The sequence below is a fragment of the Dysidea avara genome, chromosome 4 (genome assembly GCF_963678975.1).
Source record: "Dysidea avara chromosome 4, odDysAvar1.4, whole genome shotgun sequence".
Lineage (NCBI taxonomy): Eukaryota > Metazoa > Porifera > Demospongiae > Dictyoceratida > Dysideidae > Dysidea > Dysidea avara.
In genome coordinates, this window is record NC_089275.1 from 7,828,824 (window position 1) to 7,973,002 (window position 144,179).

The 144,179-nt window shown below is 38.5% G+C and overlaps 5 protein-coding genes and 2 long non-coding RNA genes across 13 annotated transcripts; 3 read left to right on the forward strand and 4 right to left on the reverse strand.

The window, feature by feature from the left end:
* The first annotated feature begins 10,364 nt into the window (after positions 1-10,364).
* Positions 10,365-39,096, forward strand: LOC136253107 (uncharacterized). Its single transcript, XR_010699959.1, has 3 exons — positions 10,365-10,503; positions 30,384-30,463; positions 38,523-39,096. It is a non-coding gene; the product is annotated as an uncharacterized lncRNA (long non-coding RNA).
* Positions 39,097-41,145: 2,049 nt separating this feature from the next.
* Positions 41,146-55,085, reverse strand: LOC136253501 (E-selectin-like). The gene is made up of 4 exons (XM_066046173.1): positions 54,566-55,085; positions 44,894-45,070; positions 41,937-42,296; positions 41,146-41,884 (listed from the first exon to the last, which is right to left on the reverse strand). Exons 1-4 carry the CDS (start codon positions 55,083-55,085, stop codon positions 41,526-41,528), a joined length of 1,416 nt encoding a protein of 471 aa, XP_065902245.1. The 3' UTR covers positions 41,146-41,525.
* Positions 55,086-66,237: 11,152 nt separating this feature from the next.
* Positions 66,238-68,273, reverse strand: LOC136253009 (TNF receptor-associated factor 4-like). The gene has a single exon (XM_066045597.1). It carries the CDS (start codon positions 68,082-68,084, stop codon positions 66,447-66,449), a length of 1,638 nt encoding a protein of 545 aa, XP_065901669.1. The 5' UTR covers positions 68,085-68,273; the 3' UTR covers positions 66,238-66,446.
* A 10,848-nt stretch (positions 68,274-79,121) lies between these two features.
* On the forward strand, positions 79,122-81,039 carry LOC136253502 (uncharacterized). The gene is made up of 2 exons (XM_066046174.1): positions 79,122-80,976; positions 81,023-81,039. Exons 1-2 carry the CDS (start codon positions 79,122-79,124, stop codon positions 81,037-81,039), a joined length of 1,872 nt encoding a protein of 623 aa, XP_065902246.1.
* Positions 81,040-83,589: 2,550 nt separating this feature from the next.
* Positions 83,590-93,892, forward strand: LOC136252866 (uncharacterized). 3 transcript variants are annotated; one of them, XM_066045448.1, is made up of 11 exons: positions 83,590-83,651; positions 83,784-83,925; positions 83,978-84,899; positions 86,156-86,716; positions 88,630-89,246; positions 89,690-89,725; positions 91,582-91,652; positions 91,710-91,767; positions 92,437-92,565; positions 92,613-92,717; positions 93,314-93,892. In XM_066045448.1, the coding sequence occupies exons 3-11, from the start codon at positions 84,068-84,070 to the stop codon at positions 93,809-93,811; spliced, it is 2,907 nt and encodes a 968-aa protein (XP_065901520.1). In that variant the 5' UTR covers positions 83,590-83,651; positions 83,784-83,925; positions 83,978-84,067; the 3' UTR covers positions 93,812-93,892. The 3 variants fall into 3 exon arrangements, with proteins under 3 accessions (XP_065901520.1, XP_065901519.1, XP_065901521.1); XM_066045447.1 differs by having other exon boundaries at positions 83,607-83,925; XM_066045449.1 differs by having other exon boundaries at positions 83,607-83,925; positions 86,210-86,716.
* A 17,958-nt stretch (positions 93,893-111,850) lies between these two features.
* LOC136253504 (TNF receptor-associated factor 4-like) lies at positions 111,851-113,085 on the reverse strand. The gene is made up of 3 exons (XM_066046175.1): positions 112,967-113,085; positions 112,413-112,743; positions 111,851-112,345 (listed from the first exon to the last, which is right to left on the reverse strand). Exons 1-3 carry the CDS (start codon positions 113,083-113,085, stop codon positions 111,851-111,853), a joined length of 945 nt encoding a protein of 314 aa, XP_065902247.1.
* A 14,672-nt stretch (positions 113,086-127,757) lies between these two features.
* LOC136254070 (uncharacterized) lies at positions 127,758-131,635 on the reverse strand. 5 transcript variants are annotated; one of them, XR_010700281.1, is made up of 6 exons: positions 131,182-131,508; positions 128,552-128,654; positions 128,260-128,354; positions 128,133-128,204; positions 128,018-128,079; positions 127,758-127,960 (listed from the first exon to the last, which is right to left on the reverse strand). It is a non-coding gene; the product is annotated as an uncharacterized lncRNA (long non-coding RNA). The 5 variants fall into 5 exon arrangements; XR_010700282.1 differs by having other exon boundaries at positions 128,552-128,599; positions 131,182-131,473; XR_010700280.1 differs by having other exon boundaries at positions 128,260-131,345; positions 131,398-131,635.
* Positions 131,636-144,179: the final 12,544 nt, after the last annotated feature.

Here is a 144,179-nt window from a genome sequence, read left to right on the forward strand (position 1 = left end):
CAGGTCAAACTGGTCTGGCATGGGTCCAACTACTACCACACCAAATATCATCGAAATCCAAAATTGTTTGCCATCTGGCTGAGCTCGACGGCTGTCAAAAATTCGTCAAAAATGCCGATTTTATTCACTGACGGGAATTTTTACTAGCCAGATGTACTAGTTTACTTCTAAAAAGCTTGCTAGATCCATAGCCAGTAGCTTTCATTCATAGGGTTGATCTGGCAGCTCTTCTAGCGACCTCAAATTCCGCCAAATGCCGATGTCCACGAATTTTGCCGATATCGACCAATTTACAACCCGATAAAGAACTCTTGCACAGCAAACGTGATGCTTTGCCTATCTAAGTCATGCTGCATCCTTGTTTAGTTATATACGTCCATAGGGTGGCACTGGCGGCTCTCTTATCGAGGCCAAATTCCATCAAAATGCCCATCTCACCATATGTCATCAGTTTTCGGAAGTTTTACATGTCAAACATGCTGGTTTACCTCTCTACATCCTTGCTGGATCATTCAATCACCTTCGTCTGTGTAGGAAGCTTTCTTCAGTCTCTTAAAACGTCAGAGCACGCCAATTGGGCGCAACCATCAATACCGGTTAATGTTTATTTTGTTTCATTGGTTCCACGCAAGAATGACAAGAAAACCAGCAGAAATGTAATAGAGCGTAAATGGAGTTAGTCTAGCTCTAAATATTGTACTCTACATGATTATATAAATGATTACCGAAATGCAAATGCTGATTATCAAAAACCACAATCGAAATTTCCATTCGTGTAGAGTTCCGAAGGTGGATATTTAGAACTAGACTAACTCCAGTTGGGTTATGCAATATTTCTGCTGGATTTTCGTGGAAACAAAATAAGCAGTAAGTGGTGTTGATGGTTGCGCCTAATTGGCGTGCTTTGATATTTTCAAGAGACTGAAGAAAGGTGCCTACACAGACGAAGGTGATTGAAACGTCCAGTAAAGATGTAGAGAGGCAAACCAGCATGTTTGACTTGTAAAACTTCCTAAAACTGATGACAAATTGTGAGATGGGAATTTCGATTGATTTTGGCCTGGATAATGCACCTATCAATGTATTGCCCCACTACCCCCCCTCGGGCATATGTGGGGCTATAGTGGGGATTTGACACAGCCGAATGTCAAATGCCCCATAGTAGGGCAAACCTATCGTGTCAAATCCCCATGCAGCCCACCGTTGGCCCCAGTTGCAACGCGGGATTTACTCGGGATTTGACATAGCGAAGCAGATTACAACAAAAAATATTTGGGTGCTTACTGAACGATCGTCAAACGCCCCATAGTGGGGCAGCAGTTTCGTGTCAATTCCCCCTGTAAAGCCCCATTTACGCCCGAGGGGGGTGGTGGGGCAATACATTGATAGTTGCATAAGAGAGCCGCCATTGTTACTCTATGGACGAATATAACTAAACAAGGATGCAGCATGACTTTAGAGAGGCAAAGCATCAAATTTGCTGTACAATATTTCTTTATCGGGTTGTAAATTGGTCGATATCGGCAAAATTCGTAGATATCGGCATTTGGCGGAATTTGAGGTCGCTAGAAGAGCTGCCAGACCAACCCTATGAATGAAAGCTACTGGCTATGGATCTAGCAAGCTTTTTAGAAGTAAACTAGTACATCTGGCTAGTAAAAGGTCCCGTCTGTGAATAAAATCGGCATTTTTGACAGCCGTCGAGCTCAGCCAGATGGCAAATAATTTTGGAATTCGATGATATTTGGTGTGATAGTAGTTGGACCCATGCCAGACCAGTTTGGCCTGGGAGGGTTACTTTGGCATCGATACTGTGTGGTATGCAAGGGCAGTCCATCAAGCTCGGGAAAAAAAAGTGCTCCAGTGGCATCGAAACTTTTCGAGTCCGAAATATCATTTTCGCGATGCTGCCGCTGGAAATTGCTCCAGACAATGCAGCCACTGATGGTTTTAGTTTAAAGTACAGTTAATAAGAAAGGTTGAGATTGCGTTTTGCAGCTTGAAGATACATTTCCTTTAAGATATAGCAAAAAATAGGGAACATATATAAGTGATATATTGTGTTAGCAAGAAGTTTACAATATAAAGGAAATTTTGAAAGTGAAGATTCTTGCGAAGCAAAAGCCTTTAAGTTAAAGGAAATAATTTGCAGGTTTAACTGCGAAGTACAGCCTTTTAGTATAAAGAAAGTATTACGCGGTATTTCCAGCGAAATTAAATTCTCTTATACTAAAGGAAACAAACTTCGCAGGAATTCCAAATAGAAAGATTTCTTTTAGCTACAACAAATGCTTATAGCAGAAGTCCTGGCGAAGTGCCAATTTTAAAAGTAAAACGTATATGAAGCAGTTATACCTGCAAGTGGAAATCGTTTAGTCGCCAGTGCTGTTGTCCGGGCTGGTAGTCCTGCGAAGGCTGAAGTTCTTAGCAAAACTATACAGTGCCGCTGGTATTCTAGCAGTGCTACAGCGTTCTTAATTTAGCCATGATCTGTAGCAGGTATCCTTACACAATGGCAATCTCTTTAACGGAAAGTTTTCTCCCTGAGTTTTCCCAGCAGCAACACTAAATCACGTGACTGCAACCAAGCCACTGTGACGTGACATCATCAAATAACGCGCGAACGAGCGCGCGAAATGAAATGTGTTGACATGTGCACCTGGTTGGACTGAATTTTGTTGGTTTGCTCTATCATGTCTCGTTCGTCTGACTCTCAGTGTGAGTTGTGTATACAATAATATAGAAACGGGTTAATTAATGTTTGTGATTGCTATAGCGAGTTCGAGGCTATCTGAAGTATCTCAGAAACCTGGAGATTGTACGACAGGCGTGAAACGACGACGACAGTTCGACCTTTCCTCCTAGAAGCTACCAAAACGATCTAGTTTGGCAGAATGGGTGAGCGAATATAGATTAGATGGGCGTGTTGAAATCTCAACCGAGCCTGATTCTGAGATTGGTGATGGTACGTCCAGTAGAGTTTACTGTGGGTATTATAACGGTGAAGCTGTGGCTGTAAAGCAATTAAAATCCTACCATCCAAGATTATCGTCAACTCTCATTGAAAGTTATGAAGGGTTATTCAATCTTAGCCATGAAAATGTGGCTAGGATTTTGGGACTATGTGTAAAGGCTGGTCAAATTGTCATTGAATTGTGTGAAAAAAGTATTGGTGAATTTACCATGCATTCATTAGCTGATCTACTGAACCACATGGGAGATGAGTTACCCACTGAGCTTAGAGTGTCAGCTTTAATAGATGTAGTTAGTGGCTTGAGTTATCTGCATGCGAACAATGTGATCCATGGTGACCTTAAACCAAACAACGTGTTAGTGCATGGAAACGCTGAAGGAGAGTTCTTGTTTAAATTAACTGATTATGTGCAGCGCACTTCCCTGTCTTCTTCATCAAGATCATCAGCATCTTTATCTTTTAAACAACTTATGACACCTGGGTACACAGCTCCAGAGCTTTTTTCTGAAGAAGGTTTGCCACCAAGCCCAACAAAATCTTCAGATGTTTACTCGTTTGGAATTCTTTTCTTTGAGGTATATTGTTGCAAACCAGCATGGATACATGTTACAATGCAGTTAATAAGCAACGTTGAGCATGGTTATCGTCCTGCAATACCAGAATGTACTCCAATGCCCATGGCTAAAATTATTGAGGATTGCTGGCAGTCTAATTTTGCATTACGTCCCACGGCATGTAATGTTGTAAAAGGTTTAGAAATGTATTCAGACTGCGATCATGAGTCCATATCACAACACAATAGTACACCCATTCCAGTAAGCAGTTGTGCAGAGGTTGAAGAAGAATTGTTTCTTGGCATATATCAGATAGATGGTGACCCAGTGGAAAGTGAATCTGCTAATGAGTCAATCAGCAACCAATCTTTTGGTATTGTAGGTAATGCAAATCAAGGCCCCACCATCAGTAGTCATCAAATCCAGAGTACTGTTATGCGTGACGATGATTATGTCTACCAACCAAGCAACGAAGATGAGGAAGCACCTTCACAGACAGGGTCTAGTCAGGAAGCTATGGACATTGAAGGCATCAAGTCAACGCTTCAAATAAAAGAACTAAAAGAGTTTCAGTTGAATTGCATTAGAGCTGTAAGCCAAGGAAGTGATGTGATAGTAGTCCAACCTACTGGATCTGGTAAGTCACTTTGTTTAGTAATACCAGGTTTGATGTTTCCAGGAAAGGTAGCTTTAGTAATAGAACCTGCAGTTGCAATCATTACAAATCAAGTAGACTCATTGCAAAAGAAAGGAATAGACGCGATTGCTTTAGAAAGTCCTGCTGGCGGTAGTAGGAAATCTGCAAATTTTCGGAGGGTGTTTAAAAGCACAGACTTACAAGCTATAGCCTTTTGTACACCAGAATATTTGTTTGGCACGGAATCATCTGGCAACTATAGTGGAACTGTAGGCCAATTCTCCGCTTTATTGGAAAAGAAAGATATTTTAAGTATGGTTGCTATTGATGAAGCCCACAAAATTTTTGATCGTTCATCATCTTACCGTCCAGCCTTTGATTCCATGAATCAACTGAAAAAACTGCAATGCCCAATAGTTGCAATGTCTGCTACACTAAGCAGTGACAATGAACAGAAGCTCCAAAGTAGGTTTTTACACAGTGGGAGATGCGTGGTTTTAGCAAATAGAGATAATAGACAAAATTTTAAGTTACACATACAGCGATACAAATGTTGTAAAAGGCGTGTGTTCGCAGAGAGTGATGAAGAGGATGAAGATGATGAAAATGTTATGCCAAGCACAAGTAATTCATCAATATCCATGTGGGGCATGGCAGTTGGCAAAGTTGAGAAGTTGTTGGAAGGCCACTCTACCGTGTGTTACCTTGATTTTGTGAAGGATGTAGATGAGGTTGTAGATATTCTGCAAAATGATGGTATCGAGGCTGGTAAGTGCATAGGTGACATGAAAATAGATGAAAAAAAGAATGTAGATTGCAAATTGTTTCAAGGTAGTATATCAGTCCTAGTTGCTACTGAAGCTTATGAACTTGGGGTTGACAATCCAAACATCAACCAAATAATTCGATTTGGTTGTCTCCGTAACTTAGGGGTCTTTCTTCAAGAGATTGGTCATGCTGGTAGGTCACCAGATTCAATAGCTAATGGATTGCTGATGTTTAATGAGCATGTAGATGACAAATGTTTAGGATTGTGGTTACGGTCCATGTTAGGGCCTGACCAAGATGATCATAGTACACAAAAGAAGATGGAGATGCTTTTTAATTATTCACAGGGTTGGCGCTTTATTTATGCTGTTTATCATGGAAAGTGCTTAATGCAGGCACTTACCACCTTTTTTAGCGGTGCAAGCAGCATAAACACCACTACTTGTATTGTAAACAATAGTCCATTATGTTCGGTATGTGAGAATTATGAAGAGATTTGTCAAGTAAGCTGTGATATCAAAGACCACCTTGTTGTATTGTTAGGTGCAATAAGAGACTTGTGCGATTCAGGTCTTGATGGTGTCACAAAAACTCTTTTGACAGCAGTTTTACTTGGGTGCAATGAAAAGTATGTGAAGACATTCGATGTACTTTGTGCAGTGGTAAATGATGACAAATCCTGCTGGGGATGCAGAAAATCAATGGATGGCATTGTGATGTCACAAGTGACTTGGCACAAAATTATTTATGTTGCTGTCCACACAGGCTACCTTGATATGACTTTTTTTTTCAAGCCTTTTGACAGTCATTATGAAGTTCACAGGAGATACAAATTGTCGAGTGATGGTGAGGCATTTTTGAGCAACCCACAAACTATAATGTCAGTAGACCCTCACAGCCATATTATAGATGCAATTGTTGGAGAGGCAGATCGGAAATGCAGCAGTAAGTCTATTCAAAGTCGTGGTGTGCAATTGAAGCCCCGTATTGTGGCTGCCTTAGAGGGTAATGGCTTGAAGGAGACATCAATATTCTAAAATTTTTTGGAATTTCTGTCCGTGATGTAGATTTATGCATGCACTTCAATAATTGCTATGATTTGCATGCAACCGTGAAGAATCCACACTACCTGCTAGACAACATTCAGTTTTCGCGCACACAGTCAACAGTAGCTGAGATATCTGTTTGCCTAGATGGCGAAGAAATCACTCTTGTAGCAAATAGGTCATACTGTACTGGAGTGAAGATTTGTGCTGGAGATGGTTGCACGTACACTGTAACAACCAAACAGCGTATAAACAGATGCAAAGAACATACCAAGATGTCGCTTGTACCATCTGGTACATGTAGTTGTCACATAGCGTATGTGTATCCCAGAAATTATCAGGAAGATGGTTTGTTGCTCTTAACTCCAAGGGCAAAGGAGAAATACACAACCACCCTGCTCCATCAGAGTGGAAGATACCTCCGAATGTATTACATGACATTACCCAAGCTGTTAAGCGTAATCTACAGAAAACTGCCAAAGAGATACAAAAGGTAATGGAATGGACTACTCGCGAATGGAGGTCTCTCTTGCAGCAGCAAATTTAGAGCGTGTACAAGCTCATGTGAAGAAAGCAAAGAGGGAAATTGAGAAGTTTGACAATGAAAAGGTCAATCCATTTAAAGTGATTGCCTCATTTCCTGCTATCAAGGCAAGGATTGATGGAAATTTACCAACTGACTCAAATGCTACAGCAATTAACAAATTGGTTGGAACATACCAACTAGATAGTGATGACGCTTATTGCTTCAACAAAGAAAGACAGTATGCCTACTTTCAGTCACCCTTCCAGGCAGAGCAGTGGGCAAATGCAGATGTACTCTTTTCCAATATTGATTATACAGGGTGTCATCACTTCCCCTATTTACTTAATATAGCTTGTCTGAATAGCCATACTACCAAGTATATGGCATGTGGAAGAGCATTATTGAATAGACAAGATGCCATATTCATTGGTAAAGCACTGTCCATTCTAGTGTACAATGTAGCCACTCAGCACCATGGGTATGATGTGACAAAGGCTCACAAAGAAATCCTGATAGATTTTGACGATGCTGAGGCTAATGCCTTTGTGGAAAGCTTTGGGAAACCTATTAGTAATCTGCTCCGTGGGTGTAGTGTACACTTCGTTCGGTCTGCTTTAAAAGTTGCTAAAGTAGTAAACCATTCTACCACTTCATTTGGCTATCACATCTTTATGGCTATTGCAAAATGCATTCCAGAAGAATCTTCAACAGACAGAGTTCAAACTTGTTTTGATGTTTTGTGTGGTGTGAAAACATTCCAGGAGCTTTCCAGTTATTTACCACCAATCTTATCCAAGTTAAATGCTTCAGAAGTAGAATCCAGTGGGTGGAAGCATGCAGTGACTTGGGTTGACTGGTGGAGACGGCCACGTGTATTGAAAAAACTTAGTAAGGCCTACACAATGTTAACAGCTGCTGAGTGGGACGACTTACCTGCTACAACAAACCCAGTGGAATCGATTAATAGGCAAAGTATTCCATCAAATGTAAAACAAGTATCACTTAAGCCACTGATTGAACATTTGTACCTCGAAGATAAGCGACAAGCAATTCTGCAGGTTGCCTCTGAAGCCAACATTACCATTTCATACCATACCAAGAAAAGGGAAAGGAAGAGGTGGTAGTCAGTTTAAAAAGCCACCTGAGAAATGCTCGTTGCTGTTGGCAGTACCAACTGGCAAGTCTGCAGTAGGTACAAGAGTTAGTGTAGAATTCTACAGTAATGATTCACAGACTACCACTACTTGGTACAAAGGGACAGTGATAGCATACAGTCGCAACAAGGGATATGTGGTGAATTTTGATGGTTGCGGACCTGAAGAGAATGAATCAATCCGGTCACTGAAGAAAGCTGTGGAAAAGGGTGAAGTAAAGTTAATTTAAGTGTACATTAATAAAACACTATAGCTGCATAGTACAATTTGGTGACAAATTCATAGATTTTTTTGTAAACCACAAGCTAGTAATAAATGGCGTATGAGTTCCAGTGGCTAGATTGCTTATAATCATTATGATCTAAACACATTGCAAACTTATTTATATTGAGAAATTGTGTGATTAATATTCATTATGATCTATATACACATACTACGTATAATCATTGTAATTATTTTCTTTTCTTTATACTGAGAAATTGTGATTAATATTCATTATAATCTACATACTCATGCTACAATTGTGTGATTATAATATTCATTATGCCGATCTATACATGCACATGCTGTAATCATTGTAATTATTATTGGTTAAACTGTATTGCATGTCAGAATGTGGCTGCAGGTTGGATAATGCATTGACTGAGAGTGGAGCTGTAACACTATACTGGACAAAACAGCCAATAGAATTACCATAAATATCCAATGTTACTGATCCTATGACTATACCATTGCATTAAAAACTTGAAATATATTCATGTATTTACCATGCATTTTCATGAGCTACATGGCCCCATGAAAACTCACTCGAGCTCACTCAAGCTCATTGATGGGTCATGAATTTTTCTTTATATCATGGGTAACTTCTTAGCTATAGATACATGTATTCATGGGGTTTTCACATGCACATAACTTTGGTGGCTAAATGTTCAGTAAGAATGAATCCTATTATACAAGATCTTTAACAATTACTTTAACACTGCTTTTACTGATTTATACTGACACATTTTCATCTGCTACAACCAGGGGCCACCAAATTAAATTATTTAAGCATCAGTCCAGACTACTTTGTATACAAATGTAATTATTTCTTTAACAGAGTAATTAATGATTGGAATCAATATGTGTATAACTATAGCTAATAACAAAGGCACAGCCTGTACATTTGATCAGGCATACAAGCTGTGCCTTTATACCATTATTTAATCATGCTCATAATCATAATGAACTGAGCAGCTATAGTTGCTCCATGAAATTCAGGAGAAACATGCAGTAAGCACCACAGTTGGCATAGCTATCCACATGTCCGGTATCTTCAGCCGCAGCTGTTCCAGCAGTGTACTAGGGTTTTGTATATAAAGGAAATCACCTCGCAGTTATCCCAGCGGTGTACTAGGGTTTCGTATATAAAGGAAATCCCCTCGCAGTTATCCTAGCAATATGGCTAAGTTTTATGTATAAAGAATGAGCCTCGCAGTTAATGTCGCAAAATATAATGCTTATTATAGATGCTTTGCATGATGGGTAATCCTGCAATTATCTCGCGTTTGTATGAAAAAAAATTGCAGCAGTAGGTTTACTAGTTAATCAAATTTTCTTTAAACCAAAGCTGTTTATTGCGAATTGCAAAGCTTTAAATAGATGGGATTTTGTAGTGGAATTTAGCTATCATCTGAACACCGCAAAAAATCTCGTAATTTGTAAGCATATTCGCCGATTTGCACGACAAGACGTTAATGAAAAATAACGTCAATCTGGCATTTCTAAGTGGTACCAAACCTAGCATTTGTGGGTGGTTTGGTAGTTGATTTTCGGAGGTCGAAATTTCACGTTGCGGACCCTAACTAGGGCGTGGCACTTTATTACATCATCAAAATAACGCATCCGCCATTTTTTGAGGGAAAAATCGTATGCATTCTATGCCTAGGAAACTTTTTTAATGCTAATACGAAGGAATCGTACTGAAAGATAGAGTAGCGCTGGTATAAAGTAAGCTACTACGTAAAGTATATAACATACTTGCGGCATGGCAAATTATTCCGCTCAGGGAAGGTTTTTGCAATAAAACGCTCGATACTTTTGCCCTCACTTTTCTCGTAAACTATTGTGAAACTTGAAGCCGTAGCAACTTTTTTTTTTCCGGTTTTTGCCTGACCACGCCTTAGAAATATAGCTGCTTCGGTCCGATTGGGATGCCTGATTCAGCAATTACGTAACCTTAGCAAGTGCAGAGTTGGCCATGAAAAAAATTGTGACCATGTAATTCCCCTTGTTGAGTCACTGACAATGACTTTGCGGTTGCGCAATATTAACCGCTACATTATAAAAATACCATATGAACCGCAGTGTAAACATCTGGGAAGAAATTAAATGAATAGATAGCTACTGTACATAGATGGTAGATACATTCCAAGTATCTACGTACATAGCTAATAATGACGAGGGCTTACGCTAGCACAATGTATAAGATGCTTTATCAGTTATTATTATTATTATATTGTTTAGTTACCTCAGTTCATTCATTTGGTCAAACAAAACGCACGTGATGCTTGAGAACGTGATGCTTGAGAGCCGTTTCTACATGTATTACACAGCTTCTAATAGTTCTTGCGCGACAACAAAAACAAGCGAAATCACGTGCATAGGATTTCGACCAATCAAATCGATTCATTTTGAACTTCAAACTATAATTACCGCACGTGACTTCCGCTTTAAATTTATCGACGCCAAGGACTATTAGAACCTGTGTATCACGAGCATTAACATTTGGTGTTCTAGCTACATATTATACTGTATATCGAATTGACTACAACGTGTCTGGATTCTCTTTGATGTGCAATACAGGTACGCAAATGTAAAATATATATCTATCATGGCGAGAGTACAACGCATTTTTCCCGGCGTACGTAGCGTGCTATTGTTATCACTGCAATTTTTCATATTGTATGTAGCTAGCTAATATAGGCATTCCATAGCGTTTGAAAGTTTGGAAATGCGATGTAGCTATACTGTACCTCAAAACATCAGTACGCCGTCAGTTCAGTAGCTAGCTATTGAGGTTATAGGTCGCTCCCTAGTGGCCCAGAATAGAATTGCTATTTTGGCGTACATATAGCTAGCTATGATATCGATGCTTTTATATATAACTAATTACGAAAGAAGAATCTGGCTATGACTTGACCATAGAAAGGGTAAACTCAATTACAGTAAATTATGATTCTCATCCATAGCCTGTCGATTTCTGCATTGATATTAAAGGGGCGTCAGTATATCTATGGACTGCGTAGCTAGCTGCTTCAAGTAATCTTGTGCATGGACTAAAAACAAGACTGAAAGTTTTGGTTTACGATTGGTTGAATATTGAACTTTGTATGTCCGTGTTGAGCAAATATGTTTCACTGTTGATACATAGATATAGCTTCTCAAAGCAAAGTGGAAATCTCAGGTACATACAAAGGTTGGTAGCTATAGCAACTCATAAGGGTAAACAACTCAAGTGGAAGTGTCATAATGATGCAACAGTGCCAAAATAGTTGAGGTTTCAATGTTGCTTTGGTCAACTTTGAAATTGTTTATTGTTTGTATAACCTTGGTAACTTGCACCAACATGTAGATTACCTTTCACACTTTAGATCAAAGGAGCACCAGGATACATTTGCAATGTAGTCCATTTGTCCAGGCTGGATTACAACTGAACAGCAATTATATAGATGTTAAGGTCAAAATTGATTGTAGAATCAATTAATACTCACGTGATTAGTGTGCATGACTTAGATTTGGCCATGAAAACCACTCAGATGGAAAGTGCTTTGTTACCCTCCAAATTGAAAAATGTTGAACTGTTATGATATACAGTAGGTTGTGTTTTCCACATCCACTTTACTGATAACATGAAAAAATTACCACTCTACATGAAGTAGCCACTCCCAAAGCAAGCTTACCCATCCAGGCCTCGGTAAGTTATTCCACAAATGAATAGCGTTGAAGCGGCTAGATCCCTGCCCATTGTGTATGTGCATGGTTGCCTAAAAGATTCTATTCGACTGTGTTAGCAGCTCCCACGTTCTGGTTATGTATTATTATAGTGGACATATATAGCTATCATGGAGAATTTTGGTTATGCCAGTTTTAAAGCCAATCTCATTAAGGATATTTCGATGTTGGAAAGAATTCAGCGACGTGCCACCAAAATTATTTTAAACGATTTTACTTCGGATTACAAGGAAAGACTTATGGATCTCAAACTATTACCCTTAATGTACACATTTGAATTACTAGACATTCTATTTTTTATCAGATCATTAAAGTATCCTACTCCTAGTTTTAACATCTCCAATTATGTAACCTTCAATAATTCTAATACCAGATCATCAAATATCAAACTACATCACAAGATTTTAAGTAATTCAATGTATGCCAATTCTTATTTTTATAGACTTCCCAGATTATGGAATTCTCTGCCAGTAATTGACCTTACCCTCTCCTTCAACACAATTAAGCAACAGTTAAAGAGCTATTTATGGGAACATTCTTTAAGCAATTTTAATTCAAATAATAAATGTACTTTCCATTTCGCATGTCCTTGTTGTAATTGTGCTAAGCTCCCCAACCCTTGTAACTATCATTTATTTTAATAACTAGTTTTATAGGCTTTTGGTAATTAAGTTAAGTATAAGTAGTTAGTTTTATAGGCATCTGACATTGATTGTCATTTGTCCTTCAGATCACCTTTCCAATGATACTGTCTTATTATTGTACCTACCATCCTTGTAATTTTGCTGTGTATCTGTAAAGCAATGAAATAATAAATAATAGAATATTCTTACATGGGCATTAGTGGAAGTAACTTAATACAGCATGTGTGAAGCACATTCAACATGCAAAGTATGCTCGAACTACGAAGTCTGGGGGCACAACATACAAGAAAATTTTGAGGCATACCCCCCAGAAAATTTTGAAATTGGTATTACCCATCTCTTACAGTAGCAATTCTAAGTGCTAATGTAGACTTTGCAGAGAGCAAAGCAGATCAGCGGAATGTATTATTTGACATTTTAGTATAGCAGTTTTGGCTTATTTGTTGAATAAACATTGTAAGTGATTACATGTTGAAAGGAAGCTCATCATTCATTTGAAGTGGCAATTATGAATAGCATATATATGCAATACATGGAGCACAACATGGAGCACAACATGGAGCACAACATGGAGCACAACATGGAGCACAACATGGAGCACAACATGGAGCACATCCTGGTCAGAGCATATCAAACAGATAACTAAGATAGCCAATAATTTAAAATTCTTTTTACAACGTAATATAAGCAGGTGTCCCCCCCCCCGAAACCAAAAGTAATTGTTACAAGGCTCTTGTTAAACTTATATTAGAATACGCAAGCACTGTCTGGTCACCCCACACAGAGAGAGATATTGATACCATTGAAAATGTTCAAAGGTGTGCAGCGAGATTTGTAACTAACAATTATTCCCTGTATGCAAGTGTGACTGAAATGTTATCCAACCTGAGCTGGCCCACGTTAAAGGTTATAATGTTATATAAGATCATAAACTGCCAGGGGCGGATCCAGGGGGGGGGCTTTGGGGGCTGAAGCCCCCACCCTTCATATTTAGGCTTTACTTGATCAATATACTGAGTATTATAATGAAATTTTGTCTTAGCATAATTATATGATCACTAATAATACAAATACTCATAAAACCACCTTATAAACATCTTTCCAAGGTATTATCAGTGGATTTATGCTAAAGTTTATGCAACAAGGACCCGGATCAGCATTGGAGGTGTACAAGATCGAGATACTCTAATAGAGCAGTCAGCTAACTACTCTAATAGAACATTCACTAGAAAAGTGTAGTTGGTTCTGTTATGGAATTTTTCCAAATCTGCCTGCACCTATACATACAATGAAGTGCATTGGTCTGTTTAAAGGGCTTCATTCATCTACTTGTGTAGTTAATATGTATGGCAATACTTAATTTGCTCTCAGATTCAATCTTGTATTGTTCAAATTTCAAAATTTTCCACTTTCAACATTCTTATTCTAACATGCACCTATTCAGTGTTGTGCAATTGTGAGAGGGGTACATCATGTACTTGGTTGTCTGTACCTACCTAAACTTTTCCATTAGCAAAATGCTTCAGAGAGCCACACCTATAATCTAAAGGCAGTATATAAAATATCTACAGGTATGAATTTTATGTGGAAATGTCTCCAAATTGCAGTATTTTAGCATCTATTTTTCAAAATTTTCCTGGGGGGCATGCCCCCAGACCCCCCTAGTTCCAGCATGCTGCTTTACACACCTATACCCAAGAGATTAGTACCTTGAGTTAGCCCCCCCCCCCCCTTTTATAAATCCTAGATCCGCCCCTGACTGCCAAGTTGATATAAATGCTGACAATCTTCTTATTCCTAACCCTGACATCTACCATACCAGAGGACACAATAAAAGATTTATGATACCAATGACAAGGATTGACTCTTACAAATTTTCCTTTTTTCCATCCGCTATTAAAATTTGGAATTCCTTACCCCAACATGTGATCAACTCGACAGAGATTGAACAATTCAAGCACAACCTAGCTGGTCTAGACACTATTTAATTAATTAATTAATTATGTATGATTGTAATTGTACTGTTGTTTCTTTTGTGCACCACACTCTACTTGAGGTCTGCACAATACAACAAATAATAATAATAACATTAAAATTAATTATATCATGATTTCAGATATGCATCCAGCAAACTCTGATTTCTTTCCACTCCTGAATGACTGGTTTATTGGCATAGAAAATGCAAGTGAAGCTCCTAGAAGTAGTACTAATCAGTCACATCTTCAAACTGTCAAACTAATTATATAAAAATACTCGTTGCGTATGAAGAGGCCGTCTTCTGACCCTTGATAGGAACAGTGCCACAATGGCATAAAAGATTAACTAGGCCATTAGCTGTACCTACAGTATACCCTTTTTTGTGCACCATACTCTTTTGAGGTCTGCACAACAATCAATAATAATAGTGAACATAATTTACAAACTTGGCTGCTAGTCTACCACCTAGGCAGTTTACCTCACCTGTGCCTGCACTGTAAACTGATTTCTGGTATGTGCCTTATTGTCAGAAGTGGTTTTAAGTTGAAACCAATTCAACTCCCCTATATAAGCCACTGATACATCCAGTGGTTGCACTTTTATTGGCTTGGATGATTGATTGCCAGCCTGATACAGATAGGAATTATTACATATTAGCTGTAATATGAAGCATTCAGGCTTTTGCCTGATACTGTATGTATGCCCTCAACCCTCAGGCTGTTGGGCAAAAATATATCAGGCAAAGCTCTCATGCCCATGCTACAACTATCACTTAATTAATTACAGTGCACTGTCCATGCATAAGTACTGTACCTATAACACATGCATGCATGTGAGACAAGTTAGACATAGGACATAAAGGTACTTACAGCCAGCGGCGGAGGAAGTAGTTGATATGAGGGGGGGCTAAGCTGACCCAGACTTATTTCTATAGTTTGGTAAGGTGAGACCAAAAAAAAAAAAAAAAAAAAAAAAAAGGTCGCAACCAACTGACAAGAGCTTTTCACCTCACCAGCTACCATTTCTAGCTGATAAACTACATAAAAATCCTTTCATAGCTCGCTACACACTGAATACTTTATTAGAGTGACTGCTCTATTAGAGTATCTCGATCTTTATCACGGTTTTCAGCCCCACTCCAAGAAAGATAATTTCGGTGTGATATCATTCTGAGGGGGGGCTAAGCCCCCCTCACCAGACCGAAGGGGGGCTTTAGCCCCCTAGCCCCCCCTTTCCGCCGCCTATACTTACAGCTAACAAAGATACTTATATATAGCTGAAGCATGTTTCCAATGCCTGGTTAAAGTGCAAAAATGACACCCTCGCTTCTATATAAGACTGGTGTGTAAGGCATTCCACAGAGATGCTCAGTAATGGAAGTATGAGTGTTAAGATAATGTTACCTAGAAAGTGCACATTAATTGCTGCATAGTCCCTGATCTGGTGTTAGTACAGCTAAATTTAAAAGAATAGAATTTATAATAATAATTGACTAATATGCAATTCGAAAAAATCTGTCACTTTTCAATAACAAATGATGTATTTTGCAATTTAAATACTGATAACAACATTAAGGCCACTACAATGAGATAACTTGTTTCTCATCAACCGCCCGCACCAAAATTTTCTTTTGCCCATGCGCACTCATTATTGCATGAGATGGCTTTTTTTAATGTTGTGGTAGTGGGTTTATCACGTAGAAAAGTACTATTTCCATGGAAAACTGCAATCTCATTGAAATACAGACACGATTTTATGAGTGTTTTTTACTTCTGTGTTGATTAGAGTGCTTTCAGGAGCATCAACAACCACCGAAGCATCAACAGTGATTGCTACAGTGTATATTAGACTATACACTAGCATTGGTGCTGCTGCTGCTGCTGCTGCTGCTGCTGCTGCTGCTGCTGCTGCTGCTGCTGCTGCTGCTGCTGCTGCTGCTGCTGCTGCTGCTGCTGCTGCTGCTGCTGCTGCTGCTGCTGCTGCTGCTGCTGCTGCTGCTGCTGCTGCTGCTGCTGCTGCTGCTGCTGCTGCTGCTGCTGCTGCTGCTGCTGCTGCTGCTGCTGCTGCTGCTGCTGCTGCTGCTGCTGCTGCTGCTGCTGCTGCTGCTGCTGCTGCTGCTGCTGCTGCTGCTGTACTGGGGTATGGTATATGACCCCAAGACTAGTGAAACTCTTGTAAAGCTTTGTTACTGAAGTTGAAGTTTATGTGCACTCGGAGTTTTACCCTCAGTGTGCACTAGTGCTTGGTGTGCACCCTGCCAATAACCCAAAATAAAGGATTATTATACTGGTTTTGTACAAATATGCTATGGCTTGTGCAATAATGAGATAATGAGATAACCCACCCGCCCGCATGTGTTACTCTATGAGAAGTTGATGAGAAACAAGTTATCTCATTGTAGTGGCCTAATGCAAGGAGCTTCAGAATAAATAATAGATCTTTGCAGTAACTTGTGTGGATATTAATTTGATCAAGACACACGGTAGTGTATCGTGCGGCCCAAGAAGCCGGCGCGCCACACCGTGAGTATATTTACAGGAAAAAAGTAAACGCGAGTTTCACACCTTTGCAGCTCCGTGATTCCTTATCCGATTGAAACCAAAGTTGCTACAGAGGTGCATGCTAGGTAGGGGAGTCCACATTCCAAATTTGAAGAAAATCGCTCCAGCCATTTCCGAGATACGAGCGGCAAAAGTTAGGGGTTTTTTTTCTTCGTTTTTTTCTTCTTCTTTTCGCACACTTTGCAAAATCCGAAATAAAACACGAATGCGTGCTCCAATCGGGCTTAAATTTGGCACACGTAAAGGGCTCATTAAGGCGAATCTCAGTACCAAGTTTGGTAGGAATCCGATGAACATTCACGGAGTTATGACCGATTATTTGCGTAAAATAAGGTCGAAGGTCTGTCACGCCCACAGGGTAAACCGCTTGAAGGAATGAGCTGAAAATTGCTATGTAGATGGAGTAACTATCGTAGGAGTGCCTTTTTGTGGTTTGAAAGGAATCCAGTTAAAGGCCATCGAGATATAACACAAAACCCAACCTGTGTCACAATTACGTATCGATTTTTATGAATAAAAAACTAATAGTTTTCACGCCTACCAGGCAAACCGCTTAGAGTAGGGAGCTGAAAATCGGTGTGTGGCTGGAATGATTATCATAGAAAGTCCGTGCAGTAGTACAGAAGAATCGGATTACAAACCACTGAGTTATGATTCCAAAGCCAACTACGTGTAGCATATGCGAGATCGAGATACTCTAATAGAACAGTCACCCTAATAAAGCTTTCAGCTACGTTTATAACTTACTCCATTATAGAATTATATTACATTGCAAGTTATTCTGTAGGGAGTTCAGCTACATACAGTTAATCTTTTAGACAATTCAGCTACAAGCAAGTCACCCTGTAGAGAATTCAGCTACAAATATGTTGCTGTAGAGATTCAGAAAATTATAAGTCACACTGAAGAGAATTCAGCGATAAACAAGTCACCTTGTAGAGAGTTCAGCTACAACAAGTCACTCTGTAGAGAATTCAGCTGCAAACAAATCACTGCGTAAATGGTTCAGCTACAAAAAAAGCTACCCAGTAGAGAGTTCATCTAGATCAGCTACAAACAAGTCACTTTAAGCAATGTTCAGCTACAAGTAACTCACTCTGTAGAGAGTTCAGCTACAAAAAAGTCACTCTGTAGTACAAACAAGTCACCGTGGAGAGAGAGTTCAGCAACCAATCAAAAAACCACCATTTAAAGAGTTCAGCTATACAAACAAGATATAACTCTATAGAGAGATCAGGTAGAAACTTAACAGATCACACTGTAGAGAGTTCAGCTAGAAACAAGTCATCCAGACTAAGTAGAGAGATCAACTAGAAAACATCACCTTGTAGAGAGTTCAAATCACCCTGCAGATAGTTCAGCTACAAACAAATCACCCTATAGAGAGATCAGCTAGAAGAAGTCACCTTGTAAAGAGTTTAGCTACAAAGAAACTACCATGTAGAGAATTCAGCTATGAACAGATCATCCTGTTGAGAGCTCAGCTAGAAACAAGTCATCCTGTAGAGAGATCAACTAGAAGAAGTTACCTTGTAGAGAGTTCAGCTGCAAACAAACCATCATGTAGAGAGTTCAGCTGCAAACAAATCACCTGTAGAGAGTTCAGCTACATACAAATCTCCCTGTAGAGAGATCAGCTAGAAGAAGCTACCTAGTAGAGAGTTCAGCTACAAAGAAACCACCCTGTAGAGAGATCAGCTAGAAACAAGTCACCTTGTAGAGAAATCAACTAGAAGAAGTTACCTTGTAGAGAGTTCAGCTGCAAACAAACCATCATGTAGAGAGTTCAGCTACAAACAAATCACCCTGTAGAGAGATCAGCTAGAAACAAGTCACCTTGTAGAGAAATCAACTAGAAGAAGTTACCTTGTAGAGAGTTCAGCTGCAAACAAACCATCATGTAGAGAGTTCAGCTGCAAACAAATCACCTGTAGAGAGTACAGCTACATACAAATCTCCCTGTAGAGAGATCAGCTAGAAGAAGCTACCTAGTAGAGAGTTCAGCTACAAAAAAACCACCATGTAGAGAGTTCAGCTGCAAACAAATCGAATTGTAGAGAGTTTAGCTACCACCAAATCACCATGTAGAGAGTTCAGCTAGAAACAAGTTATCCTGTAAAGAGATCAGCTAGAAGAGGTTACCTTGTAGAGTGTTCAGTTATGAACAAACTATCATGTAGAAAGTTCAGCTGCAAACGAATCACCCTGCAGAGAGTTCAGCTACAAACAAATCACCCTGTAGAAAGATCAGCTAGAAGAAGTTACCTTGTGGATAGTTCAGCTACAAAGAAACCATCATGTAGGGAGTTAAGGTGCAAACAAATCACCTGTAGAGAGTTCAGCTATAAATAAATCTCTCTGTAGAGAGATCAGCTAGAAGAAGTTACCTTGTAGAGAGTTCAGCTACAAAGAAACCATCATGTAGAGAGTTCAGCTGCAAACGAATCACCCTGCAGAGAGTTCAGCTACGAGAAGATCACCCTATAGAGAGTTCAGCTAGAAGAAGTCACCTTGTAGAGAATTCAGCTGCAAAGAAACCACCAAGTAGATAGTTCAGCTGTAAACAAATCATCCTGTAGAAAGTTCAGCTACGAACAGATCACCCGGTAGAGTTCAGCTAGAAACAAGTCACCCTGCAGAGAGATCAGCTAAAAACAAGTCATCCTGTAGAGAGACCAGCTAGAACAAGTCCCTTTGTATGTAGAAAGTTCAGCTACAAAAAAAAATCACCCTTTAGAGAGGTCGGCTACAAACAAATCTCCCTGTAGAGAGATCAGCTAGAAGAAGTTAACTTGTAGAGAGTTCAGCTACAAAGAAACCATCATGTAGAGAGTTCAGCTGCAAACAAATCACCTGTAGAGAGTTCTGCTACAAACAAATCACCCTCTAGAAAGATCAGCTAAAAGAAGTCACCCTGTAGAGAGTTCAGTTACAAAGAAACCACCATGTAGAGAGTTCAGCTACAAACTAGTGACCTTGTAGAGACATCAGTTACCTTGTAGAGAGTTCAGCTACAAAGAAACCATCATGTAGAGAGTTCAGCTGCAAACAAATCACCTGTAGAGAATTCAGCTACAAACAAATCTCCCTGTATAAAGGTCAGCTAGAAGAAGTCACCTTGTAGAGAGTTCAGCTACAAACAAATCTCCCTGTAGAGAGATCAGCTAGAAGAAGTTTCCTTGTAGAGAGTTCAGCTACAAACAAATCACCCTGCAGAAAGATCAGCTAGAAGAAGTTACCTTGTGGAGAGTTCAGCTACAAAGAAACCATCATGTAGAGAGTTATGGTGCAAACAAATCACCTGTAGAGAGTTCAGCTACAAAAAAATCTCTCTGTAGAGAGATCAGCTAGAAGAAGTTACCTTGTAGAGAGTTCAGCTACAAAGAAACCATCATGTAGAGAGTTCAGCTGCAAACAAATCACCTGTAGAAAGTTCAGCTACAAACACATCTCCCTGTAGAAAGGTCAGCTAGAAGAAGTCACCTTGTAGAGAGTTCAGCTACAAAGAACCATCATGTAGAGAGTTCAGCTGCAAACAAATCACCTGTATAGAGTTCAGCTACAAATAAATCTTCCAGTAGAGAGATCAGCTAGAAGAAGTTTCCTTGTAGAGAGTTCAGCTACAACAAATCACCCTGTAGAAAGATCAGCTAGAAGAAGTTACCTTGTGGAGAGTTCAGCTACAAAGAAACCATCATGTAGAGAGTTAAGGTGCAAACAAATCACCTGTAGAGAGTTCAGCTACAAACAAATCTCTCTGTAGAGAGATCAGCTAGAAGAAGTTATCTTGTAGAGAGTTCAGCTACAAAGAAACCATCATGTAGAGAGTTCAGCTGCAAAAAAATCACCTGTAGAGAGTTCAGCTACAAACAAATCTCCCTGTAGAAAGGTCAGCTAGAAGAAGTCACCTTGTAGAGAGTTCAGCTACAAAGAACCATCATGTAGAGAGTTCAGCTGCAAACAAATCACCTGTATAGAGTTCAGCTACAAATAAATCTCCCTGTAGAGAGATCAGCTAGAAGAAGCTACCTTGTGGAGTGTTCAGCTACAAAGAAACCATCATGTAGAGAGTTCAGCTGCAAACAAATCACCTGTATAGAGTTCAGCTACAACAAATCTCCCTGTAGAAAGGTCAGCTAGAAGAAGTTACCTTGTAGAGAGTTCAGCTACAAAGAAACCATCATGTAGAGAGTTCAGCTGCAAAAAAATCACCTGTAGAGAGTTCAGCTACAAACAAATCTCCCTGTAGAAAGGTCAGCTAGAAGAAGTCACCTTGTAGAGAGTTCAGCTACAAAGAACCATCATGTAGAGAGTTCAGCTGCAAACAAATCACCTGTATAGAGTTCAGCTACAAATAAATCTCCCTGTAGAGAGATCAGCTAGAAGAAGTTACCTTGTGGAGAGTTCAGCTACAAAGAAACCATCATGTAGAGAGTTCAGCTGCAAACAAATCACCTGTATAGAGTTCAGCTACAACAAATCTCCCTGTAGAGGGATCAGCTAGAAGAAGTTACCTTGTAGAGAGTTCAGCTACATGTACAAAGAAACCATCATGTAGAGAGTTCAGCTGCAAACAAATCACCTGTAGAGAGTTCAGCTACAAACAAATCTCCCTGTAGAAAGGTCAGCTAGAAGAAGTTTCCTTGTAGAGAGTTCAGCTACAAAGAACCATCATGTAGAGAGTTCAGCTGCAAACAAATCTCCCTATATAGAGATCAGCTAGAAGAAGTTTCCTTGTAGAGAGTTCAGCTACAACAAATCACCCTGTAGAAAGATCAGCTAGAAGAAGTTACCTTGTGGAGAGTTCAGCTACAAAGAAACCATCATGTATAGAGTTCAGCTGCAGACAAATCACCTGTAGAGAGTTCAGTTACAAACAAATCACCCTCTAGAAAGATCAGCTAAAAGAAGTCACCCTGTAGAGAGTTCAGTTACAAAGAAACCACCATGTAGAGAGTTCAGCTACAAACTAGTGACCTTGTAGAGACATCAGCTACCTTGTAGAGAGTTCAGCTACAAAAAAAAAATCACCCTGTAGAGAGGTCAGCTACAAACAAATCTCCCTGTAGAGGGATCAGCTAGAAGAAGTTACCTTGTAGAGAGTTCAGCTACATGTACAAAGAAACCATCATGTAGAGAGTTCAGCTGCAAACAAATCACCTGTAGAGAGTTCAGCTACAAACAAATCTCCCTGTAGAAAGGTCAGCTAGAAGAAGTTTCCTTGTAGAGAGTTCAGCTACAAAGAACCATCATGTAGAGAGTTCAGCTGCAAACAAATCTCCCTATATAGAGATCAGCTAGAAGAAGTTTCCTTGTAGAGAGTTCAGCTACAACAAATCACCCTGTAGAAAGATCAGCTAGAAGAAGTTACCTTGTGGAGAGTTCAGCTACAAAGAAACCATCATGTAGAGAGTTCAGCTGCAGACAAATCACCTGTAGAGAGTTCAGTTACAAACAAATCACCCTCTAGAAAGATCAGCTAAAAGAAGTCACCCTGTAGAGAGTTCAGTTACAAAGAAACCACCATGTAGAGAGTTCAGCTACAAACTAGTGACCTTGTAGAGACATCAGCTACCTTGTAGAGAGTTCAGCTACAAAAAAAATCACCCTGTAGAGAGGTCAGCTACAAACAAATCTCCCTGTAGAGGGATCAGCTAGAAGAAGTTACCTTGTAGAGAGTTCAGCTACATGTACAAAGAAACCATCATGTAGAGAGTTCAGCTGCAAACAAATCACCTGTAGAGAGTTCAGCTACAAACAAATCTCCCTGTAGAAAGGTCAGCTAGAAGAAGTTTCCTTGTAGAGAGTTCAGCTACAAAGAACCATCATGTAGAGAGTTCAGCTGCAAACAAATCTCCCTATATAGAGATCAGCTAGAAGAAGTTTCCTTGTAGAGAGTTCAGCTACAACAAATCACCCTGTAGAAAGATCAGCTAGAAGAAGTTACCTTGTGGAGAGTTCAGCTACAAAGAAACCATCATGTAGAGAGTTCAGCTGCAGACAAATCACCTGTAGAGAGTTCAGTTACAAACAAATCACCCTCTAGAAAGATCAGCTAAAAGAAGTCACCCTGTAGAGAGTTCAGTTACAAAGAAACCACCATGTAGAGAGTTCAGCTACAAACTAGTGACCTTGTAGAGACATCAGCTACCTTGTAGAGAGTTCAGCTACAAAAAAAAAATCACCCTGTAGAGAGGTCAGCTACAAACAAATCTCCCTGTAGAGGGATCAGCTAGAAGAAGTTACCTTGTAGAGAGTTCAGCTACATGTACAAAGAAACCATCATGTAGAGAGTTCAGCTGCAAACAAATCACCTGTAGAGAGTTCAGCTACAAACAAATCTCCCTGTAGAAAGGTCAGCTAGAAGAAGTTTCCTTGTAGAGAGTTCAGCTACAAAGAACCATCATGTAGAGAGTTCAGCTGCAAACAAATCTCCCTATATAGAGATCAGCTAGAAGAAGTTTCCTTGTAGAGAGTTCAGCTACAACAAATCACCCTGTAGAAAGATCAGCTAGAAGAAGTTACCTTGTGGAGAGTTCAGCTACAAAGAAACCATCATGTAGAGAGTTCAGCTGCAGACAAATCACCTGTAGAGAGTTCAGTTACAAACAAATCACCCTCTAGAAAGATCAGCCAAAAGAAGTCACCCTATAGAGAGTTCAGTTACAAAGAAACCACCATGTAGAGAGTTCAGCTACAAACTAGTGACCTTGTAGAGACATCAGCTACCTTGTAGAGAGTTCAGCTACAAAAAAAAAATCACCCTGTAGAGAAGTCAGCTACAAACGAATCTCCCTGTAGAGAGATCAGCTAGAAGAAGTTACCTTGTAGAGAGTTCAACTACAAAGAAACCATCATGTAGAGAGTTCAGCTGCAAACAAATCACCTGTAGAGTGTTCAGCTACAAACAAATCTCCCTGTAGAAAGGTCAGGTAGAAGAAGTCACCTTGTAGAGAGTTCAGCTACAAAGAACCATCATGTAGAGAGTTCAGCTGCAAACAAATCACCTGTAGAGAGTTCAACTACAAACAAATCTCCCTGTAGAGAGATCAGCTAGAAGAAATTATCTTGTAGAGAGTTCAGTTACAAAGAAACCACCATGTAGAGAGTTCAGCTGCAAAGAAATCACCCTGTAGAAAATTCAGCCACAAACAAATTGCCCTGTAGAAAGATCAGTTAGAAGAAGTTACCTTGTAGAGAGTTCAGCTACAAAGAAACCATTCTGTAAAGAGCTCAGCTGCAAACAAATCACCTGCACAGAATTCAGCTACAAACAAACCACCCTGTAGAGAGATCAGCTAGAAGAAGTTACTTGTAGATTGTTCAGCTACAAACAATGCACCCTGTAGAGAGAGCAGCAAGAGGAAGTCACTTTGTAGAGTGTTCAGTTACAAAGAAACCACAATGGAGAGTTCTGTAATAAATATATGTATTATATATATAATTTGTACATTTACTGATAAAATCAGAAATATTTAAAGTACATCTGCTTCCTCTTTTCTTCTTCCTGTGGAAAAGAAAAAAAGACAGGTTAAAAAATGTCCCAAAGCCGGCCATAGGCCGGCTTTGGGGTATACAAATACAAAAAGAAGTGAAATCTAATCCAAAACAGCCAGCTGTAAAAAAAGTGTGCGGCCCTCAAAAAGGCTATGGTGAAAAAAGATGTGAAATCCAAGGTGGAGGCCAAGAAATAGCTGTGATGGTAGGTTAATGGTAAAAATTTTAATAACGGCAATTTAGGTGAATTTTTTGCCAAGACCAAGCGGCACAAAAATTCACCTGAATTGTCGTTATTAAAATTTTTACCATTAACCTACCATCACAGCCATTTCTTGGCCGCCACCTTGGATTTCACATCTTTTTTCACCATAGCCTTTTTGAGGGCCGCACACTTTTTTTACAGCTGGCTGTTTTGGATTAGATATTTATTTGCTCGGTGGTACAACGCGAGATTCGTTCAAAATTTAGGCAAATAATATGGTATGATGTATGCCATTATTGATAATACAGTATCTATCCAATGGTACAATAGCTTAACTAATGTGGAAGATAATTATAAGTGGTTAAGGGAAAATTGAAGTAAACAGTTACATTATTGTATGAATAGTTGTTGCCTGTGTATGGGTTGCTTGAGTTTTGGAACATGTTGGTCTGGTCTCAATTAGCTACTGAGATATGGCCAGTGAACGTGCATTGTTAAACTCTTGCTTTAATAATCTTCTAATGATTAGGGACCCGCCGATTATGCTGGCATAATTATGAGCATAATAGGTGCCTGAAAGCATTGAGCATAATGCTAACATAATGGGTAGAATATTTGTGTAATAGTATGAATTCTTGCTTATCAAAATAGCTATCACAGAAAGATCGATATATTCTAATAGAACAGTCAGTAACTCTAATAGAACAATCACATAGCTGACTGTTCTATTAGAATATATCGATCTTTTCTGTGATATGCATTTTGACAAGTAAATTTGTGCTTTAGCCACTTATGTTTATCCATAAACTGGAAAGTATTAGTAGAGCATGAGAATTAACTGAGGCATAAATAATTGGGCAGAATTTGAGCATAATAGGTAAGTATTGAGCATAACTTTAAGCATATAAACTTTTGAGCAGTGCTGCATAGCATAATAGGTAAATTATGAGCATAATCGGCGGGTCCCTCCTACTAATGATACTTTTTGTAATTCACCGGCAAAGACTTTGTTGTTTTGTAGCCTTTAGCTGTTACACACTGTAGCGTGCTTTGTAAGCTCTATAACACTCACTATTACCCTACAACTTAAGGACTTGACCTAACTGTTAACATTTTCACCTACGTATAGTAGCATACAAAGCTTATTGAACCGAGAGTCACTCTTAATTGAGTTATAGTCTGGTAGATGTAAGGTTGGACCCAGAAAAAATTCGAAGAAAGCTGATTTTGGTATCATTAGAAAGCAAATTTTTCATAGAATAACATATCCAAAATCCTCTAAAATCCACCTTGGGGAAAAATTTTTATGGCCAATTTAGTATTGAGGCATATGTGACAGAATTCGGGAAAGTGGATCTTCCAACACATATCCAATTTACCAACATGGACAACTCATAACTTCAGATTGGAAAATGGTATTGCCTTGAAATTTGATCAGTAGTGAGCACCAACATCATTTATTAGTTGCAGAAAATTTCAGGTTGATATTCACCTTGTACACTAAGTTGTGGTTTCTTTATTAAATGCATTTGGTAGACCTATTTTTGCAAATCTAGTCATTTGTGACTAACAAAAATGCATATTATCCTTAAAATATTTTCTCATAAGAAATTCATTGCAATCAATATTAGCTGTATGAAATAAGAATAAGACCGGTTATAGAAATAAAAAGGTGTCTATCGTGTAAGTTCTGAACAAATATATTTGTCACAATTATTGTAAACAGTTTCTTCAGCACTTCTGCAACTCTCTCTCCTGCAACTGCCACATGTTGCAACATACTTTAATCCATGATTACAATGAGAGTATAATGTTGCTACCACATGGATTTGCAGTAGAAAGCTTGCATTTATATTGTACAAATTTAAGTAAGACTGCTGGACCGTGCTAGTCCCATGTCTGTCATCATCAGTTGCATACAGCCTCGATCCTTCTAGTTTCCAGCTCCATTATGGTAATGGATCAATTAGTCATTAAGTTCCTTCTAATGAATAACTTGTTGATGCACATACAAGTTGTGAAAGTGTGTTGCTCTTGCAATCATTTGCACATCATTTTTGTCTTGATTAGGCCAACTTTACCCTGTTCAAATGTTGCAAATTTTGTATCACAGCCATTCTATGTAGGCATGCGAAAAGAGAAGATGTAATTGTGGTGTTACAATAGGACCTTGTGCCCAATAATGTCATCAATTTTCCAATGCTCAAATGTTTCCCAACCTCTGAAAGAAAATATATAATTGCTATATTCTGGTGCGGACAAGAACATCAGTGTCATCAGCTACAACACACTTTACTTCCTTCAATTGCAAATTGAAGTGCACATTGAACAATTAGTGTGTCAGCATCCAAATTACTCTGATGCACAACCTGGCCATCATCTCTCAGATATTGGACAATCAATTGATGTTTGCTCTTTTCATTTGCAAGATAACTTCCTGACTTTTGTATGCTTCCATAGATTCACTTGACTGAATATCTGCATACCATAACATACCTGGGGATGCTGACAGCCCTACACACTGATTGTACACATGGAGATTCTGACATACTGATGGTCCAATGTGCACTTCAATTTTACAATTGAAAGAAGTGGAGTGAATGTTGTAGCTGATGACAACAATGAAGTTATTGTGCTACTGGTGCACGCTGGAAGCAGAACATGTCATTGACAAGTATGTATCTCTTTTCATTCAGAGGTTGTAAAACATTTGAAGATTTGGAAAAACGATGATGTTATTGGGCACATGTGTAGGTCCTCTTTTCACATGCCAGGGTGGCTGTGATACAACATCCGTAACATTTGAATAGGTAAAGTCGGCCTAATCAGCAATCAAATGATGTGCAAACGATTGAAAAGTTAATGAGGGATTGTATAATGCACACACAATTGCACATGTTGAAAAAGTTGGAGTTTGATGGTAATCAGTCTGATTCATTGAGGAGTCTCAGGTATACAAAACAAAGTACATGGAAATGGTGGCATCAGAAAGTTATTATACATGCGAGCTGTGAAAGTGTGCTAACCCTTGCAGTTGGATGGAGTTTTGAGGATCAATGGTATTAACTGATGCAAGAAGTTATTCATTGGAGGGAACTTAATATGGGGCTGGAAACTAGAAGGATTAAGGCTGCAACTGATGATGATAGACATGGGACCAGTCCCAGAGATCATATATATTAATTTTGTACAATATAAATGCAAGCTTTCCACTGCAAATCCATGTGGTAGCAATATTATGCTCTTGTTGTAAACATGGATTATTAGTGTGTTGCAAAATGTGGGGGAGAGAGTTGCAGAAGTGCTAAGGAAACTGTTTCTTATGAAAAAATAATTTAAGGATAACACATTTTTGTTGGCCACAAATGCAAAAATGTGACAGAATTTTGGAAAATCACCCATATGGGCGCATTTGACACCTAAACTATTTAATGATCAAATCACAAACTTTATAGTGCAAATCTATTTGTTTATGGATTAAAGCCATTCTCAATACCTTAAACTACAAGAGAATTCTTGAAATATTTTCAAAACTGTTCCTTGTTCTTATTAGCAACCCACTTAACAAGAAAATTCTAATTATTTCACACGCGCCCATATGGGTGATTTTCCAAAATTCAGTCACAAATAGGTTTACAAATGCATCTGATTGAGAAACCACAACTTAGTGTTTAAGTATCACTCTGAAATTTTCTCCTCCTAATAAGCGATGCTGGTGCTAAATACTGATCAAACTTCAAGTCAATATCATTTTCCAATCTGAAGTTATGAGTTGTCAAAGTTGGTAAATTGGATATGTGTGGAAGATCCACTTTCCTGAATCCAGTCACATATGCCTCAATACTAAATTGGCCATAAAAACTTTTCCACAAGGTGGATTTTAGAGGATTTTGGATATGTTGTTCTATGAACAATTTACTTTCTAATGATGCCAAAATCAGCTTTCTTCGAAATTTTTCCGGGTTCACCCCTTTTTTCAGTTATATCTACCAGACTATTATAGGACTTATGAATTCAAATACACATTACAGCTGTAATACTGTATCTGTAAAACTTCTGTTACATGCAACCTTACTCAGTAGCTGAATGCAGAAATCATAATCAAAAAGATATCAAGGAGTAGTTTAAAGCATCCAATGAGTGATCATTGAATGACGTATGGTTTCACTATACTTACAACTCTTTGATAATTGGCAAATCTTTAGGTTCTGTTATTGTATTTAATCTGACAAAAGAATGTGTTTCAATATGATACTATCAATAGCACCTTGATATTTATTTTGAAATACATCAAGTGATCAGCCAATTGTGAAAGTCCCTTCACAAAAATCTGTATTACTAACCTGTAGTGTGTTTTTACTAGAACTACATGTCCGATTTGATAACTAGCATTATATAGTGGTAGATGTCCCATAGCAACAATATGGTTGCTTAGCAATGGTTGCCAGGTAACCATCACTAAAGTAAAACCATCACTTTGGGACAAAAGCAAGAGTTTCTATAGTGTGGTTGATCTTTTGCAGTGGTTATTATTTCTGTTGCTTAGTAATAGTTGCTATGGTTGTCAAGCTAATTTGTAATAGGATGGATAGCTGGTGGTATTTGGGACTAATAATTATTGTCAACAGAAGGAAATAGTGTATGCCTCACACTATTATTTCTCCTTACTGTCTACAATGCTCGCACTATTGATCCCAAATAGCATAGCCATCCGTCCTATCATGCAGTACTGACTTGCAATTGTGTCATTTCATTGAAATAAAAGACCAAATAATGCTCTATTTAATGGTCTGAACCATGCACAAATCCATGCAATGCCATAGTTGTGGAGAGGTATTTGACAGTTTATTAAATTAAATGAACAGCCAATGAAAGCTGCATGAAATTTAAAAAGGAGTATGTAATAGTTGTAACATGGGCAAGCGGGATTTGCCTCGCATGCTCAAGGCTGTGGACATACATCAGGAAAATTCCAAGTGCCCATGTTACGTAACATTTCTGCTGCAGGCTAATAGCCTGTGCTGGGTGAGTAATCATCCATGCCAATAAAAGTGCATTCACTGGATATACTTCATATGCATGCCTGAAAGATTTGAATATGTTTGTACAGCACATAACATTGTTGCTATCATACATATATAATAATGAATGGACGACTCCTATGGATATCTCAGAAAAAATTAAGTTGGGCATATCTTGGAGTGTTTTAATGATATTGTAAAGGGCTAATCACAATGTATAAAGACTTACAGGGGTAAACTTCATTGTAGAGTGATATGTTGTTTGTAATGTGGATGAGTTCCGTATTCAAAAACATGCCAAACCACTTGTAAATGTGCTACAAGACTAGTTCTTACCTTTAACTAGTGCTTCCTAACTCATAGAATACTAAGGATACTGATATGCTTTCATCAGAGTGCTTCTTGCAGTAAAACTCTATTTCATGATAATAGTTACGTACATATGTGAGCATTAATTCATTTCCATAATCGATTTCACCCTGTGTGTTTTTATAAAGTAAGCAGGGCGGTACTACTATACCTCATGCATGCTATGTTTGCTTTGATGAAAGTTGCTTGCTCTTCTTGAAGTGCAACTACTTTTCCCAGGATGCATCTCAACTGGTGTACATTTAGTTGCATCCCTGTGAAGAGGTATACATGGCACTTGTATCCTCTGGAATTCCTTTGATCTGAGGTGTGAAAGTGTTACATGCTAATTGTATACAATTTTATTTCAAAGCAATAACTACCCTTTTCAGAGCATGGCAGTTTTGATAATACTGTATGCATGGCTACATGTACCTTTCATGATATACTATTACTGTACATGTGTGTACAAACATAGTGTCATCATCACTACAACAAAACTGCTCTTGAAAATGAATTGCAAGACATTTTTTTGTGGACTACTTTTCATATCATTTAGTGAGTGATTATCTATGTGTCTATATAGGATATATGTCAAGTGTAAGAAATAAATAAAGGAGGGTCATCAACTGATATCATAATGATAGTACTGTATATTAGGGATAATGGAGGTTTGCACTTTCTCATAAAATATATTGACATTGACCAGGAAACCATGCAATCTCACAATACCTTCAATGTACCATGGCAGTATTGGTTAGGTAGAATCAAGCCTTCAGAGTGGCCAAAAATGCTTCTGGCAAGAATCTTTGTTTAACACAATTTTGTACTAACTGTTTAATTTTCAAAATAGTGTAACAAGGTTTACCCGTGCGACAACGACCTTCAAGTTGATTTAGCAATCATGAATTAAAGCAAAAGTATAGCGGGTAATGAATACAAAACTAGAGAGAGCGAACCACACTCAACTTGGCCTTATATACTAAAAGATTACATCATAATTATTATTCAATATTATGTCACAGTCTAATTAATCATCATTACATCATCCTCTCCTTTAATGTATGCCCAGCATACTACCAACGAACGTAATTATCATATCTAGTAGGTGGCTGATGAGTTCTAGAAGGGTATCTTCTTGGTACATCTACAACCTCTGTAGATAAATGTTCATCACTTGACTGCTGAGATACAGTTGCACTTTCTGTCTCCTGTTCCTCCACCACAGGCTCCAGCACCCTAGACTGTTCAGAAGCAATTGTCAGTTGATTGTCATTCCCCACACTGTCATCACCAGCACGACCAGTCAATTGATCATCATCCTCACCCTGTACATTTTCATCAATATCGTCATCATCACTTGAATCCTCTAGCATCAAATCAGTCTCTGAATTCAACCCTGACTCCAAGTGGTGCAACCTTGCAGGTGCTGAAGAGACGAAGGCATCATTCTGTGAACCATATGCGATGCTACTAGATTCCTCCCTAATATCTGAAGGGCACAATTTCAGTCGATTAAAATGGACTACCAATCGCTGCCTCCTACCTTGGCAGCGTTGAATCCTATAAGTCACATCAGATAACTTCTTAAGAATCTTGAAAGGTCCACTCCATGGGCGATGCAGTTTCTTACAATAGCCACGAAGAACAACAGATGTATACAACATAACCAAATCCCCCACACTGAAGGGCTTGCCATGCCTTTTACGATCGTACAACTCCTTTTGCCTATCTTGTTGTAGTCCCATTCTGCTCTGCACCTGACAGTAGGCCTCTTGCATAATCCTACCCTGCTGAGATACAAAGTCATTAGCATTCTCTGCAATCTTACCAACTTCACACAACAGGTCTACAGGTATCCTTGCCTTTCTCCCAAACATAAGGAAGAATGGAGAATATCCTGTGGTAGACTGAATACTGGTATTATATGCCATACAGGTAGCCCTCAGGTGTGATTCCCAATCTTTATGATTTTCAACTACAGTTGCAAGCATGCTCAAAATTGTACGGTTTGCCCTTTCCACTAATCCGTCCCCTTGTGGATGGTAAGGGGTAGTACGAGTTTTCTGAATCTGTAAAAGTTTACACAACTGTTCAATGATTTTACTTTCGAATTGCCTGCCCTGGTCTGAATGAAGTCTATCTGGCAAAGAGAACCGATAAAACATCTCATTTAACAATTTACAAGCAACTGTCTTGGCTTCCTGATTAGGTATGGCCCATGCTTCCAACCATTTGGTAAAGTAATCCTCAGCTACCAAAATATAACAGTTTCCATGTTCGTTCTGAGGAAAAGGGCCCATAATGTCCACAGCAATCATTTCCATAGGGTACTGAACCTTAACAGGCTGCAAAGGAGCCCTACCATGTGGTGGTGTAGTTTTCCGAGCAATACACTTGCTACAAGTAGCACACCAACTCTGAACATCATTAAAGTGTCCCGGCCAGTAAAATCTTTCCTTCAACTTTGCAACTGTTTTCTCCACCCCAAAGTGCCCACCACCAACATCTTCATGTACTCCATGTAATATCTCTTTCTTGAGACTATCAGGAACAATCAATTGGGCCACTGCATTGGTACCTGCCACATTCTCAAAAAGTCGACATAAGATCCCATCCTTAACCAACAGCTGATCCCAAAGCTGTACCATTTTTCTCCATTTCGGTCCTCCATGAGCAGATGTAGGCAAGTTACCAGCCTCCTTAGCTCTCAGAAAGGGTCCCACAAGGCTGTCCTCCAACTGCTGGTTTCTCAGGTCTTGAAAGGTGTAAGTAGATGACAGGAATGTAGTGGCTACCATCTGATCAACCAAAGCATCCACATCCTGATCACAAGGGAGGCGAGATAATGCATCCGCATTATTATGCAACTTGCCTCTGCGATGCACTATTTCAAAATCAAATTCTTCCAACTGTTCTAACCAGCGAGCCAATTGACCCTCTGGCTCTTTAAAGTTCCTGATCCACACCAGTGAGCCATGATCCGTACGCAATTTAAATTGCCTTCCCAGCAAATATGGTCGAAAATGATTTAGAAATGTAACCACTGCTAACAACTCCTTACGGGTAACACTATACCTCCTCTCAGCCTTGGTTAAAGAGCGACTCGCATATGCCACAACATGTTCTTCACCATTGTGTTCCTGAGAAAGAACTGCCCCAACACCTTGGTTACTAGCATCTGTGTCCAATGTAAATGCCTTACAACAGTTAGGAAAAACGAGTACTGGTGCAGACACCAAAGCCCTACGTAATGCCTCAAATGATTCCTGACACTGAATGGTCCATTTAAAAGGGCGATTACGTTCAGTAAGCTGGTATAATGGTCTTGAAATCTGAGCACAATCTTTAACAAACCCTCTATAATAATTAACGAAGCCCAAAAACTGCTGCAACTCTTGTTTATTTAATGGTGTTGGCCACTGGAGCACCTTTAACACCTTCTCAGGGTCAGTGGCAATACCTTCTGGAGAAACAATATGCCCCAAAAACTTTACCTCCTTCTTACAAAATGAACATTTCTTAAGTTGTACCTTGAGATTAGCATCACGGAGCCGGTTAAAGACTTTAATTAAATTCTGGAGATGTTCATCATATGTGCGGCCCAATACAATAATATCATCAAGGTAAACTAAACAATCATGCCACTGTATCCCAGCCAACAAAATATTCATCAAACGCTGAAAAGTTGCCGGGCCATTACACAACCCAAATGGAAGAACATTAAACTCATACAAACCTTCCGATGTAATGAATGCAGTCTTCTCTCTATCCTTTGGCTGCACTTCTACCTGCCAGTAACCGCTGGCCAAATCTAAAGTGCTAAACAATTGTGAGCCAGACAAAGTTTCCAGAGTATCCTCCACTCGTGGCAATGGATATGCATCCTTTCTTGTGATGGTGTTAAGTTGACGATAGTCAACGCAAAAGCGGCTAGTGCCATCTTTTTTCTTAACCAAAACTATCGGTGAGGCCCATGGACTATTTAAAGGTTTAATAATCTTCTTTTCCAACATATCATTTAGAAGTGTGCGCATTTCCTCTTTCTGTTGTGGTGACATTCTACGAAATCTTTGACGAATAGGTGTAACATTTTTGGTAACAATCTCGTGTTGTAAAATATTCGTACGACCCAGCTGATCCTTTGACACAGCAAATATATCTGCATAATCCATCAGAAGTGTAAACAGAAGATGCTTCTCATTATCACTTAATGAAGTATTTTCTACTAATTCCTGAAAAATATCTTCAAGAGCAGACAATTCCTCGCCAATATCATGCGACACAGTGGAGACAGATATTCCACTATCTAAATTAATACCATTCACTGACTTGTGATTATCAACAATTTCAACAGCTTCAGACAAGGTGGCCACGTTGGCTCCTGAATATAGAGTTACAGGCTTCCCTGTTGGATTTAACAGACGTATAAATACAGAACTACCACCTTTCACCAGTGCTCTTGCCACAAACAAATCAGAATTCCTTAAATTACTCTCTAACACATAACAACTGCTGAGATTCTGGGTACACCAATTAACACAAGCTAAAATTTCCATTTCACTGTAGCTAGGAATTCTAACATTATCTTGCACCTTAACAGAGAAGACACATGAAGACTTCACATTCACAGACTGATCATCCACCTCCTGATTGTGGCAGGTTAAACTATCTTGTTGAAACAACTTGACATTACTCTCCTGTTGGGGTGACTCAATATGTTGGGATGACTCAACATTACTACACATAAATGATGTTGCATCACTACCACCAGGGTCAGCTTCAATCCGATACACATCAACAAGGTCAGCTGTCAGTTTCATGTTCTGTTGTTGACAATGTAAGGTGACAACATGTCCAACACCTGTAATTAATTGTTTATGTAACAGATCAGCAGTACATTGTGACAGCAAATCCAAACCAAGGATGGCCTCTGTTACTAAAGGTTCAATAACTACAACTGACAGCTGAAATTTCTCATCCTGAATATCCATAGTCACTTCAGCAGATCCAAACACCCGCAACTGACTACCCTCCGCACCCACAAGCCTCTTCTGATTCCATGGCCTTAAATTCTGTCCAGATTCTTTACACTTCTCCCAAGTGTCCTTACGGAGTATAGTCAGGGCAGAACCCGAATCTACCAAAAATACCACTGCACTACCATTTATTGTGGCTGTAACTGAGAAAGACATGCTAGGATTAACAATTGACACAGCAAAGTTAAACAATTCAAATTCCCTTCTGTCATTTCCCTTGGGGCCAGGGCGGCCTCCCCAAGGGTTGTCAGTTTCCCTGACTCGAGGACTTCTTGGGCTGGGCACAGACCCTAGCAAAATGCCCTTCCTGTCCACATCTATAACATACCACTACTCTTTGCTTTGCTGTTGTCTCCCGGTCTGATGGGGGTTCCTCTACCCTCCTCTTTGGAGCCACTTGTTTAGATGATTGTTCCTCCAGCTTATCCAATCGGGCCATTAACTGTGTCATCATTTCCAACAAAGTGCTATCATTTGATTCAACACGCACTGGTGCCACTGCTCCAGCTCTCGCAGAAGTGGACTTAATTAAGAAAGACTCACATTCCAAAGTAATACTGACAGCAGCCTCAATAGTTTTTGGCTTCCTCTGTTTCACACTAAAAGCCACCTGTTCGTTATCTAGCTGAGACAAATATCTCTGAAGTGCTAGCTGTTGCCGAGCTTCATCATCCAATGAAGGATATGCCTTGTCTACCAGAACCTCGACCAGAACCCTCAAGTCCTCACCAAAGTCTGGCCAACTCTCAGTTTTCGCCTTATATCGCGTCTGAAACTCTGCAAGATACAGATCCTTACGACTTTCGGGTTCAAACCTTTCCTGTAAAGCTTTCTTAGCATTCTTAAACGTCGCACGAGCAGTTACAGAAAACTTCTTGTAAGCCATCAAAGCCCTCCCCTTAAGACGAACCTTCAGCCACTTCAACTTCTGTTCTTCATCCCAACAGTTTATCTCCGCAATACTCTCGAATTGGTCCATCCAATCTTCATATGACTCTTCTCCCGAGAAGCAGTCCGGAACTATTACTGGCCTACTTTCAGGTTTGCCCTCTGACTTCGACATTGCTCTCTAGTTCTCGCTATCCTGCCGACTACGCCACTTGTAACAAGGTTTACCCGCGCGACAACGACCTTCAAGTTGATTTAGCAATCATGAATTAAAGCAAAAGTATAGCGGGTAATGAATACAAAACTAGAGAGAGCGAATCACACTCAACTTGGCCTTATATACTAAAAGATTACATCATAATTATTATTCAATATTATGTCACAGTCTAATTAATCATCATTACAATAGCATACATAGCCAGTAGAAAAGCCCTCAAATTTTAACTTTAGAAAGCCTGATTTAAAATTTTCCTTGTTTTCAATGCTTTGAGAATGGCCCTAGCTATATAACCATTAAAAATAATTCAGTCTCATGTAGCCCAAGTTTTAACAGTTTTCTTAGAAGATGTACATTTCAATTCCACTCATGTGTAGCCAGACCTTTTAGTTTGCTACACAAGTATGTTATTTCTTTAATTCCTAAGCAAACTTAAAATTCTTATTTTTCCTTGTACTTATTTGTTTACGTTATTTGTAACAATATCATGACTGGTGACCCACACATACCACATTAGAACAAGAATGGTGCCAGGCCTATTCTATTTGCTTGAACTTGTGCCCCAAGTATCAAATGAAGTGGCCATTACACTCCATTTTTTGCTATGTTCAGCCTGTTACACAGTGTTAGAAATAAAGAACACTATGAGAAGGACCTCTGCAATCAATCCAGTCACGACAGAAAACTCGCATTACAAAATTAATGTAGAGAAGCCAGTTGCACGGTGCTACTGCAAATCAACACCTTGTGTTGTCAGCAAAGAAAAATGGACACAAAGGAGGACACTGGTAAGTTCATAATGCATGCATTGTACATACTGTGGTATACAAAGCCACCTGTTAGGCTGAAACAACATCAAACAGTGAAAATATCAAGCCCGTAACCTTAGCTGTTATGGAGTTATGCTTGTCTGAAGCATCATTCCAGTCAGTCTGTCAGTAGAGAATTCCACTGAATAAAGTTTTAGCAACCTATTGGAAATGTTTCAGGTTATACTGAAACCATTTTTGGCTATACCAAACCAATTCAATACTGACAAAGCTGAAGGTATTATTGCGAAGCTGGTTTTTAGGGTAATAATAATTTTTAGCCAGAAAAACCCAAACCTTCATATCCCTAATATACAGTACCATCATACTTTATGATATATAGACCTGGGCACCACAAAGAGTACTGTAAATAACCTACCTAGTATGTGTATTAAGTACTTACATCAACAATCAGAGTTGTTCACTAATAGAAAGTATTTTCAAAATTTTCAACTAACAAATGTAATCTCTAATAGAGCATAGAGGGTATGACCGTAGGTACAGTAGCTTTGTAATGGGTGAACAACTCTGATTTTGTTACTGTATGCTAAACTCTTGCCAGTGCTAATTGATGTGTCCTCAGAAACTGTCAGGCGGGCATGCAAGTACCAGTGCTAATGATTCATAATACAGAAAAAATGGCACAGTCATCTGGCCCAATACATACAGTGTATAATACATGTATACAGTACATACATATTATGTAATAAGAATGATTTTATGCAACAGTCTACTTTGGTGAATAGATCTCTATTAGGGTATATTCTCTAGGCGTAATAAAGTGTTCTACAGATGAAGAAGATGTAGAGAATAACCAATTTTGCAGTAGTTTTACCAAGAGTACATAATAATAGAAGAGAGAGGAGAGTGTCTAACTGCTATAGATTCGCCAACGCACAGCGCTCAGACATTACGCAATCATCTATAGCCACCAAAGGTGACAAACGGCGCTGCTATCTCGATTATAGGCGCTGCCCTCTGAAGTAGGCTTCAGCATTATACTGCTTCAATCAACAGATATTAACAGTCTTCTGTTCACAAAAAGGTATTGATATATGGCTAGCTGTTCTATGGATTGAAGTAGGAGGGTTTGAGCGCTGTGTGTTTGTACAGCCTATATTGAGAGTTAGACACTCTCCTCTCTCCTCTATTATTATGTACTCTTGGTTTTACTGACTGTGGCTTCCCACATGGTGTAGGTGACTGCAACACCACTATTGGAATATGTGTTTGCAGAATACCAGAATGCTACTACTATGATAATCGTACAAACACATGCAAAGTGAAGAAATGTCATGATCTTTATCTGGAAGATGACAGAGAACTAAAGTGTACTCATGGAAAGAAAAGCCACTTAACAGCATTATTGCTTAGTTTTTTTTAATCTTTTACTGGAGCGGCAAACTTCTACATTGAGGAACATCGCTTGGCACCAGTACAATTGGTTTTTGGGGTGGTTTCAATTATATCATTACTTTTAAACATAATAAAATGCTACAAATGTTGCAAATTTAAATGCAAAAGCACGTCAGAAGTACCAGTGCAAGCATTTGATCAAGAAGACTCAAAAATAAATAAACGTACAAAATTTTGGTTTTGTGTGGGAGTAGTGCTTATTCTAATTAGTTTTATCTGGTGGTTAGTAGATCTTGTTTTGTTTGCAGTCAACATAAGAAAGGATGTCAATGGTTGTCTGCTTTACCAGAGTTAACATAATATAATTGCTGGACATGCTATCTTTACAGTAAACAGTATAGTAATAAAGTTATGCTGTACTTTATAAATTTAATATTTTATTTAAAGTGTTTATCATTCATATTCGCACATGTATATAATGCACTCTAGTAAAAGTTCATTGCACAGAATGCACAGTTTAACTATGCACATTGTATTCACTTGAGATTTTTCTGGATTATTATGTGCAATTTGCTTGTATGGTTATAGTGTGTAATGTATGTTGGAAATCAATAACAATAGAGTTGGTGGCGCACAACCCAATGTACGTGGGTTGTGGGTGGTAAGGGTAATGATAGCATGGTGCAGGAGGCAATACAGGTACAGGGTTGGATACTCCTGCCTCTATTATGAACTCTTGTCAAAAGTAATCTCAGGTTACTTACTACGCTGTTCCTGATGCATTCTGATGCACAGTCATTTGCAGTACTGCTTAAAATTTGAAGGGGGGAGAGTGCCTCCCTTCCCCCCACCATACTGACCCATCACTGCCACTACCTATGTAAATGCCAGGGTAAAAAAAGCTGTGAAATCAAAAGTAGCAAATGTTTTGTTTTATTATTTAATAACGACATAATGATACTGTCATTATTACTGGAAAGCTGATTGGCATTAGGTAACATCAGTCATTGCTGTAATTCACCAACACCTTTATAATTGGTTTCACAACATTTCACATTACCTTTTAAGAGGCCACATTCTTTAACAAAGTTATTAGCACGTTATATTGCTACTAAACACAATTCTAAAGTGAAGTTGTCTTCTTTGAAAATTGTATCCTGATGATGTTGCTTTGTATGCTGAGGTGTCCTGTTTGTAAATTTGCAGCTCATTTTATGCTTGGTCCCTCCTCTCATGTGCAGTGGCATAGCTAAACCAGGGCATGAGCTCTGGTACTCACATGAATCTCAATCTATTATTGTAATGTATGTATTGTTAGGCTTGGTTTATAATTGTAATTTTACCATAAGAAAAGGAACCATAAAAATGAATTTGCTAACCTAAAATCTTAATGTCAATTGATAACAACCTAAAAGGGAGTTCATGAAGAGCTGGCCATATCATTGTTCATGTGACAATTGACCACTTTACTACCCCCATCCAGACAATCAGAACAGATCCAACAAGACAATGTGTATTGGAAATTATTATTAAGGTCCACATTTGCTTAGACTGAGGGTAAATATCTCGGTGTGACAATTTGAAATGGAATATAAGCACTGTCAGCACATCTCTAAACTGCTTGTAAGGGGCTAGTATGGATACACTTACGGGGCTAAAGCAACAGCCTACTTTTGTAACACTTGTGAGACCTTATCTTGAATATTGTAATGTTGTGTGGACTCGTTTCATTTTGAATAAAAGTAGTTAATGGTTTTTTTCTCAATTAGTGTAGTGTGGTTGTCATAATTATATAAAAGTGCCCAACAGCCTCATAAAGTTCAGTTTGTACTCACAAAATGCAGCTATAGCATGTTCTAGTTGCCTACTCACTTAAGAACAGAGTATCCTAATTGAGGTCTCAGAATGTTGTCCCAAAAACCCTGCAAAATGTGTAGGGAGGGATGGGTTGATAACAAAGGAGTCAGTGACAAAGACCTCTCAGATCCATATAAATCTACTTGTAGTTTTAAACTTTAACCACATAACTCTACTGTGTATAAACTTTCTTAACATTACCATTGGATAAGCAAATTACTGGGGTCAAGGTATTAGACTTCTTCTCAATAAAACTACCTAGGTCCAGTCATGGATTTTTTCTCCTTTCTCTCCAACTTTTCAAACACACCTTAAGTAGCTAAAGTCTAAGTAGCTAAAGTCTTTGAGCAGGCTGTAGGACCAGGTGTCCTGCAGACCTTCAGCACTTGTGCTGTAAAGCATTAATAAATAAAAAAAACTTGTTGAGTTCTGTCAATGAGAAATTGCTTAATCTGCTCTGAATATATCAGGAGTGAATTTAATCAAATTTGCTGTGTGGTCTACATGTATGTAAATTCAATTTAAACACTCTAAGCTATGAAAACGTATTTTCTGAACTGTGCATTGTACACAGCCACTCTAGAAATTCATACATATTGCAGAACCTTTAAAATTATAGCAATTTTTCAAATAAAATTTACTAGCTATAGGACATTCCTTCACACAAGCAGTGTTCTGTAGTAACCATCAAAAGACTGGCCATCATCATTAGTAACCATCATGCAGGTGTGGTACAAAACAGTCTGTGGGTGCAAAGTATAGCTTTTTGAACACTGTAGTTATATACATAATTACATTGTCACATATATGCAGAGTAAACAGTTACTATCCTACAGAGGCAATTTGCAAGGTAAAAATCATTCTATTTGGTGAGGAAATATTATGGTATGCATAAAATTTCTTTTTTTCCTGTAGGTATACTCACGGTATGGCATGTGGACTTGCTTGGCCACTTGACACGCCCCATCTGTATGAGATTACACTAAAACCAACAAACATACTGTTCATTGGTAATGGACAAAAACTCTACGGAACTGTTGCCATTATCTTCCTGCTAATCGTTTGTAGAAAAACAACCTGATACAGTTATGCATTTAATTAGCTAATAATTGCTAGTTCAACATCATTAATAAAAGAACAAAAACAAGTAAACGAAAAAAAACTATACTGCATAAAAGTTGTACTGGAAATTTGTGCACAATAACTTGCTTTTCCCTTGTACTGGAATTAGTCACTACATTATTTCATAAGATGGATTAGGAGTCATTTTTACATCAGACCTTTGGGATTCTGTGCATGTCCCTCCATTGGTTAACGAATCCATCTTAATATAGTCGTTTGGCATCTGTGTGACCACGTAGTGGATGTTTTGTAAACTTGTTGGGTCCCACATAACCAAACTGTTTTTTACTCAACTTCCTGTGATGCTTTGCTACACTGTAACATGGGCTGGGCTAAATGGTTATATTTGAATCCAGTACATTTGCATCGTTTTCTCCACCATATTCCCTGTTGGATAATTCATATGAATTACTCATACTCTGGTCTTGATGTGGGTTAGGTATAACATCATTATCAGTGTAGTCATAATAATTGGTATCTGATTTCATAGAGTTGTACTCTGGATTAAACACAGAGATAGTTGCAGTGGTTTCCTTATAGTTATTGTTTTTATTGTTGGAAGGAATACTTTTCTGATATAACCATCTCACAAACACTATACACAGCATAATGAACAGTATAAGCACTACAACTCCTCCTAATGTTCCACCAATAACTGCACTAACTGATGCTGATCCATCTGATTCACTTGCTATATTGTAGTAAAGGTACTAACATGTCTTATAACTTTAAATAACACTTACTGGCACTATTACACAGAAAACTATCTCCAACACTTCTCCACGTAACCAAAGTTCCATCATCATTAATATCATCACACACATGTTCTCCATTACCATTAGCAATATAACCACTGGAGCAATTCAGTAAACAGATTGAACCATAAATCACACTACAGTCACCAATTGATTGGCTGTTTGCTATCTCCACTTCTAGATCATTACATGTTAAGATGGTACAAGTCACTGGCTCACTACTCCATGTCCCGTCAGCAGTACAATTTGGTTGTCTGTTACAATAAGTACATGTATCCTGGAAGACACTTGTGGTAGAAAGACAAATCACAATACCATTATCTGGATCACTTAGATTATTACATGATACTGGAAATAAAGTAAAAATTAATTTTAATGACACTGCATATGAGTATAAGACCATGCACATAAGCCTGTTATTATAATAATAACACAATCATGCATTAATATGAGGTGGTCACTTTACAATGAATCAGATGATAAAACTTTAACCAGTTGTGCATCTTGCTGCAGGGCACATGCCTGGTTGGTTTTGATAAAATTGCATGCATGACTGTCTACACCCATTAGGCACCAGCCTATTATGCTTTTAATTTTGCCTATCATGCTATGGTATAGTGCTCAAATTTTTTGCCTATTATGCTCATAATTATGCTCAAATTTTGCTGCAGTTCCCATGTTTTGATACTTTCTAATGGATAATGATAAACTTTGGCTTATGAATAACTGGTTAAATGTAAAAGTTAGCGCTCGTTGTGCATTAAGAATTTGGCTGCATTGTAAACTATAATAATAGTCGTATCAAATAACTATGCTCCACTGCGGCATCAACTGTTCTGTCCACCCTTTTCAGTGGCATGCATATTTGCTTACAGTATGACATAACTATTCTGCCTATTATGCTAGCATTATGCTTGATGCTTTCAGGTACCTATTATGCTCACAATTATGCCAGCATAATAGGCTGGTGCCTAACACCCATATGTACTGTATATATGTACGCTAAAGATTAATGATTTAAAAGCAACCAGTGTAATGAAAATACTGTTATTGCAGTAGTAAACGTTTCAGATCCCAATATTAAAACATGCATGGATAAAATGGGGATGCTAAACACGTTGTGAACTCAGGGGCAGTTTTAGGAGGGTTTCCAAGGTTTCCGAAAGCCCCTTGGGGGTTTGGCTTACTGTCCAGCCATTAGGCAACTAGCCATATATTAAGAGTGGCTGCATGGATATAGTATTAGCTTAATTTATATTGCTTCTTTTTATTTTACTTTTATATTCACACCCTTGCCATGCCCATGCTGGTTCTTTGTAATCCTTAGGACCATACACATGACTGAGGACTACAATACTTTCTGTAATTTATGTATTTTCATCATTTCATAATTGATGGTTTTCTCTCTGTAACTGATTCTTCTTTAATTAGCTACAACCAAACCATCTCATACATGAATCATAATCACCAATATTCATCAGCTACTGATACTATCACTTCCTTACAGCAAAGGATCACACCTCAAGTTTTAAACTTCTAATAATGCCAGTATCAATAGTTTGTGCATTATTCTGTAAATGCTATCCCACTAGGGATGCGGCGATTATGCCAGCATAATTTCGGGAATAATAGGTATGTGTGGAAATCAGGAATTATGCTAGCATTTTGAGGTGATTATAAAGCTTTAACAGTAAGAAAATCTGCAGAATGCACAATTCCGTTAAAAAAGATCGAGATACTCTAATAGAGCAGTCAGAATCTCTAATAGAACAGTCACTGAATATTATTTACTCTAATAAAGCAGTCATATTAAAGTCAAATACTCTAATTCAGCAACCATCTAAAGAATTCAAGACTATTTGAAGCTTAAACATCAATGAAAATAGTCTGATACAGCAATAAACTGGCATTATTAGCCAATTGTGGTGGCATAATTTTGGGAATAATGGGCAATTCTCAAAAGCATAATAGGTGATTTTTTGAGCACTGCTCAAAAGCATAATGCTCATTTTTTGGAGCATAATAGCCTCATGCCTATATCCCACTAGGGACCTGTGAGAAGGCTTAAAGCCTGTGAATACAGGGAGTCATATTAGTAGTAAACCTTCCAAGACTACATGCAGAATTCAAACAAACAGAAGAGGTGATGGTACTAGTGATAATGAAGGACAAACACCAAGACGAAGAAGCAAAAGAGTTGATTAGCTCCTTAGATCAATACTCTCTAATAGAACAGTTACTTTGTAGTGAAATATTCTAATAAAGTATTCACTGATTAAAATGTTCCAAGACAAAAATGTTGCTAGCTTACTGAGCTATATATAGCCAGGATAACCATTTAGCTAGTAAGAATTCAGTAGATATATTGACCTATCTGTAACTATTGGTCAGCTAGCACTAGCTATAGTAGCCTGACTGCAATTTAATTTGTAGGTTCAGTGAGTAGCTATACGAGGGCAGCAAATGACTTCCATCAGTAATTTTATTGGAAGAAGGCTTTAACTCAGATGAAAAGAAGTTTAATCAACTAAATTAAGCCGCATTGTATTTTATCTAGTGCTTTTAAGTTTCCTAAAAGATTAACTAGCTATATAGAATATCAGTGGAAGGCATTGATCTTTTACATGAACATGGTTTAATGAGTGTAAATCCTACCTCCAATTACTGAAAGCAAAGTGGCCATTCTGCTTCATTTTCAGCTACTGTTTGTTCTACTCATTATTGATGCCTCTGCCATCAATCCCATCATGCACTAGAGGGATCCATTGAAGACTGATGGGCATTTGACAGTGGTGTTGACTCCTCACAAGAAATTTTTGCTTCAGTTAAACAATTATTGTAATCCATTACAAAACTAACTTAGCTAATTGCCAAATTTAGCTTTGGTTTGCATCATAAAAATCGTACCTGATATCTACATTTTAAAACAAACACAAAACATATACCTCTTTCACAAACAGTTTCAGTATCATTCCATCTTCCACTACTCTGACAAGTTTGTGTTAACACATCCCCATTGTTACATGTGACTCTACAGGTGTCTTCATAGGAAGGAACTCCATCATCTCCCAGTGAACAAGTGATCATTCCATTAACAGGATCAGTAAGTAATGGACAAGGAACTACATATAAACATAAAGCAATAGCTAATTGTCAAAATAGCAGCCAATTTCTTTCGAAGCTGGTGTGCATGTGTACAAAAATTCATAATAAATATATACATTATGAACTCTTGATGTGTACGATACTGTTATATAAGAAACAGTGTACCCAAGTTTGTAAGATAATATAATTTATATAGGCTACAGGCACAGTTAACAATATCATTAAAATGCTAGTTAAATTCTAGGGCAGCCATGGGAGAAGGGAAGCTAGATGGCTTGAAGTTTTATGAATTACGATTTACCTTACTTAATACAAGCATTTATTTACAAAAGATAAATGATTTCCAAGCAAAAACCGCTGGGCTATAAAAGAAGGGCAGGCCCACATAACTAGCAATCAAATATCTGGTGCATCCATGAATGAATGTTAATGCAACTATGTAACTATGTAACTGGGCCTGTGAAAATAGGGCATGCGGGCACATGATTTTTGCCTAATTTTTCAAAATTGCATCACTCATAACTTTTTGTACCAATATGCTGTTACAATGCAGTTTTCTGCTCTTAGTAAACATTTAATTGGCTTTATGATGCAATCTACAGAATACAAATAGTGTATTCCAGTACTGAGATATGCCCTGTTATGTGAAGAGGTGTAGTTTGTGCCCACATGCCCTATTTTCGCAGGCCTGGTCACCTATAATACAGTATAAAATTAATATTGCTAACTTACATTCTACATTCAGTTTTACTGCTCTCTTATATAATTAATATAATTCCTTATAACTCTAATTGGCTAGTAATTTTATATCGAAAAAGACAGCCAAACTATTAGCCAATTAGACTTATTAATTAAGGATGCAACTAAATGTAATACATGAGTCAATATTAAAGAATCAATGTTAAATCTTAGTTATAGTATTACCATTCATTCTTGGCTATACCAGGTACCATATAGTGGAAAATTTTGGAGAATTTGGCGAGTATGCTTGGATTCGCCAAAATTTTACTCGCTATTTTTCTAAACACTGAAAGTGTAGTAGACGTTGTTCATCAGTGAGTGAATATTGTTACAGCAGTGAGTGGTTAGTCTTCCGCAAGTATCCCATTGAATACAGTATGGTTTTAGACTAATAGCTCAGGCAGATGCTCGAGTGATTCAGCTCAGTGCCCATACACATGCCTTGCCTCACTTGTCACGTGCATTCCAGTCTTGATTACTGACTTAGCAAGCTAGTGCATGTTGCTTTTATTACAGCTAGCTCTCAAGCTAGGTACGTATTTGCATAAGTACACGTTGATTCGAATGAGAGGCATTGAACTGTAGTACTTTGTCCGTAGACATCGAAAAGCTTCATCACCAACGCTGTCAGATTAAAATTGCATGGGCAAAGTAATGTCATGTGTTTGCCAAAATATTATTCGCCAATTTCTGCCAATGATCAATTCGCCAAAATTTTCCCCCCACCAATACTTTCTGCTATATGGTATCAGCTGTATTAGTCATCAGTTACTTTTACTTGTGTGGACACACTCTTATTGTACAGCCAAGCTGGTTGCATATTAGTAAATTAGCAAATACAATGCCTCTGGCAAAACAATGAACATAATAGGAATAAAAATTGCTGAAAGAAAATCTATAGTATGACCAAAAGCAAAATAGACTGATTACTTGGATTAGTGCCAAGTTAAGGAACTGGATATACACAAAACACAAATTTCAAATTACAGCAAATATTAAATTACATAAGCACATCTCGTCTGCACATTATTCCAGTACCATTCCAATTCCCATCACTCTGACAGATCCTAGTGCTACTACCGCTTAGCTCATAACCAGTGTTACATGTGAAACTACAAGTGTCTCCCTCATAACCATCTCCATTATCAGAATTACACGAAGATACCACTGCATTGGGTAGGTCAGTACACCGAAGATCTGTTACAATTCAAGAGAGTAAAAATTGTTCTTCATATACCCCTGGCCCCTTTCATAGGTATAAATCAATATAGTGCATCAGAGAACAAGCTATGAACAACTGTGTTTTACGAAACCTATAGCTAGCTAAACAAGAGAACAGCTAAAAGTAGTGAAACAAGAGAGGTAGCCTAAAACTGCAGGTATACTAGTAGACATTTAAACCGTAATTCAGAACCATAACTGAATGAGGGATTAAATATCCACTAGCTAGTATATCTGCATGTATATAGGCAACCTTCCTTGTTTCACTACATTTCAGCTATTTCCTTAACTTGTTTCATTGCTTTTTTCTTTGATCCCCAATAAAATTTCTATTTTTCCTTCTGCTTGTCAATGTACTTTGTAATAACTTTTATCTATAATTGGGGAATTGCTTTCATAATAAAACATTGCTATTAAAAGTGTGACTGGATTTGCCATAACTTGAAAATTAGTGTTTGCAGAAAAGTCACGATGCAACAGTAATACTACATTTCATCAGTGTAACCTAATAATATAGTGTTATTGTTGTATCATGCTTTGGCGTGTCATTCACATTATAAGAAATTCTGTACTTCCTTGCTCTGCAATAACTTGGTCTACTTTTCATGTGTGTATATCAAGACACTAGTGATGTGCGATATATCGAAAAATATCGATTTCGCGATAAATTTGTCAATATCGTTATCGTATCGATTTTCGATACTGCTTTAGTAGATTTCGATATTTATCGAAAAGGTAATATTTTGCCATAATTATCGAAATATCGAAGAATTATTCGATAAATCTACAGCATTTAATGTGTGATTGCGCAATCACGCTAGAAATGAAGGTTGGTTCTGTGCTATCTAGCCACTTTAAAAACTTGTCTACCAGTTTTCTAGGCTTATTATTAGTTTTATGCAATAATTTTAGTGTGTAAATTGTACACACAAATAAAAATTTCGAAAATCGAATCGAAAGTTCGATATTTACTCCAATATCGTATCGAAATAAAAATCCTGATATCGCACACTACTACAAGACACACGGTAGTGTGTCGTGTGGCCCAAGAAGCCGGCGCGCCACACCGTGAGTATGTTAACAGGAATAAAGAAAACGCAATTTTCACACCTATGTAGCTCTGTGATACCATAGATATTCTCTCTAATATCTATGGTGATACCTACTTCGATTGGTACCAAATTTGCTGAAGAAGTGCCGGCCGGTTAGGGGAGTCTACATACCAAATTTGAAGAAAATCGCTCCAGCCATTTCCGAGATACGAGCGAACAAAATTTCGTTTTAATTTCTTCGTTTTTTTCTTCTTCTTCATCTTCATTTCGCACACTTCGCAAAATCCGCCATAAAACACGAATGCGTGCTCGATAAGAAAGAATTCACGTACATACTGAAAACTACACCATGCTACTACTTAGTCTATTACCTAACTATATACCTACTTTTTTTTCTTTCTTTTTTTATATACCTATTACTAGCTACGTACTTAACTTAACCAATGTCAAAGTCAGGAAATTCGTCTTGAGCAGTAAGCGAATACGGGCGGAGTATCATTTTTGCATTGTACCTCCACAAAGTCACAGACAGTTGCTGGAGAAGTTGGCGCCTAGCAAACTTTCGAGGTAAACCGTTTCTAACAGCTGTTTTGCTCGGATTGGGCTGAAATTTGGCACACGTAAAGGACTCATTAAGGCGGATCTCCGTACCAACTTTGGTGGGAATCCGATGAACATTCACGGAGTTATGACCGTTTATTTGGGTGGGGACTATTCTACGGAACGGAACGGAACGGAACGGAACGGAACGGAATGATGGACTAAACCACGGAACGGAACGCTTTCTTAAACTGAAGCTTGCAACTTACCATTGCTGAAACTTCCCTTATAAGTTAGCAGTGGCATCTCCAGTGGGTGGTTAAACATAAGATAAAAAGAATTAACGGATCGATTGTGGGTTTTTGTTGGTTGTCATTAGTAACGAAGTATTATTGTGGGATGAGCTGTATCAGTGATGTTCATCCATACGGAAGGGAACTTTATGTGAGCTGTTTTTCTTATTTAGACTTTACAAAACAGTCTGGGCCGGTCTTTCAAGTCATAAGTCAGTGTATAAATAAAGCAAGCAGGAAGATACTGGTAACAGGAAAGAGCCAGCTGAATTAAAACTTGAAGAATTTTGTGCAGTGTGTGAGGAGCAAATATTTTGGCAGACCGCAAGGAGGGTATATTCTGCAAACATCACTGAAGTGTATGCATGGAGTTATTTATATATTAACAGCTGGTGCAGTGGACTAATGCCGTATTCAATAGTGAGCTGATTTTATCTGTTGCACAATTCAAGGATGTGTCTGACTGCTAGCCTTGAATCAGGCTAAATGTCAAAACTCCAAGATCAGCCAAATCTCTATTATAAGCCGCATGTGAAACCATGCCCGTAGCCACCAGGCAAACGTGATTTGGACCAGGATGTGTGTGTAATTTCAATGTATCTAGTCAGACCTGAAATGGAACACTTACATTAATTACATACCACCTAAGAATCGTAGGATTTCTTAAGTGTAACATTTCACATGCTTCACTTCAAACAAAACAGGTTAAATTTGTTCGTCTATTTTCAAGTGATTCCCAGTCCAGCTGGTCCATGAAATTACAATGGGATCACATGTATTTGTTACAGTGCGGGCTGTCCTGTGTTGGATCTACTCTAGAGTTGAGATTTCAAGGTAGACTCACTGCCAATTTACTGACACTAGTACTGTTGTAGCATGTTTAAGTGGAGGACAAATGAAATAGTAATGCTAGATTATTTATGTATACAAATTTTTCATAATGAAATTGATATCCCATTTTGATTTGTACTTCCACTTTGCAACATATTCAAGAGCAAGAAGCTACCACACTTAATCTCCAACCACTGTCATTAATTAACCAAGATCTCACTAGTCTGTAATTCACCTTACTGTAGTGATTTTATTGATTCATCTGTATGCTTTCTTCATTTCCTTTGAAGTTGTACCAAGAGTTCATAATAAGGTGGGGAGTGTCTAACTTGAATGCATTCACCAAACACCCTGCTTAAAGTAACACCTCGGCCTTATTTCAGAACAAAGGCTTTACCTTCTTCAGCAACTCTAATCAACAGTTTTCTATCCCCCAGTAAAGGTGTTGATTTGATGAAAGGTGAACTTTACACAGGGTGTTTGTACAGGCCATACTGAGAGTTAGACACTCTCCCCCATACAAATCAGTATTACGAACTCTTGGTTGTACAGTATAGGTAAACAAAGATAAGTTTCTCTCCCATCTTATTCTAGGATTTCTATTGACAAGGAAAATTCAATTATTTGTATACAGGCTCAAAATTGAGAAAATATAAAGAAAGTGAATTAATATTATACAGTCAGTTTGCTTTTGGATATTTAATGTCTCCAACCACAACAAAAATTCGATGAATCCATGCATCTCATCACTGGTCGTCTGAACATTCTGAAAGTGATACCTCACTCAATCAACCATATATTCTGTTTATTACACTGAATAAAGTCATGATTACCTAAACAATCACTTAATTAATGTTTTATAATTAAGTGATAAAATGCAATTTCAGCAATGATAGCAGCTAGCCAAGCTGCAAGTTGATTCAGAAAGCACTCCATTCTGTAAAATAGACCCCATCCAGAATTCAACTCAGTACTCAGGCTGAGATATCTGACAATAGTCCACTACTCTGTTAATGAATCATTGATGTTCACACAATATAGCCTCCTTGAGGTATCTGAATGTTTGCTCCTCACACACTGCACAAAATTCCTTTAGATTCTACTTAGACTGAGTTGATTCAGCTTGTCACCATACTTGTTTCCTTTGTAGTGTAGCTATACACATACTGATTTATGCCGATTAGAAAGGCTGGGCCTCAGACTGTACATTCTAAAGTCAAGTAAGTAAAAATAACTCACATACTAGTAAAAAAAAGTCATGCATTAAGTTCCCTACTTGATATATCCGAATATGAAATCACTGAGTCAGCTATTCCCACAATTAGTACTTCGTTACTAATGACAACCAACAAGAACCCACAATCGATCCTTAAATTCGTTTTATCTTTCTTGGGGTACGTTTGATTACCTGCTGGAAGTGCCACTGATAACTTGTACAGCAATGGTAAGCTGCAAGCTTCAATCTGAGAAAGCATTCCGTTCCGCAGTTTAGTCCATCATTCCGTTCCGTTCCGTTCCGTTCCGTTCCGTAGAATAGTCCCCACCGTTTATTTGCATAAAATAAGGTCGGAGGTCTGTCACGCCTACAGGGTAAACCCCTTGAAGGAATCAGTTGAAAATTGATATGTAGATGGAGCAACCATCGTAGGAGTGCTTTTTTGTGGAATCGAGATAAAGACCATGGAGATATGACACAAAACTCAACCTGTGTCAAAATTACGCGATCGATTTTTATGAATAAAAAACTATTAGTTTTCGTGTCTACCAGGCAAACCGCTTAGAGCAACGAGCTGAAAATCAGTATGTAGCTGGAATAATCATCATGGAAACTCCTTGCAGTAGTACAGAAGAATCGGATTACAAACTACCGAGTTATGATTCGAAAGGCAACTACGTGTAGAAAATGAGAGATCGAGATACTCTAATAGAACAGTCACCCTAATAGAGCATTCAGCTGCGTTTATAATTATTTTACTCAATTATATTACATTGCAACTTATTCTGTAGGGAATTCAGCTACAAACAAGTCACCCTGTAGTCAGATCAGCTAGAAGAATGCACCTAATAGAGAGTTCAGCTACAAAGAAACCATCATGTAGAGAGTTCAGCTCAAACAAATCACCCTGTAGAGATTTCAGCTACAAACAAATTGCCCTGTAGAGAGTTCAGCTAGAAAAAGTTACTTTGTAGAGAGTTCAGTTACAAAGAAACCATCATGTAGAGAGTTCAGCTGCAAACAAATCACCCAGTAGAAAGTTCCGCTATGAACAGATCACCCTGTAGAGAGTTCAGTTAGAAACAAGTCATCCTGTAGAGAGATCAGCTAGAAGAAGTCAACTTGTAGAGAGTTCAGCTACAAAGAAACCACCATGTAAGAGAGTTCAGCTGCAAAAAAATCACCTGTAGAGAATTCAGCTAGAAACAAGTCACCCTGTAGAGAGATCAGCTAGAAACAAGTCACCCTGTAGAGAGATCAGCTAGAAGAAGTTACATTATAGAGAATTCAGCAACAAAGAAACTACCATGTAGAGAGTTCAGCTGCAAACAAATCGCCCTGTAGAGAGTTCAACTACAAACAAGTCATCCGGTAGAGAGATCAGCTAGAAGGATCACCTTGTAGAGAGTTCAGCTACAAAGAAATCACCCTGTTTCATCTTTTCTTCTTCCTGTGGTAAAGAAAAAAATGATAGGTTAAAAAGCCCTAAAGCCGGCCATAGGCTGGCTTTGGACACAAATACAAAAAGAAGTGAAATCTAATCCAAAACAGCCAAGCTGTAAATAAAGAGTGCGCAAGTGGCACCAAATTCACCTGAATTGTCGTTATTAAAACTTTTACTATTAACCTACCATCACAGCCATTTCTTGGCCGCCACCTTGGATTTCACATCTTTTTTCACCATAGCCTTTCTGAGGGCCGCACTCTTTTTTTACAGCTTGGCTGTTTTGGATTAGATATATATATATATATATATATATATGACAATCTAAATTACCCCCATGACTCTGGACTGACTCAAGCTGGAAGAATTGACACAAAACACACTGTGGTATTAGACAACTAGTGTATGAAGTGTAAAATGGGGTCTGTGAAGCAAGGCTGACCTAACACACACCCACGCCTGTAAGATCGAAATACTCTAATAGAGCAGTTATATAATTATTCTAATCCAACAAGTGAATGTGTTACAGTATAATACTCTTAATACAACATCAATATCGTGTCCTGTACAAAAAACTCCATTAGCAGCTTGTGGTATATTTTTGATATACTACAGCAAACTAGCCAATAGAATTAGTATATCACTTGTACATTTGATATACGCATCTGATTGGCTAAAAAAATTTGATAGTATTTAGCCCAGTGGCTATTTTTTGAATTTATGTTGCCTAGTAACAGTTGTTATGGTTGTCGGATTAATTTGCAATAGGACGGATGGCTGTGGTATTCGGGATTAATAGTTCTTGCATTGTAAACAGGAAGAAAATAGTGCCTGGCTTTGTCATGCACTATTTTACTCCTTCCTGTTTACAATGCTTGCACTTTTAATCCCAAATACCACAGCCATCCATCCTATTACATAATAATTGTGACCGGATTGCAAAAAGGTACCTTTTTCACACACAAAATTTGACCCATTTTTTTGATCTTTGAAGCTTCATAACTTTTTAGTCATTACATACACTTGCCTGAACTTTTCCATGAGTGCAGCTAAAGTATATGGCTACATTTTGAAACTAAGACCAATTTGATCAGTAAATGGAGTCAATAGTTGCATTGCTTTGTTTGCTCACCTGTAAAATGTGTGGAAAAGGTACCTTTTTGCAAATCCGGTCCATATACTAATAAAGCAGTAGTATAATTGGTCCTACTAGCTTTGGATTAACAACACCATTATGGTTATGGTAAAGTATCCACTGCTAATTTATCTAAAGTGCACTAGATTTGTTATTTTAAGAGATAATGACATTGTCCAGACTCTTAGTTCAACAGCTTCCTACACATAACATCAGTAAACCATCAGTAAGATTCAATGTTTTACAAGTGAGCTGGCCCTGCTATGATTCTTACTTAATAATTTATTAAGCTCCTTTGCCACAGAAGTGCAGGTTCAACAGGCATAAAAACAAATATAAAAACATGCATACACACGAAAACAATTTCAGGAAACCAGAAGTGCTGTGTGCCTTGTTTTAAGAACTATATTTAAAATAGGGTTGAATAGTATTTTTAATATGCAATATTTAGACAATCTTCCATACACAAATTTAAACATATAATATACAATTCTTGCAGATCCAGGTACAGTGACATTTATAGTTATTACTAACTATAAGGTGCAAATACTTGATGAGAAAACATTTTATAAAATCAGTCTACAGTGGAACCTCAGTTACCTGGACCCCACTTATCTGGATTCTTGGTTAACTGAACTACGGGAATGACTGCTCTGTTAGAGTAGTGACTGTTCTATTAGGGTAGTTGATAATACTGATATCTTTAAAAAATTCTTTATGTTATTTTAAAAGGTTATTTATACACAGTTTCAGATACATGGACTTTACAGATTTATGGACTACCTCTGGTCCCAAGTGGTTCGGATAACTGAGGTTCCACTGTACTGAGCATTTCGCAAAATCTTATGATGTCATAGTTGAGTAAATTTTGACAAATTAAATTGACTACAATTGTCGAGTTTGTGAAGTTTCTCTGGTTAAGCTTTTGTGCTAAGCTAAGAAATAAGCCATGGTACCTGACTAAATTTAATAATTTTACCTTTTCTCTCTGGTACTTTTGTACAGATGCATAACAAACACAGTATTATCATGGGCATACCAATCACAAATTGGATTAATGGTTGAAACCGGTCACCAATAGAATTCTCACTGATATTAGCTGAAGTTGGAGGAGCCAAAGTATAACTAAGACAAAAATATGCCACATATCCATCAGTTAATATGGTCATCATCCCATAACGAGCATTGTGTGGTGTGTACCATTCTACAACATCTCCCGACTGAAACTCTATTCTGTCATTACCAGTTAGAACAATGTTAGCAATGCAGTAAATATCACTGTTACACTGAGACACTTGACTCTCTTGTAACTGAACTTCACCAATACTAGTAAAAACCATTGAATTGGTTGACGATGGTCTCCAAATTAGATAATCGTTTTTGTCAGCACTAGTTCTATTCCTAATTCTAGCCATAATTTCAGTTATTCTTCCATCACAAGTAAAATTGAGACGTGGAAGAATTCCATATCTAGCACCACCTAATTCCCTCCCATTTTGGTGAATATCAACAAAGTCAGTACATGTTTGTCCACCTAATAGTAACAAAGGAGCTGCCATATTATACTGTACTACATAAAACTGCAATTTGACAATACAAGTTCATTAGTGCAAGCGTGAACTACAATATTTTTTTAATATTACAACAAAGCTACACTATAATTAGTTTTAAATCTGATGCACCACACCTCATGAGCAATATAACATTACGTAATAATGAGAAATATTATATTATGTGGTAACAACTAACAATTATAGCGGTGCCCTTTTATCCCTTTATAAGGTTGTATCTTTAATAATTGCAGTATGGTAGTTCTATAGTAGGACTGGGCTTTCTTTCCCAAACATATCACCCAAATATGTACCATCCTCGCTTTCCTTCATGACTTGTTTGCAGTGTTGGTTAGGTATAATCAAACCCAATAAATGTCTTCTCAGAGTTCAGAGTGACCCCAAATCTTCACAATTTTTTAACATTTTCTATTATCTGAATAGCTGCCTGACTAACTGATGCCTCATCCAAGCATAACTTGAATATAGTTAATGCTACGAGTTTGATTTCTTCACTGTCTGACATTGCTATGGCTTGATATTATGCCTGTTCACCAACTGGCATGGAGTAGTCATACCACATGCATCATGAACTTACCTTTGTCCTTTTTGTGTACCATTCCTTCTCACGTGTAGGTGTTGATTCACAAGTAGCACTCATGAATTCAATGCTGGTTATCATGAGCATTTACCACAATAGTGCTGAGTGGATTAATTGCTAGGCTTGCACCAATTACAGTAAGGCAAGAAATTTTCGTGGGATACAAAATTTCGTGAATCCGTGGGCATCTTATCCACGAAAATTAAATACTTTGTAACTTCTGTGCATGTTGTAAATAAATGACTAAGCCACAAAAATTTGTTTACTGATTTCGCCACATTTTAGCAATCCTTGAAAATTTAATACCATTAAAATTGCTTGCCCTACAGTATGCCAGCATAATTTTGAGCATAGTAGGCTAGCAAAGCATCAAGAATTTTGCCAGCATAATAGGATGACTATCAAGATTTTTAAGTAAATGTGCACTGCATGCACCAAAAATTCAGCAAAACATATGCTTTAATTAATACTGCATTTCATACCAAGAAAATGTGCAATGTTGTTATTTTTATTGTTTCTTGGCTGATTATTCACGGAAATAAGTTTGAGATACTCTGAGAGAGCAGTCACTTAATACAGCAGCCAGGAAATTCTAATAAAACAGCAAACTCTAGAGCATAATCTTGATTTTGGAAGCATAATTTTGAGTGTACTAGGCTGGATTCTTGAGCACTGCTCAAAAGCATAATAAAAGCATAATTGGCTTAAGCTTATTAATTGCAGAGATAATACTATACAAAGTCTCTATACTAGCAGTGAACTTAATTCCAAAATTTCCATAGCAACTATACTCTAACAACCGTTGCTTGGCAACCAAAGTACAAGTATGGTATTAGCATGGGTAGCAGTAAATTTGAGATAAATACCACACTTGTTGCATTGAGAATGGAAATTTCATTTGGCTTCACATTGCAAAATTTTACCCATTTTCAATGTAACACTCGTGGTATTTATCCCCAATTTCATGCTATTACTAGTACTTTATATTGTTCTACGTTTGTAACACTGTATAATGGATGAAGCATAGTTGAAAGCCAAAATGCGACCAAATTTTGGAAATCACTCATTTGGGCACATTTGACACATAAAATATATACAGTACGCATAAGTTTCATGTAGTAAATCTTTAATAAACTCTCAATTCCTTGAATTACAAGAAAATTTTTAAAATGTTTTAAAACTAATCTCTGCACTATGGTCAGTACACGTGCACCTGAGCCCCCACCAAATATAGTATTATTAAAGAAGTGATCACTCCAATGGTTTTGTACTGGAACAAGCATGACTATGACCGGGCCTGCAAAAACAGGGCATGTGGGCACAAACTACACCCCGTCACTTTACAAGTCGTATCTCAGTATTGGAACAGAATATTTGCATTCTGTAACTTGCATCCTAAAGCCAATGCAATGCTTACTAAGAGCTGAAAATTGCATTACCACAGCGTTATGGTACAAAATGTTATGAGTGATGAACATTTGAAAAAGTGTGCCTACATGCCCTATTTTCGCAGGCCCAGTCAGTTGTAAACATGTTTGTATGCCTGAATTGTCTATACTAAATATATGGATATTTTCAAAGCCCTATAACTTACTTGTTTGTGGCCGTATTAAAGAGATGTTTTGATAAACAGTTGAGGTGTTTAAAGGGCTTCACAGCACTTATAAATGTTGGCCCATGTAACAAAAGTTATTAATAAGAAACAAGGGCTCTGGTAAACGCAAACAGACTTATAAACAGCATCATCCTTAAACATTAAAATTCTTATTATTTCATGCATGACCATATGGGTGATTTTCCAAAATTCAGTCACAAATTGGCCAATTCACTTTTCAGTAAAAAGTTGCAAAATCAAAGGTGGGATGTTAAAAATAATAAATAATGGCTTTTGTGCTTTTTTTTATTAAAATGCATTATCATTAGCCATTTCATAATTATGTAGGTGCATTTGCTAAACTTCTAACAAAGCAAACTCTGCACCTTTTATGCTGGAATACATTTTTTATTTAATAAGTGTGGATCAGTCAACTTTTCTTTCTGTCAAAATTTCTACAGTATTGGAAAGCACGACGTAGGGAATACAACATGAAAAAATGTGGTGTTTTGTGCAGAAGTAGATTGGAGCCTCCACAAATTGTGACTGAATTTTGGAAAATCACCCATATAGGCGCACGTGAAATAATTAGAATTTTCATGTTTAGTAGGTTGCTAATAAGAGCAGGGCACAGTTTCAAAAATATTTCAAGAATTTTCTTGTAATTTAAGGTATTGAGAATGGCTTACAACCATTAACAAATAGATTTGCACTATAAAGTTTGTGATGTGATCATTAAATATTTTAGCTGTCAAATGCGCCCATATGGGTGATTTTCCAAAATTCGGTCACAATTCAGTGTTTATCTAAATATTTCAACAAATCAGAATAGAAAACTATACAAGCAATGATATCTGTAGAAAAGAATATGTGTACCAAGCTGTAAAAAGGTGTATCAAAATATCAAATAGCATGGCTATAATAACTACTTAAATGTAAAGTTTCTGGTATTAGCTTCACTGTAAAGCCTTAGCTACCTGGCCTTTATCATGTCTAGTAGCTATTTATAAAAGATACATCCTTTTTACATTTTAGGTGAATTGTGTAGATTATTAAATCACCTGACAGCTTAATGTAGCAAAGTATCATCATTATGGTGATCATCTGACTAGTGGATATCATCGTGATGTATGCAGACATGAACACTGCAAAAAAATTGTAAACATGAATAACTACAGGAGTAGCAAAATATTCTTGAGAACATGTAGAGAGCAAATGGAGAATTTCATATTCCTCACATAAGTATAACTAGGGAATGCAATTTGTTAAAATAGTTTGGGTTTCTAGAGCCTGTATACTGAACTATTGCCTTGCTTTGAGCTGGCAGTTTGAAATATATAATAAGTGTGCAGTGGGGTATTTCCTGTGAATGTCTTTTCTAATGTACTCTAAGGATTAACAACTAAAGAATAGCCTCTTAAGCTATACTGTAACTGTTATCCTAGAGTTGCTAGCAGAGAAATGATGTTCTGATACAGCATTCAGCAGTTGCAGCTCTACATCAGAGTCAATGAATGTAGATAGCAAATATTGTGCATGGTAGATCTTTTATTTTAATGTAAAGAGAAACCAGCCCTAGCTATAATGACACTCCCTTAATACTCTAAGCTAGGACATTTTATTTAAGATTATGTTACACTTACAGAACTATAAACCAGGACTTACAGAACAAAGAATAGAGAAGAATAGATAGGGCTTAGACTGTCAAGAGACATCTTCCCCAAATGCAATGTCAACCGAGGCTGTATATCATTAGTAGGGGCGTACGTAACACTATAATTTACACATAATAATTGTAAATGTTTCTATTGAGTCAGCATGGACAACTTCTTATATAGCAGTTGATTTAATTTTGGGTATATTTCCAAAAGGAGTACTTACAACAGATAGAGTTGGATAGTATACAGTAGCTGGAATTTTATAAGATGTGATTAGTACGTAGCTAGTACGAGTAAAATCAAATGTTCGCTCTTCCTATGAAGACAAAGACGATTTTCTGAAACAATAGGAATAAGGATCAAATGCTGGCATAATAGGACAAAACTTGAGCACAATGCACTAGTAAAAAAAAAAATGCAAGCAAATAAAAAATGACATTATGAGCCGTATAAATTTACTCATTGATAGAACCAAAATAATAATGAGCACATCTAATTTTGGTAGATGTGTAATTTCTAAAGTTGATGGTCATTGATAGTTAATTACTGGTTATTGGTTATTGTTATATAGCTAGTTATTCCTCAACCTTAAGAAGTTGTCCTGACATATAGAATAATAAAAGATTCACTTTTGTCTTTAAGACAGATGCGCGATGTGACATGCATGACCCATTAAAAGGACTACAAAAAAGCTCTGACCATTCTTGCTTGGTCTTGAGGGTCAGCAATAAATGTCAGAGATGGCTGGGACAACCGATGTCAACAACACATTCAGCTATAAGCCAAGACAATGAACAAGAGTTGTTTACAGGTAAAGCAAATGGCATAACGGTGAATATATATATGCATGCATTCAATAATTGCCTATTGTTGCAATCCATAAACATGTTGCAGCATGGCTTCATCACATACCACTTGTTTTGTTGTTGGGTGGGAAGAAAATGATTCATTATTTCTTCCTACCATCACGAATAGCTGACACAACTAAAAGTATTGTACTCATACTAGTAGTTTAAAGAAGTTAACTAACAATGCATAGCTATACATTGTTGTTTTTTCTACAAGCTGTCTGTAGATCAAGTCACCACATGCATGGTCTCTTTTTTCTGCATTCAGCACAATTAGCTATTCTTTATTCTGTGCCACTACTGTGAGAAGGCAGGGAGTGAATACACAGAGTCAGAAACATATAACTAGAACATGTAACAGTATCTCAGGCCCAGTGGTGACTTGATCCCTAGCAATAATTTCAAGTTTCTCAGCCGGTTGTTTCTGACTCCCTGCATGTTTTACATTACAGGCTTTCTGTGATCTCTATCGGGATAGTCTAGTTATTAATAAAATATCCTTATATTTGCCAGAACATATTATTAATGCATGCAGGGTAAGGCAGCAAGGCTACAGGCTGTAGCTACAGTCAGTAGCCTGTAGCCTTGCCCTGCATGCGGCATTAATAATGTGTTCTGGAAAATATACTGTACGTAAAATTACACACTGTATAGCTAGCTCCTATAAGTTAGGCTGTTTAGCTAATAATGATGCACGGTAAAATTTACCTACATTAAGTATACACGAGTATGCAGTAGGTACGAACGTAGATAGCTAGCTACAGGCTGAAAAATATATAAATTTCTGGCTATAGTGTACTCGAGGGCTACAAATAGATAACGTTTACGCATACCTCTAAATTGCCACGCATCCTGTGTGATTCTCACGATTTCAGGCGCAATATTACGCTCTCACTCCCAAGGTTTTGAATCTCACGCCTATAATAAAGTTGAAACGATCCAAAAGTCCGTAAATTTTTTGTACACAGTTCGTATCACGTGATCCATCTCACGTGATATAGGATGTGTGGGTGCGTGCGTAGGTCTGCGTCAAATATTCCAGCATAATAAAAGCATATCAGGCTGAAGTGCTATATTGGCCTGCTAGTATATTAGGAAACTATGGAGTTTAATTCCATGAAAGTAGATTGATACTCCCTAATAGAGCAATCAGTGGAAACTGCAAACTGTAATAGAGCACTTAAATAGCTACAATCCCTACATTGTACAAAGCTTCGTAAATCGATACTCTCTAATAGAACAGCCACTTTGTACTGAAATACTCTAATAGAGCATTCACTGATTAAAATGTTTCAAGATATATAATAAGTAAGGAGTTTTGCTAAGGCCACTCCAAATAAGTAAGGAGTTTAATAAGTAAGGAGTTTTGCTAAGGTCGCACTATTGGTGTTTCTCCAACTATTGCTCGATCGGTAGCTTCTGCTAACATGAAGCAACAAATTTTACAATTTTTACAATCCATCGATAAGTGTTCTGTTCGGGGAGAATATAAGATATGGATCTTAAAAAACTTTGTGTCTTCTGTTCTACATTTTCATTTAGCTGTTGAGAGGCTTACCGTGTCTTCTATTATTTCAGCACAGTCATCAGTATTGAAATTTGTGAAAAATTGGTTGAACCTTTCCAGAAATTGTACTCCTGGAACTGTTTTCCACCCGGATGTGTTGGATCTCCCCTTTTTACCACACCTGAAGCAATCAGCCAAACTTTCATACATTCTGGCTATTGAACGGTCAGTTGATCCACTGATTATAGAGCTGCGACATTCTATTTTAGCTAACAGATCCGATATCTCTTCCACTGTCCTTGACTGTTTATCTGCTGCTAAGGCTTCAGTTGCCAACATTCACTCTGCAACTTTCAAGAACCATGCTCGCCACAACTTACGCTCTGCTCACATTGAATATTGGAAGTCAAAACTGGAACCATTAACTGTTCAAAATAAATTTTTAGATATTGTAACTCTGGAGCAAGCTTGCCCTCTGTGGAAGAGACTGATGTATGGCCTCCCTGAAAAACAGCTGTCCTTCCTGCTACGTGCTGGTTGTGACACTCTACCAACCCCTATGAACCTGGCCAGATGGAACATCATTACTGACCCTAGATGTGCTCTTTGTCAAGCTCCTCAACCCACAACAAACCATATTTTGACTGGCTGTCCTGCTGCTCTAGATCAAGGCAGGTATACCTGGAGACATGATTCAGTTTTACAGGTCCTTGTTCATGGGCTCCAACAGCATTTACCTGAAACATTCAAACTTTACGCTGACCTTCCTGGTTATCTAGCTAGTTCCAGCCCCCCTAGTACCATCCCAACCAATCTTTCCTCCACCCTCAGCAGGCCTGACTTGGTATTGGTTTCTAATGATTCCATTTGTTTGTTCGAATTGACAGTACCAACTAATACCCAGCAACATCTTCTTGCTGCTAGAGCTAGAAAGGAAGATCGATATAGCTCCTTGCAATATGACCTCCAGCTTTCTGGGTTAACTGTCAATCTTGTTCCAATTGAAATTGGTTGTTTAGGCCACTTTTTGCCAGAAACAATTGCTCAAATGGCTACTGCTTGTGAAGTGCCAAAGAAAACCATAAGATCCTTGTTTGAGCAGGCAGCTCGCATTGCTGTGTCCTGTTCTTACAGAATTTTTAATTCTAGAGCCTCCCCGGGCTGGGATCTTTTAGACCACCTTAGGTAAACTTTAAGTATTACATATATGTAGATATAGTTTTTTTTTTTTTTTTTGTGTATTGTAATTTAATTTACCTTTAGTTAATGTAAGTCTTGCCAGGGCTCCTGTACTGATCCATCAGCACATGGTACCCCTGTGTCTAGGCCCCTGTATGCTTGTAATGTATATTTTGTCTTAATCATTAAGACGTTTATTCTCTTCTCTTCTGTTTCCCGGGCGGGCGTTCCATTTCCATTATTTCATTATACGATTGGCAGCTTTTCAAGCTATCATTTGCCGGGCACAACCATAAAAAGAGCATGCTTAAGCTTGTACCTTCGTTTTTAAGTAGCTAAATAAGAAAAACGTGAATTTGTGCTGACTTGATAGTACCAAGAGTTCATAATATTAGTGTATGAACTCTTGATAGTACTGCTGACACTGTACAAGATGGCTTTTACTGAGCCTGTACAGAATGCAAGAATAACCGGAAAATAGACTTAATAGTGGAAGAATACGGAATAGTGGAATATTTAGAGCTGACAGTAACCAGATTCGGGCGGTGGACGGGAAACAGAGAATTTATTTGGAGTGGCCTAACCTAGGAGCATAATGCAAGTATGGGAATACTGAAAAGCATAGTTAATAGGTGAATTTTCAGGCAAAGTTTTGACTCATGCAGGCCTCTGTGTGTGCATGTGCGTGCGTGTGTGTGATGTGTTGTGCCCCCTCATATAATTGTACAGTGCTTGTTAATGATTGACTGCATGTAATGACTCGTGAAGTTAGCAATTGTGATACTACCTTGCTCATCCAACTGCTCTGATTTTATATCTCTCCAGCAACCGACAAGTATTGGAAGTGGTCCGAAAGGTAATAAATTGATGTCTCTCTTGTGTAAATTTCATACACGTGCCTACTATATACTGATTATGATTATGATTAAATTATATAAGGTAAAGGAACAACCTGTATAGCTTGGATGAAAACCATGCATTGTCTTTTTGCTAACTGTTCTAGACCACATTTTTGTGCATCCTTTCAGCAACTACCTGACTGCTTTATTAGGGCCGATAGTACATTAAAATTGCGTATGTTAAAGCTTGCTGTGAGTGCTATACAGCGCTCATCACTGACCACACACCAGTAGCAGGATTATTGTTATTATAAACACACACTGATAAACACCAACATCTGATGATGAGTGAAAATCTTTTATCTGCAGTACAGCAGTAGCTATCTATTGATGTTGCACTAATGATACAAGAAGGCAGATCCAGACTTTTAGAAGAGTGGCCATACTGGGGAAGGTATTTGTGTGCAAAGCACACTAACATGTAAAGTATACCAAATGATCGACAAGGGTCTGTGGGCACCCCCCATGGAGATGGAATTAATCTGAGCGTGATTTCAGCATGAGTTTATCACAAAATGATTATTAACTGTTGCACGTGTGATTGGGTGACTGCTCTATAATGGCATCCTGATCTATATATTTTATATAGTAAGCTTCTAACTAACAAAGTTGCTATTGTCTGACTGAAATACATGGTACCTAACAAATTTTTTAACATTAGACCCTCTGAAATTGAATTTGAGGTTGATTTAGCAGAATAGCTATACTGTTAGCTACTGAATATTTGCCTGTATGACTCAGTGCTAACTGCATTAGGGAAACTATTCTATTAGAATATTTTGATCTTGATGTTTATATTATAGTGTACAATTGTTGATGGGTCAGGCTATTCCTAGCTGAACTATTTGTTGTATAATAGTTCTGCACAGTAGCTACACACAGGGGCGGATCTAGGGGGGGTGGGCTTTGGGGGCTGAAGCCCCCCCGCCCTTCATATTTAGGCTTCACTTGATCAATATGTTGAGGATAATAATGAAATTTTGTCTTAACATAATTATATGATCCCTAATAATACAAATACTCATAAAACCACCTTATAAACATCTTTCCAAGGCAGTATTAGTGGATTTATGCTAAAAGTTATCCAAAAAGGACCCGGATCAGCATTGGAGGTGTACAAGATCGAGATACTCTAATAGAACAGTCACCTAACTACTCTAATAGAACATTCAGTGTAAGCATAAAAGTTGGTTCTGTTATGGAATTTTTCCAAATCTGCCTGTGCCTATACATACAGTGAAATGCATTGGTCTGTTTAAAAGGCTTGTTCATCTACTTGTGTAGTTATTACTGGTACTGGTATACTTAAGTCAGGTACACAATTTCCATTGAAAATGCTCTCAGATTACATCTCGTATCATGCAAATTTCAAAATTTTCCAGTTCCAACATTATTAATCTATCATGCACGCAATTGTGAGAGGGTGCATCATGTGCTTGGTTGTCTGAACCTACCCAAACCTTTCCATTTGCAAATGCTGCAGAGAGCCATATATATCTAAAGGCAGTATATAAAATATCTACAGGCAGAAATATACATTTTATGTGGAAATGTCTCCAAATTGCAGTATTTTAGCATCTATTTTTCCCCCAGGCCCCCCTAGTTCCAGCATGCTTCACACACCTCCACCCAAGAGATTAGTACCTTGAGTTAGCCCCCCCCCCCCCCCCCCCTTTTATAATCCTAGATCCGCCCCTGACACACTTATATGAGACCAGGTGTATCTAGACGGTAAAGCACAAGAGCAAAAAAGGTTAATTTGCTCACAATGGAAGCCCTTCTAGCATAATAATTATATCACTGATAAAGTACAGAAAAATCCTTATTTATAACTGCATAGTTTGCTACGCTGCTTTTCTAAATAATATGATTACTTTATTAGAGTGATTGACTGCTTTATTAGAGTATCTCAATCTCGTATACAAATACCTCTGGTATGGCACCAAAATTCTTTGGTAGGGTGCAGGCTCACCCCTAGATATGCCACTGAATCTCTAGACAGGGTCTTACCTTTGAATTAATTTAATTTTAGAATCTGTTACAAACTTAAATTACTATTAATTTTATAAATAATAGGAATTTAACTTTGCAATCAATTCATGAACGGCAAATTCAATTGAAAATGTAATTTGATATCGAAATGGAGAATTATTTATTTTGGCCTCAGAATAGATTTTTACATTCATTGAATGGCAAATGGATCATCGAAGACTATCCATTTGCCATTCATCTATAATTATTCTGACAAACTCTGAATAGAAAGGTTTAATTTAATAACAGATTTTGTTGCACAACAATTAGACAAAAGTAACTGTAAGTGCTAAGTAAATTACATCCGTCATACACATACTTATGAACAGCACTATTGGGGCTACAGCATAATTAAGGATAAAACAGCACTGGATGAGATTTTCTCCCTACCCATTGACAAAGAATAAAATGCGGTCTGGCCACATGAGACTATATACACATATCATAGTATTAACAGTAGTCCATGTGAGTGTTAATAGTCCAAGGTGCACAGTATTACTTGTGTTCCAGCTTCCTTGTAGCATACAACAGGCCTGTTAATTAGTATAACCCTCAGTAATTTTCTGTTGACTAAGCTGTGTGAGAAACTCGCTATCTTCCATACCAACTACTCAATCTTTGTAGCTAGGTCAAAGCTAAGCATTTATTGTCCAACACTTTCAGTACAATGTAAGTTTAGAGACTGTTAAGTTAGAGAAATCATGCAAGACATGCATATGGAACAACCTGATATCTGGCTTTCACTCTGGGCACCTGTCATCTCTGTTACGGGCTGCTTTTATACTGCAGTTAACTTGGCATGACAATTAAAACCTTATTTTTGTAATATGATTAATGAGTGAAACTGAAAAAAAATCAATGCAATTAAAGTATGCACAAAACTATGCACTTATATGATAATTGATTTTTGGACAAGATAACAGTTGTGACAGTAACCATGGATACAACCACCATAATACCGCATGAACTGTGAGAGAACAATACAATACTACAACTTTGAAGAGGATATAACTAAAGCTACACTGTATGTTATGGTTCCAAATGTAACTATGTTTACAGTTTACTAACTTGGAAAAATATACAATCATCTTTGAGATACTGACGTGTGGGAGTGACCTTATGGAGGTCTTCTATGGAAATGAATTTTGACCATCCCCAGCCTTTACCTTTGTTACCATTGGTGACTCTACCAGCATGAACATCTGTGGTACTATCATCATAGATCATAGTCCCTGAATGATGCTTACAGTCACTGATCTGGTTCAACAGTTTCACTTCAAACTTTCCCCTCAGTGGCCATGATAGCTCATCATCATGTGGACCCTTCATGAGGTACAGGAACACTGACAGGTGAGTACCTTTACCATCACCATTACCAGCAGGATTAACACGCAGGCATATCTTGTATCCTTTATCATGAGAATAAAATGCACTGTCACTGCATAATATGGACCTCTCCTTATGAATGTCACCAATACACACAATTACTGGGCACACCTGATCATCTGATTTCACCACTGCTTTCCCAGCCATTAAATTGAGAGACCACTGTGCTGTTAAAATGACTGAGGCTGAGTGTGTGTCTCTGCAGTAATGCTTTGCTTGTGTAACAATTGGATGTAGTGCCATCATTACTGTAGTTAGTTGGGATGAAGTTAGTGATAAATGTTTCTCCATTTTCTCTTTCTTGTGAAACTCCAAGTCCTTACGCATCATCCTCTCTCCACATCCCACATTGTGATACTCACACTGGACCATCTCAAGAGGACACTCCACCCTGTGTGTTTCCATGTCTTCACGAGGGAGACTTCCAACTCCACACTTGTTCAGACAGGAGATGGGAAATTTGGGACACTGTTTTTTGTGCTCTCCCTCAATAAACTGATATTCTCCTGTAATGTGGCAGCACCAACAGTCAACTTTACGACATGGACACTCAGTTTCAATATGAATGGTCAGATATTGTCGTTGTAACATCTTACCACATTTATATGAGCACTTAACTTCCTGAAGAGGACACTCTTTCTTGTGCTCTTCCATGTCTTTACGAGAAATACATCGAATTACTCCTTTGGCATAAGGGTGTGTACGTGCACGTCCTTTACAATTGCGAAATGAATAAGGACAACTAAGTGTACAACTGTTAGGACAAGGTAAAGGAAGCTTGGGGCACTGCTTCTTATGTTCTCCCTCAATAAACTGATTTCCTCCTGTAATGTGACAGTACCGACAGTCAACCTTATAACATGGACACTCAGTCTCAACATGACTGGTTAGATATTGTCGTTGTAACACCTTCCCACACTCATTGGAACACTGTACATCCTCAAACTGACAACCATCACTGTTTCCAAGGTGATTATTGATGTCATTCAGTTCACCCTGCCACTCACAGCCTCTCTCCTTGTTAGTACACATCACATGAAGACTCCTAATCTCTCGATCAGCTTGTTTGTTGACGTAAGCCAGAAATTCTTTCTCACGGCAAACTGGACAAACGTTACTTACAGCAATGGGTTTCTTGACATAGTCCAGACAAGACTTACAGAAAACATGTCCACAACATGTAGTGAGGTAAGGATCTCGACTGGGAAGGTGACAAATGTTACAAACAAGACGATCTGGTGGATCATCAGCAAATTTGTAATCATATCCACCTGAGCATCCACTATTGTCACTGGACATGGCCATAGTGTCAAGGTTGTTGCTGTGACGAATGCTCACGAGTCACTGAGGTGGCGAAACGCGGACAAGCCCTTAACGGCGACGATTATGATTATGACGATCTAACCTGTGATGAGATCTCGGTTGAGATGTTGTAACCAAGATGACCATTGAACGACGGCCGAGTCCGCCTATAGACACGTGTTCTGTGCGTGGGCGTACAATGGCTCTGATCTGGAGAGCATTAATAAAAGTAGCTAGCCGCACTTGACTGTGAAAGTAGATCTACAAGGTAGAGGAGTATAATAATCAAAAATTTCCTGGAGGCATTCCCCAGACCCCCTGGCTTGACATGATTTGCATGCTAAAACTGTCAATAAGCTTATCAGCTAACGGTTTGCTTTTAGTTGTTCTAAAATCACTCTCATGTTCATTTTCAGAGTCTAATTTTCAAAAATTTCCTAGCTGGGGGCATGCCCCCAAACCCTCCTAGGTTGGCGTGCTTTGCATATGCTAAAACTGTTGATAAGCTTATCAGTTAGTAGCTTGTAGTTGTAGTCTAGTAGCTAAGCTTGTTTTTGTAAAATTGCTCTCATATTCAATCTCAGAGTCTAATTTTCAAAAATTTCCTGGGGGTGCATGCTAAAACTGTTAATACACTTATCAGTTAGTAACTAGTTTGCTTTTAGTTATAGTCCAGTAGCTAGTAAGCTAACCTTGTTCTAGTAAAATCGCTTTCATAATCAATTTCAGAGAGTCTAATTTTCCTGGAGGGTATGCCCCCCAGCTTGGTTTGCATGCTAAAACAATAAGCTTATCAGTTAGTAGCTAGTTTGCTTGAGCTGTAGTCTAATAGCTACTTAGCTAAGCTTGTTCTTGTAATGTCCTTTTGTCTGTTTTTCTTTATTGAAAATTACAGGTTATAGGGTCCCACATTCTAAATTTGTCCTGGGCCCCCTAAATCCTCTCGGTTGTCCTGACCATCACTACCATGTAGCTATAGTTAGTGACATCAGCAACACCATCATGATTATGATGAACAAAATGAAAATTAAGTACATGATAATTGTGGATCCTCAGTCAACATGTGCATAACCACATGTCTGACCAACATGGGTCAGCTGTGGGCATGGCAAGGAAAATAAACACGCCAATTATATAACTAAAATTACAGCTACATAATTACAGCTAACACATACAAATTAAAATCAGTCCGGATTGATTGTCCATTCTTTGGAGTTTCTACCATAGAAAATTCTCAGAGATTGAGGCACTGACTATTTCATTCAAAAGTCCTCTAGCACTCACTTTAGAAAATAGGGGTACTTGCTGGGTAAAATTAATGACATCTTTAATTGCAAGAATAGAATTAGGTAGAAAATGGCTCAAAACATTAACTTCCACAGTTCTGTAGCAGTGAGAAATCTTCAAACAACCTAACTTAGCAAAACAAGGCTGACAAAACAAGGCTTCCACACACATCCACTTTTATGGCTTTGAATCACCATAACTCAATGTAGGAGCATGACATTAGTTTCAAATTTTGACCTGGAATTTTACAAAACTTTTAGGGCAATAACTTACTGTGTAGTCAAGTTACAGTTGGTTGAAGTCAGAAAATTGGATGTGTGTGGAAGCCTTGTTTTGTCAAATTCGGTCACATATTCAGGTAATCTCAGTAATAAGCTGTAAATTTAAGAAACATAGGCGGCAGGCCAACTTGAAGTCATGCATAGCTAATAGTAAAACAAACTAGTCAGTGAAGGCCACTACTAAAATAGTGAAAGCCACTACTAATGTCTGCTGCAATACTCACTCACTATTTTTGTGTAGTGATGTGTCCTAATTTTGTTGTGACCATCACTACCATGTAGCTATAGCTAGTGATGTCAGTTCACTACTAGCTAGCTATAGTGCAGTGACGTTCACTACTAGTGTAGTGAGGGTCACTACCAAAGAGTAGTGAAGGTCACTACAAAAGTGGTGAATGTCACTACACAAAAATCATGAGCACTGTGGCAGAAATTAGTAGTGAAATTCATAACTTTTTTAGCTATATAGCTAGTGTGTGATTTTCTGCTAGCTAGCTATACCACAAGCAATGTTGGATTGGATACAGGATACTATGCCGGTATATAAAACACAGCTATGCGTACGTATAGTTTATTATTTGCATGCAGCATCATTCTGTTCAGCACTATAAGCATACTAGCCAGCTGTACATCACGTGTATGTGCCGCATACACTTTATATGATTTTCATTGATAATGTCTCTCATTAATGGAAGCATTTTTTATGTGCATACAGGGCATCGTGTATACCCACCCACCCATCAGGAATTTCTGGCTATGTACGTCACTGATATAAAAAAGTCTCTATAATGTCTACTATATGTGCTACTAGGTATCTACACTGTTAAACTGTGGTGATATCCGCATAAAGTGTTATGATTACTCCTGAATTTTAACAGTGTAGGAGGCTACAGGTGTAATTTCATTTTAAGCAAAAACAATGAAATGTATAAACAATAAATCCTTTGTGGTGCTCATAAAAGACCACTCTGGCATAATTATATATAGCACATAGCTAATTATATAGTGGACCATTCTAGTTACAAACTTGATACTTGTGTCCATGCATTTTGCAACTAAAACATTAATTCTGCAGATTTTAAACCTTCTTATAGCCATCCCGGCAGCATCTGGGGCTGTGCCTCCAGACCCCTGCTACCAGAAATTCTATGCTTGATCCACTGAGCTCCACGCATAGGTTTTCCTTCTACATTATTACTTCTGTTTCATTTTCTGCTTGTCTTTTCAGCAACTGTAAAGTACACAGTAGCTATATTGTTTAACATTACAAATTTCCAAAGGATCGGAGATGCTCCAAAATATAACCAAGAGTTCATAATATTTGTGTGGGGGAGAGTGTCTAACTGGAGTACATTCAGCATAACACACTGCAGCAAGTAACACCACGGGCTTCTCTTAGAAGAAAGGCTTGATCTTATCACCAATCATCACCTATCAACAGTTCTTTGTCATCAGTAGAATCAGGCTAGAGGTGTACATATGACTAGTCAAGTGAACTCCAGCAGTGGGCCATACTGGTAGTTAGACATTCTCCCCCATACATTATTATGAACTCTTGATACATATAACTACAGCATGAATGAGTTAGTGGTTCTACGGTTTACCCTCCCACGTATACGGGGGCTCATAGCATGAATGCTTTGTTTGTTGTATAGCCGGACTGAGTACAAAGTAGACTGATTTCAGGGGTGTCTGGGTACCAACCCTCACTGATCGGACTTTTAGAAATTAAAAAGCTTGATAATGGCTTGCAAACTAACAGCACAAAAATATGCTTTAAAATGGCTATACCAGCAACTTTTGCCCTAACCCTATAGAGAATGATCCCTCTGTAGGTAGTCGGTGCATGGAAATTTTGGAGAGGGGGTCAGATGTATGCCCTCCTAAAAAATGAAAAAAAACTTGCTTACTAATCTTGCAAATAACTTTGCAAGAATCTTTATATAACATAAGCGGTGAACTGAGCCATCCAAGCAACATGATCAGTTTTAATAATAACTCATGAATCACAGTTAGCTAGTTCTTTAAAATCGTTTTATTAAAGTTTTGCATTTCCAATGCACACAGTTCTGTAGTATCATGTACAAGGATCATCCTGATGTGTATCACTGTATAACAAAAGTTATTGAATGATGAAGTTTTAATGGTTACAGGTGGACATTAAATTATTGAAATCCCTCTGTATAAGCATAAATCAAGCAATTATCTCTGCAATGTTGATCAAATCTAATTAGTATTATAGAGATACCTTGTTGTTTAGTATATCTAATCCAAAACAGCTAAGCTGTAAAAAAAGTGTGCGGCCCTCAGAAAGGCTATGGTGAAAAAAGATGTGAAATCCAAGGTGACGGCCAAGAAATGGCTGTGATGGTAGGTTAATGGTAAAAATTTTAATAATGACAATTCAGGTAAATTTTGTGAAGTGGCACAAAAATTCACCTGAATTGTCGTTATTAAAATTTTTACCGTTAGCCTACCATCACAGCCATTTCTTGGCCGCCACCTTGGATTTCACATCTTTTTTTACCATAGCCTTTCTGAGGGCCGCACACTTTTTTTACAGCTTAGCTGTTTTGGATTAGATTTCATTTCTTTTTGTATTTGTGTACCCCAAAGCCGGCCTATGGCCAGCTTTGGGACTTTTTTAACCTATGTTTTTTTTCTTTACTACAGGAAGAAGAAAAGATGAAGTAGATGTACTTTAAATATTTTATCAGTAAATGTACAAATTATATATATAATACATATGTGACCGGATTTGCGAAAGGGGTCTTCCACACACATCCAATTTGCCAACTTTGACAATTGATAACTTCAGATTGGAAAAAGCTATTGCCTTGAAATTTGGGCAGTGGTGAGCACCACTATAGCTGAATACATGGTGAAATTTTCAGGTTAATATGTTACTTGAACACTGAGTTATGGTCTCCAACGTTTACAGAATTGGATGTGTGTGGAAGACCCCTTTTCGCAAATCCGATCACATATATTGATTACAGAAATCTCCATGGTGGTTTCTTTGTAACTGAACACTCTACAAGGTGACTTCTTCTAATTGCTCTCTCTACAGGGTGGATTGTTTGTAGCTGAACGATCTACAAGGTAACTTCTTCTTGCTGATCTCTCTACAGGGTGATGTGTTTGTAGCTGAATTCTGTATAGGTGATTTGTTTGCAGCTGAGATCTTTACAGAACGGTTTATTTGTAGCTGAACTCTCTAAAAGGTACCTTCTTCTAACTGATCTTTCTACAGGGCAATTTGTTTCTGGCAGAATTTTCTACAGGGTGATTTCTTTGCAGCTGAACTCTCTACATGGTGGTTTCTTTGTAGCTGAACTCTCTACAAGGTAATTTCTTCTAGCTGATCTCTCTACAGGGAGATTTGTTTGTAGCTGAACTATCTACAAGGTAACTTCTTATAGCTGATCTCTCTACAGGGTGATTTGTTCATAGCTGAATTCTGTACAGGTGATTTGTTTGCAGCTGAGCTCTTTACAAAATGGTTTCTTTGTAGCTGAACTCTCTCCAAGGTAACGTCTTCTAACTGATCTTTCTACAGGGTGATTTGTTTGTAGCTGAACTATCTACAAGGTAATTTCTTCTAGCTGATCTCTCTACAGGGTGATTTGTTTGTAGCTGAATTCTGTACAGGTGATTTATTTGCAGCTGAGCTCTTTAAAGAATGGTTTCTTTGTAGCTGAACTCTCTACAGGATGATTTGTTTGTAGCTGAAATCCCTACAAGGTAACTTCTTCTAGCTGATCTTTCTACAGGGCGATTTGTTTGTAGCTGAGTTCTCTACAGGGTGTTTGTTTGCAGCTGAATTCTCTACATGGTGGTTTCTTTATAGCTGGACTCTCTACAAGGTGACTTCTTCTAGCTGATCTCTGTACAGGGTGATTTGTTTGTAGCTGAACTCTCTACAGGTGATTTGTTTGTAGCTGAACTCTCTACAAGGTGATACTTCTAGGTGATCTCTCTACAGGATTCCTTGTTTCTAACTGAACTCTCAACAGGGTGATCTGTTCATAGCTGAACTTTCTATTGGGTGATTTGTTTGCAGCTGAACTCTCTATATGGTGGTTTCTTTGTAGCTGAACTCTCTACAAGGTAATTTCTTCTAGCTGAACTCTCTACAGGGTGACTTGTTTCTAGCTGATCTCTCTACAGGGTGATCTGTTCATAGCTGAACTTTCTACAGGGTGATTTATTTGCAGCTGAACTCTCTACAAGGTGAATTCTTCTAACTGAACTCTCTACAGAGTAATTTATTTTTTGCAGCTGAACTCTCTACATGGTGGTTTCTTTGCAACTGAACTCTCTACAGGGTGATTTGTTTGTAGCTGAACTCTCTACAGGGTGATCTGTTCTTAGCTGAACTCCCTATAAGGTAACTTCTTCTAGCTAATCTTTCTACAGGGCGATTTGTTTGTAGTTGAGTTCTCTACTGGGTGATTTGTTTGCAGCTGAACTCTCTACATGGTAGTTTCTTTGTAGCTGAACTCTCTACAATGTGACTTCTTCTAGCTGAACTCTCTACAAGGTGACTTGTTTCTAGCTGAACTCTCTACAGATGATTTGTTTGCAGCTGAACTCTCTACTTGGTGCTTTCTTTGTAACTGAACTCTCTGCAAGGTGACTTCTTCTAGCTGATCTCTCTACAGGACGATTTGTTTGTAGCTGAACTCTCTACATGATGGTTTCTTTGTAGCTGAACTCTCTACAAGGTGATTTCTTCTATAGCTGATCTTTCTACAGGGTGATTTGTTTGTAGCTGAACTCTATACATGATGGTTTCTTTGTAGCTGAACTCTCTACAAGGTGATTTTTTCTATAGCTGATCTTTCTACAGGGTGATTTGTTTGTAGCTGAACTCTATACATGATGGTTTCTTTGTAGCTGAACTCTCTACAAGGTGATGTTTTCTATAGCTGATCTTTCTACAGGGTGATTTGTTTGTAGCTGAACTCTCTACATGATGATTTCTTTGTAGCTGAACTCTCTACAAGGTAACTTCTTCTAGCTGATCTCTTTACAGGACAATTTGTTTGTAGCTGAACTCTCACATGATTGTTTCTTTGAAGCTGAACTCTCTACAAGGTGATTTCTTCTAGCTGATCTTTCTACAGGGTGATTTTTTTGTAGCAGAACTCTCTACAAGGAAACTTCTTCTAGCTGATCTCTCTACAGGGAGATTTGTTTGTAGCTGAACTCTCTACACGTGATTTGTTTGCGGCTGAATTCTCTACATGATGGTTTCTTTGTAGCTGAACTCTCTACAAGGTAACTTCTTCTAGCTGATCTCTTTACAGGGTGAATTGTTTGTAGCTGAACGATCTACAAGGTAACTTCTTCTAACTGATCTCTCTACAGGATGATTTGTTTGTAGCTGAACTATCTACAAGGTAACTTCTTCTAGCTGATCTCTCTACAGGGTGATTTGTTTGTACCTGAATTCTGTATAGGTGATTTGTTTGCAGCTGAGCTCTTTACAGACTGGTTTCTTTGTAGCTGAACTCTCTACAAGGTAACTTCTTCTAGCTGATGTATCTACAGGGTCACTAGTTTGTAGCTGAATTCTCTACATGGTGGTTTCTTTGTAACTGAACTATCTACAAGATGACATCTTCTAGCTGATCTTTCAACAGGGTGATTTGTTTGTAACTAAACTCTCTACAAGAAAACTTCTTCTAACTGATGTCTGAACAGGGTGAATTGTTTGTAGCTGATCTCTATACAGGTTACTTATTTCTAACTGATCTCTTGAATTCTGTTCAGGGTGACTGCTCTATTAGGATGACTGCTCTATTAGAGTATCTCGATCTCGCACTTGCTACACCAAGTTGGATTTCGTGTTATAACTCCGTGGTTTTACGTCTGATTCTTCTACACCATTGAAGAGCCTTTCTAAGATGATAACTCCATCTGTACAGCAATTTGCAAAGCATTACCCCAAGCGGTTTACCTGGTAGGCGTAGCAAGCAGTCGTTTTTTTATTAGCTAATCTCGATTGCGTAATTGTTACACACTGTTGGTTTTTTCGTTGTATCTTCCTGGTTTTTAGCTCGATTTCTTTCAAACCACAAAAGGTTTGAGGTTCAATAGTTAACCTATTCACCCACCGATTTTCAGCTTCTTCCCATACGCGGTTTACCCTGTAGGCGTGACAACATATTGGTGTTATTTTTCGTGAATAATCGCTCATAACTCTTTGCCTGTTTATCGTATTCCAGCCAAAGTTGGTACAGAGATGCGCCTTTATACCCCCCTTCTGTGTGCCAAATTTCAAGGCGATCGGATAAGGCGTTCGCGTTTTATAGCAGTTTTTGTAAGTGTACGAAAAGAGGAAGAAAAATAAAAAAAACGAAGAAACTGAGCCAATTTTTGAAGTCGCATATCTCGGGAACGCTTGAAGCGATTTCGCTCAAATTTGGAATGTGGAGTGCTGAAGGTGGAGGGAGTGTCCACAGCAAAATTCGTGTTGTTTCATCAAGGAAGCACAGAGCTACGGAGGTGCGAAAATTGCGTTTTCTTTCTTCCTGTCAATATACTCACGGGGTTGCGCGCCGGCTTCTTTGGCCGCACGACACACTACCGTGTATCTTGATACTCTGATATTCCAATGATTTTGTCCACCGGTAACCATTCATCATTCGATAACTTTTGTTATACACCTTTGATAAAGAAACAATACACATCAGGATGATCCTTGTAAATGATACTACAGAACTGTGTGCATTGGACTTCAATCAGGGGCATAGCCAGCCAATATTTGATGGTTGGGCATAACATCAACTTAACTACACACACAAGAAACACGCTCACTTTCATGTGAGACATTATCAAAGAAAAATATAAAAAAGTGTATGCACACAAGGCCTACAGCTACCTATACTATAGTGTAAATAAATGCTGCTTGCATGCATGCATACATTTACTAGCTATATGCTATCTATGATTATGATTATGATTATGATTACTGAAAACACAGTTACAAACTGATATGTTCAGGTAAGGAAAAAACATTACAAAACTTGTAGGGCAGGCATCCACCGACGATCGCCGTAGCTGAGTATCACGTGACATCAAACTGCTGAACCTACAAGAACCAACAATGTAAAACAGTTCATCACATATTTACCACAATCAACTGGCAGTATAGTTTACAGACCAACCACCACAGCGATATGAAATGTTTTTTCAATTAAACGCCACATGGTCCCTAATGAAGACCGGGGAGCTAATTTATGAACTATAACACAAATATCAGCATGCCAAGAAAGCTTCGTCCCAGACTTATAGCAGCCAATGTACATTTTGCATGAATCTGGTGTAAACCACAACTCGGTTAATCAGTACAATTTGTGCACGTGACGCTTTATAATGACTTGACCTTTTCTCCATTTCCAGCTCCATTTGCATATGCTATTATTGTTATCTAGAAGAGTCACGTTTTCCTGTTTTCTTTCATCAGCAGTAAGGTAGGCTATACGGTACTTTCCTTATCAAAAAAAATACGCTTGACAAATCCACTGAAACGAAATCTTACTGCCAGCACCATCCACACTGAATCCTACTGACGATTATCACTCACTGTGACTCAGAGATACAGTACCACGACTGTAGTGTACCACGACTGTAGTGTACCACGCTTTGACTCCATTTTAAATTTCGAATTTAAACCGCGCCAAGGAGCGTAGCACGTGCGTCTTTTATAGGGACTTCCCAAGGAATTTTCCGCGTAATGGATCACGTGATATACCATCTATCTCGATCTCTTCTGAAGTCATGGTTCAAGAAATGAGGTACATGTTTACGCTTTACAGTATCAAAGTAGGGTGGTTTTGTGTGCTGCTGTGAATCCCCGCGTGAATCTTAAGCTACTTATGATGGTTGGGCAAAAGTTTGTGATGGTTGGGCAAGAAACTGTGATGGTTGGGCAAATGCCCGCCCATGCCCACCCTTGACTACGCCACTGACTTCAATAAAACCCCTTGAAAATAGCATTTTCAGTCATTTTGTTTACTGCCAGGCTAAGAAAACAATTTGTTTCATGTGGCATTTTAATGGGCCATCATGTTGCAGCTGCAGGCTTTGTACTGGTCTAATACTAGATCCAGCCTTTAAACTTGATTGTTTCCATGTAGCTAAACAAATAGTTTTTTCACAGTTGTCAAGGTCCAAAAAATAGGATTCCAAAGGACTTTTTACATGCTCCCCCTTCTAAAATCATTTAGTACACGTGCTACTGTGACAAACCCGAAGACAGTTGTAAGGTGATTAATGATAGTAGTATCCGGAGCAGGACGGAACTGAGAGGAGAGTCACGGAAAGCGCGGGAAACGGCCTCGTGTCAAGAGAAAGACTGACAATATAGGGATCGTAGAAGTGAAGTCGTGATTGTTGTATGATTGTTTACATGACTGTTAATGATTGTTAATGAATTATTGAATCAAGCATTACAACTTGGAGGTCCTACCGAGATCCCTGAGGCCGACATTGACGGATTGAGTAATCTGCCAGAAGTAAATTTCGTCCTATCACCCTGCAAGACATAATGGATAGCAGTACAGTGGAATACCCGTGCGTGACGTGCCGGCATGAAGTGGAGGAGTCCAACGCGGCACTGGTGTGTGACCTTTGTGACAGGTGGGAGCACGTGGCGTGTATCAGGCAATGTGATAAGTTGTCTGAACCATTGTATAATGCTCTAGTTGGTTGTCGTACTAAAGCAATTATGTATGTGTGCTCCGCATGTCGAAGAGAAGGGTCAGTAGCAAAGAAATTGCTACGATATGAGGTTGAATGTGCACGTGCGAATGACGAGCGGCTGGCCAGCGCGCGTCAATTAGCGGAACGTGACTCGTTGATTAATGAACTGCTTAGTGATAAGCAGTTGTTGGGTGCACGGTGTGATGTTCTTGATAGGGAAGTAACCAGGCTCCGTGAGGAGGTAGAGAGGTTGACTGTTACAACTCCAGTGGTGCAGCCAGATGTTGGAGAAATTGAAGCACCCGAGTCCAGCGAGTCCTCAGACAATGAGAGCACTTCAGAAACAAATGAAACCACTAGTCACCCACCATCACAGCATGGTAGGAGGCATCTCGATCCCCACCCCCCTGGTTTTCAAGCACTGTGCACACGCCTTGAGAAGTTCTGTGGTAGAACTGGTGACAATGATTTTGAGGTATGGGTGGAAGACTTTAAAGAAGCAACAACAGACTGTGGCTGGAATGATCAGCTGTGAGCAAGGTGGTTTGCATGGTTTCTGGCTGGCCCCGCCAAGTCAACTTGGCAGAGGACACTGACATCAGAAGACAAGAAATCCTGGAGCAGAATTGTAGAAGTATATCGTGGTCAATATGGAGTACACTTAGACCCACGTACGGCATATCAGAGATGCCATGAATTACAGTATTCTCAATTTGGGTCAGCCCAGGGTTTACTTGATGCCATGCGAGATTATCAGAGAATGGCTCCCACCAAGCTCACTGATGAGGTATTGGAGTCCATATTGTGGAACAAGGCACCCCTAGAACTGCAGAAGGAAATTAAGGAAATAACTGTAGGGTCGGTCCAGGAACTCTTGCACAAGTTACTTAAAGCAGAGGCCACTGTGCAGGAGAGAGACCGCCGTAGCAAGGAGAGAGAAGCTACCAGCCAACCACGAAGAACGATCCCTGAGCACAGGCCAAGCAAACTTCCAGTGGTGAAGACCAGTGCAACTCAGAAGGACCAATTAAAAGAGCCACCAACCACTGCCAGACAAGGGAGTGAAATGAGTTTAAAGCATGTGAAGTGTTTTAATTGTCAGGAGAAGGGCCATCTAGCCAAATCCTGTCCACATGGAAAGAAGAAAGGAGCCCACAGAATGACAATAGAGGAACCCAGAGAAATAGAGCCTATAGAGAAGGAACAGCACAGTTCAGAAGGGCAGCCTAGTCAGGTGACACCAGAGGAGAGTAGTGAAGTGCAGGAAGACCCATGGATACGCACAGTGACGGTCGGTGAAAACATTGCTGAGGCCACCCCAGAACAGTCCTGTAACCAGAGAGGGCCAACTTACAAAGTAGACCTTGTTGTAGATGGAGTGAAAACGAGAGGATTTTTGGACCATGGGGCACAAGTTTCTTTAGTTAGGAAAGAACTACTGCCAGCAATAAGGAAAGCCAATGATTGGTCGCTACAGGAGAGTCACAAGAGGAACCTTGAGATGGGCACACAGCCATTGGGTGCTGCTGGTATTGCTCTAGGAACTATTGGTTTAGTTTCTCTGCAAGTTAAAGTGGAGGAGACTGGGGTTTGTAAGGAGGTACCATGTCATGTGTTGGCATCTGAGAAACCAATTTGGAAAGGGGAGCTACGCAATTGTGGCTTAATCCTAGGCACCAATGCTCTGGTGGGTCTTGGTTTTAGAGTCATCCATGTCAATGGAATGGAAGTACATCCACAGTATGATAATGGTGAGTCACAGCACATAGTAAGTAGAGCTAGTGTACTACAGGTTACCCTTGGAAGAGAGCTCCGCCTGGGCCCCTGGCAGACCAAAGCAGTGTGTGTTCAAGTAGACCCTAACCAAGAGTCAATCTCTGTTGGTCTTGTGTCACCAAGTGAGTGCACTATGGCACAGTTTGGATGTGATTTCACTGAACAGTTGTGGCAGCAAAGAGAAGCTAAGCCACGAGTGATGGTGACTAATTGGAACAGTAGTACAGTAGTAATTGGTGAGGGTACAGTTGTAGGTACCATTGAGGACCAAGCCGACCCTGTGTGGGAAGAAGCACCAGTACCTGACACAGTTGTGAGAATGTGTACATCACAAATGGAACATCGCCAGACAGAACTGCGTTCCCAGTTATTGGTAGGAGATCCTTGCTCAACAGATGAGAAAGAGACCTTGTTGCAGCTTTTATTGACGAAACACCAGGTGTTCGCCCTATCTGATGGTGAACTCGGAGAAACAGATCTTGTACAACACAAGATAGAGATGAAGGAAGTGGTTCCCTTCAGAACAGCCCCTCGTAGGTTGCCGTATGCTTTACGTGCAGAGTTAGAGACAGACTTGACCAGGCTAGAGGCAACAGGTTGTATTGAGCAATCCACAAGCCCATATGCTTCGGGATTAGTATTGGTAAGGAAGAAAGATGGTAGTCTCCGTGTTTGTGTTGACTACAGAGGTATCAACAAGGACACCATTCCGGATTGTTACCCTATTCCCCAGATTGACGACTTGATCGACACAGTGGGCAGGCAGAAGGGCCAGTGGTTCACTACCCTAGATTTGATGAAGGGGTATCATCACATAAGGATGGATCCTGATTCCAAGAGTAAGACGGCATTCACTTGTCATATGGGTTTGTACGAGTATCGGAGGATGCCATTCGGACTAACCAATGCTCCTGCGACGTTTCAACGTCTGATGAACCAACTCTTCAGTGGTAACATATGGAACTTTGTGTTTGTGTATTTAGATGATCTGTTAATTGTGTCCAGATCTTTCCAGGAGCACCTAGAACATGTGGAGAAGGTACTGACGAGACTAGAGGAGGCTGAGCTGAGACTTAAACCTAGTAAGTGTGCGTTTGCACAAGAGAAGGTGGAGTACCTGGGACACACATTGTCAGCCAGTGGAGTGAGTCCTAATGATAACAAGGTCCAAACTGTGAGGAACTTCCCTACTCCCCAGTGTTGTAAGGATGTGAAGGGTTTCCTGGGGCTTGTGAATTTTTATAGGAGGCATGTGCCCAATCTAGCAGCTGTGGCTAGACCACTGACTGCCTTGACTAGGAAGGACCCAGCTACTGGAGGAACAGTACAGTTCAATTGGAGTGATGGCTGTGAGAGAGCTTTTCAGGAGCTCAAGGAGAGGTTAGCAACAGTACCTGTGTTGCATCCACCTGATTTGTCGAAGCCTTTTTATGTATGGACTGATGCCAGCTTATTGGGTTTTGGTGCTGTGTTGGAACAGTTGGATGATCAAGGCCGGAGGCATCCTATTGCGTATGCCAGTAGGCAGACTAACCCAGCGGAAGCTAAGTATGCACCTACACAGTTAGAGGTGGCTGCGTTGGTTTACTCTGTGGAACATTTTGAGGTGTACTTGCTTGGCAATGAGTTTACTGTGTACACCGATCACCAGTCATTGGTCAGTGCGTTCCTAGTGCATTTGAAGAGTCAAACCAAGGGTTTACTTGCACGATGGTATCTAAGGTTAGCTAGATTCTTACCAAAGATGAGACTAGAGCACAAGCCTGGTACAGTTAACACTGCTGCTGATGCCCTATCTAGAGCCCCAATACCAGGAGGACAGCTGACTGACCAACAGACAATTGGACAAGATAATGTAATGTTACATGTGACAGACAATAATAGATCAGGTATGGAGCAGGTACAACAAGAACAGAGACAAGACCCTGTATTGGCCAAGTTAATTGACTACCTGAGGGATGGAACGCTGCCTGAGGATTCTAGTGAAGCTCAGCGAGTGTCGGTTCAAGGCAAGAAGGGATACTATGTTGTTGATAACATCCTGTATTATGAGGGTACAGACATGCCAGGGAGACGCCGTTTAGTAGTCCCCAACCATCTGAGAGAGAGGATTCTTGATGAGCACCACGACTCGTGTTTTGCTGGACATTTTGCTGCCAAGAAGATGAAGCAAAGGGTGAGTCAGTATTTTTATTGGGATGGCATGAATGCTCAAGTACACAAGAAGTGTGCCTCATGTGTAGTGTGTGCGCCTGTTAAAGGACAAGGGTTCAGAGGGAAACCACCACTAGTGAGCATTCCAGTAGGGGGTGTCTTTGAATGTGTCGGCATGGATTTTGTGGAGTTTGACCTCAGCTCTTCTGGGAACAGGTATGCTCTAGTCTTTCAAGACTATTTGAGTAAGTGGCCTGAGGTGATCCAGTGGCAAATAGGAAGGCTGAGACTGTAGCACAGTGCCTATTAGATCTGATCTGGAAACATGGAGTGCCAAGGCGGATACTCCATGATAGAGCAGCTGAATTTCTGTCCAATGTACTACAGGAGACAGCACAGTTGATCGGCATAGAACAATTGCCTACGTCAGGAGGTCACCCTCAGACTGACGGCCTAGTTGAACGGTTCAACAGGACATTAAAACAGATGCTGCGGAAGCTAGTGAGTAAGGGTGGCAAGGATTGGGACAAGAAGCTTGGTCCCATGTTGTTTGCATACCGCACAATGCCACATTCATCGTCGGGTGAAACTCCATTCTATCTGGTTAATGGGAGAGACCCAAATCTACCAAGTACATTGAGTTTTAGTGTGCCCCAAGTTAAGTACACCGTGATAGAGACTGAATTCGGGAAGGAGCTGGCTAAGGAACTGAAGTATGCTCGAGAGCTGGCAAGGAAGAACATCCAATCTGCACAAAGGGCACAGAAACAGCATTATGACAGAGGTGTTAAAGATGTAGAGCTACAGGTAGGAGACCTTGTGATGTTGAAAGTGGAGCCGAGGTTTCGCTTGGACCGAGTCTACAAGGGACCATTTCAGATCAAGTCACTGACATCAACCAATGCAGTTATTGTGTTAAAGAGTGATGATAATACTGAAGAGATGAATGTTTCACGACAACGACTGTCCAAGTGTAGACGAGAGATGGCTGAGGCAACCCCTTGGGTTGGACACTCAGGCCGGCTTAATAAGAGAAGACAAGTGAGGAGAAGGGAGCCCAAAGTAGCCACACAACAGGAAGGAACTGTTGATGATTCACCAGAGGCTGCTACCTCTGATTTAACACACTCCAAGTCCTATACTACTACCACTACTAGGAGCGGACGCCAGGTTAGGTTACCTGCTAGATTCCGGGAACATGGAAAACTTCACCCAGGCTCAGCTTTGAAAAAGGGGGGAAGTTGTAAGGTGATTAATGATAGTAGTATCCGGAGCAGGACGGAGCTGAGAGGAGAGTCACGGAAAGCGCGGGAAGCGGCCTCGTGTCAAGAGAAAGACTGACAATATAGGGATCGTAGAAGTGAAGTCGTGATTGTTGTATAATTGTTTATATGACTGTTAATGATTGTTAATGAATTATTGAATCAAGCATTACAAAACTTCATAAGAAATTTGGTGCTTTTCTTAAAAAGTAAACTGTTTTGTGGCTTAGGCGCTGGACTAAGTGACCACCCCTTGTTTACGGCTACCATTTGGGATCCTAGCGGACTGTTCTGAGCTGGAGCGGCTGAGTGAGCACAATTCGCGATTACCAGAGCTGAGAGGCCGGGATCGTGGTTTCATTTTCGTTTCAGGTTAGATAGTTATTATCATGACAACCAGCATAATGTGTCTTTTTCTTGATAGTCAGCGTATTTGAGTTTGAGTTGTCGCTTCACGCCTGAGCACTCTGCAGCTCGCTTTGCAGCAATCAGATTATCGGTTATCTCGACCGGTATGACCACTTCCAGTGGCGGATATGACTACAAATTCGTCAATACTCCACCAGATCGTCTTGTTTGTAATATTTGTCACCTTCCCAGTCGAGATCCTTACCTCACTACATGTTGTGGACATGTTTTCTGTAAGTCTTGTCTGGACTGTGTCAAGAATCCGGTTACTGTAAGTAAAAGTGTCTGTCCAGTTTGCCGTGAGGAGGAATTTGTGACTTATATCAACAAGCAACTTGATAGAGAGATTAGGAATCTTCATGTGACTTGTACTAACAAGAAGAGAGGTTGTGAGTGGCAGGGTGAACTGAATGACATCAACAATCACCTTGGAAGCAGTGATGGTTGTCGATTTGAGGATGTGAAGTGTTCCAATGAGTGTGGGAAGGTGTTACAACAACGATATCTGGCCTGTCATGTTGAGACTGAGTGTCCATGCCGTAAGGTTGACTGTCAATACTGCCACATTACAGGAGAACATCAGTTTATTGAGGGAGAACACAAGGAACAGTGTCCTAAGCTTCCACTACCCTGTCCCAACAAGTGTGAGGTAAAACATATCCTTCGTGAAGACATGGACACACACAGGAAGGAGTGTCCTTTTGAGATGATCCAGTGTGAGTATCACAATGTGGGGTGTGAGGAGAGGATGATGCGTAAGAGGAAGAGGGAACATGAAGAGGAGAAGATGGAAGAGCACTTGTCATTGACCAAATATTCTCTGAGTCAAGAAGTGGCTGCTACCAAATTACAGCTTGCTGATGCTTTGGAAAAAATCAATACACTAAATTTAGTATTACATCAGGCACTTGGACACACCAGTTGCTTCAGTGGTACAGGTGGGACAATATACTTGACTGGAAAGCCATGTATTGTGTTGGGGTGGCTGGAAGGGTTCTTGGTCACATATGCTACTAATTAACACATTAACATATACTGGGTTGAATAGTTTTGAGTTAGAGATCATAGGATGTTTGATGACCAAACTTCTCCATATATGGATACCGGCCCTACTAATTGATAGTTGATGGTTCTGTACACTTTTGTACTTGTATTTACTGCTCAATGAATGGACGTAGGTGGTTTATGGTCTCCAATATATATACAGTGGAACCTATGTTACGGTCACCTGGATTAAGCGGTCACCTCTGCATAACGGCCATGGACATGAGGTCCCGAATATTTTCCCATACAAATGTATGCTTTGTTGTCTGCATTAAGCGGTCACCTGTCTAATGTGTATAACGGCCAACCAAGAATTTGCCTATGAATCACTGTATACATAACTTTCTCCTTCATATAGCGGTCATTACCTTTTATGGTGGCTTGTTAAGCCAACTGCCTGGCACCACGGCACCGTTTCAATTAATGCACAATTATCACGCTTCCTGCCTTTCAATGAATACTATATAACCTATCAGGCTTCATTGCTTAAACGTATTCAATAGCTATAACCAACATTCATAACAAGCTCACCTTGTCCTTTCTGTACTAAAATATTACTGCATTGCGGTTGGCGCGAGCCTCTTAATAATAATCACTCATTTATAACGGCCATAACCATTAAAATGCTGCTGACCACCTTATACAGGTTTTCTCTATAACAGCCACCTGTATATAAAGGCCAGATATATCTGGTCCCAAGGTGACCATTATAGACAGGTTCCACTGTATATATATATATATATATATTTTTTTTTTATGGTGTCTGTACATGCGTGCGTGTGTGTGCATACAGCAAAGTTATTTCTATGGATTGACCTTAATTGGGGGACCAGCAGTAGTATCCTGATTATCAAGGTGTCCTAAATTTTCAGGTCAGTTAATGTGTCATCAAATGTCCACATTGGTGGAATTCCTCCCGAATGAACTGTTTCACAACTTATTCTCCATTTATCATATGGTGTGTAGTATGTTATACTTTTGTATTTGTGTGTTTCAGTACAGTAGTACGTGTGTTTGTGTGTTTGTGTGTGTGTGTGTGTGTGTGTGTGTGTGTGTGTGTGTGTGTGTGTGTGTGTGTGTGTGTGTGTGTGTGTGTGTGTGTGTGTGTGTGTGTGTGTGTGTGTGTTATTACATCCTGTCTTAATCCCAGAGTTGAATCAAATCAATTCAAATATGCATTCAGCTAGTTTTCTGTGCATATCAGGGTTACACAAGAAACAAGTTGAGCCTGCTGTGTCTGACTCACTGCCTGGCCAGTCCCAGTCAGCAACCAGTTTCTCCATGGCAACCAGCTACTCTGATAATGTCAGTACAGCATCTTCCATTCTATCATCAGCTGGGTTAAATGACGGAGTGTCGCAAGGTGTGACACAGACTAGTGTGTCACAGCCACCCAGTGTTGATGATGTCATGGTAACGGTAACATCATCGTCTGCTGGTCAGGGAGCCAATCAGATTGACGTGCCAGCAATGTCACTTGGTAGTGGACTTACTGTAGCTATAATTAGTAATGTTACTGTAGATAGTAACATGAACACTGGTACTGTGACAACTGCTATGTCATCATTGGAGCCATTAACGGGTGTGTCCTTAGTTTCCAGCCATTCACAATCTCCCGTTTCATCCAGCTGGCTGTCATTGGGCAGTAGCCCCTCTGGAAAGATGACATCACCATCCTACACTGAAGGAATGTACTTCAACACCAGCAAAGGTATATCTGTGTGTATAGGACAGTTGTTGTGGCTACAATATGGCTGTTACATAAATCAAGTAACTATATTGAAGGTCCACATGTACTTGTACTGACATATCACATAGTATAACAACTGTTAACTTCTCCAGTAGAAGAATATGTGTACCGGTATGTTATTGCTCTACTAAAACTGGAGCAAATCAAATCCTGTGGACAAGAGTTTGGTGGACAAGAACTCTTACACCATAGCACTAGCAACAAGGAGTGAACAGTGACACTTGTTACATCAATTGTGATGATGTCATGAAAATGTAATTCGAATTATAGTCAGTAGCGTTCAGTAGTTCAGTAGAGTTCACCCACCAAATATAGTGATATCAAAGAAATGAACACATGTTCACTCCCAATGGTTTGTGGAACAAGCATGTTTTCATGTTGTAAACATGTTTGAGTGCCTGGATTGTCCATACTAAATGTATGTGATATTTTTAAAGCCTCATAACTCACTTGTTCTTGCCGTATGTTTGGGCAGCTGGCCCATGTAACAAGAGTTATTAACAAGAAACCAGGGCTCGGACAGACTATAGGACCTGTCAGAGTTTTAACCTTTAGTCAGTTCAGGTTGATGGGCTCCTTATTAAATACCGGCCCCTTTTCACAAAAATAAACTTTTCGGTTATTAAAATGTCATAAGTTTTGTAAAGTGTCTACTTCATTAGGTGTTTCACTGAATCAAAGGGACAGGCTATAGCTGTATTCCTTTTTATAGCCTGAATTCATACAGTACCATGGTACTGTATATTAGGGATCATGGAGGTTTGGGTTTTTCTGCCCATAACAAAAGTATCACCCAAAAACCGGCTTCACAATGCCATCCTGGTGCCTTGGCAGAATTGGTTAGGTATAACCAACCTCAATAGTGCCTTCAGTATGATTCCAATAGGTAGCTACAAAATTAAAGAAAAATTATTCAATGGAATTTTCTACTGCCTGCCTTGCCTGCCTGCACCTGATGCCTTCAGACAAACGTAAATCCATAGCAGCCAAGGCTGCAGGCTTGATTTTTTTACAGTTCAACGCTGCTTTGTCCGCAGTACGTAAAATGCACGCATCATTTTAAACAGGAGTTGCTGTATTTTCCGTAGTGACTGGATTGATTGCAGAGTTGTCTTCATTTGTAATATGTGTAACAGGCTGAAAATAGGTGAAAGCGAAGCGTAATAGCCATGAGACAGTAGTTGATAGTTGGGATGCACGAATCATCCATATTTTTCGTGGTGGCTGGATTATTCGCGGATGGTTTCTCCTGCTGTTCTTTGTTTGTAGTACTATGTAATGGGCTGAACATAGCTGAAAGCAAAGCATAATGGCCATTTCACTTTCGAGTCATTACTGTATAGAGGGAACTTTGGCGAATAGCAAGCTAAATTGCATTTGGCGAAATGAACTTTGGCGAATTCAAGCTCAGTGTTTAGCTATAAAGATGCTTATTTGAGGCACTATGAGTAATTGGCGGGTTAAAACTTTGGCGAATTTGTAGCAAATCACCAAATTCGCCACCAAAGTTTCCCTCTATACGGTAAATGATAGCTGGGGTGTGCATTCAAACAAAAACATTAACTCTGGCACCATCCTTTCTTTTGATACTGTCTGCGCAGCTCACCAGTCATAATAATGTTACAAAGAAGTAAACCAGTATAAGGAAAAATTAGGAATTTTAAGTTCGATTAGGTATCATGGAAAAAAAGTAGACAAAAAGGTACACCTGCAGATATACTAGTAACATTTAATCCCTAATTCAGTCATGAATCTAATCAAACTAAAAATTCCTAATTTTTCCTTATACTTGTTACTTTTTATAGCCCCAAGGATACTGTTCCATTTTATGCGTAGCTACAGACATGCCATAATTATAATGTCATCTTTTATAGCTCCATCATTAGGACCAATGACATCACTACAGCAGCCGATCACAGGAAAGGTGTCAACGACAGCACCAGGAATACAACCAATCATGAGCAAGCTACTAACAGAAATTGCTAACACTAGTTCAGTTGGCTCAACCAGTCTCAGCTCTACTAGTGGTGCCGCTGCTAGTACTAGTGTGGGTGGTGTTGAAGTGAAGACTGAGATGAACACTTCTCTAGCTGTTACGTCTGAAACTGGTTTGAGAATGAACTCAGGAACAAGTTCTGGAATGCCTTCTGGCGTCAACGCTGGAGCCAATGTTGGAGGAATGTCTGCCAGTGGAATGGGCCTTGGAATAAACACCGGAATGAATTCTGTGGTTGGTACTAGTGGAGTGGGCTCTAGAATGAACCTTGGAATGAAGACTGGGGCAGGAGGATTTCAGTTGAGAGCTCCTGGTATGAATCCTGGAATGGGAAAGCCTCCGTCAATATATGGAAGTGGTATGGGTCCATCATCGTCAATTGCCATGCTAACAGGCATGCAGCAACCACCAGATATATACCCCACTCCAGCTGGGGTGGGTGGGGCACCATCATCTGCTGTGGTTGGTCAGAATGCACAAGCACAACAAACCCAGGTAAGGCCACATCACGTTAAAAATATTTATTACCATATACAAACAAGCTTTCAAGGTATGTAATTTTCATGGATTGGCAATTTTCACAGTTTAATTTTTAAGAATTACTCGTTTTTGCTCACGTTACCTATTTTAAAGCTTAGAACTAATCTTGAAAGTCAGAGTCACAGACAGCCAAGTAGCTGTGAAATCCATAAAAATCAGGTACCTTGGAAATTGTACGTATATAGTAGTTTCTCATCCGACCATTTTATTTCCATTTCATTGATTTTTGGTGCCTTTGTTGGCTGAATGCAAACATTGAGCAACGTTTAAGTTAGTAGCTAACTAGGGAAAATTACAGTATTTATTTCAGTTATGTAGAAAATGACCCTCACTTTGTTATGAGAAACTAGTTATGTGGCTAAAAGTGTGACATCATAGTTACCATGGTTACCATGTAGATTATCTGGACTGGCAGTATTGAGGTGTCTGAAATGGTGAGTGATGAGGCACATGTGATAGGGTTAAGGAATGTAAGCTTGATATTTTGACCTTACTGTAACCATAGGCAAACAGTGTTGAGTGGGAAAGTTTTGCTCATCATGTAGAACAGATTCCAAGTGGTACACACTGCTATTGTAGGAATAGTTACTAGTCAGTTTCTATTTCAGAAGGTTCAGTCTCACATATCATTGATAGACCTCTTGACTAGGCCTGCATCAAATTTGCCAGCATAATAAAAAGCATAATGGGCTGGAGTGCTATTAGGTAGGGGTGGTTGGTATTGATCAATATCATACCACGGTATTTAATTATAAATATTGTGGTGTTACTAAATACCTACTAAATGTGTGTAAGCGTCCATTGCATCGATAGCCTCATTGTAGACTACACAGTGTTTACTCTGCTAGTGGGAAAACTAATTGGAGGTGTTAGCCAAAACACTTTTTAGACAGAGATGACAAATAGCACTCCCATATTTGACTGGTCTCCCATTAGTACCTTTCTAGTAGTCCCATGCTACACTCTTGCTGCCATAATAAATTAGAAAACCGGTACTTTCCAGTATGCGGTATTACTAAATGTTACTATTTAGTAATTCAATTTAAATATATATATATAATATTATATTAATACAACATCAATATCGTGTCCTGTACAAAAACTCCAATAGCAGCTTGTGGTATATTTTTGATATACTACAGCAAACTAGCCAATAGAATCAGTATATCACTTGTACATTTGATATACGCATCTGATTAGCTAAAAATTCTTAATAGTGTTTAGTTGTTTTACCAGTTAGGCATGTCCGACTTGACAACTAATGGTACCATAGTAACCAATACATGTTACCTAGCAACAACATTGTTGTCTAGCAACCGTTGCTAGGCAACCACTACTAATTCTTTAAAAATGGTTTTGACACCATAGCAGTGGTTGCTAAGCAACCACCAAAAGGTATATAACTAGGTCAGGTTTAAATTTTGTTGCCTAGCAACAGTTGCTATGGAATGTTGGACTAATTTTCAAGAAGATTGCAGGCTGCAACACATGTGCATACTCATACTCCTTCAGCATGCTAATCACAAGGAACTACTTACCAGTACTAATAATGGTGTAAAAACATGAGAAATTGCTGTTACTGCTTCCAAGTGGGAAACGAGATGTTGTATTAACATATTATACTACAGATATATATATATATATATATATATATTGCACAACAACTAAAAATTGGTATATTGACCACCCCTAATATTAGGTGGATATTTCAAACTATGGAGCTTAATTCCATGAAAATAGATTGATATTTCCTAATAGAGCAGTCAGTGAAAACTGCAAACTACAATAGGCATTGTGCATAGCTCCTACACTCTAATAGAGCATTCACTGATTAATCTGTTCCAAACAAATGTTGCTAACTTTGGAGCATAATGCAGGCATAATAGGAACCCTGAAAGAACAAATTTAGGAATATTCCTGAAAGCATTTTGGGCAAATTTTTGACTCAGGCCTACTCTTGACACTGACATGCTAGTCATTGTGTGTACTACATTATGCTAAACTTACTGGATTAAAACATTTCCAAGTGTGGTTTTCTGATGTGATTTTGTGATTAATGTAACCTCGTGTACACCCTTATTAAACTGTTGGCTATATTAGGCAGGTAACGTTATACACAAATAACACATTTAGGGATTATCAAGTTGGTTGATGACCTTATTATACAGTGACCTTATTACACAGTTTTGACCCGATGGTCACAGGTTTCATACAGGAGTATCATTAATTTCACAGGGTGCTTTATGTTCTGTGGCTGATACTTTAATTGTGTTATCGCACACATCCACAGAGAGATGGACTGAGGGAGATAAGAACAATACGTTGTTCCATCACATCAAAAGTTGCCAGCAAGTCAATACTGTGAGTGTTTATAACACATCTGTAGGCTGAGCTAGCCACTCCCTGTTTTGTCTGCAGCAAGCCAGAGCTATGGCCAGCAAAGATGATCCTACAACCTTACCCCAAAACCATTTATGTGAGTATGTGTGTGTCGGAGGGGGGGGGGGGTGGCATGGGTGTATGCCACTAGTGGATGAGATAGAAATCAATTTATGAAATATTTGAAATCCCTGGGAACTACTGTAAGTGCATTAAAGTTGTGCATTGGTAACATTGTATTGTTGTTCAATAGATATTGTTTGCCTGTATTGTTTACATTCAATAGTTGCTGATTATGTGGCTCTGTGGCTTACATTAAGTTTTAATTTTATATATGCAAATTTTGTAGTGGTTAGTTTCTATTGTGTGGCTCACATTTATGTCAAGGAGCTTACTTTAGTTTTGTGGCTTACATTTAGTCATAGGTGATGGAGGGAGGGGCATGCTTACTGATCATTGCTTGTAAAAAAAAGATCAATAGAATAGTCAACTATTCTAGTAGTCATGTTTACATATCTCATGAAAAAAGTAATTTTGCCAATAAAAAGAGAGTGAAAGTAGTCTAAAATACCATCTCAGGGATTCTACCTCTCCCCAAGCCCCAGAATAGCATGCATACTTTTGTATGCTTCAAACTTTACTGTGTAACTTTCATTACCAAAGTTGTCTGACCCATCTCTTTGGCCTTTTCCATCATTCCTATGTTTAGCATATGTCATGCAACTTGATCTTACATTCAGGTGTGTCTGGGTGTATTTTTTTACAGCAATCAGTCCTTGCTCAACTGAAGAGTCGTTCTATGCCCTTCACCACGACGATGGTGACATTCAATTTCTTAGAGCCTGTGGCATCAATTAATACTATAAAAATGCTGACATCAGCAGAACAACAACGGGTAAGCATCACACGACCACACAGTGATGATAATCACATGAACTCCAGTTAGGTATGGTGCAGTTGCTAGGCACCCAGCCAATGTGTCCAGTGAAGTCAATAGTACTATCATGGAATAATCAACAATTTGTGGGATATGTTCCCTCTGAACAAGTAGGTGTGCATAATAATAATAATAATACACTTGTTCTCATGTGTCCAACCTGTGTTTACTGAGTAAGGTACAAAGCCAGTGTATATGAAACCTTTCAAGATTGTTTAGACAAGCAATTGTTGGTGACTAGGTAAATATTGAAATCATTCCAAGCCACAAAATGTTAGTCTTCAACGGGTAAACACTTTGCTGATTAGCTTTCAGATGCTCTTTATCTGTATTGTCTCATATTATGGCCTGGTTTATTCCTTTCAAGCATCTTTTCACACTGGTCGCTAAATACCAGTGATCGGTATTTATAAACAGGTTTAACATTCTCATTATTATAATCAACTTCACACCTCAGCGATGTACTACCCTGAAGTTTATTTCACAGATTCAACCTTTAATGAATTTTGTAACATTCTTCACTTCAGAAGGAATTGTTAGAAATTATTACTGCCTGGTGTTTTCCAAAACCTGGAATTTATTTTTGTTATAATGATGTATAGCCCTAGTTAGATATATCTAATGAATTTGGTTTAGTCATGGATTCAGCAGTATTGTGTCATTATCTACTACTAGTGTGTTATCATTGTGTTGTTGTTGTTTACAGGACAAGTTCCTAATGGTGTTCAGACAGACTCTACAGGAGCTACAACAAGGAGGTTCTGGAGGGGTACCACATTCCTCTGGGCTGCCCCTCTCACTACAACTACCCAGTAACTTGCCCCCCAAAATCCAGCAGCTTTTAGAACGGTTCAAACCTGAAGACCAGAAGATTATTCTTGAGAAGGTGAAGCAAATGAGACAATTCCAACAACAACAAGCTCAGATGGCAGCTGCAGTTGGAGGGGGTGGAGCTATGGTCCAACCAATGAGATTGCAGCAAGCCAGCCAGCCAAAGGGAATAATTGGTCAAGGCAATATGATACAGCCAATGGGTGGAGGAAGGCAGATGCAAAGCCAAACAATACAGATCCATAGCCAGCCAATGGGAATTCAGCAAGCTGGACAGATGCAGACAGCACAACCAATGGGCTTGCAGCAAGGCCAATATCAAAATCAACCAGTGGGAATGCCTCAATCAAATCCTTCAACGGACAGACCCTGACACTCTCTCTGTTTAGTGCATAATGTATTTCATGTAATTGTAAATGTGTGTAAAGTTAGTAACTGCTCGCATATATAAGTATACATTTGTAATTGCAGCTGGTGTCGTGATGGCTATCGGAAGCAACCCAGTGAGGCTCTTTGTAGGGTTTTCTCTTTTTTGTTGTTGCAATAGCTACAGCGTTTCAATAAAAAAAGAAAGTCTTCACATTCAAACTGGGCAGAGAGGCGAACTCTGCCCAATCCTGTATTGATGGAATTGTTGCCATTACAGATGCAGCATTACCACGTTGAACATCAATAGCAACCTTCTGAATCAAAACTGGATAGCCCTATTCATTATCACCAGACTGCTCCATTACCCAGGAACCTATCTGCCTCACTAATGGACGAGCACATGATCCCCAAGCACCCAGGGTCTCAACACATAGAGGGGAGAAGTAAAATGATAGAGTTAGAGAAGAATACTTCCTGATCTTAGCTGGCTCTGCAGAGTTTGCCAGCCAGCTGGCACCACTTGCAAAAGTAGACAATTTAGATGGGGCTAGAGTGTCTGAACTGATAAAGTCCCAGAGCAAGGGCCAGCCCCGTGACCAAGGAATCAATGACATCTCATCCGGACATCCGGCCTTGTGTATCAGCATTATTACACAAACAACTATAATATAAACATAGGGTGGTACTAAAAGACCTGTATAGCTAATTATCGACAAGCACTGCACGAACCAGAAATAACAAAATGTGACTGAGCCAGCATTGCATTTGGCATTCTCTTCTAATATTATAGCTAATCAGTTGTTTCAAGCAGTCAATGTTTTAGCGCATGATGATATGCATACGTGGTTGTAACATACAGCTTTTATAAAGTTGTATACTACATTGTATGCTTTTGTCACTGAGCAGGCCAGTAAATTCTGGTTTTGTAAGAGCATAAAATCTCATTGGTCAAAGCTGTATTGTAGATCACACGACTGTTATATTTCAATCCAATCAATATATAAGTTGACTATAGAATTATGATGGTGTACAATGGAGCATTTGTTGCCAGGAAGTTTAATTTGTAACTGTTTCACATGTTCATTCTCAGATACAATGTAGTGGGGATGACCTCTGTATCTAAGGAAAAAAACTGTAGCATGTGTTGGTAAGACCTCACACGCAATTTATGTATGTGTTGTCGATCAAGGCTAGAGTTTACCAATGTTCCATCATTTCTTATGTCGCATTGTATCTGTTTTTAAATTGATATAAAATGGCTGTCTGGGAGTTGCAACTTCAGACAAAAACATCCTTATTGATCATAATACTACATGTCTGCAATTCACTGCTTATGAGATATCAAAATTATGTTACTTTACTCAAGCATGCAAAGAGTTATATACACTTAAATATATTTTTGTTTGCCAGTATTTATCTATCCGTACTGGACATCATGTACGTGTATTACTCCTTGTGTAAAGGCCCTCTGATAGAACTATTTTTCTATAGAGCAACTTGAATTGATTTCTGTAAATGTGATCGGGCCTGCTTAAACAGGGCATGTGGGCACAAACTACACCCTGTCACATAACAAACAGTACTAGAGAGAATATTTAATATTTTCATTGTAGTAGTAGTACAAAGACAGACGATTTTTAATAAAGGCTGAAAACTCCATGCATGACAGTAGTATAATGTCGTGAAAAGTTCTGAGTGAAGATTTTAGCTATGTGCCCACATGCCTTATTTTAGCAAGCTTTACTAAATGCACACTGGCATGACTGATCAAGCCTGCACATGATAGGACATTATGGTGGGTCTACTGCTGAACATTACATATATTTCTGCATTGGTGTGCACCTTGTGCCTTGTGGTACTTATGAGCTCCTGGAATCATATTAATTTGCAATTTAGCAGGTCTATACAAATCTTCAGAGTTTGTCTTTTCTTATTCCTGAAACAAGACCAGCTATTTCAAACAGTCAAGCTGTGAAAATGGGTGTGAATAATACAATACCTCACAGAGTGGTTTTACAGATATGCCTTTATATGGGGATTAATCTACCAATTTTCAGCTCATTCAGCTTGCCTATTATGTTTAGTAACTAATCATTTATCGTTTAAATATTTATTGCTAACAATATTTAATCACATGATTTATTGTTGTTTACAATTCTGAAGCACCTTCTGTAGTTTTACTGGAACTGACTTGTCCCTTGGACTCTGAACATCACATTGAAGCAGCTAGATCTAGGAAGCAAAATAAGACAGAGTACTTACAGCTACTTGCAGAATTTGATCGTTTGAAGATTGATAACTATTACGAACAGTTGAAATTAGTGTGCTAGGACTCTATCAGCCCAGCTGTATTCAGAATTTCAAGAATTTTGTTGATTTCATCCACCCTTCACCACCAACAAGTCTTCTATTCAACAGACTTTTGACAATGCTACTAAGGCGTGCATATCCTGCTCACAGAAAATTTTCTTGGCCAGGAATAGCAGTGAGTGGACAGTGTAGTTTACGTGTAATAATGTAACATATTTCTATTTTTGTATGTAGGTTTAGGGTTTTTTGTTTGTTTGTTTGTTTAACCTTGCCATGCCCACACAGATCTCTTTTAAGAGTCTGGCTGTGGTCGCATGAGACCGAGGTCTCATCATACTGAAATGCATTTACATGTTTCCTCATTTAATAATGGTGGTTCTCTTTCTCTTACACATGTTTGGTTTTCATGTTGTATCTTCATAACCTTTTTCTTTCAAACCATCAAAGGTCATTGAAACAATAGCTACAATCTGATTTTCAATTCATTTCTTAAAGCCGTTTACCCTGCAGATGTAACAGTTTTTATGTGAATGATTGTTCATAACTCCAAAACTGTTTATCGCATTTGCATGGAACTATGTAGCTACTGGAATTTGTCTTTGGACCCTTTTGGATGTTCAGTGCAATCAGACAACATGATCTTGTTTGTTTATTTTTACAAAGTGGGCAAAGACAAGAAAAGCCAAATCTTATATCTTAGGAATGGCCAAGGTGATATCCTTCACATTTGGTGGTCTGAACTTGACCGCCTTTTCAAACCACTTGTAGTAATTGCCTGAACTTGATGGAAGGCTTCACTATACATACAACATGTTCCTATATACATATGGTTCAGTTAGCATAATAACATGTTATTCCATAGGTATCACATGGTAGGCTGAACCAGTCATTATACCGCTCATTACCAGCTAACATACACTCTCTACAACAATCACTGAACACGTATGAGTTGACTCACTCCTATGGCTAAATGACTGGAGTGGGCAGGAGACCAGAAATCATCATTGAAGGAGCCAATGATGTTATAATGGGGAATGGAAGGTGTGTTGTTTTATGTTACCACTGACAACTTGTTTGAGTACTAAATGGCTTTTGACTTTGCATTTATGTATATTACTTGCACCATTTTCACATGGACACCCAAAAGTGGGTTGAACAACCCTGATTCAACCCAGTTTCTGCTCACAAGCAATCATCACATGATGATAATTGTTCTTCTATGTATTCACCAAAAATGCAACTGGCTTTTGAAGCCATAAACTGAGTTCAACCCTGGTTAAGGTGATCATGTGAACGCGTTAACCCGGTGGTTCAACCTGACCATATGAAAAGGGTGTTAAAAATCATGTTCATGAAATTTTCATTGGCTATCTGACTGATGCCATCTTGTGAGTTGGATTTTGTACTTTAAAAATAGAAAGCTACAGTGTTATTGCTGCTTGGGCCAAAGAAGGTAACAATTATAGTGCGTGTTCATTAGACTTATAATAAGATGTATTAGAGTGTTCAGATAGGTAATAAAGCCTATTGGAAAGGTCATCTCGTATAACTTATTAAAGTATAGTGGAACCTCTCTTAACAGACTCCCTGAATTGTGGAAACCTCCGTAATGCAGACAAATTTCTTTGGTCCCGAATTATTCCCATACAATTTGTACATTACAGAACCTCTGAAAGTGGAACCTCTCTATTCTGTATTGCAAACAATCACACGTGCATTTCTCATAGATTCTCACAATGCACAAATGCACCTCTAAGAATGGACACATAACTAGCTACATTACAATGTTACAAGTGATTTATTCTGTAAGTTCTTCACACGTATTTTTAAGCAAATGATGAAAGCCCGGTGGACCATATAGACGATATACGCAATGTATCTCAATGCCATATCCAGTTCCTTGGTTAAGCTTGTCACCTGTAATTTCACATATGCCTTTGTTAAAGTCTCATCAAATGAACTGTGACAAAAGCGGAGCTAAATTGTAGGGAATGTGTCCCATTACTGGTGGTCACAGCAACTGCATTCTTGTCCACTTTGTTTTCAGGCTCCCATTTCAGTAATAATACTTCACCAATTTTAGGGACCCAAAGGTCTTTGTAACCATGGTATCCTCTAATAAATGAATAAAATTTATAACAATCACTACCTTCAACCTGGCTAGCCATCCTGTTGTAAGAACCGGACTCATCACAGCTAGGATTAGAATAGTTCAATCATGTGTGCCAACAGCTGTCACTGAAGGTTGCTATGGAACACGTTAAGAAGGTTAGAAAGAAGTAAAATGAATTAACATTGAAAACTAGATATGAATTAGTTAAGGAAGCTGAAAAGAATCCAAGAAGCATTGCAAGAAGTCTGACTGAAAAATTTGATTGTGGTAAAACGCAAGTGTACAGCATCTTGAAAGAAATTATTCAGCAATACAAATGTAATGCATCTGCTAGTGCCTGCCATTCTGTGCAGCGAAGTAGGAAATCTCCTTTTTCAAAGGTCAATGATGCACTGTATGAATGGTACTTAGTTGCAGTACACAAGAATATTTATCTTGATGGTCCTACACTAATGGAGAAAGTAGAGCATCTTAATATTACTGACTTTAAAGCATCTTATGGTTGGTTGGAAAATTGGAAAGCCAAACATAACATCAAGAAGATGGTTATTTGCAGCGAATCAGGGGAAGTGTCAGGAAAAACGATTGAGTCATGGAAGGGACGGTTGCCTGAAATATTGGAGGGATACACAGCCAAAAATATTTGGAAGATTGATAAAACATGGTGCTTTTGGAGAGTCTTTCCTGAAAAAGGACTAGCTGAGAAAGGAAAAGCTTGTCGCGGAAGGAAAAAAAGTAAGCTAAGAGTAACTGTGGCTTTATTTGTGAAACTGCTAGTGATACAGAAAAGCCTATCATGGTCTGGAAATCAGCAAACCCTCGGCGTTTTAAACACATCAACAAAGCACACTTACCAGTAACTTACTTTAATCAAAACAACGCATGGATGAGCGGAGAGATTATGCAAGCCATTCTCAAAAAGTTAATTAGCAGTTTGAAGCAGGAATCTTGTTTGATTATTTTGTTTATGGATAGTGCTGATTGTCATCCTGAGGATTTAGTTGGCAAATACAGCAACATCGATCAAGATAGCATTTCTACCTGCAAATACGACAGTAGTTCTTCAGCCTCTTGATCAAAACTTTCAAAGTATATTATCGTAAGCTTTTGCTACGCCATGTACTTTCTCAAGTTGAGGAATGCTCCTCAGCTTATGATGTTGTACAATCAGTAAACATTCTTAAGTCCATCAGGTGGATTGCTCAAGCATGGAAAATTGTGTCATCAGATACTGTCAAGAAATGCTTCCGCAAAGCAGGCATTCTAACAAAATAGTTTGATGTAGTTGATGGGTTTAGTGAATACTTACAAACCTTTCATGGTGTTATCTCTACTTACAAGGTGATCACATGATGAACATAAATATTTTGTGTTAACAAAATAAAAGGTCATTGGGCCTGAGAAATGAGGGATTTAATTCAGTGGCCTACCTATAAGCCTGTCAAAGTCTTTGGGCTTTTATAGGAGTACCGCATTTCCTCATGAAAAGTCTGGGATTATAAAATTTTGACCCAGCCTGTAAATGAGCAGTACTTTGATTTGACACCTTTGGAAGTGACACTCAAATTTGAATTGTGATAGAATGTCATTACTCTAAAAGCTAGAGAACCTTTATACAGTATGCTGACTGTATACGAAGAATTGTAGTCAGGGCCTGAAATGATTGGAAAACTATTGTACCGTATAGAGGGAAACTTTGACTGGAGTAAACTTTGGTGAATAGCAAGCCAAATTGCATTTGGCGAAATAAACTTTGGCAAATTCAAGCTCAATGTTTAGCTATAAAGATGCTAATCTGAGGCGCTACGAGGGTTACACTTCAGTGAATTTGTTGCAAATTGCCAAATTGACCAAAGTTTTCCCCCGCCAAAATTTCCTTCTATATGGTATGTTACATATCTGACTCGCACGATTACTTGAATCACTTTCATCTCTCAGATGGCTCTAAATTTAATAAATTTGAAGAAACAGCAGCAACAAGGAAAAGAATTAGAGCCATGCACTAAAACAGTGTAGAGTCGACTCCATTTTTAATCCAGGCATACATTTGTTTATTTTCCAAATGTGCTCCTGGTTTATTATTGAGACTGTTGTTTATTTGAATATAGCTATTATACAAGGAAATGTGGTAAATATATGTATAGGCTCAGTAAAGCTTGCTATGTTTATTTTATTATTTGAATGCATGGATGCATCTTTTGTTTGTTGCTTGCATGATAATGGTGTTAGAGATTCTTTTCAAATTCTCTGTGTGTGTTTGTGGTTCAGGCCACTATAGGCTAGATAATCTTTACTGTATATGAATTGGTGAGGTATATATATAATATGAACGTGACAGTACTTTGTGTGTTTCTATTGTTAGAGCAGACAAGGGTGTCCATAGTGATCTTTAGGATTGGTTGTCAATTTGTCATTCACAAAAAGATGGACCAAGTGAACTACAAAGTCTATTTTGACCAAATCTGGTGATCAGATATGTCCAGTAGTTGCAGGGTTTCCCACGGTTGGGGGAGAATTGGGGCATTTTTCCTGGGCTCCAGCCTGAAAGGGGCCCCAGGAGGGCCCCTTGAATACCTGTTTAAAAGATCGATATACTCTAATAGAGCAGTCAGGATCTAGATACTCTAATTGAGCAGTCACAGTATTCTTCAGAAGAGTGCAGCAGGCTTATAAATAAGGAGATATGGTTGGTGAGAGATAGCTATTGTCATTGTTAGCATGTAATGACATTTTTTGGGGGGGGGGGGGGTGTCTTCGACTTACAGTTAGGCTGAAATTGTGATTCAGAGTGGAACCCTTCTTGCCCCTGGGGCCCCTCTTTAACTCTTTGCCCTGGGCCCCCTAATTTCTCTGGGTGGCCCTGAGTAGTTGTGAGAATGGTATGAGTGAAAGAATACTCAGGTACACTGGTATAGTGACTCTTTGTACAGTCACGATAAGGGATACAAGATGTGTGTCAGTGTCCCTATACCTTATGAAGGGTCCACATGATGATGAGCTGACATGGGGAAAGGTTGAAGTGAAATTGTTGAACCAGATCAGTGACTGTGAACACTGTATATACATCAAGTGTGTGTTTTAGTGATCATGTACCTGTGGCTGGTAGAGTCACTGATGGTAGCATAGCCACTAAAGGTTGGGGAAGGCCAGGTTATAAAAGTCTCCACAAGGTCATTCTCACATGTCAGTATCTCAAGGATGATTGTATCTTCCTCCAAGTTAGTAAACTGTGTAGATATAGTGACTTTTTGGAACCGTATGTAACTTTAGTTCTAGGACCACATCAAGAAATAGTATTGTCCTCTGATAGATCAAGGAATGAAAGTTTGTGTTATATCTAAAGCTGAGTGATAGTATAACTATCACTATTCATGATTGATAGTAATTTTTATATCACGATAGCGATAGTACCACAATATTACTAGCAGTAATCAAAGACACTCAACCTCACAAATATGACTCATGAATAATCCAATTACATACCAAGTATCTGCTTTTCTAACATTGGTAAAAATTGTTATGTATATAAACAGTACAATAGTACTGTATAGTAGGGACCACAAAGGTTTAGGCATGGCCTATGAAACACATGACACAAAAACCAGCCTCACTTTTCCCTGACGACTATGAGGCAGTATTAGTTGGGTAAACTAAGCCCAAACAAGCTTTCAGATCAACCTGAAATGCTTTCAACAAGTTGCTATAGAATTTTAAAAATATCTTATTTAACGGAATTTTCTATACTGGCTGAGTAACTGACTGATGTCTTCAGATAAGCGTAACTCGATAATGGCTAAAGCTACGGGCTTGAGTTTTTCACTGTTCGATGTCGCGTTGGCCCGAGAGGTGCCTTTTGGCATACTGCAGTACGTAAAATGCATTCTTCATGGACTTACCAGTGTCCTCCTTTGCATCCCATTCATCTTTGCTGACAGCGAAAAGTGTCAATTTGGTGGTAGCACATGATGGCTTCCCTCCGTAACAGAAATCGTCCATATTTTTCATAGTGGCTACTTTGAATGCAGAGGTGCTTTTTGAACAGTTCTTGATTTGTAATGCTGTGTAATTGGCTGACAATGAAGCATAATGGATACTTCGTTTTTCAGACAATAATTGATAGCTGGATCGCATGGCACCCTTTCTTTCTTTTGATGCAGTATGCATGGGTTCACCAGTCATAATAATTTTATTTACAGAAAAATTAATACACAAGTACACAAAATGTTTGAGTTTTTAACTAGAGTAGAGACCATAACAGATCAGTAAAAAATACTGAAACTAGCTAGAGGATATCACAGTAAAACAATAAGAAGTTATATCCTTACTGTGCATTTCCATTATGGTATCTTGAGCACAGTAGAGATATAACACTTCTTATTGTTTTACTGTGGTTTAATATTGTGCTCTACTCCAGCTTGTTTCAGTAATTTTTATTGATGTGTTATGGTCCCTACTCTAGTTGAAAATTACAAAAAAAATTGTGTATACTTGTTACAGTTGTAATCTTTGTTGTGCGTGTTGTACTGGACTTTCATAGTTGCCTTAACTTTAACAATATCATGCTTCTTTTTTGACTAACAACAGGATATGCATAATTTATAATGATAGTATGATTGCATACTATCATAATCATGATTGTTACTCACTATCATGATAATCAAAAGATCACAATGGTTGCTCAGCTCTACTCGTATCCATAGTTACTGACTACCCACCACCTCCACCACAATTTTGCCAAATATCAAATTTATAATTTATCCAATGTGTCTTGTAACTTGGTAACTATCTGTGGGTTAATTATTAGGCAGAGGAGGTTGGACGTGCTCTAAGCACTACCTAAATGTATTACTCTTAGTTGATTTGTTTTATTTGGTATTTCACGTGACCCTCAATAGTCACAATGCAAAACTGAAAAATGATGGGGTTCGCTGGGGTTCATTAGATATCCTCGCATAAGCTTCAAGACAATGTACTTTGTTTTGAATTCTGGGTGAAATTAATAAGTTGTGGACCTGTGGTTTGGTGTATACAACTTCACCAGACTTGTCATGTACGTATTCTATATGCAGAACAATGATGATTCACTGTATTACACTGAGATTGGCATAATTATTACCCTCCATAAAATGATTTTTGCGTAATTCATTTGAGTGGCGCTTTAAATATGTTCAACCTTCTCTGATTATTAGGAGAAGAGTACAAAGTTCACCCATTTTTATGCTGTTTTAAATTGACAAGCATACAAAAAAAGTTCAAATATAGAAAATTAAAAAAGTACTATAACAAGCTGGAGTAGTGCACGATATTAAATCACAAAGAAGTCCTACTATGCTTAAGATACCACAATGAAAATGTACAGTAGGAATACCTCATCACTCCATTCTAGGGACCCGCCGATTATGCTAGCATAATTTTGAGCATAATAGGTACCTAAAAGCATTGAGCATAATGCCAGCATAATAGGTTAAATATTTGTACGATAGTGTAAATTCTTGCTGGGAAAATGACAATTGCAAAATAAGATCGATATACTCTAATAGAGCAGTCAGTAACTCTAATAGAACAATCATCAAACCGACTGTTCTATTAGAGTATATCGATCTTGTCTCTTACATGCAGGCATGCAGCAAGAATTTATTATTTGTGTTCCAGCCACTCATTTTTTTCTTTCTATACAGTGTTAAACTAGTAGCAAAGAATATGAACTAAGGCATGAACATTGAGCATAATCGAGCATAATAGGTAAATATTGAGCATTAATTTAAGCATAATAGGTGAATTTTTGAGCAGTGCAGCATAGCATAATAGGTAAAATTATGAGCATAATCGGCGGGTCCCTACTCCATTCATGTCCAAGTTTGCCATCAGATTCCACCGTACATATCCTATGTAGGATGTCCTACTGTGGGACAAGATTTGTCCCATGTGTTCCCTAAATCCTACATGGCCATCCAACCAATCCTTTCGGTCCTATATAGGACAAAGTGGACATCCTTAGGCCTGTCCCAAATGTCCCAAGTGGGAACATGTGCCCTCCTCCCAAAAAACTACAAGCAAAGATTGAGATACTCTAATAAAGCAGTCAGTCAAATACTCTAATAGAACAGTCACCACATGCAACACTATTAAGAATCCTCCACAGTTACTGAGTATATATGAAAGCTGGCATCTGTAGCACCATCCCATGGGCACATATAGCCACTAATTGCTAGTTAGGAATTTGTAGATAAAAAGCATGTGGTCCTTTGTATGCCATTGTATATTATGACAATTGGTTCATAACTGAACTACTTATGACTGCCTACAACTCTTGATCAATGCAGATCACTAGAAAGAAAGCATACTTTTATATTTAATATTTACATATTTGTGCATCAAACTGCTCTTCATCAAAAGTTTCAGCCCTGAAACATATACAGTGCCTTTAGCTTCTGGGGGGCTGCACTCCCCATACTTAATAGAGAAACTCCTGCAAGGCAGGTACGTACCATTGCTGTAGTGCAGGTATACTGATGCTATGTTCTATGTGACTGGGTCTGGGAAAACTGGTCTTATCGCCCATGACAGGAGATTTGATTTTTCACCAAGAAATCAAAGTTACAAGAACAAACTATCAAATTTCACAATCAAGACTTCATGGTCTGCTTTTGCTGGCTGCTTTTCCCTATATAGCACAGTGGCAATCCATACATGCAGTCTGGGGCCTTAATAGAGCTCTGGTCAGCCTGAGGGTGGCTGTACAACTCCATAGTGTTGGATAAGGACCTGTGCTGTAAATTTCCTTACATATCATTTTAGCCAATTTTGAGACATGGATGGCCCATAACTTGGCCTAATTCATCCCTATGACCCTATATGTATCCTTCCTCTTCAACTTTTCAAACAGCCTCTTTTTAGAGCTCGCCTGATACATTCAACCTCGGTTTAAAAACTGGGTTAGCTGCTGGCTACCATTGGATGCTCTGGAGGGTAAGGAATTGGTGTAAAACGTGTGAAAATTTGGTACACATAGCTTCAACGAATACAAAATACTGAAAACCGGCATTATAAATAGACAGTAAGACCAGTTTTCCCAAGACCGGGTCGCATATTTCTTTTTGCTGTTAGCCATGTAGAATGCTATTGTACATGTATGGCCTGCATGACAGGTACTACTATTATAAATTGTCTGTGTGGTACTGTTCTTTAACTACATAGGTCTGCTGTAAATAAAGCTCATTATTGTGGTTACATCATTTCAGGATGCAGTCTCAAGTATAATGTGACATCACCATGCATACTACATAGCTGCATACATAAAATTTTAATGCTTGGTTCCCATTATATTAAAATTATACAGTTAACGTGGAGATGGTATGCATAGGGCAATTTAAAGTTTAATTTGTAACATATGCATGCACAATATGGCAAGTCCTGCATTAGCTGTATGGCAGGTACCAATGCAATGGTCATTTCTTTTGATGTCAGTGAGTTTAAAAGCTGTCGAATGATGTTACAGCCTGCGTAATATAGGACAGGTACATGTACACATCTGTGTGGTAAAGATATATGTATACACATTGCTATAGCAGTACTGCAATACTTGCAGGCTCATGTACTTTAAAATCACACAGCATGCCATGCATGCTGTGTGAATACATGGTGCCGATATTTAATGTTTATGACTTTTAGTTAGTGTGGATGCTATAGTATAGCTATATATTTTGAAGTCATATTTGTATGGGGTATAGAGTGTCCACTGTGAAAAAGGTGGGATATAAGATGGTATTTCCAGTGGCTTATTGAATACAAATAAGCCTTAATATAAACCCTGTATTATACTCATTTTATACTTTAGTATAATCCATACTATACTATTGCATATATGGTTTCAGTTTATTTACCACATTACCTGAATTAGCTTATATCTAGTATAATGTCCACACCATACCATCACATATATGGTTTCAGTATGTTTAACACATTAACTAAAGCCTTACATGAAATTGTTAGTATAATACAGGTTATACCAAGCTTTTTTGTATTCAATAAGCCACTGGAAATACCATCTTATATCCCTCTTTTTTCACAGTGGTCTAACTGCCAATATGGCCTGTACAAAAACACTGCTGCAAGTTCACTTTTGATCATATGTACACCTCTAGCCTGTTCTACAGATGGCAAAGAACTGTTGATAAGTGATGATTGGTATTGATAAAGTCTAGCCTTTCTTCTAAAAGAAGTCTGAGGTATTACTTGCAGCAGTGTGTTTGTTGAATGTACTGCAGTTAGACACTCTATCCCATACAAATTATTATATACTCTTGATGCTACATATGAAAAATCTTTAGAAAGCAGTGTATATGCATGTTCAAACCTATATTGCTATATATAGGAGGAGTATCATAATTGCGTGTTGTTAAGCCTCAAGGTAATCGTGGTAGAGGAGCTGGACTGACCACTGCTGCTAGTTTCATGATCATTATATTATGTGTGGAGTGCTCACCTTGTTGTTCTGAAGAACCTTGACTTTATAAAGTGTTGTATTCCGTACTCTATAATTATCATGTACCACGGTAGTGGTATCATGTACCACGGTAGTGGTACATAATAGGGATCAGGCAGAAATTTTTCAAAACACTCTAATAGAACGCACGCCAAAAGCAGCCTTCCGGGCTTTAGATTTTATTTCTAAAACATTCTAGACCTTTCTTTTGTGTTTAAAACACTAGCCAACAAGTATTAAAAGTAAGGGAAATGGTTTTAGGTGTTTTTTAAAATTTTGAAAATGGTTAGATTCTCCATCTCCTTCTTTCTTTCTTCTTTCTTGTTTCGCGCGCCTACAGCTCGTAGGAAGTAGATATCAGCCCTAAAAACGTATGGCGTATTTACAAAACATTCGTACCCAGGTCTGTGTGGTATTAAAATCTTCCCTCTCTAATGCGATTGCGAGATATAGAGCAAGAATCACTCTTCGAGACGCCATTCGATCGAGAAGCCATACAGATGATAATATAGAATTGTTTAAAATTCCATTGCTTTAGCTCACAGGACTAAAATGCATCAAGTTGTATCACACTAAACATTAAACATAACTATTGTTCACTGAAACTCGGGTTTTAGACTTCCTTCATTACGAGACAGTGAAGGGGGTGTGGCCCGCACCTCGTCACTTAAACTATTACTGTACGCCTTTCGTGTATACTTTCTATTATATTCTTCAGCTGTTTACCAGCTAAGAGTCGACATAAAAAGGCTTGTAAGCTATTGGAACACACTGGTAAATTTCGAATTGAAAAGGGGTGTGTCCCTTCCGTACGCGATTGAAAAATAAAAAGCGGGATACTCCGTATACTCAGCACTTTAATTGGAGTCGACCACGTTTTGTCAAGCGTGTGTTTTACTCGTGTTGAGGAAGAGGAAGAGGACAATGATTAAACTTAATTATGTAATTGTTTATTAAACTTATTTATGTAATTGTTTATTGCCAGTTGATATTACAATGGGTTTCTTTATTAAACAATCATGTACTGTTGCCGGGGAACGTATATTTAAGAAGTAGTCCATGTGCATGGACATGAAAAAAATCATGAAACTAGTGGGGCAAAAAAATTATTAATTTTCAACAAGTAGAATAGGGATCAAAGATTTGATTTTGAAAAAAACTGCGTAAACAAGAAGTAATAGGGATGATAATCCACAAAATTCTATGCATCATCAGTTCAAAGCAAGTTATTTGAATAGTGTACACTCAATTTGCGATTCCTATTTCAACTTGTGGTTAAATTTTGTTAAAATGTTGAAATAGGAATCGCAAATTGAGTGTACACTATTCAAATAACTTGCTTTGAACTGATGATGCATAGAATTTTGTGGATTATCATCCCTATTACTTCTTGTTTACGCAGTTTTTTTCAAAATCAAATCTTTGATCCCTATTCTACTTGTTGAAAATTAATAATTTTTTTGCCCCACTAGTAGTATATACATATTATGCTGTTTTTATACCCAACCATAGATCCTTTACACTTTTTAAGATCTATAGTTATGATCAAACTTTATATTGTGTCTATTTGATGGGATACCATTACAATGCAATGCAGAGTAAATCTTTATGATGTACAGTGTACTTGTGCATAAATGTGTGCATGCACCATTCACTAACTTTTACTCTGACACCCCTGATCAAGAGTTCATTATTATATAATTAACACAGAGAGAGAGTGCATCTAGCTAACTGCCCCACAATGCAGCCTGACTGGGAATCATTGAACAAACCTGTTAATTGATCTTTGATAAATTAACACTGTTAATGGGAATTGAGAACTGATTGAGAAGTAGTATATTATGTGTTGTCAAAGCCTTTGCTCTACTGAGATATGGATGTAATTTTGCTGAAATGTATCCTAGCAATCCTACATAGTTAGACACTCTCCCTCACTATTTTATATCATGAACTCTTGGTAAGAGAGCCATCAGGAAAAGCACTGAGCCATGCGACACCTCAGTTTAAACACAAAACGCTTTAGCTACCATTTTAACATCACTCACCAGTTGAAGTATGTGGCTATTAATGTGAACTTTTTCCTGTTTGAACAAGTTATACTGACAGTTAGGCACTCTCTCACTACTTAAAAATATATACCTATGAAACAGTTGTAGCTGGCTTAATGACCATGGTTGCATGGAGGTGCATGCCCACTACTAGCTGAAACAGGTAGACATATGGCTGGTTTCCTGAGATTGCCACTGTGCTTGTACTGTTAAAACAGATGTGTTAGCAGTCACATTATTAGTAGAACCTCTCGTAGATGAACGGATGCTATAATAGCATCTCTCCTAGATGTTACAATGACGGCTTTTGTACAGCATCATTTGATGCTATGGTAGCACCCGTAGCAAGTATTAAATTCACATCACATACAAAAATTCTGCAAAATAAAATAAAACAGTAGTTACGCTGTATGACGATGAATTTACAATTGAACCATACAGAGTTCTTAAAGTTTGGTTATGTGCTTCTGACAGGAAGCTTGTTCTGATGCCCTGCTCAAGTTGAAGTCGCTCCATTCCTGAACAATAACAGATGTGAGCTCAGTTGGGATATCAATAACAGTTGCTGTTGAGGTCTACAGTAACATCTTCAATATCTTTGAAACAGGATCAAGGTGACTTCATAAACTGTTCAAATTTACATCACACAGAAATTAACAACAGAGCTAATAGCATAATATATTCACCGCCATGATATTCCATACAGTGAAACTAGCACTTGCATCATGTTTAGACACACTTCAAGCCAAAAAGCATCGTGACAAAAACTGGAACACACAAAGGACATCATTTTTATGTTGCACAAAAGTTTCCAGTGGTCATCTTGCACCTCCAGTTTAGATTTAATGAAATATAACACTCCATCTCAGGGGCGGATCTATGATTTCAGAAGGGGGGGTGCTAACAGAGACATTTATAGTGGCTGGCTGGCTAAGAAAGGCAACAACTGGTTGATACAACTACTGTAGTATAGTGTGCTTTATAGTATGTAAAGCACACTCAGCATGCGGAGCATGCTCTATCTAGGGGGTCTGGGGGCATGCCCCCACATGAAAATTTAGTAAATTTAGCATATTGAGAGATTAAATTTGGTATATATTTTTGACAGAAAATTGATGTCACTTTGTTTAAGTGGTTCACAATCTTTCTAAAGCATTGTGAGTCACCTAAGCGTAATAATGATGAACGACACTATTATCTATTCCCCAACAATTGTACTACTAGCTGTCACATGTAAGTATATAGGCCACAGCCAGCAACTAAAAATATTCTCTATTCTTTACATCTTAAAAAACAGGAAGGGGAAAGATATATGGGTATCAGCTACACATACATGATCAACACTAAAAAAAGTTGCCATTTGTGTTTGAAATACCTTAAGTTGGCCATGGCTAAATTTAGTGGTACACTAAACTTAGCATTTTATGTTTTTTTTTGCTAAATTTAATACTGTACCTGTAAAATGTTTGATCAGTTGATTATGTTACTTCATGAATTAATAAAATTGCTTTATGTGATAAATTCGTCAATATACGAGATCATTTTTAGTCAGTGTATATAGTGTGCTTTACAGTCTCATGGCTCAAACTATAATGTCAAAACAGTAACAATGAAGAGAGGGTTTGAGAGGGCAAGTATACACTCACCATGCATTGTGTAGAGTACACATGCGTAGAACTTTCTAGCTAGGGGGTCTGAGGGCAGGCTCTCCTTTGGAAAATTTTGCAAAATGGCTACCACAAGATTGAATCTGGAAGTTACTTTTAGCCAAATACTGCCGTATTGTACTGAAAGATTGTCGGTACAAGATGGATGAGTTTAATTGTAAGCACTTTTAGTTGAAAACAAAGCTACACTTTAAATGTTATATATTGGATTTTAGGCAATGTATAATAGTGGATTGTCAAGAGAATAAAGAGTATATAGTTGATTGTAAGGAAGGTAAAATATTGGACCAAAGAGAATTTTAAATATATAGGATTGGATAATAAGGTCATGTGGTCATGTGTAGAGATTTAAAATGCACACACAAATAACTTCAACTTTATAGCCAGACTGTTTCAATCTGGCTTTTTACAACTATGGCCCCATCATCATATTGTACAACTGGAGTCCTAAGTCACTTACATATACGTATACAACTAGTTTTTGGCCTCAACTAACCCCCCTTTAGTTCCTGGGTACACTGACAGCATAAATTCTGCATTATTTTGAGCTCATAAAGTTCAACTTCAAGGAGTTTGTGAATGAAAACTCCAGTAGATGTATGTTATTTATATTTTATTTATACTAAAAAATAGGAAGATTCAGTATGGAACTTAGGGTGCTGCCTATAACTGATAAAGCAGATAAAACAGCTCTCAGACACTGCAGCCTTGTTACCTTTAATATACATGCAAAGAAATTCACTATAATTACTGTTTACTTGCAAGAGAATGCATGTCAACCTATGCAGCAAGTATGCAGCAACAACTGAAAGTACCCACTATAATATTAAATCACGTTTGAGGGTTTGACAGTCTGAAGTTGTTTTCAGAAAGAATTATTGATGTTTTAAAATGATTCATTCAGTATATAATATGGTATAAATTTCCTTTAAGTGATCGTGATTATTGAAAAGCAGGATGTTGATAGCAGTGCACATACAGGTCATGAAGACACACAGATAACTTCTTGAAAACATGGTGGATGTTCTATTAGAGTATTTGACTGTTCTATTAGAGTATTTTTGATTTTAGCAGCTTTTAGGCTAAGTCTTACACCAGAAGTATAATTTTGAACCCTTGAGTAATTCTTAGAGAAGATTAGCCATTCCCCTTACTCTTTCCATCCTTTCATTGCCGTATAAGATGCAATTGCAACTTCTAGAATCTTCTTAGCTTGCATAGTAAAATTTTGGAGGGGGGTGCTTCAGCACCCAAAGCACTCCCTCTAAATCCGCTCTTGAGTAACCATGGATACACTTAATAAAACAATGATATGATTCAAGCGTACCTGCATGCTTGAAATGTGAGAGAATAATACAATACCACAACTTTGAAGAGCATAACAAATAAAGCTATACACTATTTGTTATAGTTTCAATGTCTACAGTTTACTAACTTGGAAGAAGATACAATTATCTTTGAGATACTGGCATGTGAGAGTGACCTTGTGGAGGTCTTCATTAGAAATGAACTGCGGTCTTCCCCAACCTCTACCTATGTCACCACCAGTGATTCTACCAGCAGGAACATCTGTGGTACTATCATCATAGTTCATAGTCCATGAATGATGCTCACAGTCACTAATCTGGTTCAAAAGTTTTACTTCAAACTTTCCCCTCAGTGACCATGTTAGTTCATCATCATGTGGACCCTTCATGAGGTACAGGTATGCTGACAGGTGAGTATCTTTACCAGAACCATTACCAGCTGGGTAAACACGCAGGCACATCTTGTATCCCTTATCATGAGAATAAAATGCACTGTAACTGCATAATATGGACTTCTCTTCATGAATATCAGCAATACACAAGATTACTGGGCACACCTGATCATCTGATTTCACCACTGTTTTCCCAGTCATTAAATTGAGAGACCACTGTGCTGTTAAAATGACTGACACTGAATGTGTGTCTCTGCAATAATGCTTTGCTTGAATGTGTAACAATTGGATGTAGTGCCATCATTACTGCAGTCAGTTGAGATGAAGTTAGTGATAAATGTTTCTCCATTTTCTCTTTCTTGTGAAACTCCAAGTCTTTACGCATCATCCTCTCCTCACACCCCACATTGTGATACTCACACTGGACCGGACACACCTTCCTATGTGCTTCCATCTCTTTGCGAGGGAGACTTCCAACTCCACACTTGTTTAGACAGGATATGGGAAGCTTGGGACACTGTTCCTTGTGTTCTCCCTCAATAAACTGATGTTCTCCTGTAATGTGGTAGTACTGACAGTCCACCTTACGATATGGACACTCAGTCTCAACATGACTGGTCAGATATCGTCATTGTAACATCTTCCCACATTTATGTGAGCACTCAACTTCCTAAAGAGGACACTCTTTCTTGTGCTCTGCCATGTCTTCATGAGGAATACATCGAACCACTGCTTTGGCATAAGGGTGTTATGTGCACGTCCTTACAATTGCAAAATTGATAAGGATAACTAAGTGTACAACTGTTAGGACAAGGTAAAGGAAGCTTGGGGCACTACTTCTTATGCTCTCCCTGGATAAACTGATTTCCTCCTGTAATGTGGCAGTACTGACAGCCAACCTTATAACATGGACACTCAGTCTCAACATGACTGGTCAGGTATCGTCGTTGTAACATCTTCCCACATCATTGGAACACTTCACATCCTCAAATTGACAGCCATCACTGTTTCCAAGGTGATTGTTGATGTCATTCAGTTCACCCTGCCACTCACAACTTCTCTCCTGGTTTAGTTAGGTGGCTTAGCAAAAAAATGTGGACACAACTGACAAAAGCACCAAGTTTTTCTGTGAGTTCCTTACCACATTAGATTAAAAATTTTGATAGGATCCACCTCAGGCATGCATGCTGGGAAGCCATCCAAGGCTTGGAAATATGCCTTTTTGCAATTTTGGTGTTTTAAATAGTAATTTGAAACTTTAGAATAACCTAGAGTATTTCAAGTGACATTAAATTATAAAGTATGTCATTAAATTATAAATTATGTCATTAAATTTAAATAGTTATCAACACATGTCTATGTTTTTGTGCTTTATTTACAATTACTCTATTAGAGCAGTCGGGCAGTTCTATAGCTCAAAGATAAGCACATCTCCACTTTGCATTTTACATTCACTTGAACCACAATCACTTAAAGCATGCAATAATCCACCATACCACCACCACAAGTATCCATAGGTTGTGTTGTGCTGTGCTGGGTGCATATGCACTCTCCTCAAGCATGTACGTATTTTGACAGATGGAATCTTTAGATTAGCTCGCTCTGAAATGTATGATTTCCAGCCTAGGGGCGAGATCTAGGAGTGTTTACCCCCTCGGAAATTTAACCATTTACTTGCTTATAGGAAAAGCTAGTAGAGTACATTTCATAAATTGTTTGCTTAACAAGCATACCATGCATAACAGAAAGATAAAAACAGCAAGGAAAAGAACTAAGCTCTTCTGAAAACTAATAAGTGCTGCATGGTCAAAATTATATTTGCAGGACTAATTTATTGAATGTGCGAATTTGAAAGAATAGTACTGCTACAACAGTCATCTATAAAGTTCCGCTACACAGTAATAAAATTACCATGACCACTGTGCTAGTTTAACTCTTCTTTGCATGTGATTTCAGCACAGCTATCTTACCCAATATTGTATGCATACAATTGTACCAAACATGTCATAGTTGAAATTCTACACTGTTGATTAACTGATCAATGAAATATTACAATTCTGTGTTCTTTACATCCTAACCTAGCATGTCAAAAGCTAATTATGTGTAATCTCTGGCTGCTAAGTTTCACAGTAATGGTGAATGTAAACATGCAATACTAAAAGTTATTTTTCACTGCTACAATTTGATTTTAAAATTGCAATACTTTATCAGATTTCATCATATGTCTGAAACATCTTTAAAACTATAGCATTTGATATATACGTACCTGCATGTCCAGTCAAGCTCTGGTAGCAAGGCAATTATATTTACATGTACGTAGTTAGTCACTTATACTCTACCATTGCTTAATGAAAGCTGTTTGGAAATTCATGAAGGTGACTGCATCCCACGGTTATACTGTACTTAAACCACACTTTGCTCTCACAAATCCTGGTGAAATCCTATACATTATATCCACTACTACAAATTTGCATTTTTAGCATTAATTCAGCTTGAGACTTGAATTTTATCTTACATGGTATACAGCTGTACTGGTGGATTAATGTCTTATTGTTATGGTCATGCATGTGATGTCAACATAAACACAAAATCATGCATGTAGCAATAACACATGTTTTCATACTAAATAACAAGAGCTGGTGTAGTATAAGCTGGTAAGTTATCAAGCTATAGCTACTTCGCAAACAGGCAAAAATGAATTCTGTATAAGATGTGACATCTGAATGATACAGTGTGACCTAATTTTAGAAAACCGTCGATATCCGCACAATTTTCAAAATGCATTTTATTTGTTCTTTGTTTTCTACAGGGACAGAGGAATGGACTAGCCAAGTTTCAGCTTCCTAAGTTAAGCAGCGTTGGAGATACAGCACTAGACAGCCGGACGAGCAAATAGTTTGATATGTACAGAAGCTATCGAGAAAAGAATCTACAGGCTCTTACATAAACCATCATAACTTACTGATACAACGGCGTACGGAATTGAATCTTGGCTCATTGTGTTCGCCATGAATTTGTGCATCCACCAATGTATCGTTTTCCCCCAGGCCATAGATTATATAGTCGTTACCCGGGATATGAAACGGAGTACTTCGCTTTTGACACTCCGTGTTGTTGAGGCGCTTAACTACAATGCACAGGTGATGGCAAACTCCTAAATGACTCGCTAAAAGACCTATTTGAAGGTGAGCTAAGATAAAAATAAGGTAGTTATTACCAAGCTACATTCTTTATCCTCGTTTTTTTTTAATCCAATTTATAGCACAGCTTAGTCTGGCGGCGCCCGCCCCTTCGCATAGAGTAAGGGTCTGGTATGCTTAGTATATTGGAGTTGTACCGGATTACCAAAAACTGGTGCAACCAATCAGAACGCTCCATGTTTAATCAGCGCATTTTTGTGTATGTTACGTCAAAAGAATGAATCAAATGCCCTAACAGAACTGAAGAAACAAAAGGAGTTAGCTAATAAAGAACAAAGAGAAGAAAGTGTTATATCGGGAAGGGCTTTTCGCCTTGTTTGATACGCGAAAAACCCATGTTACGCTCTGATTTCCTAGGTAGGGAGACATGTGTATTTTATAAAAGTAGACCAATCCACTTTCGCCTGTGTAAAGGCGAAGAAAGTTCAATATCTCTGCCACAGTTATGGGTGAGGCACTTCCGTTAAGGCCATTTTCGTTACGTCATTACATTCAAATTAAATTCCTCCAGAACAACTCGGTGATACTAAGCATACCAGACCCTTACTCTATGCGAAGGGGCGGGCGCCGCCAGACTAAGCACAGCTACCAGTGGTCAAACGCGGGGTCAAACGTTAATAGCCGCTAGACCTTACAGAAAACTAGGAGAACTGTGTACATATTCTGGTGACTCAGTCACCGGAATTCATGGCACTTATAAGCACCTTCCCGAGCAGATGTATAACAGCATGAGAGGAGCATGATCTGGCTACTGTAGTTGCTGTATGAAAGCATATGGCACTATCTATGCCGGCACGCATTCCGGACTAACTGGTCTTCGCACTTCAGTGACTGCTCCTGGGGCTGATGGGTTTTGTGTCGTACAAGACATAGACGACATTCGAATCTGTGACATTACAAGAACAGATCTAAGGAACAGTAAGATGATGCCTTATGCTACATGCGATGCTACACCCATATCATGTGAATGAACACCTGAAAAGTGGAAGAGGTAGTTACAGTAGTTTATACAAATGGAGTGTGCGATAATCGAGATGGTACTGTTTCATATCCCTGATAAAGATATAGTCTGTGTCACTGTGTAATCACCATTAACTAAGACAATGCAACCAGATTTGCCTGAACAACAGGCATGAATGTAACATCTGCTAAAGAATTGGTGTAGCTGCGTGAAACCGTAGAGTGGGGGTGTTTATTATCTATGGTGAAGCATATGGTGACATAATTTGTCGCTTGCTTCATCTAGAGTGTACCGGATTGCATTCATTTCCAACCAACCTCTGCAATTAAGCCTTTTCACAAGGTACTGGTGGAAAATGTATTGTACCAGAGATGAGATTAATGACATGATCAAACAATCGATGCCGCATGGTCATGGATGCAACCTCATAAATGGAATACCTCTGAGATTCACTAGTGGTAGATAGACATGCAAAGTTTCTTGAATGAATGACTGAACTCCAAGTGGCCGATGTAAAAATAATTTGAAGGACAGTCATATTTTATTACATTTTTCTACATACAGTGTGTTATATCACAATTATTGTGCTACAATTACATATACAACATGAGTACTTCCATTTTACTGCTAGATGTGCATGTGGTCAACTGACTACTGATTTACAAGTTGTGTTTCACAGTAAACGTTGGTATATGATGTACATGCAGATTTGAACAGCATATATATTATCACGTGGCCAGGTTGTACATGATGGCACTCTGTAGATAGCAGTGGAGACTACCATTAGCCTGACCATTAAAAAGTACAGCATCACCACTGACAACATATAGTGCTATTGTATTATGATGTCAGGTATGTGTCATCTAATGTGCCGTCTAGGGAAGTCTAATCAAAAAATTTCATCACTTGCCGAAGTCAGATATATATGATGAGATCCACTAAAACTGTTGAATAGCTCTCAAAAATGCAACTAGACAATTTAAAGTTTAGAAGACAAAGGCAACCTGGCTGCTCTATTAAAAGCAGCTGAATTGATGTTTCACATCTTTTGTAGTGCTAAATCACCTTCAGTAGTTACCGGCCAAAGCAGGCAGCTACCTCCATTGCTTCAGTGGTAGCTACACAACCTTCCTTTATTGGAATGGCAGGTTGTTTTCTACTAAATTTATCTGTATAACAAATTAGTGTAATAAATACAACACATATAGAAGTGTAAAATACATCACACATAATGAGTGAATTCTGTGAGTCATAGAAACAATCACCAGTAACACAACACTTTATTATATGGCTCATCTCAAACTATAACAACAGTAGATAACTTTCAATATAAAAATTATTGAATTAGTACCAGCAGTTCAGCTTGGCAGGTCCACAAAAATTTCTTGTTGCTATTAACAACTCTTACAAACAGCAGTCCACAACCAGACGTACCAGGATGAAATCAATAATATAACCAGTTATTATTAATCTTGGGTGAGTTCGTTACTGTAGAAAAGCATCGGACTGTCTAAATAGAAGCGTTATTGCAATCAAAATGGTACACAAAAATAGGCATGATCCGCTTCGCCCCAATTTCTCATAAATTCCATAGAAACGTCAAAACACGGCCGAATTTACCGCTTCTTTTTAGCAGCATGGTCTTTCAGTTACTTAAACTCACTTTTAAACGAACAAACAATGGAGTAGAGTCGGTAGTTTTGCTTCACCATCAAGCAAGAACGAGGAGCGCATAGAAATAATTAACAACACGGATGCGGAATTTGGAATGTATTGTTGCTATTGGAGTGCGCGGTTACGTTTCATATCCCGGGTAACGACTATATAATCTATGCCCAGGCATACTTCTTTGTTCGAAAAGGAAGGCACATTCACTGAAAAACGATCGTCGATAAATTCTTACGTCACCGCAACGTAACCAAACGTCTGTAACTTTGGAATCTTTTCGTGTATGGAGATGACACAAAGATTTTTGTACTCCCTATGGACAGGCGAACACGATGATGCCCAGGATATATCCATTGGCGGTTTAATTCGCCCACCAGCGAGGCGATAAAAACTTGCGTAATTTTTTTCTGGAGCTTGCGTTTTTTACACATAGTTTTTAAATGCGTTTTATTACAAAAGTACTGTTGTGCGTATCTCGCCCTATTACTACCACCTGTGATATTATTACCCGCTCGAGAAAAGCTGCCCAAAACAGGGCTAATTTTGGGTATCAGAAATGTATACACCCACTCAGTGATAGCTAGTAAATAGATGCGTACTTGGTGCAAATTGTGTTTGCACAGCTGTAGGCACTGGGAAGTTATTACACAATGATTACTTAAAATTGTCATATCTCCTAACGAAGCTTTGTGCGTCGAAGCCGGGTTTTGTCAATTCAGTCACATATCAGTACCAATATTACGAGTATCGGCCTATCGGTCAATTGCAAGTCTATAGTACAGATACTTCAGTGGAGTAGTGTTAAATACACTGTTAAAAATAAAGAGTAACGGCCACCACTCTGAGAGTTCCCAGTGTAGGGACGATTTAACACCCCTTGGAGAGTAGCCAACACTCTGAAGAGAATAACCATTACTCTGAAGAGTAAGGGACACCACCTTCAGAGCATGTGTTACTCCCCAGTTACTCCTTTAGAGTAATGGTTACTCTCCAGGGGTGTTAAATCCTCCCTACACTGGGAACTCCATATCAAAACATATGTATGGGATTTGTCAAATCAAGCATTTTCAGGTGGTCAACATTAAAAGTTTTCAAACACTGGGTTAAACCTTTAAAAATTTAGAATTATGCATTAAATAAATCTAAAATCTGTTTAATATCCTTTTTGAAACCTCAACTTGGTAAAACAGGCTGATCATAAAATCTCATCATTCCTTGTCATTTTTTGTCCAATACAAAATACATGTATTTTACACTACACGCAAAAACACTAATTTACAACCTTTAACTCACAAAATTTCTACAGCACACCATACAATAAAAGAAAGCCCTTGGATTTATCTATCCAATTCCGACCGTACAAATGGGAAAATGTCGCCATAGCGACAGTTATTTACTGCTGATGATGACATAATACGCGCTCCATACATTAACCTATTGGAAAATTAAATTATCTCGCCGGGAAAATCCCAATTTACAAGTTGTTATCCTCAACCAAATTCGCTAAATTTGGTATCATTCTACGCAGCGAAGGATGCTTAATAAGACTCCGACCGTACAAATTGTTAAACAGGTTAGGTTATTGAAATATGTTTAAAAACACGTGTTTTTACGGGCATTCTGAACACGTAAATGTTGCGGTACAAGGCTCCTTTCTAGCTTCCCCTTCGTTACTACACAAAGAACTTGCACATGAATCGAATCGCCTTTCATCAAGGAATCTGATAAACCAAACTTCATATCCGTCAACCAAAGTACGCGGAAGTTATGGCGCCTTGTTTAGAGGACGGTGTTATTTTATACGAAACGGGCGTAACCCATTCGAAAATCCGGAATATCTTACACAAGTTTTGATATGCCTTGAGAGTTGTGGTTACTCTTCATTTTAACAGTGTACTAGTAAAAGTACTATAAGAACTATTAAAAACTCTTCTCTTACACATGTGACTTTGTAGACAAGTGGTAAGATCCTGGACTACACTGTGAGTTGTCCTGGGTCCAATTCTTCAAGTGGCTATATGTGTGTGTGTGTGTGTTTTCATTTTTGAGGGTTTTTTGTATCACTTTTTTGGTAATACATTTTTGTTGTATGATGCTACTCTGACATTACACTAACCAAAACCAGACAACTTTGAATGGAAACACTTTGTGAACAATGAATTTTAGTAAATTCAACACGGCCATAGTGATTATGCTATGTAATCTTATTATGCTAAATCTCACAATATATACACATTGGTTACAATTATTAAGTATCGGCTGAATGTTTAATATCAATAAAACCTGTATCGGAAATAGACAATAAATATCGGATGTTGGTATTGGCTGTAAAATGCAGTATCGGCACAGCCTTAGTAGAGTGTTCTGTCTTTTATATTATTTTAATCACCGAAGTTGTTTATAACTCATTGATGAAGTATTTTAGTTTTCTTCATGCTATTTGTAGAGGTGTAACAGACCAATCTCTTTAACAAGTTTACCTCATTCACTTGTTTGGGAAGAGGCTCTAAGGGACCTTGATATCAATAGTGTCTGCATGGAATTACTTTCTAATGCATCTATAAAAGAATGCATTCCTAATATATGGAAGTTCCAAAATCGTATAGCTACACAGTGGCATAGCTACCATTGAGGCAACCGAGGCAGCTGCCTCGGTAAAAATGCTCAACAACAGGCTGAGCAGGCCTGAGTCTTGGCACCCAGATTTTCTATTCAAACGTTACTAGACATTACTGTACCACACAAAATAAAATTTATGGCTGTAGTACTAAACAGGGCTGGAACCTATGGTGACATAGTGCCTTGCATGGTGCTGGATCACTGTTCAGCTACTTGAATTTGTAAAAGACCGAGATACTCTAATAGAGCAGTCATCGTAATATACTCTAATAGAGCATTCAATACAGATTATAGCCACTGTTCTCATTACACTGCTTGATTATTTACATTTATGTTAATTGTCTTTACATTACTTTTCCAAAGTTCCAATGAGTCAACTGCATGGCATTACATTGACATGCATTAGCAGTTACAATAAAAAATAAACAGCCCCCACATGCCATTTCAAAACATATATTTTCAAAATTTTCCTTAAGGGAGCATTCTCCCAGAGTCCCAGACTCCCTGGCTTGGCATTAATTATGCTGGAGCATTACTTATGACATGTAGAAAAACACTCAGAGTCTTCTGAAACAGTTTCCTCCATCCAACCAGATAGTTAACCTGCAAATGCTATACCACCCATACTTGAAAGTGTTTGTGAATCAGTTGAGTCAGAAACAGACCCTCTCAATTTGGTCAATGTATAAACATTGCCTCGGTAAAATTTTTTTCCTGGTTACGCCCCTGCTACATCACTCAAGAAAGAACAAAAGAAACCATCTGTGGAAAAGATATACCATGTAGATCACAATGATTACATAGCTTACATTAAACAGGGACATATGCAGGACTTTTTAAAAGGGGTTTCCATTACAGCTACGTAAGTGACTGTTATATTAGCTAAACTTTAAAGTAGTTTATATAGCCTGACTGCTTTATTATAGCATGTATCTTGATCTTTTCACCAACATTATTGCTCAGAACAAAGCAGGTCAAAGCTACAAGTGTTACTATCATTAGAAAAACTATAGGATAATTCCATTCCAGATTCCAGAAACCTAAAGTTTTAATTTTTCAGCGATTTAAGTAGTGCATAAAATCCAAAGTGGTTTCCTGAAGCTGGTATGCCCCTACTCAAGCTCATAATACCTTGCATACTCTTACAAGAGAGTCGAGAGAGATTGCCATGCAACAATGTTAAGGAGAATATGAAAGCATTTTCAGAAACATAATAAAAACATGCATTTCCAGCTATTATAGTATATTGTATTAAGTATAGGTATCGGTGGCAACCTCTACACATGTTCTTATCAACTTCTTTCCAAGTGTTTTAACACATGCATGAGGACCCTAACACATGTATGCATGCAGCACCTACCTTTCACACATAAACAAAAGTGATGACATCTTATTGTCCAGTATTACCATAGATCCACCTATTGTGTTTAGCTACTCTTAAAACTGGTAAATCACTACAACTAAAATCAATTAACTTAAATAACTTAAACCACAACCATAACAAGCTGCATGGAAGCATATATAGCTAGCTACTTAAGGGCATACTTAAGGTTGCACAAAGGTGAATTTGCATGTTATAACTTGATAGCACACTGACATGCAAGCTGACACCCCTACAAGATTATTTTTCACTTAGCCTAGTACAGTATGTATATAAGCAAGGAAAGTGGAAGAATTCAGAATAATGGAACAGTGAAGAGATGCAGGTAGTGGACGGGAAACAGAGAATTTATTTGGCCTAAATAACTGGACTCTATATCCATGTGTAATGTAGATTTTCATGCAAAAGCTCTATCATCTTTAATTGTTGTAATTGCTACGTATATAATCTTTTTTTCTTTCCTTGCCCTACCCATGCATGTATAAAGCCTGTGAGGAAATTTTGAAAAATTGACCTATTGATCTAGCTGGATATTGATCCGGATATCAGTAAATGCCAAAAACCCATATCGGTACACCTCTAGCTATAATGTGCAACAGAAACAGCATCCCTCATTGGGTCAATTGATTCTTATTAGCTCCATTATAACTCAGACTCAGCCATCAAACTTATCATGGGAACCACATTACCATCATATTCTTGGCTAGTTGCTTGATGGGTGGGTGAATCAAATTGTGAAGTGCAGCTGCATGGTCTTTAATATTTAAGAGCTGATAGCTAGGAAATTTCAAACTGGTACTTTACCAGCAACCAATTAGCTACAACATATAAGAAAATCAGATAAACACAGCCGCAATTTTTATTTTATAGATTACCATGCCTCTGGAATGCATTACTAAGAACTGTTATGCCCTGCTACAATCAAATATAAATTTTCATAATTATATTTTTATATGACCATGCACTTTGAATAAGATTTTCTAACAACATGATCCGTGTACGTACTCTTTTTATGCTCATGTAGTAGATGTAATAAATCACCAACTGTGCCAAATTTTGATTACTTGTTAGCTAATTCAATTTATTTTTTTAATTAGCTATGCAGCTATAGCTAGCTACTTAACTTGGCCACATGCATGCAGTAGCTAGCTACAGGATACTGGTGGACCTTCAACACACTTAGAACGTACAACCTATAAAAATAATCATGTATTAAACTGTTGTAATTTTGTGTGTTGAAAATAAAAATAGATGCTAGGGTGCCCCCAAAAAAGAGCCTGTCCATTTTTGCAATTCGTGACGTCATTTGGGATCCTACTGTTCTGAGCGGGAGCCTCGGCGGAGCTGAGTCAACACAATTCAGGATTACCAGAGGCTGGGGTCGTGGTTTTGTTTCAGGTTAGATAGTTATTATCATGACAACCAGCGTAATGTATCTTGTTTTGATAGTCGGCATATTTGAGTTAGAGTTGAGTTGTCAGGAGTTAGTCTCGCGTAGCCAGACTGCTATTTCAGTGCAGGGGCTTATCGATTAGAGATTATAAATGCCCTCTTTTCAGCACGGGCATTTATAATCTCTAATCAATAAGCCCCTGCGCTGAAATAGCGGTCTGGCCACGCACGACTAGTCAGGAGTCGCTTAGACGCTTGAGCACTTCGCAGCAATCAGATTACCGGTATGGCCACTTCCAGTGGCGAGTATGACTACAAATTCGTTAATACACCACCAGATCGTCTTATTATTATTGGTAATACTGTGCAGACCTCTACTAGAGTATAGTGCACAGGTAGGGTCCGCAACGCGAAAAATCTATATCCTCCAATCAACTACCTAACTATTGTCATGTGTTAGGCTAAGTGTAACTTGAATAACACCAGCGTGGCAGCCAAGTTTGTCACTTTCTTCTGGTAGGAAATGATACAAATGTCTTAAAATCACGTGATTTTTCGTTGCAGCAGTCCATAGGGTTCTTTGTATGCCACGATATTCACTCTCAACATTGTTCAAGTAGTCTATCATCAACTCAAAGTATTGGTGGTTTGATTTTATTGGTCAGTTTCCGGTGGCAGCACGATCTGTGCAGCTTTTTGGCGACAGACAAAATATTTCTTGCTCTGGAGCACAGGACAAGCAGAGGAGAAACTGCGCCGTGGGTCAGCAATGACCAGTACTAGGTAAAGTACTTGCATGCGGAGTATGGTTATAATTGAAGCTTGTTAGCCATCTGGCTGAGCCATCTATATGCTGAAATTCGGCTTGAAATGACACGATTTTTGCAAACAAATACCAGAATGGTTGATACATCAGTGAGACAGTCTCCAACAGCAAGGATACGAAGTTTATAAACACCTAACAATACAGCTATCTCGCCCAGTAAACGCATAGAGCAATCCAATGCATGAAATAGGCACTCACGTGATCGATATTCAAATCTCGGAAAATACAACCATAATCTATTCCAATGACATTAAAATCACTTGGAATTAGGGCTGAGCGATACTACCGTTTTAGTGATATATCGCGATATTTTGCAAGTATCGAAATCGCGATATTTTGTTATCAAGTATTGTGATACCAGGCCTGTACATTGCTGTCATTAAAAACCCATTTGTTATGCAGTACTAGGCTAAGAATCCTTGTAAGTGATAAAGTCCACCCACTTGGTTTCCCCTGCAGAGGGTTGTGAATACCACAACATAACCTCAAAGCATGTGTTACAATAACTGTTACTGTAAACAAGAATGATAGTGGCTAGATTATTATCGCCTATAAGGACTTCCTGCAGGAATGCTGAGCAATACAGTATGTAGCAGCAGCTATGATTGACTTTTTCATAAGTATCGTGAACTATTCAGTATCGTGAATAGTGGCTTCAGTATCGATCGTGATACTAAAATGGCAGTATCGCTCAGCCCTACTTGGAATCAAGTGAAAATCAGTTTGTGTGCATTAGGTTCAACATCTCGATTAGCCCAGCAGTCTGAGACTCTCCCTATGATGCCATCATAGCATAAAACACACCTGCACTGGCCCAGACCACGCCTGAGTGAACAATTAACACAAATATTTACAAAAGGAGCACACTGCATGGTTCCTATTCAGAAATGAAAGCGATTTCATGGGTATTTCCGCTATTTGAATTTTGATCACGTGAGTGCCTATTTCATGCATTGGATTGCTCTATGCGTTTACTGGGCGAGATAGCCGTATTGTTAGGTGTTTATAAGCTTAGTATCCTTGCTGTTGGAGACTGTCTCACTGATGTATCAACCATTCTGGTATTTGTTTGCAAAATCGTGTCATTTCAAGCCGAATTTCAGCATATAGATGGCTCAGCCAGATGGCTAACAAGCTTCAATTGTAACCATACTCCGCATGCAAGTACTTTACCTAGTACTGGTCATTGCTGACCCACGGCGCAGTTGCTGCTCTGCTTGTCCTGTGCTCCAGAGCAAGAAACATTTTGTCTGTCGCCAAAAAGCTGCACAGATCGTGCTGCCACCGGAAACTGACCAATAAAATCAAACCATCAATACTTTGAGTTGATGATAAACTACTTGAACAATGTTGAGAGTGAATATTGTAGCATACGAAGAACCCTATGAACTGCTGCAACGAAAAATCAAGTGATTTTAAGACATTTGTATCGTTTTCTACCAGAAGAAAGTGACAAACTTGGCTGCCACGCTGGTGTTATTCAAGTTACACTTAGCCTAACACATGACAATAGTTAGGTAGTTGATTGGAGGATATCGATTTTTTGCGTTGTGGACTAGTCTGGCGTAGCTGACCCGCGCGCGTAGCGCGAGGGTCTGGTGACAGCCGCATTCAGTACCTGTACAGATGGAATGCAATTAAATTTGAAAATACGCGCGAAACACTTGGACAATTTCCGGTAACAGAGCGCGACAGCTACTGTACTTGCACTTGAATGACGTCTATTTCCTCTACAAACCCTTACATTTGTGCTGGTTGTGGAAAAGACATAAGAAGCTCGCCATAATCAGTGGCCAAATCGGAATAACATCATAGAATGTTGTTAATTGGTCACTAAGCGATCTGATTGGACGCACCAGTTTTTCGTAAGGCTGGCACAGGTACTGAATGTGGCTGTCACCAGACCCTCGCGTTACGCGCGCGGGTCGGCTACGCCAGACTAGTTGCGGACCCTAGCACAGGTCACAACATACATACAAGTATACAAATTAAATACACAGCGCAACGAGAGGCATAGACTGATCAGTATAGCAGCGTCTACGTATATAAACAAAGACAGATTACATACGTGTAGCGTCAACCCAAACGTATAGATCAGTCTGTCCCGAATCTGGACTCTTAACTTAGACGGCACCCAGGGGCGTAGCCAGGATTTTTTGAAGGGGGGTTCCAGCACCAGCATTGAATTACTAGAAGCAGGGGTCTGGGGACGCAGCCCCCAGCCGCTGAGAGACTTTCAATATTTGAATAAATCAAAACTCAGCAAATCGCTATATTTTATGCAAAAAGTACAATAATTTTGATGCATTAAGTGGCCCTGGGATGAAGGTACTGTAGTACTAGATAAAGTCACCTAGTGGAAGCAGACAGCATAACACATAGAGACACATATAGCTAGTAATCTGTAAGTGATGGTTATATCTCACTGTGGTATAGGAGCCATGAATCCACTGATACAAATGACGATCAAACAATATAACTATACAAATATGCATAGCATGAATTCATTTGCATAACACAAGTGATAAATTACTGGAGCTCTATATCTTTAAACACTGCATACCAAAGCTATAGCAGTATAAGGTCATGCTAAGTTTTGCATTTAATGTTGGAATGTCTGAAAAACTTCATATGGACATGGATATTTACATGCATGTTCTATTAGAGTATACCTGACTGCTCTATTAGAGTATATACCTGACTGCTCTATTAGAGTATATCGATCTTTTTAACAAGTTTTGAAGAGGGCTCATGTTACCTCTGTAAATCCTTCCCTGAGAGATGAATGTAAGTTTTATCAATTGTTGTGCTGTGCCATTACACTATATTGCTCACTCATTTTGTCCTGCCACACTAAGGTCCCTATTCGGTGATTATTAGTTTCTCATCCAGGCTTTCTAATTATTATGATGCGGGCGGGAGGGTATTACCATTATGCCATTATTTTATAATATTAATACACTGATGTACAGACCTTGTCCAAATTGTCTTTCTTTCTTACTACAAAGATTTCCTTCACCAGCTGATTCTACTTTTCGTGATCGCCAACTGCTTTTCGACAGTCAACTGAAAGCCTGCTTTGATGAAGTCGATAGAGCACGATTGCAACTGGCACTGCAGCAATTTGCTAAGGAAAACAACAGTTCTCCTGGTGATATATAGCGCATTGTAGCGTTCATCAACAAAAATTAAAACAGTTTGGTATCACGTGTTCTTCTGAGCATGCGCAGAGTAAATAATGGCTTACCATGCGGTAGCTTAAGAAGGATGCGGGCGGTGGATGAGAAACTAATAATCACCAAATAGGGGGCTAAATGGTGTGTTAGGATCCTGCTTGTAGAAGTCTAAATTTTACAGGGGGGGGGGGTTCCTGAACCCCCGGAACCCCCCCTCCCAATGCCCCTGGAACCTCTATGTCACGAGTATAATCGTATTATAGACCCACACAGAGTCACACATACCTCAATACGGCTGCATTCTATCCTCTATACGGCTGTATACGCTTCTGCTAGACCCACACCTTGCCCTCAAAACAGCCCATATCCCTTCCGAAATACCCTTTTAATTAATGACGTCGCTTTCGATTTATTGTTGCTATTTCACGTGAGCCAAAACAAAGCACAGTTGTACAATAATGAAACTGAAAAAAAAAAGAAGGTAAAACAACCTCATACTCAATGAGTTTTCAGTTATAACTATTCTGCCTGATCATCACTGAGCTGTGTAGCAAGGACCCACAATCCTTGCTTTCTTCATACTGAGAACAATCACGTCATTTCTTCATCTGCAAATAGTAACTTAACATTAATGTTCATACTTCGCATGTTGTAAATATACTTACCAACGCCAGTTTCAAGGTGAGTAGGTGCATTGAACTTGTGCATGGAGTCATTGATGGGACTGCTGTAGTGCATCAGATAAAAATTAGCAAAACCATACAGTATAACTCTACTCACATCGGTATCTCTCAAACTAACTGCTCTTGAAGTGCACCACGTACCACGCTGTGATATTCAGCCCTTGCGCACCTTGAAAATTCACGATTGCTAGAATCACAGGGTCAGTGCAGCACAAATAACTTACTGAATCACCCAAGCAGGTACATCATACAGAGTTTACAAAGGAGTAGACAATATCCACTTTCCTTCAATGCTTTATTCAATGTTCCAGTATCTGCTCTGTGAACAGAATTAGAGATATAAGACAAAATTACAACTTAAGAAAATAGTCATTAGCTTTCTTTCTCATCTTGAGTAAATCGTTAGCAAGTAATTGAATATAACAGTCAAAAAACATAATATTTATGAAGTCGTTGTAAATTAAAAACTTGTGTAACACTGATTGGTAATGGTTCACTGCATGGACTTTCCCTTACTGCAATTTCATGTTGGTCATCTGACTTCACAGCTCACCAGCGTCCTTCCTAAGAGTTAAAATTGCCTGTGTCATCATTTGGCATTCTTGAGACCCACATTCAGCTATATAAGAGGATATTGTACACAGGACATGGTATACACAAGTAAAATTCATACCAATACCCAGAGTTGGGCAAGTTACTTTTTAAAAGTAACTAGTTACATATTACATATTACTTGCAACTGAACTATTTAGTTACAGTTACATATTACCCATAAAATAAAGTAACTATAATAATATTACATATTATATTATTTTGTGTCCACAGCCTTAAGCTGTCACGTGTGAAACTATCACCTTATCACGTGACATGATTGTGTTGTTGGACAATGTGCAAATCTTGGTTATAAGTAAGGAGCTGGTGAATAAGCTTCATTCAGTAGGCTTCATTACTTCGTTGTGGCTTGACGTTACTCAGTGGATTCCTAACGAGATTAGTAACTTCGTTACTTGTAGTAATAATATTATGTAATATTAGACTCGTTACAGTAACTATATTACTTAGGTAATGCGTTACATTTGTAAGCAAAGTAACTTGAGTTATATTACCTGTTTTTATAGTGTATTTCGTTATATTACTTAGATACCACAAAAGTAATAATATTACATAACGCGTTACATAAGTAACGCGTTACTCCCAACACTGCCAATACCTACAGTAAATTATTATTTATTCTTGCCAATACTATTAGCACACAAAGCTAAGGGGTATATATGGCCACATGTTGTCTTGGGCTTGGGCTAGGCCAGTCACATGCATCACACCCAAGAGAGATGAGACAAAGATACAACAGTTACACTTTTGTCTATAACCGTAGTTATTATATTAATAACTAGCTGGGCACTTTTTTTTATAATAACATGGTACAGAGATTTAAAATAAAGCACACTACAGGAATATCACAATAATTAATAGTTGTATGGGACTCATCTGATACAGATGGGTCTCTTAATACATTGCATCAGCTCCCACAGATGCAAAGCATCCCACAGAATACCCACGCAAGAGACCAGACGAGTAGAACTGGTAAGTAAAGCGTGTTGACAGTTTTATGAGTACGTGTAAAGAATGACCTCTTACAATCCCACACTCAAGCAATCCCGTACTCAAGCAATCCCGTGCATACTACTGCATGTGTGCAAGCTTCTGTTGTTCTTTTTGAAGGGGTGAGTATTGCCAGACTGACTCAACAAAATTTAATTCTGCCATGGACTCACCTTCATTGACCCACTCGGAGTTTTACACCTCTGTTCCAGGACCACAGAAGTCAGGCCAGCCCACATTGGATTGACTCTACTAGTCTGTTGTGGCCATGCCACTTTCTCTTCAGACAACAGATGAAGTATGCTGCCATATATGGGTTGGCGGTGAGCAACTAGTCTACAGCTAGAGCACTGTTTTGTCATTGGGTCAGCAAAAAAACAGATGTTTTACTATGTGATAGCAGTGTTGGGCCACTATTAAATATCTACCATCAAGAATCTGCTAACGTTTGCACCTTGAATCAAATTTACTAATAACATGATGCTGATACTTCGTACATCACAAAGAATCTCTCTGGCTAAAGTTTGTAAAGAGTGGCTAGGAATTCATATTGTCTAACCAAATTCATACAAACTGAAAATAATTATAACTAACAAACAATCTGTAGCATTTAAGTCTGTTCCATGTCCACCGAGACTGTAGCTACGTATACTATACATGACACTGTTTGTGGCAGCATGTTACCCAGACTTTCTTTTCTTCCTGAGTGTAGCTAGCCGTATTTTTCATCCGTCAAAAGACAAGGGTCACACAAAAGGCAAAGCCTGCAAACGTGCTCCCCTTACAAAGACATACATACATACATACAGTTACAAGTACAAAATAAAACATACAGCAGAAACATGACACACGACAACTACATACCTATACAAAAAGAAAACAAAAAGAAAATTACAAAATCAGGTTAGCTGAGCAGAAATCGACGAAGTGCCATCCGAAAAGGAATTGCTTTGGAAATTTGTAAAATTTCTATCCCATTCAACTCACATTTCAAGTTTTCAAGCACCAATACTAGATCCCATTCACTTTCACTTACCACATCATCATCTACCATTAACGCATACCGTTTTTCTTTTTTTATAAATTCTCCATTTCTTTGGAACTCAGTACCTATAGAAATTTTACAAATTTCTAAAGCAATTCCTTTTCGGATGGCACTTCGTTGATTTCTGCTCAGCTAACCTGATTTTGTAATTTTCTCTTTGTTTTCTTTTTGTATAGGTATGTAGTTGTCGTGTGTCATGTTTCTGCTGTATGTTTTATTTTGTACTTGTAACTGTATGTATGTCTTTGTGAGGGGAGCATGTTTGCAGGCTTTGCCTTTTGTGTGACCCTTGTCTTTTGACAAAAATTGATAATCTAATCTAATTTAATCTGTTGTTCATTCTCTTTTCCCCACCCATTGACTAAAAGAATAAAAGGGACAAGCGAACAAGGGCGCCTGAGTTACCCAAGCCAGTTCTTCCTTCCCGTTAGGCCGCTGGTAGTTCAACAAGGACGGCGGCTAACTGCTGTTATATTTGTACATACAAACTAGTACTCACTCGAAACATCAGTCACTTCTACCATCTGTGCTTCGGCTGCACCATACTGCCACTCGAGCGTCAGTCAATCAGTAGCTCAGTGCGGCTGGTTCTTTGTCACAATAGCGATTCGCCCCTGACGACGTTTCACACAATGCAGTCAGTCTTGACCACAATTATGTGAACTGAAGAAGGCGTTCACGTATATGTAACGTCGTTCATTGGCAAGCTATACACCTGTATACGGCCTGCCATCTTGCTCCGTCTCTGTATTTGTCTGTATATTCTCCGTATACGTCTGAAAATGACTGTTTTGTATATATCCATATATGCTTCCAGTTGCACTGTGATAATTGCTAGTTTTTGTTTGAACTGATCAATATCATTGGAGTCAATCACATTTTGGGGTAGATCATTCCAGATTTTGATTGTCGAAGGGAAAAAGGAGTACATATAAGAATCAATCCGTGTCATTGGTTGTATAAATCTCATATTATGACCTCTGGTACTATGTACAGTGGTTATGGGTGTCAGAAATGGATTTGCTGAGATATCAACAAGGTGGTTAATTATTTTAAACATCATTATGGCTTTCAGTTCATCTCTGCATCGTGCAAGTGTAGGCCAATTAAGGTCTGTAAGCATTTGTGTGACACTAGCGCAACGGGAGTAGTTGCTGGTCACTAATCTAGCTGCTTGTCGTTGTGTTCTCTCAATCATATCAATATCCCTCTTAGTATGAGGTGCCCAGACAACAGCTGCATACTCTATAATTGGCTTAACAATTCCTTTGTACAACCTATCTTTAATTGTTGGTGTACAATTGTGGAGGTTACGCTGAAGAAAACCTTTAGTTCTGTTAGCCTTGGAAGTTATTTGTTTTATGTGTTCTGACCCGGATAGATTTGGCTTATTGTTACACCCAAGTATTTGGCATGGTTGACTTCCTTGATCGGTATAATTTTATTTTGAATATTATACTGAGCTAGTATTGTGTGTTTCTTGTTAGCTTACAAACATTACAAAATCGTAGCTTACCTGTTCGTCACTGAATGATCAGAATCATATCTTTTCAATTACCCAGTCAATGACAGACTTAACGTCCATTCAAGCATGCTTCGAGAATGTATTAAGACGCGCGCGTAGAATCAATCCCGGCCACAACCGGGATTTTGAGAACAAGCGCGGATATTCGAATTCACTACCAGAGAAGTATGCCATGAAACGTCTATGATTTTTCCATGAAATTTTAAATCTCCCCTATGAAATGTACCATGAAAGTCAATTCATGTTATTCAATGGGTTGTTTCATGGGCCATGAAATATGTCTGTTGATCAGATTATCATGGTAATTTCATGGTGTTGCAGAGATTTCATGGGTGCAGTACCCATGAAACATTAAAATCCATGGGATAAATCATAGATATTTTCATGGGTATTTCATGGTTACTTTCATGGAAATTTCATGCACTGTATCTGGTAGTGCGAACCGGACCAGACCCTTTTTTCCCCGACCAAATGAAAAAGCAGTCTGGCCACGCGAGACTAGTTGTGGACATGTATTCTGTAAGTTTTGTCTGGACTATGTCAAGAATCCGGTTAGCTACTGATCATACCACCACCCTTAGTGGAATTTCACCTAAAGTGGCCAGAAGAAATCTACTTCAACAACTCTGTTTGTTTATGGGTGAATAATGCTCATTGACAAATGATTTTAAGGTATTGGGCTCTGCAAGGTAGTTATGACACAGTTACATCCCACAATGATCTCGGAATTCTCTTTGATGACAAGCTTAAGTTTCATGATCATACCACTAAAGTTACAACCAAAGCTAATCGAATACTTGGCATGATCAAGAAGTCTTTTGAATATCTCGACTCGGGTATGTTGTCTAAGTTGTTTACCACAATAGTTCGACCCACCTTGGAATACGGTAATGCCATTTGGGGACCACTATTTACCCTTGATCAGAGAAAGGTTGAAAAGGTACAACGTCGAGCTACCCGTCTCCTCCCATCATTACATGACAAATCCTATACTGAGAGGCTGTCAATACTATCCCTACCATCACTGTTGTATAGACGCCAGAGGGGTGATTTAATTTTTCTATACAAAATTCTTAACGACTACTTCAGCTCTGACTTTACTAATCTATACACCTACTCCACTACTTCTACCAGGGGACACCAGTTTAAATTGTTCAAGCAACATTCAAGATTGTTATGCAGATCTAATTATTTTATGAACAGAGTGATTAATGATTGGAACAGTTTACCTACCTCTGTTGTAGAAAGTACTTCAATTAACACTTTTAATTGCTGTTAAATAATTATTTTTTAGATTTACTTTTTGTATAATGCATTGATCGGGTATACAGGCTTTGCCTTTACCCGTATTTAATCATAATAATCATAATCATAATGGTGACTTCCCCTTTCCCTGTAGTTTTTCTTTCTTTGTTGTTCCCCTTTCCCAGTAGTTGTATTTTATTCGTTGTGATTATATAGTTTGTTTTGTAGATTCTAATTGTAGCATTTGTTGTCATGTGTATTTTTTAAATTTACTTCTAATGTTCAAAAAAAAATTATAAAAAAATTGAAGTCGCATGCAGTATCTCGGGAACGCTTGAAGCGATTTCGCTCAACTTTGGTATGTGGAGTACTGAAGTTGGCGGGCGTGTCCACAGCAAAATTCGTCTTGTTTCGTAAAGGAAGCACAGAGCTACGGAGGTGAGAAGATCGCGTTTTCTTTCTTCCTGTTAATATACTCAAGGGTGTTGCGTGCTTCTTGACCGCACGACACACTACCGTGTGTCTTGATACCAAAATTGGTCACGTGTCTTTACTGAGCACGTGAACCGACCTACATAAGCCTTCTTTTTGCGCAAGGATTCGCAGTGAAGTTTCTGAACGCCTGCGGCTCCTGCTACGATGGCTGTGCCGGAGCAGCAGCAGCAACAGTCGTTGCGTATTGGGGACGTAATATTCCTCCATTCGAGGGAAGGCAGAGGCTATGTGTTCTCGGAGTCTTCCAGGTCGGTTGAGCGGAAATTAGTCTCGCAGTTTCGTAGAGATGTATTGATCGCATAGAACCTGCATTTCTTAGTAGAAACAGTGGAGCATATCATGCTTGTTCCTGCTGGATAATTGTTGAAACGTTGTTTTTCTTCTGATTGTAGCTCGGACCATTTAACTTTATCGGTGCTTCCTGTGATACCTCCTGATGATCCGAACATCCCAGACTTGCGAAGTGGGTTTAAATTGCATTACAATATTGAGATGTTAATCATTGATGAATGCACTTTGACAATTTTATGGTTGCATACATGCATTGCATTGCAGCTCTGATTTTCTTGCAGTGGCTGCTTTTAAGGTGATAGCACCAAACAAGAACAAAGCACAAGAGAGGCTTGCTAAGCTGAAGAGAAAGCAGCAGTAAGTTCTAGAACTTGTGTATGCAGTAATTGTGTACATCAGGAGCTCATAAGCGCCACAAGGTGGAATATGCACCTCTTTACTAGTTACTAGCCAATTTTCAACTTGATGAATAGTTTGTCATCTACATGCAGCAACAAAAACTATTTTACTAAATTGTAATTGCAATTGACTTTGTCCTGTTTGCAATAGAATTTGAATTCATTGCCTTGGCAGTTGAATTCAGCATGCTTGCGATAGAATTAGGTGCTATTACAATAGGATTCATCATGTTTGTAGGACAACTAATCCAGCGTTGAAACCGGGTCACTATACTGCTGACCCGGATGACCCACTGACCCGGATTAATTAAAGTCGAGGCGTGCGATAAGAGCTATGTTTCGGGGAGTCTCGAGCGAGCATGACTACGTTTTGAGCGTTCGATTCGTGTTGAGTAAACGAGTGATAACTAAACCGGTAAGTTTATAATTTAAAATCAGTCAGTGGGTTTTGGTTCCACGTAGCTACTGTGAGTTTTTATTTATTTATTTATTATTATTGAGCAGCCAGCACTGCTGATGCGCTGGGGAAAAGAAAATCACACATGTACATTACTACAATAATTAGAAATGTTAACTGAGAAAGAGTCAGAGTCATTTAAATCAATTAGGAATTGTGGCAACGAGTTCCAGTCTTGAGCTCTTCTGGAGAAAAACTTTTTTGGTAAGCTGTAGTAGATGTTTTAGGGAGTATGAAATGGTACTGATGATATTGCCTGGTTTCTCTGGTCATTGGAAAATAATTGGATGGAATAGATAAGGGAATTTGGTTGAGAAGTGATTTGTAAAATGTCTGCAGTCTGGATATCTTGTGTCGAGTTTTACGTTCAGGCCAGAAGAGATGTTGGAGCATGGAAGTAACTGAACTGTATCGAGTTTACAGACAGCAATTGGGTGTGGCTTCGTGCATACAGTTAGTATTACAATTTCCCGATATATTGAAGTGGGTGTGGCTCACAAAAGTACTTAGGCCATCACAAATTAATTTTATGTTTCTCGGATGCGGCGGGTCAACAAATTCACTTTTCTGAAAAAATCACATGATCGGCTCACGTGAACTCACATAGATGAAACTGACACCATGGCTTCACGAATGGATGAGTGTTGTTTTGAAGCAAGGTGTAGTCATTGTTAAAAACAGAACAATAGTGAAGTGCTCCTATGAAGAGACATTTGGGTCGCTGGTTAGAAAAGTCGCTCCGGAATTTCAAGAAGAAAGATGAGTCAGGTAATGAGAATATAGCTTACAGTGGGTGGCTACTTGGCTTTAGTAATTCGATATGCTAAACATACATGTTAATGGAGTTTAAACATATAAATTGACATTAATAGTAAGAAGGGACATATCAATGGTATGTATAATTCTCTTTAGCTTTGTAGTCACGGCAGGTTTTGCTGATCCAGGTATAGTGTGGCACTCCATATGTACGTATTCTGGTTGAGCCTACAGCACAAACATGGCATATGTACATGCAAAAAGTAAAAATAAATAAAAAACATGTATTTTAAGATGTACACTAATTATATAATTTATTGCAGCTATGTAGCTATGTTCTGCTGGGAGTCAGTACACAGTATTGTTATAATCTACGTATGTATTTTAATATGTATGTGCCATTTTTTTTTTTTTCGACCTGCCAGGTCACCTGTGAGGGTAAAATAATCCGAGAAACATAAGATTTATTTGGTATGGCCTTGTCCTGCTGCAAGACTAAACTATATACAACTTGTAAATGCAATAATCAATTAGTGGGCGTGGCTCCATGTAAGTTTGCAGGCAATGGACATAGTCTCGTACTACAGACTGCACTTACTAATAAATGGGCGTGGCTGAACGTATGTTTGTAACACGATAAGTGGGTGTGGCTAACGAAAGAGCTACGCGACTAGCGTTTATAAGTTTCCACGTCGTCATGCGAACAATTTCGCTTCTCATGTGATCCAATCCGGGTTAGACCCGGATAATTTGTAAACCCGGATGACCCGGAGAAAATATGACCCGACCCGGTTTCAGTGCTGAACTAATCTTTGAGCACCTGGACACATTACATAACAAATATTTTTGACTAACAAGAACTTTTAGCCATTTACTGCTATCAGTACTAAATTTGTCTACAGCTAGCTTGATGCTTGATAAGGATTCCTACCAGTAGTGTCGTTCACTATTGACAGACTGAGGGACATTATGCTTGAATTTTACACTTCTGCAATGGAGCAAATGAACATTATAAAATCTAAACCAGAAACCAGGCTGAAAGCACAGTCACTTTAGACGCTTGATTCAGCTTGAATAGCTTTGTGGTAACTTACGGTGAATTATTTACTGCCATAAAAAAGGAAATAATTTTGAACAGGCCACACTAATGTTCTATTGGTGTAAGCAGACACGGTTTGGTGAGTTTCTTGCTTAATGATTACACTATTCCTCAATTCTCATTGGCCAGTCAATATATTTTGGCTGGATTGCACTACCAGACCCAAGAAAAAGTCAATCATTGTCACTATAATGGTGCTTGTGCTATATGGGCCAGGCTGGGCACAAGATTATGGAATATGCACCTCTTTACTAGTTACTAGCCAATTTTCAACTTGATGAATAGTTTGTCATCTACAGCAACAAAAACTATTTTACTAAATTGTAATTGCAATTGACTTTGTCCTGTTTGCAATAGAATTTGTAGAATTAGAATTCATTGCCTTGGCAGTTGAATTCAGCATGCTTGCGATAGAATTAGGCCCTATTACATTAGGATTCATCATGTTTGTAGGACAACTAATCTTTGAGCACCTGGACACATTACATAACAAAGATTTTTGACTAACAAGAACTTTTTTAGCCATTTACTGCTATCAGTACTAAATTGGTCTACAGCAAGCTTGATGCATGATAAGGATTCCTACCAGTAGTATCGTTCACTATTGACAGACTGAGCTATTATTTCCTTGTTCAAAATTATTTCCTTTTCTATGGTAGTAAATAATTCACCGTAAGTACCACAAGAGTATAATGTAACTGTGCTTTCAACCTGGTTTCTGGTTTAGATTTTATAATGTTTATTTGCTCCATTACAGAAGTGTAAAATTCACGTCCTAGGGGACATATACTTGAATTTTACACTTCTGTAATGGAGCAAATGAACTGGCCAATGAGAATTGAGGAGTAGTGTAATCATTTAACAAGAAACTCACCAGACCGTGTCTGCTTACACCAATAGCACCGTTAGTGAGGCCTGTTCAAAATTATTTCCTTGTTCAAAATTATTTCCTTTTTTTATGAGGGACATTATGCTTGAATTTTACACTTCTGTAATGGAGCAAATGAACATTATAAAATCTAAACCAGAACCAGGTTGAAAGCACAGTTACTTTATACTCTTGAATAGCTTTGTGGTAACTTACAGTGAATTAATTACTATCATAAAAAAGGAAATAATTTTGAACAGGCCACACTAATGGTGCTATTGGTGTAAGCAGATACGGTCTGATGAGTTTCTTGTTAAATGATTACACTATTCCTCAATTATCATTGGCCAGTCAATATATTTTGGCTGGATCGCACTACCAGACCCAAGAAAAAGTCAATCATTGTCGCTATAATGGTGCTTGTGCTATATGGGCCAGGCTGGGCACAAGATTACGGAATATGCACCTCTTTACTAGTTACTAGCCAATTTTCAACTTGATGAATAGTTTGTCATCTACAGCAACAAAACCATTTTACTAAATTGTAATTGCAATTGACTTTGTCCCATTTGTAATAGAATTTGTAGAACTAGCCTTGGCAGTTGAATTCAGCATGCTTATGATAGAATTAAGTGCTATTACATTAGGATTCATCATGTTTGTAGGACAACAAATTTTTGAACACCTGGATACACTAAATAACAAAGATTTTTGACTAACAAGAACTTTTTTAGCCATTTACTGCTATCAGTACTAAATTTGTCTACAGCAAGCTTGATGCTTGATAAGGATTCCTACCAGTAGTGTCGTTCACTATTGTCAGACTTAGGGACATTATGCTTGAATTTTACACTTCTGTAATGGAACAAATGAATATTATATAATCTAAACCAGAAACCAGGCTGAAAGCACAGTTACTTTATACGCTTGAATAGCTTTGTGGTAACTTACTGTGAATTATTTACTACCATAAAAAAAGGAAATAATTTTGAACAAGGAAATAATTTTGAACAGGCCACACTAATGTTGCTATTGGCAGACACAGTCTGGTGAGTTTCTTGTTAAATGATTACACTATTCCTCAATTCTCATTGGCCAGTCAATATTTTGGCTGGATCGCACTACCAGACCCAAGAAAAAGTCAATCATTGTCACTATTAATCTTATAACTTTTTTGTTGTCTAGAGGGAAAAACCTTTGGATCAGCTCAATGTTTCAACAGTGATCAAGAATATTTTCTGTTCCACAGACTCTAGACCATTAAAGGCATGTCCACACGAATTCGAATTAGGAACCGGATGCAAAACGAATTCAGACAATGCATATTGAATCCGAATTGATCGTGTCCACATGCATTATCGCGTAATGCGCATTATTGAATTTACTAGTGTGATAAACGGATAATTAAACGGTTGAGAAAACACTCATTTGCGCCAACCAAGAGAACAGTGAGTTTACCGACAGACTGAAAGGAATAGCTCGTAGTAATGCTTATACTTTTGTTTATAACGTACCGGAAGGATTTCTACGAATAGAGTACGAAAAACTGCTGATGGTGCGTGATGGGTATGGGACTGTTGTTCTTTCAAACTCTAAGGGCTAGATATGATGATGAAACACTACTTTGATACGTCCCTGCGCTTTTATCACACCAAGCGCTTCTGTATTTCTATCCTGTGTTGTTTACAACGGTCACGTGCAAACATGTCAAGCCCTCACGTTAGGCCTGAGCCTATTATGCTTTTGAAATTGCCTATTATGCTTTTGAGCATTGCTCCAAAATTTCCCCTATTATGCTCCAATTATGCCCAGTTGTGTACCATTATGCTCCAAATATGCTCATATAAAATTGTGTCTGGACTGCTCTATTAGAGTACCTAATGCATCTGTGAACGTTCTATTAGGATATTTCATTATGCGGTGGCTGTTCTATTAGAGTATATTGATCTTCAACTAATCTATTCTTCACAACGTAGCTGTAAATCTGATTTTTACCATGTTTGCACACTATCCCATTCTGCATCATGCAAAATAGGTAGAGTTTCAGCTTTTCACATAACCAATGTACAAAAATTTTGCCTAATATGCTGTCATTATGCTGATGCTTTTGGCTTCCTATTATGCCCCAAATTATACTGGCATAATCGGCGCAGGCCTACCTCACGTGCTGCATTATTATGACATAGCATCCCGATTCACAGCCAATTCGTATTCAAACCACCTGTGGAGGTGGATTCGTGTAATCCACTTTCAATTCGAATCACCCTAATGCGCATTCCATGTGGACGCGAATAATTCGAATCAATGTGCATTCAATGCGCATTATTTTTATCATGTGGACATGCCTTAAGTTATTTGTAAGAAACTGAACTATACACTGTATATAGAATACTTGCACTTGCACACACTTGTAACAGTAGGTATGAGCACTGCATGAATGTATTAATGTACCACGTATGATCTTGTGATTCCTTTGTAAATGTTTTGTGGTTCCTTTGTAAATGATTTGTGGTGGCAGAAAATGGCCAGACATGGTGACACTTAAAACTGCAGTAATTTGTCTCTTATCATCTTTGCCTGCAATTGCAACTCTTTTGCTTCCATCTGCCTCCATGGTACAGTTACTAACAGGAATGTAATGGATTCCAGTATGGTCCCAACTTATAACCAAGTAATCTGGAATCTCCTCAAGCTCCATGATTGCATTCACGTCATAGACAAATTGTGTCTTGTTTTCTTCAAAATTTACATTTGATATTTTTCCTTTGTTGTGGCTTTCCTTTTTACAAAGTTCATCCGTATCAACAGAGACTTTGCCCAGTACTTGGTAATCAGAATGGGACCACCATTTTTGCCAGTATAGATTGCTATCCTTGTTACGGACAATACCTTCTGCTGTAGCCATCACTAGTAGCCATCACTATAGCTGTGTTTATCAACACACCATTCATTCGCAACTGCCGCCAAGAAGGCAAGAACATCTCCACATGTTTGTCCAGTTCTTTACCCAAAACTACATTTTTGAAAATTAAACCTTTCGAAAATTTCCCACTATACGGTATTCCCTTGTTTCACTACTTTTTTTTCTTTGATCCCTAATCCAATGTAAAATTCCTAATTTTTTTCTTCTTGTTTGTTTACTTTTTGTAGCATAATTATGACAAATGAACCAACATTAAAAAAAGGAATGCCATAAATGTAATTTTGCATCAGAACATGCACCCCAACAATCAATTATGGAAAGAGGGTGGCCATTACGCTTTGTTTTCAGCTATGCTCTGCCCTTTACACAGCACTTTACACAGTACAAACAAATAATAGTACAAGAAGCTTCTCTGCAATTAATCCAGTCGCTATGGAAATATGGGCGATAAGCATAATACAGCCACAGGAAAGCCTCATCGCGCTATCACGAATCAACACCTTGTGTTGTCAGCGAAAAGAACTGGAATACAAAGGAGGACAAAAGCAAGTCCATGGTATGTGTATTGTATGCACTCTGGTTGATGAAAAGGCATACCTCAGGGTCTAGCAGTGAAGAAATCAGGCCTATAGGCTTTATTGGCAAGTTATGCTTGGCTGGAGGCATCAGTTTGTCAGTCAACATAAAATTCTGTTAATTAGAAAAACTTTAAAATAGCTACCATAGAAATGTTTTGGAAGAGTTTGGGGTTGGTCTGTAGGCATTTTCGACCTTGACTGTACCTAACCAATGCTGCCAAGCTGTCACAAAGGGATATTGAGGCTGGTTTTAGGGTGATATTTTTTGGCTGGAAAAGCCCAGTTCTTCATGATCCCTAATATACAGTACACTATATTTTCAGTGAAATTTCTACTGACTGTCTGACTGATGCCTTTAGACAAGCATAACTTGATAATAGATAAGGCTATGGGTTTGATTTTTTTCATTATTTGATGTTGCTTCAGCCTGACAGATGCCTTTTGGCATACCTCAGTATGTACAATGCATGCTTCATGGACCTACCCATGTCCTCTTTTGTCCCATTTGTCGCGCTTGATCATGAGTAGCAAGCTAATCTCGCATGGTGCCAGTCTTCCATTTCAGCACAGGGCTGAGATTTTTCAGCGAGGGCACTTATAATCTAATAGATATGCCCCTGCACTGAAATATAGGTCTGGCCATACCAGACTATCTTGCTTCTCAAATTTGCTCTACGAATATAAATTATCATCAACTTGTTGATCGCTAAGCTAATTAACCATCACTTCCCTGCAGCATTATTATACACCAGGGTAAGTGCTGTCAGTATAATGGCTTGACAAACAATGCATAGCAAACATAATCTTTAAGACAGTTTTTGCATATTCCAATGTTTGTATTCAGTGGACTGCAGGTTCTCAAAGGGCCCTCATGTAGTGATCCCAGCCAGACATGAGAATCGATGTGTACTCATGATGACATCAAGCAAAGGTGTATCAACAAGAGCAGGACCATTGTCAAGAGCATAATAGATGGATGACAATTCCAAGATCCTTAAGAACCATGTCTGAGGAACAAACAATTGGAAACTCCAGTGATGGGTGATCAACCTGAGCATATATACTTGTGTAGAGCGATGGTTCTGTGGTACGAGACATGATGAGGGAGCAGTCCAGAACTTATGGATTAAAGGACAGTAAGACCACGGTATATTACCATCAACTGTAGCATCATCAGAAACAAGGAAACCCTCGAAGTGTATAGTATTGTCCATATTATATCCTTGGCTGATTGTCTTAGAACATTTTCACACATTCATCACCATGCAGCTAACTGAACACTCTATTTCGCAGAAAGGAAGTGGTTCAATGCAGAACTAGATGGTATCAGATATTCTCCTTTCCTATATTATAAACTGTTGATCAGCTGCTTCAATTTGTGATCATACTTACCTACATTGAAATACTTCGCTACGGCAACTAAAGCTATACCTTGTCATTGTGTGGTTTACTCAACTACAACACTATAGTTCTCTTTGGTTTATTAACTACTCAAAGCCCATTTACTTATATACTGTGGTATATATCTAGTTAACATTTATTTCCAATTTAATAATTAAGGTTATGTTCTTGATTACAAACATTTGAGTATAACACGTGGATGTAAGTAGCCAAACATATATTAAGGGTGTTAGTGTGTGAGAGTATCGTATCTACTGCATCTGATCATTTGACAGTTGCACGATGAGAATTGTACAATGCATGCTTGCCACGTACTGCAGAAACAGAGAGTGAGTTAAATGTTGACTTCTGGGTTGGTTTGGTCACACCACTGCTATGTTTATTAGTTGCTGTGTTATCATGAAATTTTATTTATTTATAGTCGTGAGAACAAGCATGGTGATGGTATGGAGACACAGACTGCTGAGGTTATTATCTAGCATTACTATCGTATATGTGATGCTTGATGCATTATTCAGAAAAATGCTAAAATTGAGTTGAAAAATAATGAGTTAGAACAGGAACGTCAAAAGGGAACACCAGTTTTATATGGATCTGTCATTCAAGTAACCTCCAATGCGATTTTGATAGTCATCATTATTCTGTCCTTTTGTGTAGCTTTTACACATATACAGCAACAAGTATGTTACTATTAGTACAGTACAAACATCAAAGACAGAGAACACTAACATGCAGGTATGTGATGAGTAGTAACCCAACACAGTGATCAGTGAGTTGTTTTAGGGTAACACACATTATTATCTACAAAAATGTTCAGTTTAGTGTGCTGCCAGCAGAATGGCCTCAGTAGATCTAATAAGTGTGTGTGCATGTATTTTAGCCAGCACCTTAGTGTAGTGTTCTAGGCTTTGTGAATCGCTTGCTGCACATTCTGTAATGATTGCCACTACTATCATTATCAAGAGCAGGCTTTTATCTAGGTAGCATCTTGTTAACTTTGATTATTACATATAAAGGTATCTGCTGCCATCGTAACCGACTTTGCTTGAGCTATTGAGTAGCATAAGGGTTGATTCTATCATTATCACGCACAGTGTACATACCTCCCAAAAGCAATCACTGTTAATGTATTATCACTGTTTTGTTTTTCTTTACAGATGCGTCTTCTTTCTCATGACTCTGAGAATTGCTTGTTTAGAATATTGCCTCGTTACAAAGTTAGATCAGTAGGAGATGAGGTAATGTTTTAGCAAGGCTAAAATTGTGTATTCCAGTGCTAATTTTTTGCAGGTTCGAATGGAAGACCAGGTAACCTTCTCAAGTGAAAAAACAGAAGGACAATACATTCATACAAGTGGTAGAGTATTTCATCAAGTTGGAATTTTCCTACATGAAAATTGGTTAGACCATCAAGAAAAAATATAAATGTTATGTATTAGGAACAATGACATTCCCATACAG

Coding starts and splice junctions, on each gene's coding strand:
- LOC136253502 (XM_066046174.1), top strand. CDS start 79,122: ATGGCTCCCACCAAGCTCACTGATGAGGTATTGGAGTCCATATTGTGG.
- LOC136253009 (XM_066045597.1), bottom strand. CDS start 68,084: ATGGCCATGTCCAGTGACAATAGTGGATGCTCAGGTGGATATGATTAC.
- LOC136253504 (XM_066046175.1), bottom strand. CDS start 113,085: ATGTTACAACGACGATACCTGACCAGTCATGTTGAGACTGAGTGTCCA. Junction 112,744..112,966: donor ATCCAGGGAGAGCATAAGAA/GTAGTGCCCCAA, acceptor ATATCTGACCAG/TCATGTTGAGACTGAGTGTC. Junction 112,346..112,412: donor TGATGGCACTACATCCAATT/GTTACACATTCA, acceptor TTAACAGCACAG/TGGTCTCTCAATTTAATGAC.
- LOC136252866 (XM_066045448.1), top strand. CDS start 84,068: ATGACCACTTCCAGTGGCGGATATGACTACAAATTCGTCAATACTCCA. Junction 91,653..91,709: donor GTTGCCAGCAAGTCAATACT/GTGAGTGTTTAT, acceptor TTTTGTCTGCAG/CAAGCCAGAGCTATGGCCAG. Junction 92,566..92,612: donor CATCAGCAGAACAACAACGG/GTAAGCATCACA, acceptor CATGAACTCCAG/TTAGGTATGGTGCAGTTGCT.
- LOC136253501 (XM_066046173.1), bottom strand. CDS start 55,085: ATGGCAGCTCCTTTGTTACTATTAGGTGGACAAACATGTACTGACTTT. Junction 45,071..54,565: donor ATTAATCCAATTTGTGATTG/GTATGCCCATGA, acceptor GTTTATATGTAG/TTCCTTGTCCATTACTTACT. Junction 42,297..44,893: donor TGAAACTGTTTGTGAAAGAG/GTATATGTTTTG, acceptor CTTTATTTCCAG/TATCATGTAATAATCTAAGT.